The sequence below is a fragment of the Nyctibius grandis genome, chromosome 1 (genome assembly GCF_013368605.1).
Source record: "Nyctibius grandis isolate bNycGra1 chromosome 1, bNycGra1.pri, whole genome shotgun sequence".
NCBI classification, from domain to species: domain Eukaryota; kingdom Metazoa; phylum Chordata; class Aves; order Nyctibiiformes; family Nyctibiidae; genus Nyctibius; species Nyctibius grandis.
In genome coordinates, this window is record NC_090658.1 from 58,619,589 (window position 1) to 58,763,767 (window position 144,179).

Sequence of the window (144,179 nt, forward strand, 5' to 3'; positions counted from 1 at the left end):
CTCTCAGCAAATTTCAAGTTTTCAGCCCAGCTGAGAGCTGTCAGGTCTCCAACCCTGCCTCTGGCCCTGCCTCCTGGATGGGCCTTGGCCTCGCACTGCAGGAAACTGGTGTCCTGGATGAACCCCTTGGACATGTGCTGTGGCCTCGTCTCCAGTCCCTTCTCTGGCACCATGTGTGGAGCTGGAGCTCCTGGCTGGGCCTGGGCCCAGGTTCACCTCCTTGCATGTCTGGGACTGTCGAAGGACCCTGTTTCCCAGCTTTTCCCCTTGTGTTTGGGATCTGTGGGATAGTGCCCATGGATGAGGGCACAGCCTGCCCTGTGGTCACCCCAGGTTTTGGCTCACCTTCTGGGAGCAGTCAGCCCTTGCTGAGCCGTGGCACAGAAAAAGGAAACCAGTAGAAAGCAAATTCAAGAAGAAGGTAGCAACAACTTATACAAAATTGAAAATACTGACAATTAGCAGAGAAATCAAAGGGCAAGAAGACTCACCTACTTTTAGACTGTGCCTCAGAATAAACTATATGCTTTTTTCATTATGAACTCCAAGAATGATGTTCCTCATTGATGCACTGGCTACTTGCACAGTCCTGAAAGAGAAGCAGGGTACATTTTGAATGTCCCGCTGTTGTATCTCCTACTGCTGGATTCAGATGAATTGCTCATAGTACAGACAACTTTCTCACACAGGTATCCTGCTTAGCAGCATGTCACGAAACTCCAGCCATCAGTAGCAAGCAGGAGAACAGGAGACAACTTAGAATAACTTGGAAAATAAGCATATGAAAAGCTATGTTTTTTTATCTTTTTTCACAAATCATGAACTTTTTAGCATGTATGACATCCTAAACTGTTACATTTATATTGTTCCAGTTACATGACAGAAGAAAGGGTAGAGTAACATTAACTCTAAAGCTAATGATGTTTGAGTGAGAAAAGGAAAATAGAAAAGAGATTAAAACTGTGGTCATTTTTCTTAACGTAGCCTATGAAAAGATGTACCTCTGGGAGAACAGAAAATATTTGAAAATACTGGGTTGAAATTAGGGAAGAGTTTGGAGAAAAAATTACACATTTTTGCATAAATATATATTGATAAATACATTAAATAAATACAATAAATATTCATTTAGTATATTTTCTTTTCAAAGATTAACAAGTTGAATAAATAAAGCAGGATCAAAAAACTCCAAAGAACAGGTAATATTTCATTTTAGGAAGAAAGAACTCCCTACTATGTGCTGTTTTTGCCGGGGGGTAGGTGTATGCTGGAAAAAATACAAACTAATAGTTGTTGATTTTTTGTTTCAATAGTAAATCAAAAGCAAAATTTAGTAACTACACAATTCAGAAGAGGCATTTCAATGGTTAAATACAGCCATCTGTGAAGGATCTTATGTTACCCTTTTGAGTGTTTGATTAACTCTCCACAGTCCTTAACCAAGTTTATAACACTAGTGCAAAATTAAGAAGACCCTTTCTGTCACAAAGGAAACTGCACAAACTGCAGAAATTCAAAGGAATATAACAAGTAGTAAGAGGGAAAGGATAGTTTGGTACTTTGATTTATTGTGCCACTTGTGGTGTAATGACCAGAGAATTTTTAAAACTGGTAAATTTGAATGAGTTGTTCCCTGGCCAGAACTCAATGAGTGATTTAATGTCAGTGCGAAAGTGAAATGTGCCAGCAAACTGAAGAAGAGGAAAGCAACATGAGTACAGATTAATTTAGGATCAATATGCTCAGATAGTTGCAGGAGTTAAATTTGTTACTTTTTCTGAGAGAAGAAAGAAAACAATCTAACTTTCACTTCCAGGCTGATGTAAGAGCAAAAGAAAATGTATGTGGTTTTTCCAACTAAGGAAACATTCTGATCTATAGAAAGTGACACAAATTTCCATAACTGAAAATACAAATCACTTCTACTGAATTTTGCAAAGTACCTTCTTGGAGCTGTTTCAAAACTGTTACATTGCAGTAAAAAAAAATGAGTGTTCTTTCTTTGTAAGCTGCAGGACCAATAAAGCCATCGACCCGGGGATATAGGTTCCTCTCCTATTCTTTGTTTTCTTCCTCCACGCCAATATCTGGATGTGTCCCATGTCTTCCACTGGAATAAGGGTATTACCATAAGTCTCTACAGTGTTCTTAGATTTTTCTCTACCTGTTCAAGCTATACCCTTGGCTTTTCTCAAGCACACTCAATTTTCTCTCTGTCCTAACATTTTACAGCTGCAGCCCTCCCCAAAATGTTTCCCCTTTCAGCCATGGCCCTCCTGAACGACCCGCTCCTTCCTGTGTTCTCTATCTGTACTTGGTCTGCCAGAAGAGCATCAGCAAAGCTTGCTGTGGTGGGGGTTGACTGGTTGTCCGACTGTGAGTTTTTGTTTGGCTTTAGATCCTCTTCTCTGCAGCTAGGCAGTCAGACAGAACGGATAAAGCTGAGTTACAGCCATCTGCTTGCACAAAAGTCAAAGGAATTTTATGGCTTTGAGATATCCAGACATTGTCAAGTATAGCTGAAAATGACCAAAAATATATTTTTAAGTTACTAGGGAAAGAGGGGGGCTGATTGCCAGTGAAACAATATGTTCATATAAACCTGATTTCCTTAGGAAGCCAGGCCAAAAATGGTGAGTAAATGAGAACAGTATCTGGCCATCTGAATTTAGTATGTTCAACCACTGAGTAATTCAAAGCTGTGGAAAGACAGTTGAAGGGTTACTGATCCCAGGGCTATAGATTTGCTGCATTCAGCAAGGCAATTAGAACAGCTACCAGGAAGAGTAAAACCTTCATGCTCAGACATAAAACAGAGATTTGCTAAAAATTGATTAATGTCATATCCTTGTAGTATTAAAGATAGATGACAAGCTTCTGGCTGCACTGTTTAAAATCTTGCCAAAGAGCATGCTTGCTGTCTACAGAGCCACTATGTTTTGTACAGAATAAAACCAACAAACAAAACTTTTTCACATCTGACCCACAGGCTAATATGACAGATGCTTGCCGAATCATTCATATGAGGACAGATCCGTTCATGGATATTAGACATTGCACGTTGTTTTGTCATTGTCTTGGCGTACAGCAGTGTTGTGATGCAGATCTCCTTTTGCTCTTCTCAGTGGGAGGCAGGGCACAGTTCACTCACGGAGCTCTGTCCAGCATCTTATTGATCACCCAAGACAGTATCTTATGTAATTTATAGGGGAAAGAGACAAGTATACAAGGGTTGCTAAGTGAATGAGGCAGATAAAAACCAGAACAAAGACAAAAGAGAAAAATGACAAGTTGACAGAAAACTCAGTTTATTATTTCCTGTAATGTTTAATCCAACGCAAAGTGTTGATCTCAGACCTCTTAGTTTAGTAATCCACTGTGAGCAAAGGAAATATGACATGGAAATGTGGCTCTTTGAAGTGAATAAGCTGAATTTTTCAGTGAAATAGCTAGCCCATATCTAAATGACTACATTTTTATATCTAGAAAAATGTGTCCACATTACAACTCAACTCAGCCAGACCTACTTCTCTAAAATACCTCAGAAAGGAGTGAGCAGCCCAGGGATGGAGAGTGGATTAGCCAGGCCATTGTCACAGCTCCTTAGTCCCAATTCACAAAGATGGAGAAGTTTTTCAGTGCACACCAGCATACACTATGCGTTGTTACATAAAAGTGATGCGCTGAGAAATCAGGACAGAAAGTCCAAATAAGCACTTCATATGTTTAACTATCGCTTATGGTGGCAGTTGATTTTAAGTAAACTCAGCATACAGTTATTGCCAGTAAGTTTTCAACAGCCACAAGTCTCAAGGAAGGGGACCTGTTTTAGGAAGCATCATAAACATTTTCTACAAACCAAACTATGTTAGGATGTAGCTAGCTATAATAAAAGATTGGCTTTGTTATGTCCCTTAAAAAAAGATGCAAATATATATCAGTATTTCTTTTTTCCATGTGAAAACAGTATGTGTTTCTATATTTAGACCAAAAGTATAAAAAAATCTATCAACTACCATGCTGGCAACATGAACACTATAAATGCAGCATGGTCATGCAGACTAACAGGGGTTATAATTTTGGGTCATCCTGAACGCTGTGATAACAAATTAGGTTGTTTCTGAATTGAGTAGTGATTAACAAAAGAAAGTCCATATCTTTATATATCTTTTGGCTTTGGGAGCATATTGTGAAGGTTTTGTAATATTTTATGATGGCCTGTGTCATACCCAACGCATATGAACAGCAGGGCCATTTTGCTCCCTCAATTAAAGACCATCAATTAAGGCTCTTAATTTTGAAATACACATCTGTTCCTTTATCAAACAGCAATATTTGAGGACCCCTGGAAAACTGTAGTTTTGATGCTGAGGCTGATCTTACAAAGTCTGAGGTATAAAAGACCGTTGGACACCTTAAAATTGTCTCACCTTATGACTTATCCAAATCAAATGAAAGCGAGGCCTTTGTATACCCAGGTCAGCAGGATACTTGCTCCCATAGAGAAACAGAGCTAAATTTAACTTAGCCCTTGTTTTGCCCAGTTTAATATTCTTATTTAAATAAGATTCTTTCCACAGAAAAGCTTGTTTCATGTATCTGCCTCTGTTTAATGATAGGAGATGTGCTATGTATTCAGCTAACTAAATGAAGTATTGTGCAAATTAACATCAAGGAAGTCCTCAAGTGAATTAGAGGGTGGACTGCATAATGAGAATCTGAGATCAAGGGCCTGAGCTGCAATGGTTCCCTTCTGAGGGCATATTTATGCTGCATCTGTGCAAAGCAATAGAGAATGTTATTCTAGAATAAACGGATATGATGCAGGAGAGGATCCTCACTGAGGAATCAGAGGACATTTTACCTAATAAGAGAGTCCTACAGTTGCATGAAATAATGTTCCACAGAGAGATGGAAGGATAAGGCTGAAGATGCATGAGAAAACAGGAGCTGCACACAAACTGAACAGTTAGACTTCTCAGGATGGATCACCTTAGATAACAATCAGACTCACAGGATGGTTTTTAAGTGCTTTTCAATGCAGACGACAGCTACAAAAAAACCTCTGCAGTCACTGCCCATTGTACACAAATGCAAATAATTCCAAAGAAGAATATATATAGCAAAGCAGACTGGTGCTGATTTTATTTCCTTTTAGCATGTCAGGATATAAAATGGGCAGATTAAGAGCTTGCTCATGTCCCGTTCTGAGATTCTGCCACAAGCATAATAATTTCCATGCTTTAGACAGCTCGCCTCAGATAATGCAGTAAATTACCATTCTGAGGGAGGGTCAGTGCAGATTTATTCACCTGTAAAGGAAGCTCATGTATTTGACTCTCCTTATAGTAGTAATGTGTTTTGTTTAGTTTTTGTGACCTTAAATTTGAGTACTAAGGTGTTTATGCCAATCCCCAGTTTTTGACAATAAACTCATTATGTAAAATATTTTCCTTTTTCCTTCTGGAAAATAATTTTGATTTTTATTTGGACTTGTGTGTGTAAAAAGTCAAACTTGGAACAAAATACCTTGATGTTATCCAAATGAAATTTTTTCTTTGAGCTGAAAAGACATTTTTCAAGAAGTATTCCGTTAGTAGTTAAAGAAAAAAAAAAGAGGGGCTTTTTAACATTTGCAAATATCATTTGCCAATGCTGTGGCAGCTCTCCTCACTAAAGCCAGCAAAATCAATGCCTCTGCCACTTTACCATGATCTGCAGCTTTAAAAAACTATTTTCAGGAAACTATGAAAGAGTGAGAGTTAGCAGGTGGAAACTCACTCTAGGGAGGAAAGCAAGTCCATCAAGAATATGCCTGAGCAGAAGGGCAATAGCAGCACTTGGCCATGGGCTGAGAGGGCACAGCAGGCACCAGAGTTGTGACTGGAGGTAGACTGGTGGTTGTAGAAGAAACACCCAAGGTGACAGGGACTAGGACCCAGGACGCATTAGAGCATGAGGTGAGGGGAGGACAACAGGGAGGAACCAGCCCCATGGCAGCTGGTTGACACCTGCTTTGGCTGTGACAGGGCACAAGGAAGTTAGCTTCTCTGCTTATTGCTGGTCTCATTACACCCCTGGGAGACATATTTGCCCACATCCATGTCTATCAATTTATGGGCATCCTTGTGCTTTCTACTTCATAATAAAAGTGTCACAGAACATTTATGAAATACAGACTCTCGTTGTTTACAGACCTTGAGCGCAGAGCTCCTTGCATGCATAAACATATTCATTCCTATGCCCTTCCTCAACAAGAAATGGGCACTGAATCATTCTCATCCAAATGTCACTGAACTTCTCCTGGTTTAGGCTGCTGGCAGTTCAGCTCTCAGAGCCGGTGTCCAGGGACACACAACTCTAATAAATTTGATGGAAATAACACTGCCACTTGATTGACGCAGACAGTGACAGCAGGTGTCAGACTTATGGTCCATATGACTGATTAGTGCAAGCTCAAATCCTCAAAAGCTGAATACTGTCAGATTAAAGAAAGAAATCCTGTGCTTTTGACTGTTTTTACTGTTCATTTCTGTTAACTCTATGTTTTTAAAAAAAAATTATTGCTAGGACTAAATGATATATGCAATCTTCTGCTGACAGATTCTATCTGTCTACCTCCACTGATACTGTGGAAAAAACATGGAAGATGTGACCATTTCAGTTGTAGCTGGAACCAATTATATTTTGGATATAACAATGCAGACTTAAACTTTTGTGAGCAGCAAACTGTCATTAGGGCTTCTGGGTACTACACAATACAATGAGTCCTAGGACTCTATATAAAGACTTCTCTACACTGCAGAAATTCCTTTGATACTGTGTTCAAAAAAAATCTGTCTGTTGGGACCCAGCAGTGGCTGTCACATTCTTCCTACAAAGCCCTACAGCAGAAAAGGGCTGAAGTATTTTCAATCAACACAAATCAGCTTAGTTACATGTAATGTGCAGCTGAAGACTTTCAGTGCTTTATCAGTTATTCTTGGGTTTTATACTTTTGGGTTTGTCAGTTTACACATCCGTGGTCCTCTATAAGCCAATGTAATTTACCCCAAAATCCCAAAACTAGCCAGGAAGATCATTCATATATTTCACTAGATTGTCAAACACCTGATTAGTGTTTATGGATGAAAAGTCTGTCTTTAACATGCATATAACCCTAGCTCTTGTTTGTCATAATAACCCACGGTATGTGAAGGCACCATTAAGTTTTGGGGGAGGGCAACTGAAATAATTCAGTAGATCAGAACCAAAACTGAACACATTTTTAATAAAATTTGGGCTGTGCATGTTCAAGCAGCCTGACCTATTGCTGCTTATGACAGTGTTTGGACAGGCTTTTCAAGGAACTTTGTCAAAGCCAGTAAAGTAGCCAGGATGACACTTGCTTGACTTCTAAGAGTCTGAACGATTACATTGATTTCTAGGCAGTCAGCCATAAGCTCTGGATAGGAAAGCTCTGAAGTGCTTTGGTAAATTAGGCCAGACTTCGGAGGTGTAGCAGCAACACTGTAATGTTTGACTTTTTCTGTTGACCCATAATGTTTTGAACATCTGCTCTTCAAATATTTTTCCCTGGATTATAAGATTTTGGGGATATGAACCTTCTGTTAATTTTGCATTCAAACAGTGGTGGGGAGTAGGCAAAGAGGAGCTAGCTAATGAATGGGAGTAAATCTACATCTAGGACTTCCTATTCTTAAACTGGCTTTGAATCCTTTATAATAACACATTTTGAATAAAGAGGATTCTTCTCATTTGTTTAAGAGAAATCTGTCCAGCTCTGACACTTGATATATTTTTGTCTGCTTACAGTATGGACATCTACATCTGAAGTTCTGGGCTTCTTTGATAATCGTTGGATAAATATATGCATTTCTAAGTATCTTAAGCAGATTTTTAAAACAAGTCAGGTTCCTTAAAAAGGTATTTCTTCCCAATGACTATAAAGGGATAATAAACTGAATACATCACACACAGATGTCTGCATCTGGATATCTAATGTTAAGAAAAAGGTCCACTCAGTCTGTCTCATATTCATATCTGCAAAATTACTGCTTCACTTATTATGACTTACCTTGAAATGTTTGATCTTTGAAGCTTAGTGTTCTGCATTTCTCTTTACCGAATTGCATCCAATTTATTTAAATTATTTCCCTAATTTGTCAAGATCTCTTTAAGTCTGTCCTCCTATATGTTTACAGACCCTCACAGCTTGATGTCATTAGAAATTTAATAAGCACACTACACTATTTAATCATTGACTACCTACTCAATGATTCAAGTCACTAATGAGAACATTGATGAGAACCTGGCACAAGACTGATCTCTGCAGAACACTACTCAATACGTAATGCTAGCCAACAAAGAACCATTAATAACTACTAAACATGGTTTCCTAGCCATTTGTGTATCTATCTGTCTGATGGTAATTTCATGAAGACCTCACTTCCCCATTTTGTTTATGAAAATGTCACGTCAAAGAGTTAAAAAACAGTAGTGAGGTCAAGTTATACAATATATACTATTCTGTATACTCAGTACTTCTTATCAACAGAGAAGAAAAGTCAGAGGGTATGATATGTTCTTGACAGATTTATACTAGCCTTTACCGAACCTCTTGCTATTTTTGGGGTGTTTACAAAACATATTTTTCATATTTTTCATCTTTTCATATTTTTGTTATTGCAGAATCTGAAGGTAAGATAATTGGTCCATAATTTACAATCTCTCCCCTACCTCTCTTAAAGATAAACTTTATATTTGCCTTCTTTCTCTCAGGGTTTTGCTCTAGATTAAGCTGCACTGTCTGAGTAGCCTTTCTAGGCCTCTTTATTATGGAAACAGACACTGAGGAGAAAAATGGAAAAGAAACTTTTTGCCTCTCTCCAGATCTTGCTCTGATGTGGAGGTATACAGCATGACAATAAAAAGCAACAATGTCAGTCTTGTGTAAAGATTACTAAGGGAGCCCCATCACTAATGATTGAAGGATAATTTTTGTTAGCTCCAGGAAATTTTAAAAAGTTTAATTTAATGCAGTAGTTTCTGCCCAGTTCTTCTCTTTTGCTCTCTGAGTTCTTGTCCCTTTACCAGAGGTCTCAGTTTTACTACACAAAATCACATATGAGTTATGCAAAGGAAGGTTTTCCATTTTATAATGCCTGATAATGTTGTCGTCATTGGTCATTTTAAAATGGGATTGATTTTAATTCATCCTGGGAAGGCAGCATAAACTCAGTGAAACCACACAAAAGTCACTCTATAGTAAGATATACAAGGCCCATGATGACTCTTTCTCAACTAAAATAAATTTAACTCAGTCCATTCTCTTTATAAATTAAATAAGTTTTGTCATTTAGGGTATTTATAATACAGTTACCTCTTTAGCATTCATCAAATGGTGGTATCTTAACAACTGCAATGAAAAAATTTCTACTCTGATCTCTGAAAAATTCTCTATAGCACAACAACACAACAGGGTGTTGTTCTCAATGATTCTGTATGTTATAAATACTTCTAGAGTAACCTGAAAGAGCTGTTTATAGAACATTTTCAAAAAGTTTTCAAGAGGCATCAGACACCATGAGGGTATGGGGGTGGTCAAGCACTGGAACGGGTTGCCCAGGGAGGCTGTGGATTCTCTGTCCTTGGAGAATTTCAGACTGGGCTTGAAGATGTTCAGAGTGGACCCAGCCGAAGAGAGCCCTGAGCAACCTGCTCTCACTGGTCCTGCTTTGAGCTAATCAAAGTCAAATGAGAAATAAAGAACATATTTTAAACAGTAACATTATCTAGCCAAATTTAATTTGTTTCCATCTCTTGATGTCTGAATCCTATTGCAAAGGTATGATTTTGTCAACAAATGACTGATCTCAACAAACAAAACTGGATAGTATTCTAGGGATTATGTTGTGATTAAAATCAAGATGAGCTCCTGGTTTCTTCTGCAGAAAATTATTTTTTTGTTAATCTCAGTTTTCTGGTGAGGCAAACATAGCACTGTATTCTGAAAGAATTGCCTTATATTTTTGATTTCTTATTTTGTCTAATCAGTTGAAAATATTTTCCATTTACATTTGTGTTTATTTTTCCATACAAATTGTTACTTACAGAGATTAATATTGCACATTATAATTTCTAGAAGTATACAGTTACTTCCATTTACAAGAAACATTGCAGAAATGTTGAATCATATTTCCTGAACCTAATGAAAAAACAAGCTATCATCTAAGTAATATTACATTTGAAGAAGAGAGGAAATAATACAGGAATAACAGGAAATTCTGCACTGCTGTTTCTAAACCTCTAAATAATTTCCTGTACCATTTGGAATCTACCTTATAATAAATGAAGTCACTTTTTATTATATATCACTAAAAATTCTAGAGGGCTACTTTTGCTTCTTTTCATGACAGTCTACCTTCCTTTTTTTTCCCTTTGGTATCACTATTTGTACTCCTGGGAAAAATAATTTGACATTCATGTCAAAAAATGAATATGGAACAATTTGGCAGATCTCTCTGAGAAGATCAGAGAAGCTCCATTACATGGAGAAAACAGAGATAAGACAAAGACCAGAGTTACTGAGTGGAGGGAAAGAAAAGACAGGGGCTAATTACTTTGCAATTTCTTAACTACACTTCATTTTGTATCTGAAAAGTAAAGCTATGTACTGATCCACATAATTTGTTAAGTGGAGTATTTCCAAGATCTGATTACTTTAATGAGCATGTAATTTCATTCACAGCTCCATATACCTAATAAATGGCAAGAGGATGATTAATTATCTTCTGTCTAGACGAGAAATCATGTTAAGTGACAAAATTCTGTGACTTTTTTTTCCTGTAGGAGGTACATGTGACGGATGATTTGCCTGTTCAGGTCAGCTTATAGGATTTTCCTTAACTAATTGCTGTTTCAACCTCGTTGGCTCACTAATTTCATACTTTGTTATGTGCCTGTGTCCATTAAATTTTGAAAGCAGCTATTGCCTCACCTAGCACAAGCAGTGTCTTGATTACGGAAAGTTGTTCCAAAAATTTTGGGAAATTAGTTGGTACCTGTAGTGAGTCACAAAGCTGCATAGGAAGTAAATGGGTTCTTCTTGCCTTAATTTATTTACATTGTGGAGTTTATAGTGGTTTATGATATCCTGCTCAGCCTATGGGATATAGTGAAGACACTGATCTGAAGACAGGGTATGTGGAAACCATCAAAAACAAGTGTCAGAACAGGCACTGCAGACATCCAGTAGCTGGAAAACCTGACTGAAATGAACTGTTCAAAAAGGCCATTTTTCTGGCTGGGCTCTGAAAGGCAGGCAGACCCCATACAGGAGAGTTTCCAAGAGCTACAGCATAGAGTTACATGCGTAGCAGATGTGACTCAACATGTCTGTTGCCAGAAAGGTGCCATTTAGCTCTGACTATGAAATAAATTCCTTCCATTAGCAGCCTTCCCAGAAAGCTGACTGCCCTCTCTTGAAGATAAATGCTCTCACCAGTTCAGCACTTCCTGCAGGCAGCATGAAAAGACCATGTACATGGGAGTTTCAAAAAAAACATAAGCAGAAATGTACTGGCCAGTTTCAGTGTGACCAGTGTTGCCTTGGTTATGACCAAATAAACACAAGGAAAGAGACAGCTGGGTGTAACAGAGTACAATTTATCTGTGTGTCTTGCCAGAGACAGATAGTTCCCAAATTCACATTTGCAAACAAAGATTTACATAACTTTTACTGGCTCTTTCCAAAGCACTTCTAATCAGGATGGGTCTCTGTAATGGCAAAAATATCCACTGTTTTTCAATTTTTCCTCTTTCTCCTGTAACTTTTTATAACTTATTTACCTTCATAGAAGTTAGAAAGGAAAAAGGACTTTCACTACCATTCCTATTTTTCATCAAATCTCACTCTAAAAATACCCTGCATGTTTATGAACAGAAATTCATCAAAAGAAAAAAATCCATACATTTTAAAAAGGCCAAACACAGAACAAAAGCATAAGATGTGTATGTCTTAACCACATGTAGTTAAGAGAATATACTTCCATAAACTAAAATACTCATTAGTCATATGATACAATGTATGACAGATTTTAATATACAGAATTTACCTCTTTATAACCAGATGTTCACTTCTAGCAATTAAAGAAATCAACAGATACTTACTTCACAACTGGCAATATAAGCAAAACATACCCTCTGAGACAAGTTTATATAAAATAGTGGACCTTTATAGCCAGTCCAAAGGTTGATTCTTTAACTCCTGGAGAGCTAGGTTATGCTACCGAACTTTTTCTGGAGAAACACTTTAGATCTTTCAATTTCAAAAAGCAGCCAAACTTAGATTTTGAGAAATAAATTATTATTTGAGTTAGTTATTGGATTTTTTTTTAAAAAGCTAATAACTAAAAATCTGCAGTCTTGTCCTTTAGCTGCATGAAAAATAGCAGAGAGATTACAAGACGGGGGCCTAGAAAGCAGGGGACAAGAAAAGGACAATTGTATATCACTGCTGTACATAGTGTCACAAAAATGAGAGAGGGGGGGAAAAAATTAAATTAGAAAATAGGGATATCCTCTGGACTTCTCAGATGATGGGCAGAATCTTAGAGTGGGCTTCCCACTGATTTTAATCACATAAAAGTGAAGTACTAAGGCAAGTCATTCAGATTGCCTCTACTGTCAATGAAGAGACATAGGCATATTGAAAAGAAGATTTATCCTGCTTGACTGATTCCATTATGGGATGAATTTGCTCTCTAAGGAATTTGACTTTCTTTTTTGTTAAACGGGGTTGGTTAGATGAAAATCTTTAACTAAATGAACAACTCAAATAAGATGCCTAACTTTTAGATAAAGTTAGATGAAAGATATCCCACTCACAGCAGAAACAACAGAACAAAATAAAGTGAGATGGTTTTCCTAAACAAAAAATAAAAACCTAATCAAAATAATCAAATAATCAAAAACCAAATACTGAGTTGTTACGATCACTTTTTCCTGATCAGTAACATCTGTTTTAACAAGCAAATATTCATTTCAAAAATATAAAAAAAGAAATACAAATATCTGGTCTTTGAAAATTTAATACTATCTTTCAAAATCCGTCATTAACGGAAGTATTAACAGAATAATCACGCTCACGAACATATTTAGTTTTTTTTTAATATATGTCTATTTGTAGCAAAAAGATTAAAAATATAATAGAATTAATAAAACTAAATTAGATTTGCAGATTTGGCTCAGAGAATGAGTTCTGTAAAAGTATAACGGCATTTAGTATTTAGTTACTTCAGATAGACTGTGGATATACACAGAGAACCTATTTCTGTCATACTGCATTGGATATCACCGCTTGCTGAATATTCAGTCTCTGTTCAAGACTGACCCAGAACAGACAACTGATATAGCTGACCAATTCCTTCATTCAAATTAAGTGTTGCAGATTCATGACAGAGACACTTGGGATCTGTACATGGAAATAAAAATCAATTCAACAAATTTGCACAAGGATACAACTCTCTTTTATTCCCTTCTGCAACGGAAGCCATTTTAGAGCCCTGTGATGCTGAGCAATAGACATTTTATATAGATTTACAGTCTAGGCTTATCCAGATTCTTTTCTAAATAGGACCTTATATCGCATTTAACACTACCTGAATGTCTCACACACTTCTTCATTAATTTTTGCGGCATTCAGGTAGTATTAACAATTGATTCTTTTTCATGTGGGATTTCATTGAATCATATTAATTATCTACCTCAATTTCTCTGTCATTCATATAGGAAATCTTGGTATTACTAATAAAAGAACTCGAAAACAGAGCGGAAATGACTGATGAGAGGTTTCCTCCTGTTTCCCGTTTTGGGACAGGATAAACAACGACTAAAGCAGGTGTTTATTTCCTGTGGTGCACCAAAAGAAGGAAAAAAGGAAACGACGACAGAGCCAAACAAACATTGCACTAATCAAATCATTGTAATTCGTACTAAATCAGTTAATATAGCCTGATTTTAAATGTATAATTTCCCACTGATTAATTTAAAGTGTGGTCCAGCTTGTGGCCTCCAGATTGGATCCAATCTGTGAAATTTTCTTCCACAGACTCAGGAAACCAGATTTTGCTAGCATATACTTTACCTGTGGCTTCAAACAACATCACAGAATCACAGAATGTTAGGGATTGGAAGGGACCTCGAAAGATCATCTAGTCCAATCCCCCTGCCCCAGCAACATAAACTGCTGTTGCCACCACTTCCCTTTAGAAAGCAGAAAATGAACCTGCAAATAACACTGTGTCAACACAGCAATGGCCATCATGGAGTAGAAGCTGTCAGCAAAACAAGATCAGGCTCCCATGGTTACAGAAGTTGAACTATTTGGAGGTACAAGGTTACTGTGTGAGGCATTATTCAGAAAGATGGATCAGATGAGGGCTTTATATTTCATTCCGGCAGCCAGTAGTAAAGTTGATATGCTCCATAATAAGTATTATGTTTGGTGAAATCCTTCTCTGACTTTTGGATATAAAATATGAGAGAGGAGTATCCATAGGTACTAATTGGCACAATTTCCGATTCTTAACCTACCTTTTTTGACACCAGTGAAAGAGCTCTACACTTGCCCAGAGCATATAGTATCTGCAAAGTCTTTAGTAGTACTGTTTATACTTGCTTGATACATGTATCCACTAATTTTCACATGAATCAGCCTGAGAGGTGATCAGGTGACCAGGTCATTGAGGATCTGATGAGGGGTGTTGCTCTGCTGGATCTTATCCTAATAGACCAGGAAGAACTGGTCCGAGATGTGAAGGTTACGGCAGCCTTAGCTGCAGCGACTATGAAAGGGAGAACTTCAAGATCCTGAGAGAAGGGACCTCCAGGAGTCAATATTACATCCCATACCGTTTAACATCTTTATTAATGACCTGGATGATGGGACAGAGTACACCTTCAGAAAGTTTGCAGATGATACAAAAAAGGGGCAGTGTCTGATACACCCGAGGGCTGTGATGCCGTTCAGAGGGACCTCAACAGGCTGGAGAAATGCGCTGATGGGAACCACATGAAGTTCAGCAAGGGGAAATTAAAAGACCTGCATACAGGGAGGAATAACTCTGTGCACCAGTATATGCTGGGAGCTGACTGAGTGGAAAACAGCTCTGCAGAGAGGGCCAAGGGGGTGCTGGTGGACAACAAGCTGACCATAAGCCAGCAATGCACCCTTACAGCAAAAGGAGGCCAACAGCCTCGTGGGCTGCAGCAGGAGGAGTGCTGCCAGCAGGTCGAGGGAGGTGATCGTTCCTCTCTACTCAGCCCTGATGAAGCCACCTCTGGAGTGCTGGGTCCAGTGCTGGGCTCCCCAGCATAAGAGAGACATGGACATAATGGAGACAGTCCATTGAAGTGCCACAAAGGTGATGAAGGGACTGGAGCATCTCTTCTATGAGGAAAGGCTGAGAGAGCTTGGACTGTTCAGCCTGGAGAAGAGCAGGCTCAGGGGTGATCTCATCAATGTATATAAATACCCGAAGGAAAGGTCCAAAGAGGATGGAGCCAGGCTCTTTTCAGTGGTGCCCAGTGACAGAACCAGAGGCAACAGGCACAAACTGAAATACAGGAAATTCTGTATAAATATGTGAAAAAAATTTTTTGTACTGTGATGGTAGTCACATGCCATGCCATGCCATGGTAGTGGCACAGGTTGCCCAGAGTTCTTGTGGAGTCTCCATCCTTGGAGATATTCAAACCCCAACTGGATATAACCCTGAGAAACCTGGTGTAGGTGACTCTGCTTGAGCAGGGGGCTGGACTGGAGGGTCTCCAGAGGTCCCTTCTCACTTCAGCCATTCTGTGATTCTTTGTAAAAGAAGACATTTAATGAGCATAGCTCATTCACAAGAAAATGATTATGGAAACTATTATGATCTCTGGCGATTTAAGCATTTACTTTAATGAGACAACAATAATGTTTGACAATTTGTGTCAAATATTCAGAGGAAAGATGAAAGGTTGGTGTGTAGAAGACACAAGGCTCAATTAATAGCTAGAATCCCTGGTTGCAGCCAGGCAGTAATACCCTAGAGAGCAAATTCAGACACATATATAAAAAGCATATCACTGCAAACCATACACAGTGATTAACACTTTGGTGGGGCAGAATCCAAGCCTGCCAGGCTGCTCAGAGACTGGGAGAAAGGAAAAAGGAGGATTACCTGATCTCTGCTACAAAGTAGCTTAAAAAGCCATTTATATATGACCAGCCTGAATATGAAAGGCTAAGCTTTTTTCATTAGCTATTATTTTAAAATCCATTTTATAGAAGATGTAAACCATTATGTCTGACATCTCATGTGCTCAAAAATCAGCTTCGAACTGTGGGCTTCATCTTCATACGTGTGTGTTACTAAGACTATCTCATGCTTCTGTCTCTGGCATATGATGGTGACTTTTTGGCATTTTCTTCCAGCAAAGGCAACACCATCACACAGCAGGACCCAGAGTTCAAAAAAAAAATCCATAAAGAGGCATTCTCTGCAGCAACACCTGGCATCATTATCCCTCCTTCCTCATGTATGGTGATTCTGCAAATACCCTGTTCTGAGGTATCTAATGCATTGAGGTGTTGAACAACAGTGATTATCTGATAGCAATCAAGACTCAGTAGAAATTCAGCTCCACAGTCACCAAAACCACCATATTCTCCATTTTAGAAACCCAGATCTTCTAACCTGTTCCCTGTCTGAAGAACTAGCATTTGCTGATGGCACTAACTGATGTCTCTGTGCAGGCTGAGGAAACTTCTTCCTGCCAAGAAGTGAATAGTGGCTGGAAGACAAAAGTGAAAACAAGCTACAGCTATTCATAATTCTCAACACAGGAATTTCAAAAATAGGATTCTATATTTATCAACTTGGTCTTTTACATATGAATTTTTTTTTTAGAGAAATGTACTTACTTTAATACTTTAATCTTTGCCCGAAACCTTGAAATCTTCCATCCTCTTCTCTCCTACCTACTGTCACTACTAAAATAGTCATTACCACTGGCTGTGCGCTGACAGCTCTGCAGTCCAGGAGCAGCATTTCCATTGGTTGTGTTGTATCACAGATATACCTGTTATTTACTCCATTTTCTTCACTTGGTTTGATAAATTGCCATTTAGTCACATTGGAATTCAAACAAAACACAGGCTGGAGCTGACTCTCGTGCATCCTCGGTTTGGTATGTTGCCTCTGAAGAACACACGCTTGTGAAGAGCAGTTAAAGTGATTTCATTCAGTGAGGATGGTAGGTATGCCATAACTATGTTACCAGAATGATGACTGAAAAAAATGGTACAATAGCCTCTTGTTCTTATGCAGCTGGTCTTCCCAGCAGATCTCAAGCAGTTTGAAATTTTAAAAGTTTCCTTTTACAGAGGTTAAGCCGAAGAATGTATCAAGACAATTGCTTGATTAAAGATACTGCAAGGCTGGTGGCAGGGGAGGGGTAAGAATCCAGGTATTAATCATCCCAGACTGCTACTGTCTCCAAAAATGCACTTTTTTTTTTTGTTTGGACATGCAAACATAACTATATAACTCCAGAAGAATAAGTAACACAGCAATTCCTTAGTAGACTCACCTTCAGCTTGATAAAAAGTATGTTTTAGTCTCTCCACAACAGATATGTATCTTCCCTGATTAACAAATCTTATGTCTCCTTAACAAAATGTTCTATCTTTCTGTGTCTGGAATAGAACTTATCAATAGAAGAGAGCTGATTAAAGCCTATGCGTGTACAATATAAGCAATGCGCAGTAAATCATTGTAAAGCCAAATGCTATTATAATGGATTGATTTCATGCAGAATGACTGAATGTAGAAAAATTATGAAATTTAGAGAATAGGGTTTGATTGTTATATTACAGAGAAGATTGGGGTCACAGGCCAAATAGAAAAGAGCACTCTTGTCTGGATAATAAGGTGGGATTTGACGAGAGATAGGGAGTGACTTGCAAACCACCAGTTACACACAATAGAGGCCGACTGAGAAAAAGAAAAAAACTTAAGAAATTCAAAATTTCCTGGAATTTCAGTAAAGTAGAGATCAGAAACAAATGCCGAGGGGTGAAGGTCCTGGGGGAGTATTCCCACAACACTAATGGGTGTAAAGCCAGTGAAAGGGGCTGTGCACAGTGAGGACAAATGGCTGTCTAACAACATGGTGAGGACAAATATGTAAAGCTTGCCTTGGAGGGGTTTTGTACAACTCCCATCGCCTTTCTGCCAACTACAGTGGCATCTGGCTCAGACCTGAGGGCAGCAGGCTATCGATGGGCTCATTTTACAGAACCTCAGAGGCTGACAGAGAGCCCGGGTTTGATGAGTTCTGGTACCATAAAGAAAGGAAAGTGCAGAGGATGGATACTAGGCAGAGCTGAAAGTGGAATATATGGTGAGTGGAGACTGAAAGTTTGTGTAGACGGTTGCTGCTTGTCGGCTCTTCGGAGCTGGAGCCTTTGAGCCAAGAAGAAACAGAGGGACTGGGACAAAGACTAAGTGTATTTGAATTATTTTAACATAAACGGAAGATTAAAAAAGCAAAATAATTAAATAAATGAGAAAATCCATCACTTTAACTAATTCTTTATATGTAACAGGAGATAAAACAGGTATCAATTATTCATAGGGAGCCACATCAATTGGTTTAGATTTTTTTTTCAAAAATATTAATGAATACGGCTTTTACACATTTAAAATGTTTATTTAATGAAAACGAACCATGTGATGCATTAAGGGATGATTATTTAAAAATAGCAGCACTTTATGATACCGAAAAAAGGCAGAATCTTATAGCTGCTTTCATTTATATTTTATGTACAAAAACCCCAGCATAAAAAAATTATAAGAACCTGACTTTAACTAAATCAAAGTTATTAAAAGAAATTATGCTTTCTCACTTTTAAAAAACTTACTCTATTGTGCTAAGAAAGTGTTCTTTACAGGTGAGAGCACGAGATTTGAATTAAAACACATGGCTGCTCTGTCACTTTATCACAGATTCACTCTGGCATAGGGAGAGATTTTATGGCCACTTCGCCTTAGCTTCTCTGGACTATTAGCAGAACCGTGTGAGCTGACCTCCAGTGAAAAAACAAGCTTCTAACCTGGTATTTGTCTAAACACAGAGCTTCTGCTCCCTCTATGACTCACAGACGGGCACAGCCCCGGAGCTTTACAGTTCCACCTTTCACAGTGCCCGACAGGGAGATACACAGAGAACAGTCAGGCGAGCCGAAGCATGGCCATGTCCGCACCTTGCCTTAGCAAGGGCCTTTTAAAAACAATGAAAAAAGGTACGCAGAAGGTTAGCCCATAACTGCTCCAACCAGATCTGATAGCGTTACTGAAACTCTTTCCACTCTTTATGCCACATCCCAGAGAAAGCTGCTCTACCCCATGAAAAATTTCCTACTCTGACCCTAAATGAAATAATAATTACAAAGGAAGGCCAGTAAATGAGCCCCCTCCCTGGTTTTGCCCGTATCTAATGCAATTATTTGTTCTTTTTCTTTATGTAATAAATATGTAGGTAATTAAGCATCAATGACACAGAGGTACAAGGAAAGTTCACTCTACTGTGCCTGCTCATGCATTTAGACTGTGATGTCCTGGTTATGCAGAGATTATGTTATTTCTATGGAAACTTACAAGGTTTAGAACAGAACAATATGAACTGCATTACTTTCACTAGTTTATTATTAGGTGACAAAGTTTTTCTAAATTAACTAATACTTATGCAAAATATTTCCTTGCTATTTTGTGTGAAGCATGTTTAAAAGAAGAGATAAGCTTAAATTACAGCATGTAGTCAGAGACAGACGTATACCCTGCAAATTCCAAAGAAAAGTGACAGGTGTGTGTCTCCCCACCCCCCCCACCCCCCACTATATGTAACACAACAGCAGTCACGAGCTTTTTTATTTGTTGGTGCTCACGACAATGAAGCAGAACTGAACCTATTTCCTGTGCACTCACTGGGCTGCATTATCCATGGATCATATTTAAAGTGGAACTAATAATTTTAAAGTAACTGTCATAACTGTGTGCATGTTGAATTCAGTGACATGCACCCAGGGATGTGATTTGCAGGAAGCATCAAAGATACCAATAGTTCATGGTTCAAAAATATCTAGTCTTAGACCTTCAATGGCTAAAAAACCTGACGTCACTGACTGAAAAGAAACAAGGTAAGAAAGCACCTACATATAGAATTAACATTTATGCTTTACTAGAGGTAGTGAGGACGTAATAAAGCTGGTTAGCTGATAAGAGACCCTACAGGAGTTTTTCACAAAAACAGGAAAACAGCATTAAACTGACATTTACTCAGCAAGCCACCAACCAGAAGTGCTTGGGGCACCCCCTACACTGAAGCAAAATGCCAGAGCTGTATAATGATTAGACTTTGATGGATCCCACTGATGTCCCAAAGGCTGTTCTGTTTCTATTTTTTATTTCTTTCATCTGATCTTCATCCATAATTTGACAAACTATTTTTAAGTGTCTATTTTCCTTGTGATTTATATATTCCAGGCTCACCAAACTAATTCAATACTTCGCCCAATCACACTTATCTGTTGTTCAACTGTTAAAGTGACACCATAATCTGAAACCTGGCCCATTTAGAAGTAGAGACAAAGTCTGACCACTTTAAAAGTAGTGACAAACACACCCCTGTAGCCGAGATCCCCCCAATTTCTGTGCTCCTAAAGTCACGTTCTACCACTGTTTTCTTCTACTCTCTGCATTAAGCTCCAGTGACTGATATAGGAAGAGACATTTAAAAAAGTAAGTATGAAAGGTTTGTACAGAATTCTTCAGAATGGTTTTCTGGGCACCAAGAGACAGGCAGTTGACTGGTGTAAAACAGTATATGTCCCCCTCAGTCAGGGAAGTTCCTCCCTGTGAGTGAGCAACCCAGTCTCTGTCTAAATGAAGCTACAGTACTTTGCTGAGACTCGTCCATGCCAAAGCTCTTGTGTCTTCAACACAGCACAAGTAAAACAATTTTCTGCGGGACCTGATAAAATGAGGCAGTCTTTGACTTCTGAGCTCCCATGCTGCCTCGCGTTTCTGTGGTCGGTGCACTGGTAGTTGTCTGGCATATTTCTGAATTTGATCAGGTCTTTATTTAAGTGGAAGAGTATTTTTATTAAATTCCTAACTCATTTGTAGTCTAACAACTGTATACGCAAGTCAACAACAGTATAGACAAGTTATCTTTTACGTACACTGAAGAAAGCCAGGGTAAACCTAGTAAATTGTTGGTGACCTACTTAGCATTTACAAAGGTCTTGTGCTTCAGTCTGCTGCTCCCTCACTGCACTACGACTTAGGGCACCTCCAGAACTAACAGTTTTAAACAAAATCACCCAGTCCTACTTAAATCATAGGCAAGGCATAAACTTGAAAACTCCGACTGCACCATTACTACCTGAGGAGAAAGATGGTCTCTCAGACAACCCAGGCCCAGCACACTAGAAATTATTGCTAAGAGAAGTTTGAAGGGGTCTCAGAAATTAATCTCAGTGAATATTCCTGTCGTGGTTTAATCCCATCTGATGATAACTAAGCTCCACACAGCTGCTCTCTCACTTCTCCCTGCCCCCTCAGTGGGGTGGGAAGGAGAACCGAAAAAAAGTAAACTTCATGGGTTGAGATAAGAACAGTTTAATAACTGAAATAAAATTAAAAAAAATACTACTAATAATAATTCTATGAAAATTCTGACCTGCATGGTTAAACAGGGAACTGCTGGGCAAACTCAAGTGGAAGAAGAGGGTGTACAGATCATGGAAGGAGGGGCTGGCCACTTGGGAGGAATATAAGTCTGTTGTCAGAGGATGTAGGGAGGCAACTAGGAAAGCTAAGGCCTCCTTGGAATTAAACCTTGCAAGAGAGGTCAAGGACAACAGAAAGGGTTTCTTCAAATACATTGCAGGTAAAGCCAACACTAGAGGCAATGTAGGCCCACTGATGAATGAGGTGGGGGCCCTGGAGACAGAGGATAAAAAGAAGGCAGAGTTACTGAATGCCTTCTTTGCCTCTGTCTATAGTGCTGGAGGCTGTCCTGAGGAGCCCCGGACCCCTGAGGCCCCAGAGGAAGTCAGGATAGAGGAGGAATCTGTCTTGGTAGATGAGGGCTGGGTCAGGGACCAATTAAGCAATCTGGACGTCCATAAATCCATGGGCCCTGATGGGATGCACCCACGGGTGCTGAGGGAGCTGGCAGAAGTCATTGCTAGGCCACTCTCTATCATCTTTGCTAAGTCGTGGGCAACGGGAGAGCTGCCTGAGGACTGGAGGAAAGTGAAAGTCACTCCAGTCTTCAAAAAGAGCAAGAAGGAGGACCCGGGGAACTATAGACCAGTCAGCCTCACCTCCATCCCCGGAAAGGTAATGGAACAACTTGTCCTTGGTGCTGTCTCTAGGCACATCAAGGATAGGGGGATCATTAGGGGCAGTCAACATGGCTTCACCAACGGGAAGTCATGCTTAACCAACTTGATAGCCTTTTATGAGGACATAACCCGGTGGATAGATGGTGGTAAAGCTGTGGATGTGGTCTATCTCGATTTCAGTAAAGCGTTTGACACGGTCTCCCACAGCATCCTCGCAGCTAAACTGAGCAAGTATGGTCTGGATGATCAGGTAGTGAGGTGGATTGTGAACTGGCTGAAGGAAAGAAGCCAGAGAGTGGTGGTCAATGGGACTGAGTCCAGTTGGAGGCCTGTGTCTAGCGGAGTCCCTCAAGGGTCGGTACTGGGACCAGTACTATTCAATATATTCATTAATGACTTGGATGAGGGAATAGAGTGCACTGTCAGCAAGTTCGCTGATGACACAAAACTGGGAGGAGTGGCTGACACAATGGAAGGCTGTGCAGCCATTCAGAGAGACCTGGACAGGCTGGAGAGTTGGGCGGGGAGCAATTTAATGAAATATAACAAGGGCAAGTGTAGAGTCCTGCATCTGGGCAAGAACAACCCCATGTACCAGTACAAGTTGGGGGCAGACCAGTTGGAGAGCAGCGTAGGGGAAAGGGACCTGGGGGTCCTAGTGGACAACAGGATGACCATGAGCCAGCAGTGTGCCCTTGTGGCCAAGAAGGCCAATGGCATCCTGGGGTGTATTAGAAGGGGTGTGGTTAGTAGGTCAAGAGAGGTTCTCCTCCCCCTCTACTCTGCCCTGGTGAGGCCACATCTGGAATATTGTGTCCAGTTCTGGGCCCCTCAGTTCAAGAAGGACAGGGAACTGCTAGAGAGAGTCCAGCGCAGAGCCATGAAGATGATTAAGGGAGTGGAACATCTCCCTTATGAGGAGAGGCTGAGGGAGCTGGGTCTCTTTAGCTTAGAAAAGAGGAGACTGAGGGGTGACCTCATTAATGTTTCTAAATATGGAAAGGGCAAGTGTCATGAGGATGGAGCCAGGCTCTTCTCAGTGACATCCCTTGACAGGACAAGGGGCAATGGGTGCAAGCTGGAACACAGGAGGTTCCACATAAATATGAGGAAAAACTTCTTTACTGTAAGGGTGACTGAACACTGGAACAGGCTGCCCAGAGAGGTTGTGGAGTCTCCTTCTCTGGAGACATTCAAAACCCGCCTGGACGCGTTCCTGTGTGATATGGTCTAGGCAATCCTTCTCCGGCAGGGGGATTGGACTAGATGATCTTTCGAGGTCCCTTCCAATCCCTAACATTCTGTGATTCTGTGATTCTGTGATTCTGTGATTCTGTGAAAAGGGAGATAGCAAAAAGAGAGAGAAATAAAACTCAAGGAAGACAAGTGATGCACAATGCAATTGCTCACCACCCACTGACCAGTGCCCAGCCAGTCCCCGAGCAGCGATCATGCCTCCCAGCCAGCTCCCCCCAGTTTATATACTGAGCATGATGTCCTATGGTATGGAATATCCCTTTGGCCAGTTTGGGTTAGCTGTCCTGTCTGTGTCTCCTCCCAGCTTCTTGTAGAGAAGAAGATGGAAGGAGAGGGACAGTATGAGAAACTGAAAAGGTCCTGGCTTAATGTAAGCATTGCTTGGCAACAACTAAAACATCAGTGTGTTGTCAACATTGTTCTCTACACAAATCCAAAACATAGCCTCATATTAGCTACTATGAAGAAAATTTCTATCCCAGTTAAAACCAGCACAATTCCTCAAAAGCAAAGGCAAAGAGCGCATATCTCGAATGTAAATGACCTCTGATTCAGTGCTCACCATCACCATAATAAAGGCCTTTCTTTAGTGGGATAGGGAATCGGGGGAGAAAAGCTTTTGTGCAGTGAATGGTTTTGCTGTATTGAAAGACGTGACCAGCTGAAGAGAATAAAACATCTGGAAGATACCATTTATGAGGAAAGATTTTCAAGTATTTAGATCATTGGTTCAAAGAAGAAAGGAATAAATTGTTGGGTTTTTTTAATTTGCTCTGAATAGCATAGGTAATGGGTTTAAACTCTATCAGGAGAGATTTAGCTTTCTAACAGAATACATAATCTGTGGGAACTGCAGCATCTCCATCATTTAAAAGATTACAAGAACAAATGTCTGTCAGGTGCAGTTTAAGTGCAGGTGAGTCAGCTTTGGGGACATGGAAATAAACCAGGTAAATTTCTGTTGCTGTTACTTTTTAATTCCATAATGCAAAAAGCCGTTGCAAAAAAAACCCCCGCTGAATTCTCAAAAACAAAATTAGTTTTTTTGAATCCTAAATTAACACAGAGTTATAATCAGTGAGTTATACAGGTTTTTCTACATTAAGGAGCAGATTAAATTAATGAGTAGGTTCTATCTCTTTGCACATGTACTTGGAGCAGGATCCAGCTGTTCAGACATAGTAATTTAGTGCCTTTTCAGCTACTCCACGATACCCCACTCGCTGCCTAGTTGCTGCTACAGAACAGCACATCTCTCCCACAGATCTGCCAGCCCCATGCACATCTGAGACACAGATGGCATCTCAGAGGGAACCCACTGCAGGGCATAAGCTGAGAGACAGAACAGCCCCATGCAGTTACCCCCAGAGAGACAGCTAGTACCCTTTGACATGGCCTGGCATATGTCCCATGCTTCCAACCACCACATGAGAAGGACATGGGTCTCCTCAAGGCCCTGGGTGAGAAATCCTGGAGCCTCACAGGTGATACTAACACTTACGTCCAGCCAAATGAATTGTGCTCCTAGTGTTTAATGCAAGACTGGAGCTATAAAATGCTGCTCAATCCCTCTTTCTGTACATATAATATATTTTGAAATTATGCTATTGCAACCTCCTCTGAAACTATGCAATAAACTATACTTCAAACAATGACCAGCTCTGTTTCAAAACAATTTGGATATGATTTTCCCAACTCCTGTGCCACTACCATCGTAGCTTTTTAGTGGCTTCAATTTCCTTTCTAATAAACTTTTGTTTGCACAATAAATCTTTAGGAAATACTTGGTTGAAAAATGGGTTTTAAGACTATAAAACCAGTGGTAAATTATTAAAGCTTAATAGGGATATGATGAAACAAACATACAAGGTGCGAAAAAAATAAGAAAAAAATTCAACTGTAATTTCTGTAGGAAACCATATACTTTATGAGCTACTATACCTATCGGTATTCAGAATCCTATTCCTTCTGCTAGTCAGGGGAGAGATGAGGAAAGGTGAGAGGCGCATACTCTGAGACAAATACAAGAAAACTTTCTTTACTTTTTGTTATAATAACATTTGAACTTACAGGTCACTACTTACTAAGGTTAACACAGATTTAACACACTAACATTAAATATTAATGTTTTAACTTTCTCTTGCATTTTAAATCAAAATTTTAAAATCTTTTTGTTCTCAGAAACTAGCCACAAAGACTGGAAAGCATTTTTTTTTAAAATTAAGTTATTTTTATTAACAGGAAAATCTTCAACATAATAGCTTTTGGATTCCTGTGACTTCCAGAATAAGAGCAGAGATAATTCTCACTGAGCTCCCACTGGCTTCTTTTGGAACTGTTTATTACGCTACTACTGATTAACAACAGGACAAACAAAACTATGTCAGTGGATTTCTTTCATAATTACCTGATCCTGGCTGACAAAAAATCATGAAACAAATAATTACTTAAATTGTCTATAAGAGAACAAATCTGAATGTCTGTATCTGTACATATTTTTACTTTTTTTATCAGTCAAAAGAAACAACATCTTAGTAGTTTGAATATATTAAGTAAAAAAAATAAATTGCAGCTCCTAGATTTAATTTTTCTTATCGCCTTTTTCAAATGTCTTCCAGTATTTTCTGAAACTCTCCTGAAGACTTTAGGAATTTAAAATTTAACAAGGAGGTGATCCTGAGATTACATAATCAAAATTATTCTCCTGCTATTCCAGAGATTTGTTAGATCTCTGGAAGTTGAAAATACAAAGAAATCTCCTACAAATGTATGAGAAAGTTGAGATTACCGAAAAAAGGACGTGTGGGTTAGCCACAGTATCATGTAGGTTAGAAGGGTCTTCCAGAGCTCATCTACTCCGATTTCTTGCTCAAAGCAGGTCCAGTGAAAGCAGGTTTAATCCAACACGTCTGTATAAAGCACAGCTATTTGAAAATGTTCAAGCCTTGCAGTCATTCTACAAAAATATACCTCTTTAAAATAAAGTGTTTATGAATAGCAAAGCAAGAACACATATTAACTAGAAAGTAAAAAGTGATTTATATTCTTCAAGAGATTAATTTCATGTTGGAATGATCCAACGTGCTCTGTAGAAGGAACATGAAGGCAACAAGCACAGGAAGTAATAATTGAAGATTAAAGCTTTTGCTACCTTGGGCGGGTTAGAATGCACTTGTGCAGGTTCCAGTAATACAATTATAATTACACTGCATAAAGGTTTGCAAGATGAAGTACCATTATATAGTTCTCATTTTTGTTTGAGATGATGGGTAACGGGCAGTTAGCCTGTTTTAGCATCTGATTTGAAGATTAAAGCTTGAATAATAAGAAATAACTCTTATTTTCTTCCTATCATACAATGGTGAAACACAATAAAGCTTTAATAATCAGAAAAATATTCAGAAACCATGGTGATGAGCATGGTACAAAGTGATTAATAAACTAGATAATTTGGTAAACTTCAGCTTCCAAACCTATGTAAAATTGTAGGCACAAAGAGGCAAAGAGAAATCTTCTAAGGGAAGTTCACATTATCACAACATACTTCCTAGTTTGTGAATACTTGTTAAGGAAGCCATGCATCCATCAGAGAACTGAATTTACACCTCAGTAGAGCATTATACACTTGCATTACATTTTGGAGTCAATGATGACTTCTACAATAGAAGGAAAGATGCTCATGTGGACTTGTCCTGCCTTTTTTTGCAAGATCCCATTTCTTAGCTGTGATTGTAGGCAATGCTCACATTTGGGGTATGCGTATTTCAATATAGTAGTCTGTTACCCAGGAAGAGTTAGCATAATGTTTTTAAATCAAGCACAGAAAGAAAAAAAATCTCTCAATTCAGAACTGTACTTCTAAGATTAAACATTTTTTTCCTTTGAATATCTTGACTGCCCCATAGATTTTTTTTCTGGGGAAGATAACAGAGAAATTTGGTCTACTAATTTAAGGATACGCGGCCAGCTCCCTGAAGCTGTATTTCTGCTTCTCCAAACACCGCAATAGGCTTTTGCTCCTTAGAGAGAATAAAGAAAAAAAAGCACAGCCCTCACTTGGAAAGTCCTTTGAACAAATCAGTTCTACCAAGGCTCTGTAGTTTGGAGGAGATTGTGCTTCCTGTGTCACACAGGTGTGTTTTATGAACACCTTGGAATTTAGCACAGGCTGAAGACCTATTGATGCAACACGGCAAGTGCAAGGTCCTGCACCTGGGAAGGAAGAGTCCCCTGCAGTGGTGCTGGCTGGGCTTGACTGAGGGGGAAGACTTTGCTGAAAAGGTGCTGGTGGTGTTGGCAGACAGGGAGTGAGCGTGAGCCAGCAGTGTGCCCTGGCAGCAAAGAGGGCCAACAACATCCTGGGCTGTGTGAACAGAAGAATACCCAGAGATGGAGCAAAATTATCATTTCCCTTTACTCAGCACTCCTTAGCCTGCTTCTACGGTTATCACACTCCATTTTGGTCTCCTCAATACAGGAAAGACATCAAAAAACTAGAGTGGCTTTAGTGGAGGGCCACTGAGATAGTCAGGGACTGGAGCACTCACTCTGTAAGGAGAAACTGAGAAACCAGGGCTGGTTCAGCCCGGGGCAAGATGGCTTTTGGGGTACCTATCAGCAGCTCCTCAGAACTTCTGGGAAGATCAGTAAGAAGATGGAGCCAGGCTCTTCACAGCAGGGCACACCAGGAAGGTGAGATATTATAGGTAGAGATAAGCCTGAGCAACCTAATTTGAGCACACAGCTGACCCTGCCTTGAGCAGGAGGTTGGGCTAGACAACCACCTCTCAATGTCCCCTTCCAGCCTAATTTATCCTGTGATCCTATATGTTCCCAGAGAAGAAGCCAAAGAGTAGGAAGGATCACAACTAACATGAGCTAACACTGTTTTGCTGTTGCTAAAGCAGCAAAATCATCCTGGGATGTATAAAAAGGAACAGACTTGCAAGACTCACAAAAAAGAAGGGAATAGTCTGCCCTTTGCTTCAGCTGTGAGTAGGAATAGCCTTAAATTGTAGCAATAGATTCAACTGCCATGTGTTTCTCCTTTCAAATTATATTTCTTAGCCATCCCCTCTTCTGGAGTACATATAAAACCTCATTTATAGCTTTTGGTCTCTGTGTTCTTTCTGGTATTTTCTGTCCCGTTTGTTTCTCCAGACATTTGAGCTAACAACAATAATAATAAAAGCTTTTTTTTCACTCTAAAACACTGGGGGTGTGATAAGGGGTGGGTGAAGAGAAAAGGGAATCTGAAACAGGAGAATTCAAGCTTTGATTTTTCTTGGCAAGGAAAATTGTGGTGCTGTTGTACCTTGGTACTGACAGAATATGCTTTAAATAATTTCAAAAATGCCTATAAAATTAGTTAGATCAAGATAGACACTTCTATTATATTTAACATAATATCAAAAAAATGAGGAGGAACAAAATTAGCTGTGGATCATCAGAAGAACTGTTCTTTCTTGCAAAATCAAGTGTAAGCTTTGCAGCTCCTAGGCTCAGGATTACAGTCACTGAATAAAGTCATGCACTTCAACAGGTTTAACCTCAGAAATGCTGATTTTATCACGTCTGATATGAAGTCAATCTTTATGGGATTCTACAAGAGCAGAGACATTTAGCAGGTGCTTTTACTAGTCAAATTAACTTTTAAGATAACTCTCAAGCCAGATTTGTATTTCTAGATAACAGAAGAGCTAGTCAGAATGCCTGTAGAGAAAAACCTACTCTTGCTAAATGGGCACTCTATGGAAATAAGGGAGATTCGGACTTATTATTTCATCTTACTTATCCTTTACTTCATGTAAAAACATGGTGGACACTACTCTTAGACATACTTTTGTGTTCTTGACAAAATTCTTAAAGAGTTTATCAGCTGCATTGCAACCTTTAGTTAAAACTAGATGTGAGTGAAGCTCAGGAGTATAATTGACCAATGTCTTTTTTCAGTCATCTGAAAGAAAAAAGGCAAAGAGCTAAGTGCTTTTTCAGTAACATAATTTTCTTGAAGACATAATAGGAAGTATCTCTACAGAGACCTCTTCAAAATCAAGAAACAATGTTTCTTATAACCTTGATCATTAACAATGGGGAACAATGTGGATAATCTTATGAATTTCTGACTTTTCTAAGATTAGACTCCAGAAAGATTCAGGTCTGAATTCAGCAAAAATACACATTGAACCTTGGACGTATAACACAGTGTGCAGAGCTAATGCAATTTGAGTTGTGTACAGCCTTACAAAAAAAAAACCAAACTCTGGAAATATTTATACAGTTGTATATGAATCTGGGACCAAGAAAGACAAATTCTGTGGGCATTTCATAAGATAGAAGGGATACAAAACCAAAAATAATTTCAAAAATTACTCCTTTTAACCTATCACTATAACATCTTTTTAAAACTAATTTCTACATGGAGTCCCTATTCTGCAAAATCAATGTATATTTTTATATAAGTTGTATATATGTGTACTGTATATAATTCCAATAACATTATTCAGGAAAAGAACCATAATTTTTAATTGAAGGACATAGTGTATCAAGAGAGAAAAATGATGGATCTTTTCATGGGACCCCTATTTCTGTCCTTATAGAGAAAACAACCACAGAAGACAAATTCCTTCTACTTCATGATTAAAAAAAAATATATAAATGCAATTCTCTTCCATGTGTGGAAAAATGGAAATCTTTCAGGTAAGCCTCAAGTCAAGCCCTCAACTGCTAATCAGGTTTCATTCAGTCTTTATTTAGACAAGGCTGCCACACCTGCATGTCTAAAACCAGGACAAACGCCCAGATTTTTGTACAACACAAGTGACCCTATCCTCTTCTGCATCAGGTCTGCCCAGGAGGGAAATCAGGGTTAGGTGGAACTAGATCCATTTCTTTCAGATAGCCCCACCTGGGAGCTACCTAAAAGGAAATTATATGCCTATGCCTTATGGAGCTTTTTTCTTCCTTCATCCAAATCTGCCAATTCCCATCATGCCTCCTGCATCAGGAAAGGAATGTAACTCTGCTTCGGACTGAGCAAAACTGCTTCCAGTCCCTTTCTGACTCCTTTGAATTTCCCCAGCTTTACCAGTCAATACCACAACCCATTACAACTATTCCCCTGGAAGCCAGACCACCTGCTTTCCTAAAGAAAGTCTGAGGGCAGAGCTGGCAGGCAGAGGAAAGGTGTCTCTGAGGTCCCAGTTAGGTATACAAGTGACAAGCCAAGGTGCGAGAAAGAAACCTCTGTGCCACCACTGAGATCCTGGAAAAAAGGAGTTTTTTCCTACAGGGAGGTAGATGCCATGCTGCAGAGGAATCTCTCCTGCTTAACTCTCCTAGATAGTTAAGCAACAGTTTATCGTTATCCAACAAACACTCACACAGGCAGCTTTAACAATTAATTTGTGTGCATTTCTGACTTTTGAACTTTCTTTGCAATCACTTGTACATGTAAAATACCATTGTTCACATATTTGCTGGTGTCAACATGAAGAAAGCAAAGATCCTTACCAGGTTTATGTACCTGTGCTACTGTAGATAAATCTGAGACTCTAAAAAAGTTTGGGGTTTGCTCCTTAACAGTGAGCTTTTGTTGAGTTTCTGTCTAATCTTCTGCCAGGAAAATCAGAATGTGTATATTTTCAGAGTCAAGGAAGAAAGTTACCATATATACTATGAACTGTTATTTGAAAAATACCAGTTCAGATGAAAAAAAACCCCACATACTAGTTCCTTATGATATAAGTCCTAAATTCCCATTCACTTCTTCATAAAGAATGAGAGAAAAATAGAATTTCAGATTTTTTCCTAATTGATCTAAGTTGTGGTGAATAAAAATTGCACAACTGCATCTGAATGTTTTCTTTAATTCTAATTTGTAATGAATCTGTTTATACTTCCTACATTGTCATCTGTCTCAACAACATTAAATTCCAATTTGTTGACATCTGGCCCAGTCCAAATCAAATCAAAGACATTTGACATTGCAGAGCTGTTTTCAACAAGCTTTCAGACAAACAGCAGAGGTTGCACAGAATTTTTCAAACACTGCAACAGAACTTCCTCATCCTCAGTATACACTGAAAAATAGTGTGCAAATCAAGTATCAGAAAAGAAAGAACCAAGAATTTGAAAGGGACGTCCAGTTCTTTCCACTTTTAGGCAACTGTAAACTAGAATAATTCCACTGAAGTCAGCAGAATTGTGCTCAAAAAAAATAAATAGAGAAATTCTCATTTTGAACAAAAGTTGGTTGATTTCAAGTATTTGGATTAGTATTCTTTATTATTCACAAATGCATATTCTAGTTCCCTTGTAATCTAGGGAAGCTTTCCCTAAACTTCACCTTCCTCCACACAAAACCTGTCTACCTGAAATTTTGGTGTGTGTAATGGATTAAAGCTTCCTCAGGAAATCTGAAGCAGAGTCAGTAAAGCAGCTCGGAAACAGGAGCTTTCAATGTAGGAAACTATCTAATTTCTTGCAGATTGTCTTAGTTTCTTCTTTCTTACTAAAAATCTAAAATAGATTGGCTGAGTAATTTTTAAGCCTTTAAGTCATTAAAATGACTGAAACATTTACTAAAGCTGGTGGGCATGGAGAAGAACTCTTTTCCACAATCAGAAGTTTTGTTCATTGTGTCTTGATTCAAGCTTTGTACATAAATCTTCGGAGCCTTTATGAAACAGAGTTTTAGTCTCTAGAAAGGTAAGATAAAAACAAAGGGAATGGAGCTGTATAATGAGCAGCGATAAGGGTAGGAGTCAAGCATTCCTGCATTCCTGCATTATAATCCTGGCTCTGAAAACAGTTTGAAGTGAGCTGTCAGCTAGTTATAAGTTCTTGCTTCTGATTCTTCATTGGTGAAATGTAAGTAGATCATAAGTTTGTGAGAGTTAGCATGATTTTACAGTGCTTTAAATCTCCTAAAGTTAATAGAAGCTCAGGATGTGCCCATCAAAGAATGTAACAAGAAAGGTAATTGCACAGGTAAGGTCTTGGAACTGCAGGATTTAGGTGGCATCAGTGATTTCATTCCTTCCAGTGCGGAGCTCCTGAGAAAAAATGTCTGTTGTGATTTTGGTAATGTAACCATCCCCTCCTGAGTCTGCAGCCCCTTTTAGGCTGTCCATGTCCACATCAACCAGAGCACCATCCAGAACAACATTTGATCCCTTGCTGTATCCCCTGGGTTAGGTCTTGCAAGGGAATCAAGCAGCATAAGCTTTCCCTAGACAGTTACGGAGTTTTAATAGGCAGCATCCAAGGCCTGCAGCGAGACCCATTCTCTCAGATAACACAGTCTTTATACAATGTAATTTCACATGTAGCTTGAGCTCAATTGTCATCATCTCCAAACTAATGACTGCAGCGCTTCACTCTTAAAGATTCTTTTCAGTATATGAGTTTACATTAGTCCACGATATTCAAAATGTTTGGTTTGGGGTGGTTTTGTTTTTTTTTAATTGAAGATTTCTGAACCAAATAATTAGATCAGTAAATGTAAAGATCTGCCTGAGATGAAACAATGATAATGAACACATCAGCCTAGTGCTAAATACCATCAACAGAAAGACTTGTGTCCTCACAAAGGCCAACGCTGTTTATCAACATGCTGTAAAAAGTATGAACACATACCGTCCTCAGCTGGACACGAGTGGGTGATTGAAACCAAACCATCGCTCCTTTCAGCAATACATCTGTTTCACCATCAAAAACAACTCACAAGAGGACGTTAATGATTTTCTTCCAGCACCCCGAAATGTGCTGAATACTTCACAAACAGAAAGAAAGACGCAGCTTCAGCCCAAAGGATCACACAGCCTACGCAGTGCTTGGTCTAACCAGTAACCAACACCTGCAACAGCAGCAAGCTCAGGGACAGGCTGGGGAGGGAGGATGGGGACAGAAATGAGATGGTGGGTGCCTACAACAGGGAGTTAGCAATGTTAGGTATAACGCTGTGTTAGCATATAACTACTTCTCCAGAAAAGAAGCATTAAGGATGGAAAAGGTGACCAGATCAAAAAGATTTGGGAAGAAGAGTGGGGAAGAGCGCTGCTCTAGAGCCACTGCCATTCAGAGGTGCCGCACGCCAAAGCCATGCTGCATCTCTAGATACCCTGGGCTTATTAAAGTGCGGCTGCTATTCACTGGTCTGACTTTCTAAAACCGAAATAAACAAATAAAAAAAGGTAACACAGATGTACCTAGCAAGAAGCACTTTGCATGAAAGCCCTAATGGCAGCAAGCCATGAGAGGTGGTTTCACAGGCTCTGAGCAGCCGCAGGCACCCGCTGGTAGAAAGCCTGTGTCAGGACCAGAGACTCTCCTAATCTATTTCTCACTATAAAAAAGTGTAAATATGATTCAATGTCACGCACCTCCCTACTCCCTCTCTTTACCTGTTGAAGAAAGCAGCTCATCCTGTACTCCTCCGCGTTCCTCTCCACCTCCAGATGTTTTAAAACGGCTGCCTGTCATATTTTATAGCAGATTTCACCTTATGGTGAATAACAGCATCTAATAAAATCCTAGGGCACCACATCTTACTGCTGGCCATGAATCCCTGAGGCTACTGGGACCTCTGTGGTTTGCCTGTGGTGGAAGGGTGAGTGACTTGGCCAAGCTACCAGCTGCTGGGTCATGGGTAAGGGAAGGGCGACCATTTCCTACAAGTGGTCCAGGTGAGACCCTGATACCAAAGGTGGCCTCCTATAGAAATGTCCCCACTGCCTTTGCTCCTCCAGTCACCAGAGGGAGTTACTGCCATGAGGGGAAAAGAGAAACAAAATAAGAAGGCAGTCCTGACAGCCTGCTTTTCTTCCCCAGCCTCCAAGGCTTCTATTTTGGGCAGAATGGGCAAATCTGCCGCTTCTCCAGCTGCACAGCTCCCCGGAGCAGCAGGGAAGAGGACTGGAAGCACGGCAGCCAGCTGCAACCTTCTGAGAAGAGTCAGCTCTGAGTCACCACACCATCACATCACATCATTATCACCACTTAGCACGCACGATGACCAACGCCTTCTACAAAAGGCTAATAAATAGCTATTACTTCTATTTTAGCCTTTCCCTCTTCTTTTTATTGGGTCCAATTTCTCATGCCAGCACTTCACAAGCATCTTGGAAAGCAACATTCAAAGTGTCTTCTCCCAGGCTCTCAGTTACACATATTAAAGGGAATTAAATTTCAGATAGTAACACGAAATTCATCAGCACCAGGGCCATATCCCAGCTAAGGGATGTCTCTCTGTGCTGGCTTGCTCCAGAAGCAAGTCTACATGGTAGAGCACATGGATGCACAGGACAACACCTGCCCACCTTCCCACCTGCCCTCCCACAGTGACACGGTGACAGAGGCTTGCCCTCTTGCCTTGCTGCACTGCATGACTGCTGGGTGGATTGCTAGGACAACATGCATTACTTGAATAACCAGTCTTTTGAGGAGAGGTTGAAGAGCCAGGCAGGAGTATCTCGCAGTCTAAATCCATTTTACATGTCACCAGCTGGACTGTGCTGCTCAAGAATATTTTTTTCTCTTTCTACAGGCAGACACACTAGCTGCTAGCAGTACAATAGTTGCAAAAAAATACTCTGCAGGGGAACACCAGTTCTAAATACACTGTTATTAAGGAACCATCTCATAAAAATCTTCCACAGATCTGATGACAACTCCTTGCTGAGTTATTCAAACTGATAACATCTCAGCGTATTTTTAAGAATATTACACGTGTTTGGCTGATTTTCTTTTCTGCTTGAAAAAGGCCTGTTGCTTTCAATCATATTCTCAATATTTTAGCATCATCAATGAAATCAAACAATCAACTAAATTGAATAATCAATGTTTTTCTCTGGAAGAGCATTAAAAAGACAGAATCAACATAGTTTGTTGTGATTTAGCTACAAATCTATTGTATGATTAACACTATGATGGACTGAATTTAAAATTACTATATTGGACCTAAATATATGCCTGCTGTGTTTTAAACTTGACAATGACAGCAAAAAACACAACGTGACCTGGCATTTACTTCTTTGCAATGCATATGTTGGAACTAATTCACTTCTCACTCAATGATGAAACACTTTCATGCTCACTGCACTTATTCCAAAATTATGTTGGTATAAATCACAGGAAAAACAAGCCCTAAAATCCCTCTCATATAATAGAAATTATCTATACGTATTTTGGACTGGCTCCTCAATATGCTGTGAATCATGTAGATGTTTTGATTTACAACAGCTGAAAAATCTGTCCCACCAAACATAAATTACAGGCTTCATCTGAGAGGTAAATTCCTGGGAAGCTTCAGCTGTTGTGGAATCTATCTGCTGTTTTCACATGCAGAGTCTGTGTATTATCAATCAAAATCTTTAGTTGCTGAATATTGAGGTTTATACTGAGGCATAGGTAATGTATGGAGAAGTTCAATAAGTAGAACCATACTTTCAGCTCACGGCCGTCTCATTTCCGTCCCAACTTGAGGCAGGGATTTCAGAAAAGAGGCTTTCTTCCCACTTCCTTGACATTGCTCAGGACCGGAAGCCTTTTCCCCCTGCCTTCCCACCATGGTCCACAACCCTTTTTACCTCCCTGTTTCCTCCTTCCAAGATAGGACAAAACCCTTTCTCTCCATGTGCCTGGGACAAAGCAGAACAGAGTCCCTTCCACTCAGCTTAGTTATCTGAAGATGTGTATAATTCCATAAATATAATTAAGAGTGTGGGCCAAACTCTAACCACTTTTAAAATGTCCTAGTTTCAATAAAGATAATTCTCTACTCTAAAAGCTCAACTGATGGTCCTACAGCAGCTTAGCTGGTCCACTGTGGCTGCCTCTATACAAACAAATTACAAGTTACCTGAGAAGGGTCCTGGGCACTGGAACAGTTTGTCTTGCAGTGTTAGAGCCATGCCGCTAGCCTGTGCCAACTAACTTTTTCCCAAACAATTCCTAGGTACTCTTCGAAAGTTATCACAGGGTGGAGATTATCACCAAGAGGTCATAGGCACATAGCCAACCTCTTTTGGAGGCTCAGGGTGTTTATCAGCATAGGCATGGGCTGTTCTGAACTAGTCAGCCTCAATTACTATGAACTTTTCAGGACACTTTTATTTTACCAGTTTAAACACGGTTTATAACTGTGAATATGCTCTTAGCTCACTCATATTGCAAAGCGGAAGAATTTATTCTAAACACCACTGGATGGGCTTTAAGCTAAGGTGCATCGTTTACATGAAAACCAGGACTAAGAATGATCCTCGGGACTGTTACCATGCTCAGCAGATATCCAATACTTTCTTAAACCTCTGTAACATACTCATACATTTGCTCCTTAAAAATACAGCCTATTTTGTGAAAATCTTGTAGCGTGATATATATGGCTGTTATGGTGACTATTATTTCATGACAAATTAAGTACATACTCTCGTTAGAAAGCCTAAACTGTGACAGTTAAAAGCTAAGGGCATGGCTCTGTTACACAAAGCTTGAAAAGTATCTCTTTTTTAAGTAAAGGGATGAGTATGCACACCTAGTCTGTGTCTGCAATTAATAATGTAGCAATGCCATTATGGACAACTGCATCAATAGATTAAACCACCCCCAATCTCGTTGTAATTCAACACTGTAGGAGGAGAAGGTCGTGACTATATCCAGGGGTTAAAATTAAGAGGAAGATTCATTAACTTTGAATCCAGCTCATCATGCCTGCAAGACTATATACTGGGCAATGGCTTTACATTCTTATTAAGACAGGGAGCACTAGAAACTGAAAGACTGTCAAAAATAACTTCACTGCAGTAATATTGAAAACTAAACAGTATTGGCTATAAAGCAAGGGAATAATTCGAGAAATATATATTTTTAAAAAGCACTCATAAATGCATCAATAAATTGTATTTTCTCATGTTGAACTCTGATATCTTTCTCAAATGACATTTGGAAATTAATGATATAATCAACAACACAGGAACACTGCTGGAATTTAGTGCAAAATAGGAGATGAAATCTTTATGCATGACAAATATCTAATGAAAAGTAAAAATCTTTGGTACTTACTTTATTTCAAGACCTTTTCTTTGCCTTCCTCCTCTTTATCAGAGGACCCTTACTTTAGATGAATGCGTGGGTACTGGTATTGTTGTTGGCATCATGGAAACTGTCAGAGTTACTGAGATTAGATCTGATTTTATATGCACTTATAGCAGTGCAAAGAAAAAAGCATAGATATAAAGACAGCCAACAGTTGGGTGGTTAAATTAATGATAGCAAATTTGAAATTAGGGCCAAGTTCAGTACCAAGGGTGTGGGATGGCACCGGTGACATGAACTCTAATGCTTTTACAGCAAACCTGGCAGCAGGAAAGATAAAGCTCCAGTATCACTGAGTTAGTGCAATGGTTTCTGTAAGGTTGGATCAGTGAGAGTTTCCACAAGGAAGGTCTACGCTGGCATCAGCTGAAATCACCAAGTTCAAACTCCGCCCTGGCCAAAGATCACGAACTGTACGTGCATGTGCTTTCACCTGCTTGCTTTAAACCTCTTTGGACAGCAGGTAAGAAAATGTCTCTGTCTTGGTAAAGTGTTAACTGGGCTTTTTTTAAAAAGGGAGAAAGACTGTATGTTTATGAACTATTTTAAAATACCAAGCATTTCAAAAGAGTAGTCTCCAGCTGCTTCAGAAGATGGGGTGGACACAATGGTTCCACTGGTGTGAAGCTGGGTGGTTGCACTTCCCTTGCTGCCTGGGGGAAAGCGGCTGGAGTCGGGGAGCACTGCTGCCAGTCTGTTCCTACCGCACCGCCTGTGACAGCGGTGGAGAGCAGCACTGTCCCCTGCCAGCCTGCTCCTGTCTGCCTTAGGGTGGACAGAAAAGTGGGAGTACAAAAGTACTTAAAATTTTCTTTTCAAGCTCGGCTCTTGTTTGGTCCAAACACGATCCAGTCTGAGAGGGGAACCAAGTCTTTTATCACCCTCTGTCTTTGATGAGACTGATACCAGACGGTTTAGTAAAAGTAGGCCTCAAAGTAGGCCCTAAAAGGCCTACTCTGTGTAACCTTTAGACAGAATCTACTTTCCTTTCAGCAATTTTCCTTTCAGCTAAAATAACTGCACGTTCTGAAACTATCTGCATGTTTTGCAGACAGGGTCTGCTTCTGGGACTTATAACACTTAGAGTTATCGTCGTCACTGATTCTTGTTTGCGCTTAGTCTTAGAGAATCCAAGGTCTCTGTTAAATTCCTCACTAATTACAAAGAAGGGCCAGAGATAAACAAGACTGTGAACAACATCTGTGTAGTGTCTTAAATGACTTGATTCATAGCTCTGACACCAGAAGTAGAGAAAAATCCTGTAAGAATCAGAACAGTATCTTCTCCTTGGAGCCACCTGCATGTGTCAACAGAAAGGCCTCTACCACGCTTGCGCAGAAGCGGGGTCATACAGCTGACAGCATCACTATGGGGGATTACGACCACTAGAGACCACCCAAGACCCCTTCCCCCAATTTATTACTCATGCGCAAACACCCTTACATAATATATTAGCATATCCATAAGGTTTCTTGGAATAGGTGAACTTTTCTTGGGAATTGTATGAATATTCATTTTTCTATAATGTATATAATGAGTGCGCTTTTGTCCCTAACTGTGCATGCTAGGAGGAGAGATCCCCCATGTACCCAGCGCTGCAATAAACCAATGACGGCTTTCTAAACTATCATTTGGTTTAGAGAGTTTTTTTGGTTACTATTTTCCAGTAACAAGACTAACAATAAGGGATGTTTGGTGTTCCTGCTGTGATCTTTGTGTGGTAGAGTGCTGTATGAGAGCAGGAGACTTGTGTATTCAGTGCCTGTATGTGTGAATGATGGGACAGGAGCAAAACAGGGGGTGCACATGATACACATGTTCATGGATGTCACTGCAGTCTCACTAGTGCAAAGAGTAAAACCAAAAGGCAATCCTGAACTCACCAGCACACATTCAGGACTGTGCTAACTCAGTTACATGCCTGGTTTTGGATAGGACCTGCCATGCTGCCTGCTAGCTCAGAGTACGGGCGGAGAAATCACAAGTCTGTCTGGAAAAACAAAGAGATAAAGGCTGTACAGACATGCCCTCATCACATACTCACACTGAAGGCAAAAGAGCAACCCGGGGAATAGTTTTATAAGCAAAAAGAATCTCTTGGACAGTCACTTACTAATTAAGAAGGGATCAGACCTTGACTCTGGCCTCTTTTGAGTCATACTGTCTTTAACATAGCAAGCCTGTGTGATGTGGAAATTCACTGACAAATGCAGAGCAGCAAATAACAAACTTCTTGATTGCAACTTTTGTTCCATTTCATCATCTTTTCTGCACTCTCTGGAGTGCAGAAAGGTTTACTAAAACTTTTCTCTGCGGTTGCAAAGTAGTCTTTTCCCTCTGTAGCTGTTCCCCAGAGGTCATTGAGTAAAAGGACCTTGTGAGAGGTTGAGTCTGCTGATTCAGAGTCTTATCTTGAAAGACAGTGAAATATTCTTGAAAGTATTTAAATCTATCACCAGTATTGCAGGAATAAGATGTTGCGAATCAAGAATTATTAAGCAGAAGCCTTTATTAATATTGCACAATATTTTAAATCAACAAATTTAAAATTACACAGAGCACATAAAGGAGACAAGGAGGCCTCATTATAAGCATGTTCTCCACTCCCTGCACTAAATTCTATGATCTCTCAGATCTACCAAATGATATATTCTATGTTGTTCAGATTTTAGCATAAATAAAAAAGCTACATGCTACTACTACTCCGAATTCAAAATGATCTGATGCTAACTGAGGTTTAATACAAAAATGATGATGATGCTTTTTCACCTTTCTCAGGGTTAATATTTATTACTGCAAAACACATCCAGACTAAAAGAACACTGAAAATATAATCATGGAAGTGTATTTCTTCATAGCAATTTTGCAGCAGCTGCTATGGCAATACAGCAGCGACTCTCAACCAAATTCATATACAGGATATATAATGCCATTGAGTGTTCTGAGTTCACCAGCAGATGAAATCCATTTTTCAGTAACACAAATGCTGGCTTAATTTACAAAGATTTATGGATCAATTTCTTGCCCACAGGCTGTGTATCACAGTCCTGTATTGAGCTTCTTTCATGCCCTTAAGGGCAAGATTAAGGAGAAGTCTTTTGGATCATGTTTCCTGCCATGTTAATTTTTAAAATGACGGGCTCACTTGCCGGCTTTGAACAAGTCTTAAAAATGGTAACCAAAACAGATGCTGACTTCTTTTAATTTCTAATCCTTCAAACTTTTACTACCAGGTATAGCTTGCTACCAGCAAACTGTGATATTTGTGGTGGCCTAAAAGGGAACACTCTGCTTTCACTTATACACCAGCTTAAAATATGAGTATTTTAAGAAGCTACTTTATATCTTATTGGATTAAACATTTCCCCAACTATTGCAAGCTGCATAATAAATAATAACTACGTATTTCCCCTGTAACACTAGGAGCTCAGGTTACAACCTGAAAGACAAATCACATTATTTCTAGTTTGTATGTTCTTTACTAGAAACAAAGACATGTCATGTATATTTTATTTTTCATTCTTTCACCATTTTCTGGCCACAAGTTTATACAACAAATGAGCTTTCAGCATAGTTCCCACAGAAGTTTCTGTTAAATTCTAATCAAAATGGAAGACGGATTGAACACAGAGCTGGCACAATGTTTCTCCTCTCCCTTTCTCTGAAGGGGTCTGAGGTAAGGCAAAAAGCAAGAAAAGAGGACAAAGTCACTTTCGAAAATGGAAGTTATCAAATAAAAATTTATACTTGTAGTTATCACTCATGTTTTTCATATATTTTAAAAGTTAGCAACACGTAAATCTTTGAAAATTATATTTTAGTAATGTTATAGATTAAAAATATGTTTTAATAAACTAGACTTTAAAATATAGAAAGGGGAGTAAAAAATTCTTTTTAAAAATATGCAAATTAAAAATAAACTTCCAACTTCAAAAATTTTTATATAATCTCCTTACTTCTCACTAGCTCCTATCACAATAGTTTACAGAGAATCTAATATTTTATGTCTAACTTATTTTGTATTAAGTTTGACTAAATTATCTGTGGATAAATCACAGAATCACAGAATCACAGAATCACAGAATCACAGAATCACAGAATCACAGAATCACAGAATGTTAGGGATTGGAAGGGACCTCGAAAGATCATCTAGTCCAATCCCCCTGCCGGAGAAGGATTGCCTAGACCATATCACACAGGAACACGTCCAGGCGGGTTTTGAATGTCTCCAGAGAAGGAGACTCCACAACCTCTCTGGGCAGCCCCTTCCAGTGTTCGGTCACCCTCACCGTAAAGAAGCTTTTCTCTTATTTATGTGGAACCTCCTGTGTTCCAGCTTGCACCCATTGCCCCTTGTCCTGTCAAGGGATGTCACTGAGAAGAGCCTGGCTCCATCCTCATGACACTTGCCCTTTACATATTTATAAACATTAATGAGGTCACCCCTCAGTCTCCTCTTCTCTAAGCTAAAGAGACCCAGCTCCCTCAGCCTCTCCTCATAAGGGAGATGTTCCACTCCCTTAATCATCTTCGTGGCTCTGCGCTGGACTCTCTCTAGCAGTTCCCTGTCCTTCTTGAACTGAGGGGCCCAGAACTGGACACAATATTCCAGATGCGGCCTCACCAGGGCAGAGTAGAGGGGGAGGAGAACCTCTCTTGACCTATTAACCACACCCCTTCTAACACACCCCAGGATGCCATTGGCCTTCTTGGCCACAAGGGCACACTGCTGGCTCATGGTCATCCTGCTGTCCACTAGGACCCCCAGGTCCCTTTCCCCTACACTGCTCTCCAACAGGTCTGCCCCCAACTTGTACTCGTACATGGGGTTGTTCTTGCCCAGATGCAGGACTCTACACTTGCCCTTGTTATATCTCATTAAATTGCTCCCCGCCCAACTCTCCAGCCTGTCCAGGTCTCTCTGAATGGCTGCGCAGCCTTCCATTGTGTCAGCCACTCCTCCCAGTTTTGTGTCATCAGCGAACTTGCTGACAGTGCACTCTATTCCCTCATCCAAGTCATTAATGATGATTAAATATTCAATATATTGAATAGTACTGGTCCCAGTACAGACCCTTGAGGGACTCCGCTAGACACAGGCCTCCAACTGGACTCAGTCCCATTGACCACCACTCTCTGGCTTCTTTCCTTCAGCCAGTTCACAATCCACCTCACTACCCGATCATCCAGACCACACTTGCTCAGATTAGCTGCGAGGATGCTGTGGGAGACCGTGTCAAACGCTTTACTGAAATCGAGATAGACCACATCCACAGCTTTACCATCATCTATCCACCACGTTATGTCCTCATAAAAGGCTATCAAGTTGGTTAAGCATGACTTCCCTTGGTGAAGCCATGCTGAGTGCCCCTAATAATCCCCCTATCCTTGATGTGCCTAGAGACAGCACCAAGGACAAGTTGTTCCATCACCTTTCCGGGGATGGAGGTGAGGCTGACCGGTCTATAGTTCCCCGGGTCCTCCTTCTTGCCCTTTTTGAAGACTGGAGTGACATTCGCTTTCCTCCAGTCCTCAGGCACCTCTCCCGTTGCCCACGACTTAGCAAAGATGATGGAGAGTGGCCTAGCAATGACTTCTGCCAGCTCCCTCAGCACCCGTGGGTGCATCCCATCAGGGCCCATGGATTTATGGACGTCCAGATTGCTTAATTGGTCCCTGACCCAGCCCTCATCTACCAAGACAGATTCCTCCTCTATCCTGACTTCCTCTGGGGCCTCAGGGGTCCGGGGCTCCTCAGGACAGCCTCCAACAGTATAGACAGAGGCAAAGAAGGCATTCAGTAACTCCGCCTTCTTTTTATCCTCTGTCTCCAGGGCCCCCACCTCATTCATCAGTGGGCCTACATTGCCTCTAGTGTTGGCTTTACCTGCAATGTATTTGAAGAAGCCCTTTCTGTTGTCCTTGACCTCTCTTGCAAGGTTTAATTCCAAGGAGGCCTTAGCTTTCCTGGTTGCCTCCCTACATCCTCTGACAACAGACTTATATTCCTCCCAAGTGGCCAGCCCCTCCTTCCACGATCTGTACACCCTCTTCTTCCACTTGAGTTTGCCCAGCAGTTCCCTGTTTAACCATGCAGGTCTCCTGGTACCCTTCCTTGACTTCCTACTTGTTGGGATGCTCTGATCTTGAGCTCGGAAGAAGCAGTCCTTGAATGCTAACCAACTATCTTGGGCCCCCTTACCTTCTAGTACCCTGTCCCATGGGATTTCCCCTAGCAATTGCTTGAGAAGGCCAAAGTTGGCCCTACTAAAGTCCAGGGTTGCGATTCTGCTAGCTATTCTGTTCCTGCCACATGAGATCCTGAACTCTACCATCTCATGGTCACTACAACCAAGGCTGCCCTCAACCTTCACTGCTTCAACTAGACCCTCCTTGTTAGTGAGGATAAGATCCAGCAGCGCTCCTCTCCTAGTTGGCTCATCCACCATTTGCATCAGCAAGTTATCATCAATGCACTGGAGGAACCTCCTGGACTGAGGATGGCTGGCTGAGTAGGCCTCCCAGCAAATATCAGGGTAGTTGAAATCCCCCACGACAACCAGGCCCTGTAATTGCGAGACTGCTCTCAGCTGCCTGTAGAAGGCCTCATCACCCTCCTCATCCTGATCCGGTGGCCTGTAATAGACACCCACAACAGTATCACCCCTGCCAGCCTGCCCCTTAATTCGCACCCACAAACTCTCAACTTGCTCCTGATCCGCCCCTGGACAGAACTCAATACATTCTAGCTGCTCACTCACATAAAGAGCAACTCCACCACCTCTCCTTAGTGGCCTGTCTTTCCTGAACAGGACATAGCCATCCATGACCACATTCCAGTCATGCGAGGCATCCCACCAGGTCTCTGTAATTGCCACTAGATCATAGCCCCCCGACCAAACACGGATTTCCAACTCCTCTTGTTTATTCCCCATTCTGCGTGCATTGGTGTACAGGCATTTGAGGGAGCAAGCTGAGCACACCGATTTCACCCTAGGGGGATGGGAAGCCTCCTGGTCTACCTCAACACTAGAGCGTTGCCCCAGTGGTGCAAGCCCAGCTACTACCCTATCCCCCTTCGAATTTAGTTTAAAGTTCTCTGAATGAGCCCTGCTAATTCCTGTCCCAGAACCCTTTTGCCCCTACGACATAAACCTTTCCCATGTATTACCGTCACGCCTGGTGTCTTATAAAAACAGCCATTATCAAAGAACCCAAAGCCCTGCCTGTAGCACCAGTCTCATAGCAGGCATTTATAGAGAGAAACCTACTATTCCATCCCACGTCATCACCCGAAAATGGAAGGAGGGAGGAGAAAACAACTTGTGCCCCAGACTCTTTCACCAACCGTCCTAGGGCCTTGTAGTCTTTCTTCATCCCCCTCAGACTACGGGATGCAGCTTCTTCCCCACTTGTCTGGAAGATCAGCAGGGGGTAGTAGTCTGTGGCCTTCACCAGGTTGGGGAGTTTCCTGGTGATATCCCTGATTCGGGCTCCAGGCAGGCTGCAGACCTCCCTGTGATGGGGGTCAGCTCTGCATATTGGGCCCTCAGATCCCTTTAGGAAGGAGTCTCCAACCACTAAAACTCTTCTCTTCTTCCTTGTGGAGGAGGTAGCTATACACCTGTCAGGTTTTTCTGACTGTGGTGGGACCTCTGATATAGGTTGCCTCTCCACCACGTCCCCATTGGACCGGCTGTATTCCACTAGGTCTTCATATCTATTGCTCAGAGGCACCTGTGGAGGCAAGGTAGGCAAGAAGGGCACTCGCCTTTTGCCACGGCCATAGACTTGCCTCCACTCACTCCTCTCCTCTAGGTTATTGTTTTCCACCTGAGAGGGGCAGAGTACAGGGGTCCCTCGATCCTGGGAGCTCTCCGGCAGGTGCTCCCATTTTTGTTGCAGGGAGGGCAGAGCCTGGCTCCACCAGTCTATCTCCATTTCAGCCTCCCGAATGCTCCTAAGCCTTTCTACTTCGGCTTGAAGCCTTTCAACCTGGCTTTGCAGCTGTGCTGCTCAGCCGAGCAGATCATCTACTTGCTCACAGCACACACAGCCCCCTGTCACCACAGAGACGCTGTAGCATTCCCTGCAGCCTGTGATCTGCACCATTGCCTCCTTCCGTGGGAGCTCTGTCTGGGTTCCCACATCCATTTTGGTCTTCTTCCGCCGGGTAGATACCATTGTTCTTTCACTGAGCTGGGAAATACCTGTTGGTGACACCCCTGGTTCACAGCTCCTTGGCACCTTCCTCGCCTTGTGCACTGGGAGGGAGTCAGAGCCCTCCCCAACAAGCTGCAAACGACTGCAGCCTCTCCCTCCCTGGGACACACCCAGTCACAGCTGAGTCTCCTCTTTCACCCAGGAGCTGCTCCTCTGCTCCCTCTGGGAGTCTCCCTCTCCCCTCTGGCCAGGAACTAGTCCCTGCCCTCCAGGAGGCTTTTTATCACCCGATCACAGGGGGTGGTGCGTTTAAATCGTTTAAATCGTTTAAATCGCCCGCGGTGCCTCTGGCTACGCCCCCTCCTCTCCTGATTCGTTGCCGGGAACCTCTGGGTCCGGGGGGGAAGCAGCTCGGGGCTGATGCTCGCGGGGGGCTCGGGGGGGGCCCAGAGTACGAAAACTGCCCGGTTAAGCCCGATGTCGCCCTCGCCCCCGCACTAACCTCAAGTCACTGCCGCCGCTGTCGCTGCTGCCGCCGCTGTCAGCAGCACGATAGTTACATATACATAAAACATTAGGATAAAAGAATTCTGTAATATTATTCCCTGAATACAAATTTAACTGGTTTATAATAAAGAATTTATGTGAATATGGCAATGAAAATATTTAGAAATATTTTTGAACTTTATTTAATGAGTTGATTTATCTGAAAAAAATTCTATTAATTTCAAATCAAAGGAACAGGAAAAAATAGTATAATAGCTGACTTTTTTTTCTTTCCAGTTTATAATCCTTGTAAACCCATACTAAATTATACACTTGATTCATTACGGCACATAGAAGAGAAAAAGCTATAGTTACCCTCTACCACCCTCCCTGCAATTAAAACTATTTACCCTCTAGAAGCCCAATCTACAGGTCAAGTCACAGGTATTTCTTCCATTGATTTCATTTTTTTTCACTTTGAGTGACAACCATTTCTGCCTAGTTAGCAGTGCTAAAAGTTTATCCTGGTTTTATACAGGAGCATAAACTTCTGTTTTCGTCAGCTGCATAAGCAACGAATATGGGACGCAGACTTAGGAGGGCTGTACAAATATACATCACTGACCTGCAGTAAGAAGTTCAAAGGGTGGATTCTGTCTCCAAAAGAAAACCAAGGATATTTGCTATCTCTGGTCTTGACTTGGTCTTAAGTGTTTAAGGCATGAGCTGAGCCTGGTTTTATCATTTCAGGCAACCTCTTTTGTATATATATTCTTTGTCTTTTTTTTTTTTTCCATCAATAAGTAACTAAATTAAACCAGTAATCTTTCTTAAGTAGACAAGCTCTCACATTCCTAAAAAGTTTCACTGCCTGTTTGAGCACCAAGTATCATAAAATACAAAGTGTTTCTTGATTTACCACTTTAATTACTAAGAAAGGCAGTATGGATAGAAGACATAGTCCCAGTATTTGGAGTCAGAAAGTCCAGGCTGTGTTTGTAAGAGAACCACTGCATGATCATGGACCAACCATTTTATATCTCCATCGCTTTACATTTAAAATGGAATAACAACATTCATCTTGCTTGTGACGTTCTTTACAACTCACAGATAAGAAAATGACATGTGATTTAGGTATTGTTATGTCCTATTCTATGCTTGGTTTATGTTCTAATAACCCAAGATCATTCTAAAAAATATTTCTGAAAGATGTTGTGTTGGTCATGGATTTGTTTTGCTTAGTGTGAACGCTCAGGAGGAAAATGTTTCATGAAGATCCAGCTATCACTTTCAAGAAAAGATCATGGAGACCCTGAATACTATTTTTCTCATGTCAAGGACTGGCAAAAAAAACGAGCCTGCAGGACAAAGAACTACATCTCCCAGAAATCAAGTAGTTAATAGTGCAACTGTTACCATTAGCTGCCCTACAAGTCAGTGTTTTTCAATAATACGATTATTACTTAGTACATTGTAACAGTTTCTTTTTATTTTGAGTATTTCCAGAAGAAGGACCACATATGCTCTAACTTCTTAAAACGTGCACAATCAGTGCTTTTGATTTTGGTCACCAGAATTTAACAAATTGATATGGAAAAGAATATATACAGGCATTTAATTTGCTTCACTGTCAATATGTTTGGACAAGAAAACTGAAAGGATTTTAATTGTATTCAAGACTGGTGTGTTAACATAAAACAACATACTGAATTACTCTCTACTCCAGAAACTTTGTAAAAACCTTGCTATAGTGAGAATAAAGCTGTTCTGTATGAACAGTGAAAACTGTTCATACAAGATGAAACTTGTATGAACAAGTTCAATCAACTTGCTCTTGATTGAAACTCCAAAGGAAGAGAACATTTATTCTGTTGCGATATCCAAAACACAGCAAAAGAGTTGTCTTCATCTTGTTAAGAAAGTTACCCTTCAGGGTACAATCTATTTACAAGAGTGCTGAGAACACTGAAGAATATTACGAGTACTGACAAGACAATGAGTACTGTGAGTATTAACACCCTGAGAGTATAAATAGAAATATTAAAAAGTGTACTCCTTATCCACTTCATGGTTAATTCATAGAAGAGTGGTGGGACTTTGGTAGTGGTGTAGGACACTAAGACATCTTGGTTTATGTATTTTACATGGTATATCGTATACAAATTACTGAGAATATAAGTGTATTTAACAGAGGTGAGGAGACCAAAACTAATATGAGCTCCTTGCTTTTCCAAAACTCTTTCTAAAATGTACACGGGGAGACTGTAAGTCCTGTGATATTCTTACTGATTTACTTATCTTTAACATATGACACCTTATGTGTTTTTTTCCCCTCTTCAGGGGGCTTTTCCTATTACAGTTTAATATCATAACTTATTACACAACTACGATGTGCCACCAGGAATGACAGGGACATGGAGCAACTCACAGACTTTCTGGATTTCGGGCTGGCACCCAGATTCTTTGTCTAGGGGTACAGAAGTATGTGTTGCAGAGAGCAAGTGTATTATTGCGCTGCCTGTTGCGAGTATTTTTAAGGTAACACAGAGTTTTCTAATTTAAAAACATTATGTGTATTTTTACGAGCAGCTGGTGTTTACAGTATATTTGTAAGCAAATTGCAATTGATGTCTTCTCTACTAATTCGGTATCCAGGGACAGTCTTGAAAATTAGATCTACATATGACTAACGAAAATCTATTGCACAATGTAATTAACTGAGCCGAGGCAGACCCTCATAAAACGACACTAAACACAAGAGGTAAGTCTCAGAGGTCTTGTGTCATCCTGTTCGTGTGATGACTCACGTGTGATCCAGCCACCTGCGAGCACCCGGAGGGAGCCGTGCAGCCTTGAGAAGGAAGGGGAGCTCAGGAGAGATGGGCGGGCAGCAGGAGTGCCAGGAGGTGGCAGCCTGTGAAACGCCACCGTAGCTGTACCCAGCCTAAGTCTCCCATGTGAAGCTGTAGCTGCGATGCACGAGCCCTGGAGGAGCTACACCAGCTCCTGAAACACACAGGAGCATCTTCCAAGTCCGGTCCTTCTGCTCAGCAGCTGAGGACCACCTGAACTTTATACGCCCACAGCAAATACTTTTGATTAGAGCCGACTCCGACCTTCACGATGCTCTCAGCACAGGTCCAACATGGGCTGAGGAAGCCAGAGTAACTACGCCATGTAATGCAACACCAGCATTCACCATTACTATCCTGGTTTGGCTACAATGTAGCATCAAACGTCCAGACACCTTTGCTTTTCAGCCAACACACGCACATGCAACACGCTGTGTTAGCTACTGAAAGGCCATAGACTGCCCCCACCCTGGCCTTACAACCACCCCAGCTGACTTCCCCAACCTTTCCTTTGTCCCCCACCATGCCCCAGCGCAGCCCCTGCTCCAGCATCAGCCTTCCCGCTCCACCTTGCCAGGCGCAGCTGCACCAGCCAAGGGCAGCAGCACTTCTGGCGCCTCCCAAAAGCTAGGCCAGCACTTAAGAGGTGGAAAACAGGGCAAAGGAGTGGCAGGGTTCCCTCCCTCGCCCAAGCCGTGCCCCTGCTTAGCCAAGGGACATTCTCAAGGGCCATCCTTGAGGCCATGGTCTGGCCCTGAACACTGCAGCTGGCTGAGGGCTATGGAGGGCTCGTCATATTGCTCCAGCACCAAACTGAAACCTACAGAGCAGTCAGCAAACATAGGGAATTGCATTTTTTTGCATCTTAATTTCTCAAAATACCTCCCAAACCCTTAGCTTGTTTAAGAGCTGTACTGAGGTACCATGAGGGCAGTTCTGAATGCAAAGAGCAGAGCACTACTAAACCTTAAGGGACAAAGCCTCAACTGCTGAACCATTTCAGTGGCCGTTACAAGAATGCCTATTCCTTCATTTGAAGCTTGCAACAGTTTCTGCATGTGCCAGCAGGCTCAAGTAGACTGTTTCTGCATTTATTTTGTGCTAGGAATACCAGCACTATGTTTTTTTCCCTTTCTCCTTGTATTCCTCTGGACTTCAGAGGAGAAACCACTCTGACAAGGTAACATTAAAATTGAGTGGACCTGATACGACAATTTGTTCATTCTCAGGTAAAGACTCACATTCTAGCAGTTGTCCATCTCTGAAACTCCTCATCGTCTACTCCAAAGCTTAAATGTATTTGAGGGGGGATCTTTTCTGTCATGGCAAGTGTATTCCAACATCAAGCATCTATCACAGTAATTGCCCAGTCCATCCTTGCATTCAGGTAATGGCATTTCAGCTCAAGACACCAGCTCCTCCTAACCACAGCGGAGGCACTGTATGAGAAGTTGCCTTATCTATTCACACTATGCCTTTTAGATATTTTGCAAGTCAGTGCCATTAGCTTCTGCCAGAAGATGCATCCAGGTCACATCACAGCAGTCGCACAGCTGAGGTGTTCACCGGACCTCAGTCAATCAGGAACACAAGGTCCGATCTCAGGCAAAGCTCTGTTCACTGCTTGCTCCAGATCCACGCAGAGGGTTTGACTGGTCGGCTTGCACCCACTGCTTTGGAGTGGTGCCTTGCTCTCCACTTGTCACTACAAGGGCACAAGGCTGGCAAAATAAATGTTATGTTTTTAGGGCACGCAATCACTCTTTGAAGAGGGCATGTGCATTTAGCGGTAGGATAAAGCTTTTATGGAAGGGACCTATATTATTTTAAGTTTAGCAAATATGTACATATCCTACACAAATATGTTTAAATCAGTATGTTTACACAAATGTTAAAATCAGTAATTGAATTCAAGGTTTGGGTTTTGTTCTTTCAGTCGCAGATTTAATGTGATTACTCGTGCCCGTAGTAACTCGATGGATAGCTACAGTCAGTGGAGGTGGTGGAAATACACTGTCCATGAAACTGCAAGAAGGAACTCAACGAATCTGGCTTCATGCAGTGTTTCAAGAGCACCATCTTGTGGTTTTCCCTTTATATTTTTTAAAACTTCTATACTACAGCATAATTTCCTCAAAAGAGTTGTCAGCCCCTGGTTTTAGGAGTAGATATTTTGGGAGGTATGAAGGGAATTCTTACCACAATCTTAATCTAGATTCCTTTTTTTAAACTCTGTGGGTCAGGGCAGACTTTATATTTTTACCACTAAATATTCTGAGCTTTTTTGGGAGTGATCACTGCCAGAACTTTGAGTTTTAAAATTTTTGTCAAACAAAACATTCAACATGATAAAATGTCTCTTCTTTGCGGCGAAGCCTTTGTCTAGTGACAGCATATCTGACACATGCTGCAGTTTTGCCACACATTAGAAATCAGCCTCTGAGGTGAACAGCTAGACTGTGTGCTGTGCTAAGGCGCCAGCAGTCGCAGAGTTGAAGTAAGAGGGTTTTTCTTCTGTTTTGGGTCTTCCATGTCTCACTATCCTCAAAGCACAAAGGCTGCTGCTGGAGGATAAATTACACTGCTAAGTGCATACAAACTTGTCCTTGTTTTTACAAGTGATTATATCATCAGATTAATCATCATTATCTGATACTTCTCTCCAGCTTCTCTGGTTACTGTGGTGGGACAGCTGAGATATTGCCTTTAATGCTTTGCAGACAGATGTAAGCATCTCGAGCAGCTCCTTGGGTTTTTCAGGACAGCATCGTAAGTGCAAGAGAGAAGAGCTGTAAAATGTGGATATTCAATGTTGATTTCAGAAAGTCCTAAACCCCCGCCTCTGCCTGCCTCCCAGCTAGGGTCATGATGAAGTTAGGTACTCTGGCTCCATAATTGTTAAGGACAGGCAGAACAGATGCTAGCCACGGCAATTTAGAGAGCAGAGAAACATCCCGCCCTTCCTCACCATGCAGAGCCATGCCTAGAGATAAGCAAGTAACTGGGAGATGTCTCTGTTGCACCAGCCAGGCAGGGGACTCTCTCAGCCTACGGGTATTTCTCACCTTCTGTAGATCTGAAAGGTGTATGTAATGTGGGTAAGAAGCTTATCACGTTCCTGCAATGCCACTGGGGCTGCCAATTGTTGAGTCTGAAAGTGGTTTTGACAACACAGCTGTAGTCGTTGGGGACTACTCACCTCCATATGGCAAGTGCTATGCTCTCGCACTGGGTATGACTCACATTGATTACATATCAAAGGCAGGTTCAAGATAGGCTCAGCACAGACATTAACAACAATCTGCATCTACTACTTTGCTCCCACCTTTCGCACTGAAATCACTCTCCTCAGCACCGTTTGGGGCACATGCTCGTACTAACATCCAATGCCATCGCCCTCTGTAAGGAGCTGCTTTCTTGCTCGACAGTAGATGCCAGCATGCCTGGGTGGGGATTGATTGTCCACTCTGTATTTTTCTGCTGTACACTGTTCACTGAAACTATTTGTGAGGAGACCAACAATCATGTGGCTTTCAGTAAGATGCATAGTTTTTATACAGGTCCAGTGCTCAGCAGTGTTGGGCAACGTTTCAACTGTTGGGCAAGATTACCACAAAGGAATAAACAGCTGTGTGGCCACCACAGGTCCTCATGCTTCTCTTCAGAAATTTTGCATAAAAAAATTGCAAGCATTGGTAACAGGTCAAGGTCCTTAAGGAGCTGTCACCCACCTGCTGGAGACTACAGTCTTGAATGTCTATTCTGATTATTAACACTAAAGCTGTAGGCAAGGGTCTGATGATCCAGGTAAGACAAAAATGGTTGGGCAAAAGGAAAGAAACAGCCACAACGGTTTGCAGCAGACCCATTACAGCTTGGCCAAAGTTTTGTTAGAAGTCAGGTAGAAGGTAGTTGCCTCTTATCACTCAGAAGTTAGTGAAAAATGTCTGTTTCTTCATATTCATCTCCAGTTGTGACCACTGAAGCCATGTAGTCCAATTCTTTCCTCCTTATCTGGAGGTAACATGGAATTTTCCTCAAAATTCTGCATGAGCAGATAAATTTCTACAGGAAACAACAACAAAAAAGTAGCTGTTCTTCACTCTTTGTATACAAATTGTTAGGCCTAGTAGAAAGTGGATAGTTCCCCTTAGTAAACTCAAAACCTGAAAAGGTAAACCTGCTAAGTTTGTAACATCCACATTCAGCTCCAAAACAGACAGACAAATTTTAATTCAAGATGTATCATAATTTGCCACACCAGCCTGAGTGTGGATGCCTGTGCCACATTTCTCAAAATTAATGTACAAGAGGGCAGTTCTGTCCAGATCACATTAAGATATCTGTGCTATTCAGGACATAGGAATTTCAGTAGACACAGATGAAAATTTTACAACAAACCTTTGCCTCTAATATTTCTTATCTATCTGGGCTCAGCCTATAAACATACTCACTGTGGTTGCATGCCTATCAAGCCCCTGACCATTGCCTTTTCCATCTCTCACAAACAGTACTGGAGACACCAATATCCAGTAGTTGAGGGCAGTTACTTCCTATACAAACACCTTTCTTCTTCTGGCCTGCAGGACTGGTTGGTAAAGGTGATATGATCTAATTACCAGAATAAGGTATAATAGGATGGAATACTTCTATCTTTCATTCTCAGATCTTGAGCGTATCCATAAGTTGACTTAAATAGACAAAAGATTTATAGAATTAAAGTTCTGATGTAACTCAGCCAGCCTCTTATTTTAAGTCTCAGGTTTAGGTTAGATTAAGTTTACCACATAAAAGCATGCTAGAGGTCCTGCTCAGCTGTTTCTACCACCACTGTCACAAATGGAAAATTAACAAGTGCAGGAAAAGTTGCCATGCAGTGTATAGCTGCTGTCCCAGTTCAAGGACCAGGACTTAAAATGCTTGCCTTCCTAGTCTGTTATCTACTTACTAACAGGAAAAAAAAACCTCAAATCCCAGACATTTCCAGAAAACGATCAGTCCTTTTCTTGAAAGCTTGCCTTCCTTTCCTGTGGCATCACAAAGACTTTACTGACAGTGAGCTAGTTCTGCAACAGCAACATAAATTCAGCTGCAGAAAATTTTCCATTGAATGTGTTGGTTCAGAAACTATCAGCAATTACTGCTAAGAGCCTTTAGGTAACTTGCAGGAACACAGCATGAGACTGGATTTAGTATGTTTTACACAAAACCGGGAGATTTGCTTTTTGTTAAATCAATATTTTTAAGCAGAATATAATAGAAAACTGAGAAATGAGCATGAAAAGTAATCTTTTAAGATGATAAATAGGAAGTCCAGATTTGCCCACCAAGTTGTTGAGAACAGTAATTTATTTTCACATTTACAAGACAAACATGAATAATATTTATAGTAGTATTTACAAATACACACAAATATAAAAAATGTATCTTATGATTTAGAAAACACTGGCAAAGTCTTTTTTTAGCAGTACAGCTAAGATACAGTACTTTTTTTTTTTTTTTTTAGGTTGGAAAACAACCTCAAAATCACCTCAGTTTAAGGAAAACCTACAGTTTCTGAATGAAGAAATAAAGGAAGAGCAACAATTTAAGATTCCCATGAGGTAAACCATCACAGAAAATGGTATTATGAACTTTCACTTTTAAAATTAAACCAAAGCTTTGGAAAAAAAAAAAATCATAAAATCTAGACTCCCTCATAATTCTATGTTAAAAGGGACTTCACTCACCTCACTTGACATTCTCACTATAAATGCTTTTAAAAGACTTTTGAACAAGAGTAAATATTTAAATAAAACACAGTTTACACTTCCCCCTTCTGGCATTCATGAATTGCTAGGGTTACACATGGAAGGCTACTTGCCAAAACTTTTTTGTTTTGTTGAATATTATTGTGGGGTGTTTTGAAGACTGAAATGTAATAGACAAATTGTCAGGACAATATTTAAAATGTTATTAGAATCCATACCCAAAATTTTCTTTTAAGTTTATAGATCAGTAAGACTTTTTTAAATGGATATTTGTGATGATTCCTAGGAATTTGAACATGACCAAATAGTACAGAGGAATAATAAAATTAACCTTTTTTTTTAAAATATAGAATAGCAGAAAGCATTTTTTTGGTTTGATTGATTTTCTTTGTGGGTAACTTCATATCCTAAAAAAATCTTTTATGGGACATCTGACAATCTGTATTGGGATGGCTGGATCACAATCGCCGTAGATTCTGTTTGCTTTTCTTAGTCCCAGGAAGCGGACCTAGCTTAGAGCTGGGTTTCACTGGTTTTCCACTCAGACAGTCACTGGAGCTGTGGTAGCTGCACATGCACTTTGTGCAAAAGTCAAAGCCACAACTTTCACGATTGCACATGGCTCTTTGTAGATAGGAGTCATACTTTGCAGGTGAGCCACAGCGATGGCAGACTTTAAGGCTTTCAGTGTTTTTCAAGGTCTTGGCAGCCTGTTGGAAATAGCATATAAAGAAAATAATGAGTGGAGGGCAAATACACACCACAAACATTCCCTGATGCTATCTAAGTGCCACAAAACATATTATAACTTCTCCTACTCTAGAGAGAGAAATCACAAATTTAGCCTGATTCTGGTTGTATCAAATTCTGAGGGAGATTGAACAGGAATAATCAGTCTATAACTGCAGGTACTTTGGAGTGGAATAGAGGTAGCCAATTTAAAATTCTTTAAATTTTAAATATAAAGGACAGACAGACTAAATGCAAAGCAGTAAGAAAAACAGCCCTCCTGAATCCTCCAAACTTCATCCAAGGATGGTGATTTCATAAAATCACAGAATACCAGGTTGGAAGAGACCTCAAGGATCATCTGGTCCAACCTTCCTTGGCAAAAGCACGGTCTAGACAAGGTGGCCCAGCACCCTGTCCAGCTGAATCTTAGAACTGTCCAATGTTGGGGAATTCACTACTTCCTTGGGGAGATCATTACAATGGCTGATTGTTCTCATTGTGAAAAATTTTCCTCTTGTGTCTGATCGGAATTTCCTCAGGAGTAACTTGTACCCATTATCCCTCATCTTTTCCATGTGACTCCTTGTAAAAAGGGAGTCTCCATCTTCTTTGTAGCCATCCTTTAAGTCTGGGAACATGGCGATGAGGTCTCCCCTAAGCCTTCTTTTCTCAAGGCTGAAAAAGCCCAATTCTCTCAGACTTTCCTCATGTGACAGGCTTCCCAGTCCTTTGATCATCTTTGTGACCCTTCTCTGGACCCTCTCCAGCCTTTCCACATCTTTTTTTGTACGGTGGGGACCAGAACTGAACACAGTATTCCAGGTGTGGCCTGGCAAGCGCTGAGTAGAGTGGGATAATGTCTTCTTTATCTCTGCTGGTGACCGCCACCCAGCATCCTGTTGGCTTTCTTCACTGCATCAGCACACTGTTCAGTCATACTGAGCTTCTTGTCCACCAGGACCCTCAGATCCCTTTCCACAGAGCTGCTCTCCAGCCAGGTAGTTCCCAGTCTGTGCTGCACTCCTGGATTATGTTTTCCCAGGAGCAAGACCTTACACTTGTCCTTGTTGAACTTCATAAGGTTCTTGTTAGCCCACTCTTCCAGCCTGTCCAGGTCTTCCTGCAGGATGGCTCTCCCTTCCAAAGTGTCCACTTCCCCAACTCAGTTTGGTATCATCAAACTTCATCAGGGTACACTTGATTCCATCATCCAGGTCACTTACAAAGATATTAAACAGCCTTGGGCTCAATATCGATCCCTGGGGGACCCCACTTGTGATAGGTTGCCAGTTTGAAAAGGAGTTATTTACCACCAGCCTCTGGGTACAGCCTGTCAGCCAGTTCCCCAACCAATGCACAGACCACTTGTCTAGACCGTAATGCCTTAGTTTCTCTAGGAGGAGGCTGTGGGGAACTGTATTGAAAGCTTTAGATTTAGTTAATTTTAATTTTAAAAAAGAAAATAAATCATAATTCAATTTAAAATCACTAACATTTTCAAAAAGTGAGAAATGTGTCCAGAAATCTCATCTGTGGGGCACTTGGCTTGAAACACCAAATGGAAACAATTCCTACATCCCTCCAATTAATTCATTTTTGATGCAAAAACAGATCCACCATTTGAAATCATTCAGTATTAGAAAATTAAAGACCTGTATAACACCTTATGTCACTCAATTGTTAAAAGCAAAATGTTCTTATCATCTAAATGTGTGTGTATAGACATATGTATACGTTTATCAAGGAAAAAGAATTTAGACTGCTACTTCAGTGTACAGTTGAAGTTTCAGATTCCTAATGTTACAAAGTGCTATGCAGTAGTATTAGAGCAGCTTGATCATACTTCCCAGTGTGATTACATCTTCTTCTCTTATTGCACCAAGTTGCAGAATAAGACTTTTGAGCTAGAGTGTAAAATCTTTTTCTAGTCAGGAAAAATCTGTTGCTTATTAACAAACAATGACTTTCAAAAAACATTTTTAAAAGTCTTATAAGACCCTTGCAATGTAGACTTGCACTTATATGTGTAAAAACAAAAGCTTAAGGAAAATAACAAGGTGAAGGGAAACTTAAGCTGTTAGCAGTTGTTGACAACTCAAAATATGTGACACATTACAAATATGTAGTTAAAAAAGCCATTTCAATGTCAGATAATTATTTGAAAAGGAAGCATAGAATGAACAGGAGAATTATTCATTTGTCATTTCTTAAAAATAAGAACTTAGTCTTTGGTCTTTTAAAAAAAAGTGCCCATCAGTGTTAAAGCAAAATTGATAGTTTTTGTGAGATTGCTTATGTGGGAAACATGTGATTCATTATAAGCCCACGGAAACTAACAGGAAATTACTAAACATTTTCATGTCTGATCCAAGCCAAAATTTATACCAAAAGAACCCCACTAAGCCATTTTGAGGGTACCTAGACAGACAAGGGAAAAAAAAAAAAGATTTAGAACATCTTAGCGTATCAATATTCATCACTTTTAGTTTCTGACATTGTCTTAAAATAGGCTCAATAAGCAAAATCTGGCAGACATACTAATAAGAGTCACAAGCACTTCAAATTGGAGATACCACTTCTAGAAATATTCTTTACAAGCTGACTGTGTGCCAGAAAACATGTGAGAAATTAAAGATGAATGGAAATCACTAGTTACCTCAGAAAACTCCATGAGCCTGCTGTGATTCTTAGATGCTTTGGATCCCGTGCCTTTTTTACTCAAGTTGCTTGGTGGGGTTGCTTTCTGAATGGAAGCTAATGCTGCTCGGTAGAGAACATACTCCCTTGTCGCAACATGTTCTGATGCCTGAGTGCCATTCTAGTGAGAAGAAAAACAAGAATAAAATTTGAGAAGACACTTATCTGATAATGACTTTTTGTTTAATAGAAGTCAATAACTTATTTTTGACCTGTCCTCCTGGCTAGGTGGTTTCCAATAATAAAGCGTCATACCAAGTAGTATGTTAATTTTACCTCAGCTTTCTCAATCACCACTGTTATAAATACATAGAACAGACCCCTAGGTTTAGACCATCAAAATCAACCATCTTCTATTATGTAATGCAACTCACTTTCATATTAACACATTATAATTACTTAGGCAGACCATGTAACCTAGTCACCGCAATGTTTTAAAGCACAAAGCAGTACTTCTAATTCTTTACGGTGAACAGGGATGCTTGAAGTTTACTTTCTGGGAAGTAAACTCCTCCCACCAATTTTCTAAGTTTGCAGTTCAGGTTAAAAAAAGTATACAATGGCATGGAAGAAATAAAACTTCACGTGATGAATGTTCAGCGGTGTCCAACTGTTTCACCCCAACAGGCTAGCACCATAAAACAGCACACAAAATTCAAACTAGATGACTAGCTTATTCTGTGGCAGATGCTAAGCCTTGTTTCATTGTCTCTCAAGGAAGAAAAACACCCCTAGTGTTTTAAAAGAGTCCTGCCTTGGTAGAGTGCAACACTAGTGTGGTTGGATCTTTTATTTTTTATTTCATAGGACAAATAAACACTAGGAGTAGCTCATAGTGCAAAAAGCTTTTCAGTTTTCTGTAGCCGACATGTTGTACTTCAGAGACTGTTACTAGAAAGTATAAGCAGAGAACCTGAGTCACGTAGTTAGCTGAGTGATTTCTCTTGGGCTCTCTCCCTTCCGGATCAGTGGGGACGCTGAGGTAAGCACCCCTCTGCCAAGAGCCCCCTAGGGCTTGCCCAGCAGACAGTGCTGGAACTGACCTCTCCTTCCTGTCTTCCTCTGTGACACAGAATGTGTGGAAGCTCTTAAGAACTTTTGCATCTCTCCTTGGGTAACCTTCTCAGTCAACCTTCCTTGGGCTCCAAAGACATTCTATGCACTAACAGTGAAGTGACTAGCAACGCTTGAGACAGGGCATCCTGACAGGACAAACTGAGACACTCCAGTGACAATGTTTTCAATCTAAGAAACTCTTCTGCCATCTCTTAAGACTGGGAGGAGTCCTGAAATAGCAGAAGGCCACTGCTGGTTTAGGCTTGAAATATCCAATAAATGCAGAAACTTACAGAAAGGTTTTTCACAGCTTTACTATACATTTGGAAAACCCATTTATCTTCTTGTAGAATCTTCTGCCATGTTGTGCTGACTTTGGCAAAACTGCAATGACAATAGAAACATATCAGTGACCTCCTAGGTAAGGGGAGAACTTTTTATTTAACAGTAGGAATAGCTATGTAATCTTTTTCTTTCATGGGGAAGATGGGATATGTTCACAGTTGTAGTCTTTAATTTGTTTTCTAGGGAAAAGACATGCTGTCCATATATATCATGGCTTACACTAACAGTTCATGTTCTAATATATTAATACATAATATTAACCATTGTCTTTGTCAATGTCACAAGCCCCATACCTAAAACACTCTTAAGCCAGCTGATTAGGTTGGTTACTTTCCCAATGAAATATAATAAGATCAATATACTTACTTTATTAAATCCATCTCACCGAGATGCCTTAAGATGTGTGCTAATATATGCTTCACGTTCTTTTGGAAGAGTTCGGCAAGAATGTCTATTCTATCTAACCCCATTTTCTTTCCAATTAGGTTACAAAGTTCAACCTTTCCCCTAAAAACAATTCTGTCTACTGCAGCCCAAGACTTGAGGTTTCTTTTACCACTTCTTTTCAAAGTTGAGCAAATCATTTCTTCATAATGGATTACTGGCAACAAAGTCTTCTTTGAAAATTGTGCTTGGTTTTGGTTCTCCATGAGACAATGCTTTGGTGTGCCACAGAGATTCCCAGCCAAAGGTATACTATCCTCCTGTTCTATTGCATCAGTGTATTGATTACTTAACATTGAGGAATAACCACTGTCCTCATTAAGTTTACTGTTTTCCAGTGCCTCCATTTCATAGATACCTTCATCAAGTCTCTGGGTTACTTGTTTATTTTCTTTGTTATGTACAGGTCTTCCTTCATCTTCAGGATCTAGATTTCTGGTGGCCACATGGTATGAGTCACTAAGGAGTATTTTCTGATGCTCCTCAGCACAGCTTTTACAAAAGCCTTCCTTATAATTCAAGGGGCAGGATTCTTCCAGTCTTGTTTTATCCATGTCAGACTTCAATGGTGCAAACCCAGTGTGAAGAGACATACAATCAAAATCACTTTTCATTTTGAAAGAGTTGTTAAGGTTTGATTTCTTTATTTTGTTTGTAGCCTGCAAGAAACAACAAGGACAGCATTACAACACAGCATAGACTGCATCATAGATCCTTCTTCTTATAAAGAACCAATCACACCTTCCTTCTGCATTATGAATTTTAAACTTTTATCTAACTCACCCTCTAGTGTCTAAAACTAGTGGAAGGATTTGATCAGCCACACACTAAATCTATGTGAGATCTCAAAATTAGAGCTTTATGCTGCATATAACTGGGGTGAGAAAACTGACTGGACCATTTACTTTGTCACCATTCCACCAGTATAGGTTACTTCGAGACACACCAATGCCTCCACTTCCTACCCTAAATGCAGTGATATACTCAGGATACTTGTGCTCCCTGCTAGGGACACCAGTGGGAGAGGGTCCATGAGTGACAGCAGGCCCGTGCAGAGGCATAGCCAGGCCCGAGCAGCCTTAAGTTTGCATCCAAGGCCAGAGGCGATGCTGCTGATGCAGCCAGGTATCTGGCATTTATAAAAGGGGAGGAATTTGGGTGGCACAGGAAAAGTGTGTGTGCTCACATGCATGTGTAATTTACAAAGGAAAGCAGGAACCCTTGAACAATGGTCAAAGTGAAATACAGCTTACTTAAAATCATGCTTGTAAGAGGGTGGGAGGTCAACAGATATTATAGGGAAATCGAGTTTTTCTGGCCCGGTTTCCTTCCCCTCCCCCCGAAGTGTGGTGCCATCTATATTCACAATTGCGGGGGGATGGGCGAGGGCTGAAGGGGAGAAGGAAGCCATCTCTGAAGTCTTAAACCTAAATGGAGAATAATTCTAAACATGCTTTGCAATCCGTATGAGATAAGCTCCCCCATTTGAGCAGGTATTTTAACAGATTTAAGCACTTCCAGCACTTTTGGAAAAAAGTATTAGAAAAATGTGTTTCATTAACATTTCAGAGAAAAAGTCCCTTCTTCGTCCCCACGTTTGGTGGAAGAAAGGCGCAAATACGCTTATGGCTTTGTACAGTGTGAGTAAATCGGCGGAGAGATGCGAGCCCTCGCTAAGCCGCCTTTTCCCCTTCCCCCCTCGCTTGCGCGCCGCGAGCGAGCAGAGGGGCTTTTGGGCTGAAACCCTGCAGAATTGGGAAATGCCCCCTCCCCCCCCCAAGCCGTGTTTCGGGGCACCACGTCCAGCCCCGATCCCCCGACGGAGCGGGCTCAGCCGCGGGCCCCCGCCGCGCTGTCAGGCTGCTCCTGCCCAGCGCTCAAGATGGCCCGGGTCGGCTGCAGGTAGACCGGCTCCCGGCCATGCTGTGCCCCGCGGTCCCCGGGAACAGCACATTGCGCCTTCGGGGGGTCTCCGCTTTCCCCCGCGATAAAGGATTCCCCCCTAAAATGGTGGCGGTGGGGCGGGCAGCAGCGCGCCGGGGGATGCCCCCCTCCGGCGGCGTGGCCCGGCGGGCGGCAGACAGAGCGGCGCGGCGCCTCACCGTCCGCCGCTGCCCGTCGGCGGGAGCTGCGCTCCCCACCCCGCCTCGGACCCGGCCCCGCTAGTGAGGGGCGGACAGCGGGGCGCATCCCACACGCGGCTCGGCGGCGGGAGCGGGGCGCTCCGCGGCCGCCCATGCGCCGCCGTCCCGTCCCATCCCATCCCGTCCCGCCGGCCGGATAGCTGCGGGGCGAGGCTGGGGAGGACGGCGGGGCCGGGAGACCACCAGAGATCCCCCTCCCCGGTCCGCCTCCCGCCCCTCGCCCCTCGCAGCACGGCCAGCACCGCCAGCGCCCCCAGTCCCGCCACCACGTACGCCGGCAGCTGCCGCCGTCTCGGCCACGGAGCCTCGGCCACGGAGCCCCCGCCGCGGCGCCCCGCCGCCCCGAACCTGCGGTGCCACAGAGCCCCCGCCGCGGAGCCCCGCTACCCCGAACCGGCGCTGCCGCAGAGCCCCCGCCGCCCGCCCGCACTCACCTGCAGGGCTGCTGGGCCGCGGCCGTGGGCAGTGTATGTGCGGCCGCCCTCGCCGGCTACTTTTAAAACTTTGAATTTGGTATCCAAACCGCACCGGCCAATCGCGTGCCGCCGGCGGGGGCGGCGCGGCCAATGGGAGGCGGGCAAGAGGCTGGGGCCAATCCGAGGCGCCGCGGGCGGGGCCGGCCCCGCTCACATTTTCCCTCCTCGGCCGGCGAGGAAGCAGGCGAGTGGTGGGGAGGTGGCGCGCGCTCCGCACGGGGCGGGGCCGGGCCGGGCGGAGGGCGGAGCGTGGGAGACCGGGCTCAAGGCGGGGAGGGGCCACCGGCACCTCCCGTCCGGCGGCGCGCACCGTCCCGCAGCACCCCAGCGATCGGTCTCATGGCGCTCGCCTAAACGAACAAGCGACTTCTGCGCCACGGGGGTGGCACACGGGCAAGCCCTGCCTGGCGCCCGCGTTTGTTCTGCCGGGGACAGTCACATCGCCCTCGCACCCGCAGAGCGCACGCTCAAAGCGCACAAAGCTCCTCTGCCGGTGAAGGATTTGTTAAGTCTGGCGGTGGATCTTACACCTGGGTTCCTCCCCATGGAAGAATTGTATTTGTTTTAAAGTATAATCAACGTTATTAGCAGCTGGCAGAGTGAGGAGGAGTGCTACTGGGAGCCAAGCAGACCAGACACCAGTGCAGGGATCCCGCCGCTGCTGAAAACAACCTTCTCACGGCTCGGGGAGGTTGCAGTTGCAGTGAGACAACAGATCTTGCATTAAAATGAATATGGAGCAAGAAAGGGACTTTACACAGCAAAGCGTGCCATGACAGGCCAAGGAGGTACCACTCAGGGTAGTGAAGTCTACCTTGTATGACACTGTCAGATGCCAGTTTTGGGGTACCTCTGTCAGCTTCCTGCTAGAACCACCTGATACCTGGCTTTTCTCACACTGATCGGAGGGTAGCCACTTGCAAGGCAATGAAGCATCTAGTGTCTGTTCAGGAGACGGGTAAGAGCCAGGCAGGATCTGGCCAGCCAGGCCACCAGATGGAACATCAGGGAAGGTCTAGGGTGAAGACCTGAACACTTAATGTTTCATGCAATAGTCCAGTTGTTAGTCCTGGCTGATGGCCCGTATTGGTCTGGAGGAATATGAAGCTAAAGTTAGAGACAAGGAATCTCAAACTCCTTCCATCATTTGGTGCAAGATAACTTGGCTTTAAGTGAAGCCAAGAAGAGTAGTTTTCCATTTACAGCACTGATCCAGTAGGAATAAAGACCTCAGTCCTAGTTTCTGCTCCAACCAATGTCTAATTATTTTATGCACAAAATGCATCAATGTTTATTTTTACTTTCTTATGTGCCAGTTGAGAATTGTCAATCTGCTGGTAAATCTAGACCTAGGTCTCACCAACAGGAAATATGTGTGCCTCACCTTATGCATACGGGCACTCCTACATCTTAAATTAATGTATGCATCTTTAATTAAAGATTTGGAACCTCATCACAGTTACTATGCAGTATGTCCTAGAAAACAAAGCTGATAAAGGTATTAAATGATTCTATGTGGTTTTTTGACATGCATTGGTTCAAACTGCAGTCTCAAATGTAATAAAAGCAGATAATAAATTGACAATAATCAGTTGATTTTTTTATAGTATGTTTAAATAATGCATTTCTGTAAGCTATCTGTAGCAAACTTACTTTGTTCCTATTCTAATTCCTTACACTAATTTTAATTAGGAGTCTGAAAGTTAACACCCCTATATTCATGGTAACATTTTTCCCTAGGTTCCAATTTCTTATTGATTGGTATCTATGTTTCAAATACATCCTATGTGTGTATACACACACGCATAGGTACAATGCATGATGGGATAATGTCACATGGAAGCTGCTGGTTTTGTATTGCTATAGGTATTTGGAATTGTAAAATACAGTCTAAAATAAAGGTTAAAAGTTGTCTTTACCCACAGATATAAACATGTGCACATATATCAGTAGATTAGAAAGACAAAAGTTTGACTTTGCTTTCACAGATCAAATGTTTCAAGACGCTGTTAAATAAATAGACAAAACCAATAAGATGCTGTTCATACTATGTAACATTTAGAAAATCAGTAACTGGAGAGTCAATTAAAAACATAAAGGAGAAACTGAACTGAAGCCAAATGGAGACTGAAATATCAGCCAAACAATACTGTAAAGATTCTTTTCACTTTCGACTTAAGAACAAAAACGTTCTTTTCAAAAACCATTCACACAACTTGTCACTTGGCTTCCACAGGTTTTTTTTTGGAACAAGGGATATTCCTAAACAATTTTTTGTGTTTATTAATAAGGGCCAGAAGGCCATGAAAACACAAAGGAGATACACTTTGACTCCTCCCATGCCACATGTAGGGGATTAACAAATATGCAGATTAGTAGTGGGGTCATTTATCACTTTCTTCCAGTCACTCAAACAAAAGAGGATTTTTTTGTTCTCCCAAGTAAGCTACTTGACACTGTACTGATGTTTGAACTATTGTTTAAATGAAAACTGGAACTAGAAATAGCTCATTTTTTAATGCATACCTTTTGAGAGTGGTGTATCAGTATCTTCTCAGTGGAGAAAGTTAAAAACTGCTGTTACTTCTGGCCCAGTCAAATTTACTTTTTAAGTGGACTGCTGTAGCAATACTGTCTCATATGAAGGTAATGAAGTCTTTTACTCAGCAAGTAAGAAAACTGTTTACCAGTCATGAGGAAACAAGTTGTGATGTCTTTCATGATCTGAAAAGCAGTTCCATTGTCTGGGCGGTGCTCCAAGAAGCTCCTTTGCAGACAAATGTCTACTTCTGTTGTAACACGCTGACAAAAAACAATGTTCAGGATAGATTCCTTTTTTCATTTTCTGAAATAATTTCCATTAAAGATTCATAATCAGCATATTCTCTCAGAGTTTGTATCATGTCATCTAGCATTTCTTCCCCTAGCATGAAACACTCAATGTGATGCACCGAGCTGCTTATCCTGTGGTCAGTAATCCGGTCCTGTGGAAAGTTGTATGTTCTGATCTTCTCTGATCTTCCTTTAGTCCCAATCTAGCAAACAAGAAGAATCAGTTTATCATTATTGTCTTTTTATAAAAAAGATGAAATATTAAGCATCTGAAGCAAAAGCTTTCTCTTCCTCCCATGATTATCCAAAATTTGTTATATAGTACTTAGACCAGTTCAGTAGTTGCAGCAATTGTTCTCCAACATGTAAAAGAACAATTTTACTCTTTTTTCTAATACTGTTCTGGTTCTTCATGCTCTAATCCAGTTTGTTTCACTAGATCTCTAGAATTTACATACTACTGAAATTTTAAGTCTGGCTAATATACGACCTTTATTGCTGAAGTAGAATGTAATTTTTTTGCCTCATGTAAGTCCTTCCTGGACTCCTGTCCTTCTGTATTTCCATTTACTATTTGCAGTTCAACGCAGGAGTTACCCCAAGAACATATGCTTGTACAGAACTATATCTTTACTAAGTGAAACTTACTTGAATCTTTCGAACACTGTTTGTCTTTTTGTTTTCTTCTTCCAGTTTGGCGTTGTATAGTTTAGCACATAGCATTTGCATAGCCTTCTCTTTGTTTCTAATTTGAGATCTTTCTTGCTGACATTCAGACACAATCCCTGCCAAAAATATCATGACATTTAACATTTAAGAGTAACACATACTAAAAGGGTTTTGCAATTTCTAGGAAGATTTTTATTACATCACAATAAACTGTTTCCTTCTTCAACACATCTGTTAGACTGGAAATGTAAAAGTCCAGGCTTATTAATGTCTAACAATACATTTTGGGAGAGAAGTGCAGGCTGAGCTAAACAGGTGCTTAAGCCATAAGACAAGAAATTTAATTTAATATGTTGGGCAACAGGTAGACAATGAAATAAAGGATATGTGATGGGATCTGACTTACAGAAGACACCTTTAATACCTGTAACTTTCGGCCACAGTTCCAGGAAATTTAGGAGTTAAGAAACAGTAAAATACGTGAGATAGTGTATGTATAGAATATGATCAGTATATACAAAAGTGGGCACTATTTTATTTTTAAAAAGGTGTGTGTTCTCCCCCCAAAACAAGCAATTCAAGTTACGATGAGAAGCGAACAGCCTAAGAAAGGAGTAGGGAGAAGAAATACAGGAAGAAGACAGCACAAGCTAAATTGTTACTTAGTTTTATTTTAAGTAATTCTGCTAAGATTACAGTATACTTTTATAAGATTACAGAGTATTACTTTATGAAAGAGCTGTTTACAAACAACTTTTTGGGACACAATGAAGGTTTATAAACAGAGTTAGGATGAGAGAAATAGAAAAAGTAACAGCACAATTGTAAAAGAAGAGAGATCAAGAGGAATGGAGATGAGAAAGATGGAAAAGGAAAAAGTCAGTACATAACATGAGATATAAGAAACCCTATGAACCATCTCTAGTGTATAACCACCAAAAATAAATTTTAAGATGCCTATAACAAACACTCATAACTGCTTTCAGCAAAAACTAAGATCATTTGTTGGTTTTAGTTTGTGGGGTTTTTTTTCCAAACACGCAGACAACCAAAAACTTTTTTTAATCTGGAGTACCTTTTTGTCACCATATCTTGAGCAGAATTCTACCCTCTCCACTGTTTACCTTCTGCTTTACTGAGGTGATGAAAACAAGTGTAGAATGGATTAATGTCTTCAATAAAAACGAAGAAATGGGTGACAAAAATCTGGATACATGAAGATAAAGAGCGCTTGGGATTACCCTGAGGCTATAAAGCCTACTAATGTTTGTGGTAGAGAAGAGGAAAAGTTAAAAAGCAATGAAAGTCAAGGCAACTGTTGTGGATTGCTCAAAAGGAACTAAAAGGCACAGGAATGGCAATAAAAAAAAGATACGATAGCTAAAATCAGGTAGAATTTGAGGGTGTATCTTATCCCTCCTACGTTTCCTAACCTGAGCCCTGGGGATGGGCCTCCTAATTATGTCTGTAATCTATGGAAAGGAGCCAGCAGACAAATGAAAATTGGCATCCTGAGCAGATTCTGCAATTCAAAGCAACATTTTAATACGGAAACAGAGCAATCTCTCTTTTGGAAACTAGTCAAGAAAAGGCAAATCATCAGATTTTAACCTAATCTGTTTTTCAGTTTCTTTTCCATTATCTGAAAGCTTAAATATAACTTTTTCATAGAAACTGATCTGCATGCTTTTGGAGTGTCATGCTTAATGGCAAAATAGATAGCTTACCCACTGAGGCCAGTAGTCTTCACTATTACAAACTGGGGTGGGCACAAGACACTGCCTTTAGAATACTATAAGCACATGTGAAAATTATATGAAAACTCTTCTCTACTGTTGTCCACGTTTGAAAATAAAAATGTTGTTTCAAAATAAATTATGACAGCAGCTTTGCAATGTAGATCTTGTACTAAGGAAAATATGAAGCACCTGTTGGAATATGAACTATGCGTACAGCGCTGTCTGTGGTATTGACATGCTGGCCTCCAGCTCCACTAGCTCTCTTTGTTTCTATCCGTAGATCTTTTGGATTAATTTGCAGCCTCATCTGTTATGGGAGACAAAAGAAAAAAACCCAACGCATTTTTGTTGTTTCTTTCTAGACAGTTGTCAAATATGCATAGTTGGTTTACTTTATAAGGCATATTCAGGCAAGATCAAACTTTTTTAAGTTTATGAGGGGTAGGTCACATGCACTTGTAAAAATATTAACAAAACTTTGTAGCCAGACTAAGATGCGACATGATGGAAGCCAGGAAATCAGACAAGCAGTAGCTTAAGGCATAACCTAGCATTAATCTTCCCCCTCTTTTGAAAGCTCTGCACCCTCTTCCAGCAGAGTTAACCAGTATTTGAACTTGACCAGATGGTTTTCAGATAAAATGGAACATATTCCCTTTACTGGCTCTAGAATGAGGTGATGGTCTCTGGGAGGAAGGAGCGAGACAACTTTGGGAGAGAGAATAAGAAGGAGTTACATGTGTGACACTTGCTAGGTCAACATGAAACGAAGATCAAAATAAAGCTTTAATCCTTAGTTAGTTTTTCTTCACCAAGCAGATATGGTGACAAATTATCACCCATACACTTTGAAAGGGGAACGTGAGGACATTACAAAAATGGGGAAGAGAGGGTGCTGAAAGAAATCTCTGTGAGCTCCCTAAACTAAGCTCAGTCTTTTGTTACTTTGTAAAAAATGTAAAGTTTTCTACAAAATGTACAAGGCACAGTTACAGTGAATTTTCAAGTTACGCTGAAGTAAACTGACAATGACTTTCTTGAGGTTAGGATTATGAGGAAATCCAGAAATTCTTTATTTCAACCCCTAGACAAAAATAAAAATCAACAAACAAATATGACTTAAAACTAAGATTTAAAAAAAAATCTTTAAGAGAGAATGACAAGAAAGACAGAAAACACTTCGAGTATCAGCAACATGGCATGTAAAAGCATTGCTCATGGTGAAGTCTGTTGTACTAAAAGATAAATATTACCTCAGTGGGTTGGGGTAATATTGCAACAGTCATTGTGCTGGTGTGAATGCGTCCTTGTTTTTCTGTCTTTGGCACCCGCTGAACACGATGCACTCCTCCTTCAAATTTCATGTGCTTGTAAGCCTCAAGACCTGCTACACTGGCAACTGCATGTCTTAGGCCACCTTAAATACAGAAGAAAAACAGTTGTAAAGCTGTAAGAAAAACTGTTGGTACTATGCTGTTATATTTCAGACAGGGTATTTAGACATCACTGTCATTTGTTTCTTAAAATTATGAATTTACCATTTAAATACTTAGGCAAAATTATACTGAAAATGCAAAACTCTTAAAGACAAAGCCAGACATACATACTCACACATTATCTCAAGTAAAGGACTGTAAAATTATTTTTTATAGAGTCCAACTTATTTTTTTATATACATAAAAAGACTGTCTATGAACCATGTACATACATGCACACATACAAACATAAACCATAGTAGAACACTTAACACCAGCAGTAAGTTTACCTAAAGATCAAATTTTGAAAGCCACCTTCAGAAACTATATAAATTTTTTTACTGTTAGTTCAGAGCCTTATCATTCAATGGGAAAAAACCCCAACTTTTTAACTAAAAGACGAGCATTATTCATACTCTTATTCTTATCCATTCTCCTCTATGCATCCTACCCATGTCTTGTCTTTGCTCTTTCAGTTCATTTTAATCTTTTGCTCTCTTAGAGCGAGCAGAACTCCAACTTCTGCCCCTCTTACCCATACATCCAGCAAATACTTGACAGCAATTTACTAAAAACTAGCATTGAACAGCTTGGAGCTTGGAAGTAAAGCCCAATACAATCGTGGTTTCATGACAGAAAGGGTTTGTTGCAATACTAGTTTAGGGCATTCTTGCTCGTCCTTGTCTGCTCGTGTGCAAACCCTTCAGTCGTGCTGGTACAACTGTTTGAAGGATCAGGGAACTGATGGCACTATAAATGAATGTAATTTTTCAGCTGTTTTGGTTTTTAATCCAACTCAGTTCCCAGACCCATTCTCAGCATGGGGGATGTTGTGCCACAGGAATGATTAAAGAGGAGATAAGCAGCTTTGAAAGAATATTGCTGTTGAAGTCTTGCAACATGAAACCACAGCCAAGGAAAAGAAGAGGCACATACTTCTCAGAAATACTGTTTTAGGCTATCTCTAGACTAAGGAAATCAACCACAGGGACAAGATAGCAGCTTTTTTAAAAAAGGAAAATGAAGACAACGTAGAATCTGAAAATGCCCTGCACAGCAGAAGAAAGTTATCAGCCAGAACGTAGGCCAGGTTTTTCACCTCCATGAAGGAGGTTTTCAAATGTTTTTATTCTATAGAAATTTAACATCCCCTCATAACTTTACTAAAACGTATTTCCTTTTACAGTCACATTTGTGGAAAATAGCCTAAACTGCCTCTTCCTTTCTCTTTCATCTCATTTTTGTCCTTCTGACTTTTAAAATTTTGCTCCTACTTGTACAAATCTGTACCACTTTGATTCAAATGTACTGTTCAACACACCTAGTTCTTCACTGACTTAATTTATAGCCAGTATCTACTATCAATTCTATAAGATAAATCCATCACGTTTAGAATAAATCCGACCATAAAGCATATAGTTCAGCAAATAAGAATATCTATCAAAATCTTCAGTTTAGATCAGTAAGTTTCATTCTAACAGGTACTGTGAAATCCACTGTTAGATATTATGTTTCTACTAATATGCAAACGCTATTCAAATGAATAAAAGATTTCTTCTTTACTCTAAAATAATCTTGTAAAACCTAAAATACTTAATGTAGTTGAGTAATAAAACTTACTTACGCCTTTACATATAAAAGCAAGTACTAAAAAAATCATAAGCAGCAACCTCTGCACATGAGGGAAGCCAGGCCACATCGGAGTAAGAATAATGTGAATGTCCACAAGGCTATGGCATGACTGACAAATATTAATTACATGATGAGCAGTTCTGCAAAAGCTAATGTTCTGTCTTTTCTCCCTCACTTCTCCTGGCATTAATATATCTACCACAGGTACAGGCTGTCTGCTCGAGCTGTAGCCCCATCTGTGATGCATTGAGGAGAGTTTAAGTTTGTAGCGACGTGTGCCCGTGGCACCATAGTGCTTTGTACGAGCTCACCAAGAAACTGGTTCAAAAGACATGTATTTAGGTCATACTGCTTCAAGTCAACTATTACCAGCACAGGTTTAATATGAAATGCAGCCAAATTCAATGAAATTTCAACAAACCCTTTATTCTGGCAGACATGTCATAGGCCTGTAAAATACCGCTAGCTCTTACTAACTATATGCTTGCCCCTTTCTGTTAAAATGCCCCTCTCTATCCTGAAGGCTGATGTGCACAGAATGAAGGTTTGAGTTTGCACTCATTTTTTATGTGGCATCTTATACCCAGGTTGAGACAAAGTACCACATCTGTCTGTCTTCCTTCCACTACGGGGCGAGAGGCAGTGGATAAATCATAACACGTGGGTTTGTGCTTTAACGCGCATGCTAGATCTTGAACATGCTATGTTTGCACAGTGGCATTCCTTGGGATAGGTCAATAAAGTCAGTTAAGAATGGACTGAAACCAATTTTTAATTGCCGCTTTGTTTAGCATTCACCTTGTTCACACATGCTCACATTCAGATTTCAGCCAAGTTCTGGAGCTCTCTGAAATGAGGGAGTTTGACATTTTAATGTAGGACCTTGCTTTTGCTTATGTAGTCCATAAAAATAGAGCATGGATGGGATGCGACAGCCTAGTGTCACCAGCAAGCATCCTCAACTCCATTCTCACTCAGCACAGCACAGACACTTCGAACCTGAGGGTTCAAACATGCCTTTCAGTGGCAGTGCCACCTATAGTGCCCCTACCTCCCATCCTATTTCTAGCTTCTCAGTTTTGATAATGTGTGGTCATGCAAGTAAGATCAGAAAATACACTGCAAGATGCTGACAAAGGCTAGGGCTGCCTTTCTTTTTCTCCAAATTTACATTCTACTTTCCCAAATAATCCTCTTATTGGACAGGCAAGCCCTCAGCAAGACAAAAGATTTTAACATAAATATATATCCATTTAAAAAGTAGCAGTTTCAAAGAGAAAATATGGCTAGATATACACTAGGCTAATGTATTACTTCATTTTCCCATTTAAGGTGTTAAAGAGAATGCCCCTGAGGGTGCAGGCTCCTTGTCCAAGGACTGAGCTTTCACCAAAAGGGTAGTCAGGCACAACTCCCTTTCTCTTGCAATCACAGGACTGCAAGTTGTGTCAGACCTCACTTAAAACTATCCAGTAACAACAGATAGTTTTTAAGCCAAATCAGTGGATTGATCCAATTAGCACAGTGGCCTCAAAATTGCTAGAGCTGAGAGAGAGGGAACATATGGCTGGCAGATGGCTGGAAGGTGGGACAGCCCTTCCTTAAGCTGAGGGTGAAACTGTGCTCTAAAGGTGAAGTTGTGTGTGACTGCTGGGGTTCACTCCACCTAAGTCTTGCCTCAATGGGAAGGGCAACTCTCCTCTCCCCCTAGTATATGAAATAAAAAAGACCCAGACCCTTCCCCCATACTGTTTACACCCATCTAATCTGCACCACATTTATTCAATTTACTTTAAAAAAAAAAAAAAAAGTTGATGGATTTCTGTCAGCTTTGAAGGCTGAACTGGCTCAGCTCTGGGCAAAGCATTTGCCTGGTCATGAACAGGGATAATTATGACTTTTCTCTTTCAGCAACAGGCTGAGCTACAACATGAAGCTTCTTCTTGTCCCTACAAAGAGTCTACTTGACAAATGACCTCTTGACCACAAAACAAGTTTATTAATAATCACAAATTTCAATAATAGACAATACTGAATTCAAGCCTCATGAAATTAAAAAATGTTCATTAATTGAATTGACAGCAGCCACTCTAGAAGGAGATTGTGATACTGTGAAAACCTGAGTTCATGTTCATCAACTTGAAGTCAGCTGCTAAGAACTGTAATGAAAGTTATTGTTTGAACATGATATAACTGATATAACACTTTAAAAATAAAATTCTATTAGATTTTAAGAACCCAGAAATGTAAGTGAAAGCTATAATAAATCAAATTGTATCTGCATTTCCAACAGGCGAAGACATGGGCCTCCCTTTTTCTAGGTGTGAACACAGACAAACCAAGCCTGTATGCAGATTTTCAAGTTCCCAGTTTGTGATGTCCAACTGTATTCCTCCACAGAGTCCAATTTTTGAACCTTCTCTTAATCCCTCAATATAAAACAGTGAATCAAAAACTGTACTTATGCAAGAAGGGTCTTAAGGCACAGAAAGACCCTCATTAGAAAGGTAAATAGCTCAATGACATGAGAAGCTCAATTAGGAGAGCTGAAGATATTTATTTTTTGTTAATTTCTACACAGTTGAAACTGAAAATGTTCAACATACCTGAAAATATCACAGAGTGCAAAATATGGCATATGTAAACAGAAGAAGCATTAGAAGATGCTTCACATTTCTCAAAGCTTGCTAAAAATCGCTCTCCAATTACATTGTTGATTGAAAAGAGATCAGTTTTTCCTGACAGATTGCATATCCTAACATCCTAGCTTTTCCCATTTCCCTTTCAAATTTTCACTAAAAGGTGAAAAAAACTGATGAAAGCATGAATACAGGTAAAGTTTCACAATCAATCTGAGCTAGGAGCAGTAAACTGCTCAAGTGCCCATCTACTGATCCATATCCACTATAATACATAAATTACCTCCACAGCAAAATGTAGGCAAGCAAAGTGTGATGGCTTTACCGACAGCAGCATGGATAACAGCAAGCCTGCAGATCTGTTGACACAGACAGACTTAGCAAATCTAGCCTGCTGAGAACTGTGGCTAGCAATCTGTCAGTCAAAAACTAAAATCCCTGCCATCGCTTGGGCATGTCTCCATGTTTTGGATTGCAGTTTCACAGGTGGCTTAAGCTGACTGAACCTCTTACTCCTGGAAGGAGGTCCTGGTTTCCTCACTGCCACCACTAGCAGCCACACACTTCTGCCTCCACCAGCCCCATGAGCATTTATCTTCTTCTCTTGTGCTGGATCACCTGAAAACTAATGGGGGGCAGGGGTGTGTGTGAGTTTGTACTGGTTTTCAGTTGGATTAACTTGGTGATGAGACTCTGTGAAGATACATAATCACAACTGCCAGTGCCAAAGAAGTCAGTAGTAAGGAAGAGACAGCAGCCTGATCTTTGTGAAACAACTTTACACACTAACTGGATCAAGCTAAAATTAACTAACATGTGCCACTGCCTCAGTTTGTTGCATAAACCTACCAATCCCCATCTTTGCAAAGACACTGTTCCATGAGATGCAACGAACCAACTTCACAGCTCATCATCACCAGAAGATCCAGTTTGTCCGCCTCCTTGCATTCAGCCCCATGTTGCTGCTTATCTTATGTTAGCACTAAGGCTCATGAGAACTGACTTAACACATTAACTATGCAAAAATCTATCACAGTCATAAAAAACAGTCTTTGCCAGTTTAAGTGAAAGGACATTAAAACAGAGGGGAATAAAAAAAAAGTAGAAATGCTCAGACAGGCAGAGAGGCAGTAAGAAAGAGGGGAGAAAGGAGAAACATCTCCTTTTACTGGCATCAAGCTGTTAAACTGATTACTTGTGAAATTTTAGTTGAAGACACTCATAAATAATTAGATCTCTTACCTCTCCCCTCAAAGTCTCAACAATTCCCCCACTTCGCTCATCCATTAGCTGTTACAAATGAGCTATGTCCAAACATCCCATTTCCTTATATAAATCCTCAGATTACATTATTTCAGATAAATTCAAGATGTTTTAGATTAAACCTCAAGAATAGTTTCAATTATACTGATTCCTCTCTGCCAAGGGATCCATAATAATAAACACTTTCAACCTGCCACCAAACTGATCTATAAACACTAGAAACATCAGGTAACTTAAGCAGACCAGCATATCTAAATAAAAAGTATATGTAATCTGTATTTGTAAAAAAATAAAGCTAAAACAACGTATCTGCATCACTTTCTGAATTTTTTTCCGCCAAGCACTTAAGTTTCATTTCTACTTTTTGAAACTACTGAAAGACAAGTTTTATTTTTCACCACTTTACTATTTTAATAGTACTTCTGAAATGGAATTTCATTCTCAAATAGAGAAGCTGAGGAAAATTGCTCTCAGACATTCAAACAATCTTCTGCTTCTAAAATTACGTTAGTGCAAATTAGCTTCCTGTAGTCAGGAAATTCAAGTGTCATATGAATGAGCGCTTCAACTTAAATTAAAAGTTACAAAGATTAAGTATTTTCATTACTGACCTATTTCACTGGGAAAGTATTCTAATATTTCAAATTTCCACTTTTTATAGGCAGCATATCGTTGATACATATCAAATATCTCCGAGGTGAACAGCATGGCTTCCTGCCCTCCAACTCCAGCAGTTACTTCCATGACAAGATCACTCTTGTCAGTTTCTTCTGAAGGAATCAAAAGCAACACTATCTGTGAACACAAAAACACCCAGCTAAGACTTCCTGCTGACACTGCCATCCACAACTGAGATAGTATAAAATGCCAGACAAGTCTGTAATCAATCTAGGGTGTGTCCTCCTGCACTAACTCATTGGTTGCCCAGAGGACAGGATTCTTAAGCCTCTTGCAGTGAAGCAGCAGCAGTCAGGAAGAGGTGGGGGATGCTGCACTGCAGGAAGGCTCCCTGTGTCTGTTCACAGTCACAGGAGCTACATGGGTCTCTCTCAAGACCTATAAAACTTCACAAAGTTTTCACCCGTTGGGAGCACTGCGATGTTTGGACACCACAGGATACACACCGGTTCTTGCAAGACAACGGAGCATCATCTCCCTTCCCATCAGATTCCCTTTTAACCTAGTCTCAACTGCAAGAGCTAAGAAGGTATGGGTGTTCAGGAGGACAGTCCTTCAACAACAACTCAGCTGTATTATTCATTTATTTATTTAAAAAGGGAGAGCCAGCCTTATACTGATCTGTAGAAGAAAGATACAGTAGAACCAAGAAACTGTATCACAATTTTGCAGACTGGATCAAAACTCTGGACGATTTGCAAATGCTTTTTATTCATCTTCCTTTACTAGCATTAGGTGATGTTTCTTTCCACAGACGACTTCTTTTTTTGGCAAAATAATAAGTATTTACAAAAATATTTATTAAAGTGACTGTTGTATTGTTGTCGAAGGAGTAAAGAATGGGACAATACCAGCTTCTACTTCACCATTAACATTAGAGAATATGTAACAGTTTGTTTATGTAAAGATCATTATTTTTATGTTAAATAACATCGTATCTATGTAGAACCTGTATAAGGTAGCAGTCTAAAGTAGTTACATAGTATTAAACTATTTTTTTCAAAACCACTAGCATGTGCAATACTATAAAAGTTCAATGTTTCCAATAGATAAAAAAGCTGGACATCCATAAAGGTACACCCAGACAAGGCAAACTACAGCACCTACTTATAAAGATGTATCGATTCAAATAATTTCAGATACAAGTAGGCACTTACTTACAGGCTGTCTCTGTAGCATCTGCATTTTTCATTTTCCTTAGATAACAGACACTAGTTGAGGAGTATAATCAGTGGGGAGGGGGAGAAGAGTTTATTGTATACATCTTATTTTGATGAGAAGACACTCTGGCTTTGTTAATTTAAGAATGGCAAAGAAATAGAGGCTTTTAAATGGGATCTAACCTGGTGTTTCAGTTCAGCTATCTCTTCCTCACAGGAGGCGACTTCCCTTTCTGCAAGCTTCTGGAAATCTTCGCTCTCATCTGGAATATTTGAGTATGGTTAATCTTCAGATTTACATCAGTGCCACTCTCAGAAAACCTTCCGAAAAATAACCACATGAAGAACTTACTCTACAAAAAAATCCACCCCACCCCACCACACAACCCCCCCTCAACACACTAAACCTGTCAGAAAATGAGATTAATAATACAATCTGTAATGAAGACACACAGTAGGTATTAAGAGTGTTTTCTGATATTGTTCAGGTATGAGACAAGGGAAAATCTGAAATACAACAAGTTGCACTTAAACATCAAAAAAACCCCCCAGAAAAACCCCAACCCAACTAAAAAAACAACAGTTGTTGTGCTAGTGGTCAAACAGTGGCACGGGTTGCCCAGAAAGGTGGTGGAGTCTCCATCCTTGGAGATATTCAAACTCTGACTGGACACAACCCTCATCAACCTGCTGTAGGTGACCCTGCTTGAGCAGGGGGCTGGACTGGATGATCTCCAGAGGTCCCTTCTCACCGCAGCTGTTCTGCGATTCTAAGAAATTAGTTTCTGTATTTCAATGTGACAGGAACATCGAGGATTTAAAGAGCATAGCAGCCCCACAACTGACACTCTTCATTAAAAGTACTATTACCCCTATCATGATATGCCAAAATCTGAAGATAGTAATAGTAATTTCCAGTATTTTATCTCTGTCAATTTGTTCCAGAACAGCTGCAAGACTTCCAACGCATCACTAGAAACAAAAGTATGGAAGAACTCTTGCACAATAAGAAGAACTTGTAATTTTAAAGTGTTACTTGACTGATCAACATTAATGCTTTACAATTAAGACTTGTTTTTCTGTACTACAGTTTTGATATGTTAAAGTGTTCCTTTTTTTTCTGGTCAATATCAAACCTCATACACACCCCTCAAAAAAAAAAAAAACCCCTAAAAAAAAATAATCTACATCTTAAGCAGCCTCTGATGCACACTGATTCAGCTCACTCACCCAGAAGAAAAAAATAGTACCCCAAAAAGGAGAAAATAGTACACACAAAGAAAAAGAGGGAACTGGGATGGGCACAGGGACACATAACTTCAGAGTCAGCAGCAAGTGAAGAAAAAGAAAGATGCTAGACTTCTTTTTTCTGTGTACAGCAAGCTTTCAAATGCATTCAGCTGAGGCAGGAGGAGGAGCACTCTGTATCTAGTCACTAGGACAATTTTAAATGAAACTTTTTGATGTTACAATCTCGGTTTAATATTGGTGAATTAACCCCCTCCCAATCACTTGTGTAAGAAGGAAATTAAAAAGATAATCATGCATAAATTGGTTTAAACAAGAAGCATGCTAAGAGCATGCACGATTGACTACCTAACTGTAACTCTTTAAACATGTAAACTTGATCATCTCCAGCTATCTACATTTTTTACAATAACTACTGACTGATCAAGGGCTAGTCATTAAGGCCAACAGAAGGAAGGATAAAAATTAAGGAGTTACAAATCTATTAAGAGTCAAACCAGCTATTGATAAAGCAACTATTATGCAATTAAGAAATAACCTAATATAACAATTAATAGCAATTGCATACTCTAAGAGGCAAATGCAATATAAGCTCTAAAATCAGTTTAAAATAATATATACAAATATTTTTAAGGATGAACTACAGAAGTGCTCAAAGTTACTGAGTAAGCCCTTGTGATCACATCACGTCTGCTGAAGTTCTAAGCCTGGTTTTGAACACACTGACTTCTTCAACAGCTTCTGAAAGGATAAAACAAATCTTCCATTCTATTTCATTCAGTTAGTTTGGGTCAGTGATGAGATGAGTTTGTTCAAAGGAACCATTTCTCCTTTTTCACTCTGAGGTGGGAGAGAATGAATAGAGAAAAAAAAAGACAGTTTGCTCTTAGACAGCGTTTGCCATCTCCATTCGTAAGAATCGCTGACTAGAGTTAACACCTTTGATTAACAGGTATTTAGCAAAGTAGTATTAAATGATCTCGGGAACATTTCACGACCTAGTGAATGCTCACTGATCTCAAAGCACTCCTTTTCTGCATTTTGGTTTCTAACTGCTATCAAAACGAAGTTTAACCCATCGCTATTTGGCAACACTAGAAGTGTCCGGCTGCCAACACGGCACCAAGTTAGACCGAAGCGCGGAGGCAGCACGAACAGACGCTGAGGGCTGTGACCGCCGAAACGGATCCAGCCAGGCAGACTCGTCTGTCTCTACAGAGAGAAAAGAATCCGCAAAAAAAAATTAAGTTTTCTATCACTAATTAATTATATTTATTTTATGTGAAACAGATGCCACCACACTGCTCTTCCTTCCAGTCCCGGCGGCTCCCACGCCGGCGGAGGAGCCCTTCCCGCTGACACCCGCTCGCACCCTGACCCCTGCGCGGGGCGGGGGGGTGTTTGCTTCCGGCGGCGGCCGGCCGGAGGCGCCCGCCGCGGCCTCCCCCAGCTGGAGACTGTTAACCCTTCCCGCCTTTCCCCGCGCGCCCGTCACCGCCCCGCGCCGGCACGTGCCGCCCCTCCCGCACGCGCTGCCGGCACCCCCACAGGTGCGCCGCCCCGCCCCGCCCCCTTGGGGCGCTCCCCCAACCGCGCCGGCATATGCAAATCTCCCCCCGCCCCCGCCAGGAGGTGCCGCAGGGCACCGCCTCCGCCCCGCACCTTGCCGCGCCAGCTCCCGCGTCTCGCGCAGCTCCTGCTCCTTGTCGCGCAGCCGCCGGATCCGCGCCGCCAGATCCGGCCCCGCCCCGGGCCCGCCTTGCGCCCGCGCCTCCAGCAGGCGGCGCAAGGAGGGGGCGGCGAACAGCTCGTCTAAGCCGGGCCGGGCGCTCAGCCCGCGGCACGGCCGCAGGGGGCATGTCCCCGCCGCGCTGCCCCCGGCCGGCGCTGCTCGGAGGCTCCGAGGGGGCAGCGCGGCGGCCCAGCAGCCCTGCGCCGCGCGGAGAGCTCGCGAGAGCAGCCGCATGCCTGGCGGAGGCGGGAGCCCGGGCGCCCTTCCTTCGCTAGCTCTAGCTCCAGCCCTGCCCCTGCCGGAGACACCCGAACGCCTTCGGCGCTTCCCTTCCGGGTTTCCGGAAGCTGCCGAAGAGGCTCGGCGCTGATTCCCGGCGCAGTCGGAAATTATCGGGGCTCCTCTGGCGGAAACGGACGAAGGAGTTCGGCTCCCTTCGGTGGCGAGGCTGTGCCCTGGGGCGGGCGCGCTCTGATTGGCCAGCGCTGGCAGGGCGGTACAAGGGGCGGGGCCCAGCGGCAGTAGGGCACTGGCGCGGTGTCGCGGGTAGGGACGGCGGGCGCCACCCCGTGGCCGTGCGCTCCCCTGCCGGCCCCGGAGGCTGCTGTCGGCCCAGGGCATGGCATTTGGGTGGGTTTTTAAATTCATTCTGACAAAAAAAAAAAAAAAAGCCCCAAACGTCGCCAAATCCTCCATACCACAAGTTTAAAGCAGGGCTCCCGGGGTAAGAGCCGGCGGGGTGCTGAGGCTGCCTCTGGAGCGGCTTAGGATCCTCCTGCACTGCGGGCACCGGCAAGGCTGCTGGTGCGGGAGGGGAGGCGGAAAGTTTCAGTCGGGGATTTGGTACCCAGGTTACGCTTACAGGTCTTTTCCTCTCACTCCAGAAGAAATTTTCAGAGTTAAAATACCCTGAGGAAGAGGAAGGTGCACGTACTTGTGGAAGGATACCTCCACAGTAAAAGCAGGTGCAAAATTAAGCATTTAGTGGAAACGAAATGTATTGTCAGGAGGAGAAAAAAGGCAACTGATAGAGCCTTTGCGTCAGAGATGAGTGGTGAGACTGAAAGACTACCCACTTACACAGTACGGATCTGAGTACAGTGTCTCACGTCAAAGTTTTAAACTGGAAGGCAGTGAAGATGCAGTCATTTAGTAAATGGGATGTGATAGATATTGTGGGATGATCTTGACAGACCCTCTGGTATGCAGGCAGGACGGCATAGTACCCTTGTTTTAGATGATATCGTTAATGGGATTCTTGGCTAAACTCAAAACAGTTTGAAGAATATACTTTATTATAAAAATGTGTGACTATCCATAAAACTTTATTAGGCAGTATTTTCTATTACAGTCAATGGAGGAGTCAAAGTTGGGTCGTTGCTGTTCTTCTCTCCTGTCTTAACAGAACTAGGTAATCATACTTTACAACTAAATGACACTGGTGGAATAACAGTAACTTCCATATGATACATGAAGAAATCATGGATGTAATATCAAAAGCAAGAGTAATACTTGCACACCTAAGCAGTTTTGGTAGTCAGAAATGAAAACTTGGAAGTTTTGTTCCATTGTGGAAATCCAAAGGCAATACACTCAACGTAAGAATTTGGTATTTGTAACTTTAAACATTAAAATGAATGGTTGGATAAAAATGTTTTCCTGTGATTGTAAATGTACCACTTTGAATAAGGTTTATTGGCAAAATACACTGTAGCAATAATTTATAAGTAAAATCACACTCAAAGAGCTTTGTGGGGAATGTACTGTCTGTGCAGCTAGTCTGGCACTGGTAAACAGCCTGGGCTGTTGCTTATGAAATCTCACCCACCAAAAGCTTCCCTTGGACTCACTGCTGCCTGCCCATGAGGCTCCCTGAAGCGTTCTTTCAGAAGGGTAAAGGAAAAATGATCAAATGTATGCATTTCATTGACCAAATATTCTGGTGTTCTGTAACAATGAAAGAAACTATGAGAGTCTTAATGGGTGTGTGAATCCTGTTGGTGAGAGAAGGATGCAGAACTCAGGAAATTTAGAGTAAGGGGTGATTTAATGTAAAGCTTTTGAGAAGAAAAAAAGGTAGTGTGAGTCAATGACTGATGGTCAGCCTTTGAATCACCTGAATTGTATCCCTGTTTTAAACTAGAATGATGTATTTCCCCAGAGTCGGTTTATTGATAAAGGAAGGGGCAAAACCTGGCCTTTGATATACTGTTAAAGTAATATGCAGACAACGTTTATGTCAGTTTTTTCTTCCAGATTATTTTGGCACCATTGTTGCTTTGTTCTTTCATCCCACAAATGTCACTTCACTGCTGGCAGAAGTATGCAGGACCTATGTGAATGGGGCTGATGTTTTGGCACTGCAAAATTACTCAGGGTACTGGTGAACAGGACTGGACCTTTCTCACTGCAGCCATGTCCCAGAATGTGCTATAGTGCTACTCTTGGGTCTCTCCAAAAATAATAGCATTATGGGCTGAGAAAAACTCTATTTTGAAGTTGGTAGTGAGAAATAGTTCAAACCAACTTGAAGCGGACATTGCAGCTGTCTGTCCACGTGCAACCTGAATTTTTTGCTTTGTTGGATTTGATAAGGACTCAGGCTGTTGTTGGCTCGGTTAACGCTGCCAGGAGCAGGCTCACAGACATTGTAGAGGTGTGAGCTTTACTCCTTGTGGTGTAGAGACTCATTTAAGTTAAGACTTTCTTGTATCAGCTTTGATTACTTTTGAATTGGCGTTGTGGAATACTTGTGCTAAATGGCTTTTGCAAGCACTTACTGCATCCAGAAGCTGTCGGTTCCTGAGCGGGCTCATGGCATGGTCAGTCCAGTGAGCTGCTCTCACCGAAAGAGCCCTTCACCTTTTTTAGATACTGGTTCCACCCGCAGATGCTCCTTGTGATTGAATTTGCTGCCTAGGGGAGCTAGTTTGGCATCAGGCAACAGCTGAAACCCTGGCTCTTTAAGGTAGAATGTAGGTCTTCTCCATTTGCTTCGTTTAGACCACAGCCTAGCAGACACTTTAGCATGCTTTTGATTTAAAACAGAACTATTACTAGCTTAAGTTTGATTTGTGTCCACTCTGTTGTCCTGCAAATGGATTATGTGGACTCCACAGGTGCTCAAGTGAGTTGTGGACGGGCTGTGGACCTGGAAGTGCTATGGCCACATCTCCACAGTACTGTGGTGCCTGGCCTCAGCTGGCTAACATGCAGCCCAGCTGCCTGTGTCACTGATGTGCCTTTTCTCCATCATACCCTTAGTCTCCTTTATACCATATGTGCCTTCAGTCTAATTTAAATACCCTTGATACTGTCTGTGGGCTTTGTTTTACCCTGTGTAGCCCAAACGACTTTCAGCTCAGTTATGTGAAAGTTGACCGTAAACAGCTAAGTTGAACACATGCATAATACAATATATATTCAGTTTCTTTGAAACCTAAAGGTCAAGAGTGTACCCAAGTGCTCTGCTTATTAGTGGCTATTTAGCATTAGGCTCTGTTTGACAGAAAAGATTAAACACTGGGCAAAAGTGACAAAAACATAACTCACTTTCTGTAGTGCACTTGCTATATACATTCTCATGAAAAACTGAAATACAAGTTAAATACGTACTTATTTTATTCCAGGCTATAGAATAAGGGTATTTAGGCAGTTTTTCAAAGTGTATTGTACACTGCATGCACAATAAATCAGTTTAATATCTTGACTGTTTTACAATTTGCGTTCAAAGAACTGTATGATAGGCAATGAGATCATGTTACGGCATGACTTGTTGTCCATGTGGACCATATGCATTTTTTCATAAAAAAATATGTGAAACCCAAACTGATAGACGAAACATATAATAAAATTTTAGTATGAGCATTTGCTCCAAGAAAGAAACTTCACATGTTATGTTCCATTTTTAAATCCCTCCAAATAGAGGATTTAAGACAAGAAATTTTGAACGTGATTTCATTGCAGTATTACACTGAAGATTGGCATAATATTTTTTAAAATGATGTAACAGTTTCCAAATACAGATTTTGGAATCAAGAGAGTATTTTAGGGCCCACACATTTAGCTTTAAAACTGTCCTTGAAAGGATGACTTGTCTATGTTGACAAGAACTTCTACCTCTGTGAAATATCTTATAAAGATAGCTTATGACTAGCAGGTCACCATCAAATAGTAACATTAAGATTATTCAAGTCTACTTTTGTAAAGACTTACGCATGCAGTTTTGTCTCTTACACATTGTTTAGAAGTGTGGACTAAATGTATTGTGCCTCAAACACCAACAAACTTGAAGTTACACTATGTTAATATATACATATATGATGCTGTATATGTTTAGTACCACAGTAAATATAACTAATCAAATGATACTAGACATATGTAGGACCATAGTTAAATTCCAATTAAGAAAAAAAGCCAGAAAAATTCATTTTTTCTAACAGTATTTCACAGTAGAAGGAGGCAATCCTTTCTCACTGAATTTTCCCCCCTCAGGATTTGTAAACATCATCATTATTATTCTATCAGTATAATAATTGAATATTTTATTCATAATGGTAAATAGCTAACCAACATGAATAAAGTTGTCATAACACAATAACACTTTCAGACAAAACAGGTATTTATTAAAAGAAACATTTATAAATATTTTGTCTTGCATTTTAAACTACATTTTCATAAATAACAATATTTAAAAGTGCTGAATATGGTAGGATAGTCAGCAACGCCACTGTAAACAGGTTTGTTTTCCACTTTGCAGATTATTTTTTTAGATCCCATTTTGTCAAACACTACAACAGTTAAAATATTTGCATAGGGAATAGAGAATAGCCCTTGTAATCATCTCCTGAATTCTATATAAATTACAAAACCAAATGAGTTTAAGAAACAGTTCGTTAAATTGTTCGTATATATATCCAAAAAAAGCACACAGGTTTCAAGTAAAAAGAATGATTAAAAAATTCCCCAGACTTGCTATTTGAAGCATGTTCAATAAATTAAAAAAATGAGAGGTAGTAAAACAAAGGAAAAAAACCAAGCCCCAGAAGATAAACTAAGTCCTGCGTCCTACCAGTTACTGTATAGCAGCAGACCGGCCTCGGCAGCAGCGGCTCCAGCGAGAGCCGGCACCGGAGGCTGCCTGCAAGGAGTAACTGGGTGGTTGGAGCCAAGTGTGTTGGGGCTAGATTCCGCTCAAGGACACAACTGCCAGACCTTCCAGTCCCATCGAAAGCAATAGGCTTATGCCATGTTTAGTCCTGTGTAAGTGAGAAGAACCTTGCCTCTTAAGTCTTAGTATAAGACCAGAGTTGTCAGTATTAAATATATATATACACATATGTACATATATATATATATTTAACAAGTATTCAAAGCCATTTCTTGATATATCTTTAGCAGTTTGTGAGGGATGCTAACGCTCATTTTGCTTGTATATGGTAGGTATGAAGATGGGGTTTTTTAAGTTCCGAGTCACTGTCTCTTTAAACATCAAAACGCATCCTAAAATTGGACATTTTTTGATAAAAAGGCCAAGCAAACACCTATTAAAAACACCATGGCAGCCAAGTGATGGGAGTACCGTGCTGCCTTAGCTCTGATTAAGGGCTCAGTACAGGATTCTTTACCCAGGAAAGACACCCGTTGAGTTTCTGTAGGCATTTTGCTTGGGTAAAGTTTAGGAGCCCTTGAAGTTTGGTTTAATATTACTCTCCAAACCCCTTGTTTTCAAGGATTTACTCAAAATCAATGAGGCTAGAAGCTAAGATAAATCTTCTTTAACCCGCCACCTTGTAAAACATTACTTTGTTTAAAAACATTTACTAGATTTAGCTTTCAAAAAAAAATCTTACAGCACGGATGTAATTCATCAAAATGTTCTAAAATGCTCTAAAATGCTACATGTAGGCAATCTTTTATTAAATTTCTTTATTCAAAAAACTAAATTATCAAGCTTTTTGTTTTTTGGTCTTTTTTTGTTTGTTTGTTTTTGTTTTTGTTTTTGTTTTTTTGCTGAAGTACATAACATTATACAACTGTGTTAGAACTGGATAGCCAGTCTTTAATAAATCAATTACAGTATCTGACATCTGAAATGTACATTGAAAATCTTTGTTCTTTCAACAATTAAACAATATCAGCGCATAAATTGTGTCACCCAGATATGGATCCCTTTAAGTGGTTTGTGCTTTTTTTTCTTCTTTTTTTTTTCTCTTTTTGACATTGCAAACTCTGTAATGAAAATGCCACAGTTTTGGCAGTGAACAACAGAGGAATCCTCCGCTTGATTTATTTTAAATAAACAGTGATAAATAGCTCTTTTTTTCTGTACAGAAATATTGGCTTCAAAAAGTCAGTGTATTGTACTCTGTAGAGCATGTTGAGTAATGCTACACCTTAAAAATTGGCTTTTTTCAGTTAGTGATGTTAAAAAATGCAAGCCTCTTTCTAGTTTGCTGCAATTGTTTCTATGTACCATAAGACTGCATTGCACAAAAAAAAGTTCTTAAATACAGGTATAATTTATGTTATTGGAATAAATATTGCAACAACTAAGTGGTAAGTGAAGCAGTTTTACCTTGCACATGCAGTGTGAGGATACACAAGGAGACTGTTCATAAAACTACAAATACGTCATTGCAATCTTGACTGCAGTAGGGTGAAAGGAGTGTGAAACGAATGTATTTTGGCAAATCCATTGTTCCCCTCCCACGCCATCTCGAGCAAGGAGGACCTTGGTAAAAATGTAGACAGAGACCATAATATGTATTTGTTTTCTTCACAGTAGCCTGAGTAGTGCTAAACTGCAGTTCTCCAGGAACCCAGCTCCAGATGTTATTAAACTACTTTTCTTCCATCCCACCCACCCAAAAGAAATCAAGTTATTTTGTTTGAAAATTAAAACTAAGTTTCAGAAGTAGAGCCTGTAATACTTTCAACAAGAGACTTATAAATCTGAGAGTTCAAAAACCTTGGAAAAGAGTCTCTGTGCATTAGGGTGTATATCTGGAGTTGGGCATCTTCGTACATGTGAGGGCTGGGATCCAACAAGTTTCTGTTGATCACTTCTCTCACACGGGAATCAAGACTAACCTGAAGAAGATGAGAACAGACTAATATTAAACAGTAATATCAGAAAGGCTGTTACAGATATCTTTATTTCTGAGGGCTCCATTGAACATGTTGGGTTTATCCGTTTATTCAAGTAATTCTCTGCACTTCCTTCAGAGTCACCACACAATTACAGACTGAGACCATTGACTCTATTTCAGTTTTGACTTGATCTTTGCATCCATCTTAAGATCTGTAAGATGAAATGCAGCTGTTTAACAGAATAAACACAATGCAACTAAATAAATCTCTGCAGTAACCTGGATTTCCCAAAATACGTTATTTTATCTTAAAAACTTAATTTTTACATATTTAAAATTATTTCTCTGAAATGATTGTTGAATGACTGTCATTCAGAGACCTGAAATGCTTTTTTCCTGACCATTTGTGGTTAAATCTTTAGAAGCTTTCTATTCATCATTCTCATCTGGCTGCCCTACAGATTTTTTTTTCCCATTTTTTTCAGGCACTACACTTGTCACTTGCAAGTTACCCAGAGTTTTTTGTCATTTTTATCATGTTAATCTCCACATTAATATTAAATATTTCAGATTTGTTCTTCTTTTCAAGACTCTCTAACATCTGGAAATGTATACTTTCAGGATATCATATGTCCATATTGAAGCTGTTAGCAAGTTCCATTTTTAGCTTCTCATTTACTTTCCATTTGTAATGAACTCCTGCACCTAAGCAGGAAAGGGCGTATTATGCTTGGGATGAATGCACAGAAGATTTTAGAATATCATTTAGAAATTTGAGTGAATGTACAGCTTATCCACAAAATGCTCTAAACCCAGTAAAATTAACGCTTTTGAATTAAACGAAATGGCAGTAGCAGGAAAGCCCACGGAAAGCCCACTGGGGCCAGCAAGGGTTTACTCAGCTAAGAAGAAAAAGGCTAAAACACTGAACAGAGAAATACCAAGCATAGATCAGCTAAGCTACTGTGATTTACACCAGGTTGCAATCTCACCCTACAACTCTGCAACCATGTAAATAGATCTTCATATTGAAGGATTGAGTTCAACCCTGGAAAGCTCCATGTACCAAGACAGCTTGATATGTGAAGGATGCTAACTGAGATGGAAACTCAGAATGTGTGGATGTGTGAGCTGGTGTATTTGTATATGTGGTGGAACAAAGTCTTTGAAATACAGTGCTATGGCATGGTATGGTATGGTACTGAGGAATAAACAAACATTTTCATTACATTTTCAGTACCAACTATAGAATCTGGCATTTTTGGTTTGTTGGTGCATTTGAGTATATTACTGTTACAGCAGTCAAGCTCTTTCTCCTCCAGGATTTGCTGTGACTTGGTTATTGAACATGAGGCACACTATGATGCAGCCTAACTGCAAATAAACTGTTCATAGAATCATAGAATCATAGAATGGTTTGGGTTGGAAGGGACCTTAAAGATCATCTAGTTCCAAGCCCCCTGCCACAGGCAGGGACACCTTTCCACTAGACCAGGTTGCTTAAAGCCTCATCTGACCTGGCCTTAAACACTGCCAGGGAGGGGGCATCCACAGCTTCTCTGGGCAACCTGGGCCAGTGTCTCACCACCCTCACAGTAAAGAATTTCTTCCTAATACATAATCTAAATCTACCCTCTTTCAGTTTAAAACCATTCCCCCTCGTCCTATCGCTACATGCCCTTGTAAAAAGCCCCTCTCCTGCTTTCCTGTAGGCCCCCTTCAGGTACTGGAAGACTGCTATAAGGTGTCCCTGGAGCATTCTCTTCTCCGGGCTGAACAGCCTCAACTCTCTCAGCCTTTCTTCATAGGAGAGGTGCTCCAGCCCTCTCATCATCTTCATGGCCCTCCTCTGGACTCGTTCCAACTGCTCCAAATCCTTCTTCTGTTGGGGGCCCCAGAGCTGGACGCAGTACTTCAGGTGGGGTCTCATGAGAGCGGAGTAAAGGGGCAGAATCACCTCCCTCGACCTGCTGGCCACGCTGCTTTTGATGCAGCCCAGGATGCGGTTGGCCTTCTGGGCTGCAAGCTCCCATTGCCGGCTCATGTTGAGCTTCTCATCAACCATCACCCCCAAGTCCTTCTCCTCAGGGCTGCTCTCAATCCATTCTCCGCCCAGCCTGTATTTGTGCTTGGGATTGCCCCGACCCGCATGCAGGACCTTGCACTTGGCCTTGTTGAACTTCATACGGTTTGCACAGGCCCAGCTCTCAAGCCTGTCAAGGTCCCTCTGGATGTTGCCTCTTCATGCTAGTAAACTGTACCTATTACTCAAGTATGCCATCTCTGCAGAAGATCCCTTACACCTGCCTAATGCACACTCTCCATCTAAGTGCTCATTGCTACGCCTGCACGCACCACCCTGGGGCACAGCAGGCTCCCCGCTGTATGCCTCCCTTATGGACGGGCAGCCACCACGAACAGCCTCCCCCCTTCCCCACCCTGGCACTTCCCCTCCCTGGTGCTGGCAGGGCTGTCTGGGCAGCCCCACAGCTAGCTGAGTTAAGGAATCGATCCATCTGAAAGTGGCATTTCTTTTCTGGGCTGTGTTTCAACCCAGACATTTTTTTCTGATTGAATTTGTTGTCTAACGAACGTAGCCGGGCAAGTAGACCGGACTGCACAGCAGGAATGAACAGACAGGTGGGGCTGCTCGGCCAGCAGCTACCTGCTTTTGGATACAACAGCATGCAGGGGTATAGTGTTATGGTAGTTTTGAGAAGTGGTGTTGCAGCCATGGGTCTTCAGAATTTATTTGAATAGATTTCAATCCTAGACCATTGCATTTCTGTAGCACAGAAATGACACACTGAGATTTAAGCAGTTCTTCCCCTGACACACATGCACATATCTTAGCAAAAACAGTTTGTGCAGCAACCTAATTGGTTCTTCATTATCAAATATAATAGCTAAGATAAAAAGCTCAAATTTGGCAGGATAGTGGGGTTTTGTGCCATTGAATACAGTAAAAGTTAATCGTATTTATAGAATGAAAAAATTATGGAACTATTAATTTACATTGTAGTTTTTCAGTGACTGACTAAAGCCAGATGGCAAAACTAGTTGGAATTATTGAAGGTATTTCCTTGCTAAACAGATGAACACAAGGTATCTGCTTAGAACACTAAGACCTTCTGCCTCAATAACTTCATCACTAAACAAGTGATGCTAAATATTTCAGCGCTTATGCCAAAAGATAACATCTGGAATGGGATGCCTGGATGAACAAGAACTTTTCAGCTCCCATGCTGATCTAAGCGTTGCAAACAGTTCTTGTTTGCCCCATAAGATTTCCAGTAATGGCAGGAGAAACCGGATTAATGGCATCCGTACATGTCCAGTGCATCAAGTTTGTAAGTAGGTTTGTTAAACCCTAAGTCAAACAACACTTAGTGTTTGAATTTTAACTGGTGGTTGATCTTAGCTTAAAAAGACAACTGAGCATTCAGCACATATATATATACTAGAGATATTATGTTATAAGAAAAACTCATTATTAGCTTGCTGTACTGGCATTTATCTCACTCCAAAGCAAAAGGATATGCTATGGCACAAGAGAAGATAATGGAGCTATAAATTGCCATTGGCTTCATTCATATGAACGAAGTTGCAAATTATTTCTGAATGCAGTGCAGAAGTAAAACGTAGGAAGCAAGGTCCACAGTGAGCATAAATTAGCATAATGCCACTGAGTAGAAAGTCAGATGCAATGCACAGAGAAAAGGCAAAGGAGCTAAAGGTACAGGACGTGGCCTAAGAAAGACTCTTCTATAGTGCTTATATATTTAAATATCTCTCTATTTTAAAACATGGTTTGATAGGGGATGCTTTTTCTTTATTCCAGGTGAAGATCGGTTCAGAATTTGTCTCTTTCATTCTAACGGTTGAAGAAAATCTTATATGATTTCCTAGATATTATCATAGCTTTCACTAGAGAAAATGTATGGTCTCCATTCCTGGACTCTCACATAGGAATATCCAGTGCAAATTTGGATTTTTTCCCCAGACAGCTGTTGCAGCAGATAAATCTATAATGATTCTGATTTAAATTCCTTAATTTTGGTGCCTTTTCTCCAGAAATCCATTTGCATTACTTACTCCCTTTCTCTGATAGGCATGTAGCATTACTAAAGAAGCATACCGGGCAACTTCTCCCGGGCAACTAGTGATAGGACAAGAGGACATAGCCTCAAGCTTCACCAGGGGAGGTTCAGGTTGGACATTAGGAAGAATTTCTTCTCAGAAAGGTTTATTAGACATTGGAATGGGCTGCCCAGGGAGGTGGTGGAGTCACCATCTCTGGATGTGTTTAAGAAAAGACTGGACATGGCACTTAGTGCCATGGTCTAGTTGACATGGTGGTGTCAGGGCAATGGCTGGACTTGATGATCCCAGAGGTCTCTTCCAACCTCATTGATTCTGTGATTCTGTAATTCTGTGATTCCTATTTCTCAGCCTTCTCTTACTGGAGTTTCTTGAGTCCTATAGAGACTTTTGAGGTGTTGTGCCCAGTGATGCTAAATGGCCCGGCATCTGTGTCTCTACTTTTTGTGTTCCTTCCTTTCCTGATTTAATGCCCATACTAAGACTTTCATCTGACAGATCACACAGACTTTCAGACCCCCATCTGGCAATCCAGGGTATAATATTTCTGCTCTGGAATAACTGAAAATGCAAATGTAACATTTACAGCTTTACCTCTTTTGGTGATAGTATAGAAATGTAATCTTCATATATAAGTCTTGCTTTTTCTTCAATAACTTTCTTGTTCTGTTCCTTCTTTAGATCTTCACATGCAAGCCAGAAAAGCAGGTTCTCCTCACTATACTCTGTTCGAAGAAACTCTCTGAAAAGGTTCCTCCCAGCTGGTGTTTTCATCATCTTGTCAAAATTCTGAGCCCAAGACAAAATTTCATCTGCAGTAGGATTTTGGCTGCAAAAGCAAAGTATCATCACAAATATGCTTCTATTTTTGTAACAGTGTTTTCATACATTCAATCAAAAATTCTCCTTTCAACTGCACTTTAGTCCAGAGTGAAAGCTGGAAGCAACAAGGCTTCAGCCATGACAGGGGAATTTTGTTCACTCTTCACTTGTGCATTCATTATCTCAATAGCTCCCTAAATGTGTTTAATGTTGCGAGACACACGCTTGACTTTCTACAAGTTTTCTACTAGTGTTGTTAGCCATCAGACTCAAAGACAAAATCCCACAGCAGCACTGAATTCCTGCCTCTGCAGTTAAAGGAGATGTGATTTCAGGGAGCTGGCAATAGACTCTCGTTCATGAGTGGTTTAGAGGACAACTGATGTCCCTGCCTGCTTCTGATGGTGTTCGGCCAATCACTGGCTGCCACACGATTTGGTTCAGGAAGGACAAGAAAAACAAAAGGCTCTTGGCAGCCAAGAGCATACTAATGAGACCCAACAAAATAGTAATTCAGAGAGCTTTTAAATTAGCATATTTCTCTGTACTTGTACCTAAGGGTTGCTAAGCTTCCCTCTGTTTGGTGCTATTGACCTGAATGATGATCCATTGGCACGAGATGTGATGGATGTTGCTGGCAAAACTGGAGACAGAAGAAATGGGAAAAAGTCCTTATTCCTATTTTCTGAATGAAACTATTCGTAGCTTATTACAGTGGACGCACTGGATAAGTGTTCAGAAGACTAACTTATGTCACTAATCCATTAATGTACCAATGAAGAGCTCGAGAAGGTAACACTCCAAGTTACCTAACAACAATTAAATACAGTTTCAAACTTAATTCTGAGCGCTCACCCTCCCCTTTCCGATAGGATCCAACACAAAAGCTTTACTAGCTGTTGTTAATAGCTTCTGTGTAATCATGTTGCACAATAAGTGACATTTGTCTATATGATTTCTCTTCCAGTACATTTATCAACTCCTACTCTGCATGCAAGGCAGACTGGATGATGGGAAGATATTTGTGATAGTTTTGCGGCAGTCCGAAAATCTAATAAATGAGAAAGTGTTTAACATTTAAACTATCCAGCAAAATAATTGTAATCTGAACCAAAAAGTATAAACACACAGATTTGAAGGTGAAAAGTCCTCTCTCTGAGGAGAGCGAAAAGAACCTGCTGAGGTGGATGGAGCTGACAAGCAACCTGTGCTCCCTCATTGTCTATTGTGAAGCTCTCTTCACTACAATATTTTGTGGAAATTTCTGACATTGTCCTCTCATAAATGGCCATGAGTAGCAATGAAGATAATTAGTTGTTTAGGTTGCTTTTATCATCAATCATATCCTCTAGAGTTAAGTTTTAATTTACTTTTTACGAGATTAGAGAACTCAAGGCCACTGATAGGTTAGCATTTTTCCCAACACAATAAACATGGGCCCAAGCTTTAGACAGAAATAGAAGCTCAGACTTTAAGCGCGTGTTAGCCCATTTTTCAAAGTATGTATTTCCTTGGTTAATTCCAGTGAAACCATAGTCCAAGCTGTTTTAGGAAAGGTAGCCATGTTAAAAATCTGACCGTGAAGTACGCTTGTGCCCATTAGTTTTACTTCTTGTCTGGATAAACAGAAGAAGATGATCGCACAGCTAGCAGAGGCTTCTTATAGAGACCCACAGGTTTATTGAACCATCCATGCACCTCCCATTCCTCCCCACAATTCTTCCCCACAAATAAGAAACTGTAAGGAAGCCTGACTTATGAATGTCTCTGCTGGCATTTCATTGTCAGGACAGATTTTGCTTCCTTTTGTATAGAATTTTTTGGAGGAAAAGTAATTACAAGGACATTCCTGCAGCATAAAACCCAAGGCAATTCTTGACATTAGTTATAGGCAAATTAAAAACATTTACTAGACAACAGTTTGACCAACTTACCATTCTTCTACAACTTGGATACTCTCCATTTTGGTCGTATGTGTTGGCCTTCCTGAATTGTCTCCTCTATCTTCATTCCTAACAGTGAGGCTGCAATGTAGTACAACACTTTATTTTGTCTAGAGAAAGTTAATTTAAAACAATGACTATAGTAATGCAAACTTTTAAAAGATATAAACCTATGTAAACTGTCATTTTTATTCTTGCCCCTAAAATTTTGGAGAGAAATTTTTGGTAACGACTTTTCCACTTAATTCTGATAAATGTTAACAGTTGCTATTAGCATGTGTAATTTTTTACAAGCTCATTGCTCATCCACTGAAAGATGGACACAAACTTAGAGGTCACTTTTGGAGTCATTTCACTTAGTAAATTGAGAATATTAGTAACAATCAGGTTAGGAGGGATAAGAATATCTGAACTGGACATTGATGAGGCTTTGGTGCCCCACCAGTTCTGGATGGTTGTTGATTCTTTATGAACGTTCCCTTTTTTTCTCTTCAGGATACGGTGGCAGTAGATGTCTCAGATACAGAACTTAGCATGTGGCAGCTCCTTATGATTTCCTCCTCTGACGTATATTTGTTTTTCATTCCAAAAAGTAAAACTTACTTGCCTCTCAACAGAAAAGCATCCATTACTCTCATATTACTGCAAGCAAGGAAAAGAAAGACTTTTAATTTTTTTCTTCTTCTTTTTTCAGCTGGTAACTAGCATCACTTACTTTTCTGTAAACATATTTTTAATCGGATTTGCTTTAGTGGTAGCGACTTCCTCTGTGTGTGCTCTCTGTGAATGTTCTGGAACATGGCATTGCCAGCAAAAACACAGTTCCTGATAACTACTGAAATAAAGCACGTTTTGAATGACCTGAGTATTCACATAGGAAACCTGGTTCCAATAATTAAGCTTGAGAAGTGGATTGTAGTGAGGAGATGGAGATTTCCCTTTATCGGGTGTTCCTTATGTGTCCAATTGAGAGAAAACAACCAACCCCTCCCAATCCCAAGAGAGCCCATATTTTGAATATTGAGTATTCACCATACAATGATGCTCTCAGTCATCCTAAGTGGCAATATACAAAAATATATTGGTAGCATAAAGCTTCTCCCTCCCCCACTAATCTGAATAACTTCTGCTCAACTCTAAGAAGGAATCCCAGCTTTAAGACATTTTTAGTACAAATAACCTTTCTTTCTAGCCCCTCTGCATTTATGAGTTTCTTCAACATTTTTTCAAGCATTTGGCAGGTGATCTCAAATACTCTTTTGAAAACTGGAAGTTTAAGCTCCCAGTTAAAGCAGAGCGCATATTAAGACTTAAACATTACAAAGACGTACACTTTCAAACGAAGCTGTTTGATACTGGTTGCTCCTTCACTTACCTGCCAAGACCTTAGTTCAGGCCCTTGGTCCTGCTTCCCCTGTTACAGCGTAGGAATGCAGCTCCAGTGCTGCTAAGGTGTTAGGGTGTCATCAACTGCTGCAGGAGAAACAACACATCCTGAACTCTGGGGTTGGCAGGTAAAAAGCCTTTCTGTCTCCTCTGACCTGTTGCTCGTCAGTCTATAGAGGGAGCACCCAGGACAGCTAATGGGAGTTCCGTATACAAGAGGAGAAAAAAAAGGGACCATCCACTTTCTGTCTTGTAATCTTTAAGTCCACACATGTAACTGCTTAGGGTAACCTTGCATCTGGCCAGAGCACAAAGTTGGGGTGAGGGAGAAGCAGGGAAGGCACAAAGCTTCTCTCTCTCCCTCCCTCCTTTGCAGTCCATAGGTAGAGCAGCATTTGTCTTCTCTGCTGGGTGCAGAGAACTGAGTGTCCTTTGGTTCCATAGAAGAGTAACACCATGGAAGGAGGAAACAGCTTGTGTAGGTTGGCAACGTAACAGGGCATTCAACCTGAGTCCATCCAAAACAGAATGAAGCTGCCCATTTTCTTTCCTCTGTCACATGAGCAGCAGCTTAAGCTATACTGAGATAATTTACTTGTTGGGCAGTAGACATCCAAAGTTTGGATGCAGAGTCTTACTGGAAGTAGAAGATGACTCATCTGAGAGCAGTTAATCTACACTGCTAATTTAATTTGATGTCTGGGACCAAATACTCTTTGTTTTGCTCATGCAAAATCTCTGCTAAACTTAGGAAAACCAACATGATGAAGGTGGAATACAAGTAGTGAGTGGTTAGTAAGAAAGAGAAACAGGAAAATGGACAAGAAAACTATTTCTTGATGTTGACTTCATCGCACTTTTTTATCAAAGGAGTAATGGATAAGTCCTATGCATTTTGATTTTCTACAAGACTACATCTCAGTAAAAAGTTCAGATGTTGTGCCCAGAATGCAGTGTGCAGTTTTCTGCTATCTATACCAGAGTGACAATGTGAGGTACACATTTGGCCCTAATTCCTTCATCTCACCATTCATAGATGGAGTTCAATGGCTGAAGTTAGTCAGAGTTGCAAAACAGGGAGGACTCTAAAGAAAGAAGTGTTATACTTGGTCGGAACAATTTCTCAAGTTTGGGTATTGTATTTAAAACTGTGCTAAATTTGTAATACATTGTGGCCTAAATTCTGCATTATGTTTCCAGTGACAAACACTAGCACTACATTTCAACTGTTATTTATCTAAATCTGTCAAGGCTGGAGTTCCATCGGACACATTACTTCTGATATGTTTTTCCTGTGAAATAAACCATCATTTTTATACAGAAGTACGTTCAATTCAGACATGTTCTGTTTTCACTCAAGGAACTGGTTCATGTTCGCTTAGGAAAAAATTAAATATTTACACATTTGTGACTGCAAAGCTAATTTGAAAGCAGCCTTTAAATAACTCTGAACACAATAGCAGATTGCTACCTTTTACCTCAAAATGACAACACTGCATTGCTATTTGCTATGTTGCAATCTTCAGTTGAAAATACCCTATCTGTTCACATTTCTCTGTGGAATTCAAGCAGTCCTCAGCAGCAAAGGCACCCTGCATACCTGGAGTTGGTGTCCTTGACACATTATTCCATCACGGAAACTAGCTGATTATGTCAGAAGAATTATGCTGCATAATGTAAAACTAAACAGAGGAAAAGTAACAGGATAAAGATTAACAAAATGATTTTAGTTAAGGCTTTAAGAAGTGGAAATTGCTGATATGCCTTATCAAAAAGTAGTTACATGAAAAGGAGGTGTTCTAGAGAGACATCTGATATAACTTAACGTTTATGGTGCCATTATTATTTATTAGTTGGAGTACATCCGGCAGATATCTTTCAAATTTAGAGATGTAAATTACCCATGATAAAATCACAACAAAATTACTAACGCCTTAAAAAGAGAGAGTTTGGGGTGTCTAAAGGCAGAGTTTAAGTGGAAAGCACAAGCACTCATTTGTTTTCTGTTCCTATGGAAGGTTTGTTCTGCCCACTTTTATGCTGATTTTCTTGCTCTGGAGAGTATTGTAAAACGTACTACAGTAAACCCAAGTGGCCTGATCTTGATGTACCTTTCAAATGATTCTTGGGTTCCTGACTTCTACAAAAATGCAACAGTATTATTATGAATAATTTCTGTTTGGAGTGAGTACATTTCTGTTTTGCACCTTCACAGACTTTGTAAGTAAAAATATTAATGACCAGGGACTACTTCAAGAAGTATACAAATTGAACAAATTGAACCAATTACCACATATTCTTGGCTGAAGGCTGTAGATGTTAGGCCTTGCAGGGCAACGATTACATTTTAGGCTAACCTGTGTATGTCACAGAGTAGAGCCACTAGCCTTCTAGCCACCACTGTAACACAAAAACCTTCCTTATTCCAGCCCAAAGGCCACATGAAGTCAGTTGCACATACATAATCTAAAGGCAGAATTTGGTTTTCAGATGAAAATCAATATTCAGTTAAGATCCTCTCGATAACAGATGTTCTGACATGTTTCTTTCACTGATCCTGACATGTTTCTTTCACTGATCTACCCTTTGAAAGAGTATATCTCACTGGCACCACTCTTCACGCTATCCTACTCCTAGGAATTTTTATCATCGTTGGATCAAGAGGCAAAATATTTTTAGGTCATAGGTCCAAAACCCAAGAAAGATTTTTTTGATGCTTGAGTCCAGCTTCCAGTGCAAGCGAGCTACAGGCAGGACTGCCATAACTTCAATAATGGTGATTTAGTAGATGTAGCTTAAGTGGAAGCTTTCTTAAAAAAATACAGCTCCCCCCCCCCAAAAAAACACCCCAAAACCACACAAGAGATCAAGATTTAATTGTGATTTTAAAATTCCACTGGTAGATGATGTAAAACGGCCATTCACCTAAAATGTTGACAAACACAGGTTGAATATATCAAATAGATTCAGAAAGGTTGTTTGGAGGAGGAAGAGCCCTCCTTTAAACAAGCAGGTTAGTGCACTTATTTAGGATTCGAAACACCCTTCCTGTGGGACTGTGGTGGGGTAGATGTCTTTCAAGCTGTTCTGCTGAAGCTATTCCACTTTGGTGAAAATAATAGGATACTCGTTACACTAGACAGAAACAGGAGACTCTTAACAGCAAAACGTTGTGTAATGAATAATTTTGAGCATTTTATATAAAGTACAATATTTTATACATCATTGAGGGGAGAGCCTGAAAACAAGAACATCTGATTAGTGCATTTTCCTGAAGTGAGGGGAAGGTGGTTTTGAAAACTGAGATAAAGATAGGCACCAGGCCTAGATCTCTCACCAGCTGGGTAAATACCTTCACTCTTCAATACAAAGTGGTTATGCCCCTGGCTGCCTCCAAGCTCTTTGATTCTTTTACTCTTATTATGCGCCTGGCTTAAAACATGCTATATGAACAGTAACATATTTTTCCTGGTTTTAATTTGGATGCAGAAAAAGTGCATGCCAGTATATTTTTCTTTTTTGATTGTGGTTCAATCTGACCAGACTGTCTTCAATACTGTGGTTCAACAGTCAGTCACTGAAAAATCAATTGTTTGCATAGCTCTGTTCATGAGTTCACTCCTACATGCTGAGACAGGCTCTGGTAGAAGTCAGAGGTGGATGTGGTCCCATATGCTGTATGATAATGCAACAGACAACTATACTGGCAATCTAATATCTTTTATGAAGCCAAAGATAAAATTATTTTCTGACACCTTGTTTTCCTGAAAGCTGGAATATTTAAGCCTGATGGCAGGAAAAACTAAGGGCTGTGTTTGTTTATGAACAGACAAGCATGATGATTTTGCTACACTGTACAAAGCAATAATAATGAAAAATAACTGCAATATTATCATAATCTGTTCATGAAGAACAATATAGATATGTTAATCTCAAAATCACTTAGAGGCTAGAAAGTAATGCTATCTTCTGTCTCCTTTTTAATGGCACAAAAATAGGCATCCATGAGAATGAAATGTTACACGAACAATATTATCCAAGGATAACTTTTTTTTTTGTTAATCTGAGTAAAGGGTAAAAAACCTGCTTCTATCAAAGTTAGGAAAAGAATTCACTTTTTGTTACAATAAGTGAATGACATCCAGAATAATTATTCTGAGAAAAACTAGAGCTAGAGTCATGATTTTTATGAAGAAGTGATGCCTTGCACTAGATATTTTCATAGGCTCAGATAAACTTGCATTATATCCTTCAGGCCCCTGGCTGTATTAGAGAGAAAGGGGATGCATCAGCCATCAAAGCCATGCACTGTGGTGCCTTATCTCTGACCTCTGAGAATTTATCTCCTTGTAAGAATAGCGAGACAGACTAAAGCACTTAGACTGTTGTAATAATACCAGTATAGGCAAAGCGTAGAAGTGCAGAGCAAACTTCAGCCAAATTAGTGGCACTAAATGAATTCTAGAGCGGAGGATTGCGTGGACCCCTGGAGGTCTGCAAGGCCAGCATAAGTGATGTGCAGTTCATCCACAGAAAGACGTGAAACAGTAAAAATCGCAAACTTAGTATTTCCATATGTCTGCACTGGTTGTCTGCAAGAAACTTTGGAGGGGAACGGTAGTCAAGAGCCTTTAGAGTCATTTCGGGCTGCCCAGGGAGGTGGTGCAGTCACCATTTCTGGATGTGTTTAAGAAAAGACTGGACATGGCACTTAGTGCCATGGTCTAGTTGACATGGTGGTGTCAGGGCAATGGTTGGACTCGATGATCCCAGAGGTCTCTTCCAACCTCGTTGATTCTGTGATTCTGTGGTTCTGTGATTTACTTAAATTGATCAGTATCTGTTCTTAACTCAGTCAGCAGAACATGATAATTTTTTTTTCAAAGAAGAAACAGATCAAAAAAATGTGAAGGATTTTTTTTGCAATTAGTGTCCATTCTAGTTCTTTAATGAGATAAGATTTACAGATCTTCACTGAATTCAGTAATGTAGGATGGACAGTTTTATACTGAAAACAAGTTAGAATTTTAGTGAAAAATAGCTACATCCTTCTCAGAGTAAAAAATGAATTGTCTTGTGCTTAAAACTAAATGGTGGAGATTGTGTTTAGTATACTGACACAGGAAAGCAGTTGTTGGGGAAAAGCCAACAATTACCATAAGGCTATAATCAGCCTACTTGGCAGTGTCCACTGAAACTATACTCCTTTCAAAAAGTCCAGGTACCTGTGGTGCTAAGTTTCCTGAGTGCCAGAGTTACATTTGCCTTAGGTGAAAAGATGGTGCAAGAGACAGCTTACACTGTGGTCTCATCATTTTTACCTGTAACCGTAAAAGCTGCAGTGATAACTGGCCTTTTTTTTTTCTCATAGGTCACAAAAAGTAAAATAAAAATGAAGCAAATGGTAAAAACAGATGCTTTGTCTCTTCCAATGTCTAGAAAACATTCAATTTATTCCTTTCCAGTTTTCCTTGGAGGTTATTTTTTTTCCCACAATTCAGTTTGCCTTGTTGTATTGTGGTGTACTTCAGATTTTTCCCCTTTTTTCCATCTCTTTGTTTGAAGGGCATACAGCTGAGAAACAGTCTGTAACAGACGGTTGGGCACTTGTGTGTGCCGTGAATGTGCTTTCAACTGAAAAGCTTAGTGTCTGCTCAGGATCCAGTAATAGTAAATGCAGGCATACTTCTGGCTCCCATATGCACCTTTCTGCATACCATAAATACTGTGGGCCAAGGGGGAGCTCAAGGTGGAAATTTTCTGGTCTGATTTTTGCTACCCAGGATGGGTGCAGAAGCTGTTTCACAGGCCCTTCCACTGGCGTTTTATAGAGGATGAAGCTGACTGGAACTAAGCTTGTGTTCTGCACAGATTTGACAGTTAAAGATAATTTACTTCTGAATTGGATTTTCCACAAAATAGTGTTTGTGGAAAAGTTTAAGATTAATGAATTTTCATAATTTGTTTTGATGGTTTTAAAAATAATTATCATTGCATTTTAAAATGAAATAATCAGTTTTCTTGGTTTCATTCATTGTCAGTAACCATTATTCTAACTAGTCTTTTGTAAGTAACTCTAGTTACTGTAATCAAATAATAGATTTAAATGAAATATTGTGCTTAACTTTAAAAAGCTCTTTAGAAAAATTACATCATTCTGTCATAGTAGTTGTTTTTCCTGGTAAGCGTTCTGATTACAAGAAAAGAGATTTTCTAATAAGAAAACAGTTCATCAGGAAATCCAGCAAGTATAACTCTTAACTTCATGACACCTGGAGTTTATTAGAACTGTCCTGCAAACAGTTAGCAGCCCCACCTTTCACTCATAATCATGTTTATACTAAGAACTGTGGAGAGAAGCTTGAAGAGCAATGCCTTACAGCATCAAAATTCTAAAGCACAGCAAAACCTGCATTTGTTTTTTGGGTTATTTTGAAGTGTCCTTGCTCCCCTAAACCAGTCTTGAGATTTCTAGAAGAGTGTCATTAATGGTACGGCTGTGGAGTGTGTGGACACAGGAATAAAGAGATGTGGTCAAAACCCTCGGTGCCTACACACAGATATTCTGGCCTGTTCGCTGCTGTATTTCTGACACCTGTGCTGTAGTGGCAATCCGTGGGGGACTGAAGGAATCGCTGACAATTCTCCTGTGTTTGTTCCATAGCACTGCTCTTGCAGTGCTATTTAGACTTTTCTGTGTGAAGGAATAGCTTTTAACCCTGTGAGATATTTGAGAGTTTAGAAGGAAACACACTTAAAAACACCATGGATGAACAGGGTCCTACCTTTCTTCCTTGTGAAAACCTGGACTAAGGTCTGTGAATTCTTTTGTCCAAAGGCTTATTTATGATAAGGCCAGCTCGTCATTGTTCAGAGTTGTGAAATTCCCCATGAAAAATAAAAAACTTCTCAGTTCATCTGGGATTGTATATTTCTGCCATACTTTGAAGGTGGGGGAGAGCAGGCTGAATTTCTTACTGCTTTTCGATTGCAATGCTTTCTTAATACTGTGCTGGATTCAGCGTAATTGGGCAAAAACATTACAGATTCAACTATAAACCAAAGAAGAAAATTGGTGAAAAACAAGGTTTAAAATATCTGGAGCATCTCAGACTATTAAGGTCTAGTCAGTTAAGACAGTTAGCTCTGTCCTGATAGTCTTACTTATGTTGTGCTACTCCTCAGCTTGAGTAAAAGCAGAATTGAACCCAAGTGATCTAGTGCTTAAGAGTATAATCATCTCTTTGTTAATGGGAAGTCTTGGCCAAGATTTTGGAGTTTATGTAAGATCATTATATAAGGTTATTAAATTGCATCCCACATGCCACAGTGAAGGTAGATCATCCTTAGTGAAATACGAATGCTAAGCTAAAGGAAGTCATAGAGGGATGTGCTCAGTAAAGCAAGTACCTAAAAAGGTTGTAGCAAATCTGCAGTGTTCCATTCTATTACCTTTCCTGTATATTTAGCGATTTAAAATGGAATAGATCTAAAATCTGGTAACCTTTTCTGTTCATAAGGGACAGTTGGACTAACAGTCTCTTTTTAAAGAGATGAATTATATTCTTCTTCTATATTTTCCATAAAAATTGAATTCAGTATACATTTGGCAGACAAGCTTTCAAATTTGCCCAAACTCTGCATTTTCCTTTCGGGCCCCATGAAGAATTTGAAAGCAAAGCCTTGTACAATCAAAATCCACATGTCAATCATAGATTGCTATTTGCAGTGTGATCTTTGATGTAATTCTTGTACTGATTCTTTCTTCTTTTAGAAAATGTTCAGAAGTGGATTGGTAGTGGAAAAACTAACCTGCTGGAAACCCCCTGACAAAAGGGATGTTCTCCTAAGATACCCACAAATATATCCAGAAATGTTTTGCAAACATTTAAGATCTGAGTTTAGTCTTTGCCAAGTTGAACACAAAATCACAGAACCACAGAATCACAGAAACACAGAATCACAGAATGGTTGGAGTTAGAAGGGACAAACCTCTGGCGGTCATCTTGTCCACTCCCCCTGCCCAAGCAGAACCACCTAGAGCAGGCTGCCTAGGATCATGTCCAGATGGGTTTTGAATATCTTCAAGGATGGAAACTCCACAGCCTCCCTCGGCAACCTGTCCCGGTGCTCAATCACCCTCACAGTAAAAAAGTGTTTCCTGATGTTCAGAGGGAACTTCCCATGTGTCAGTTTGTGCCCATTGCCTCTGCCTCTGTCACTGGGCACCACTGAAAACAGCCTGGCTCCATCTTCTTTACATCCTCCGTTCAGGTATCTATACACATTTATAAGATCCCCCTGAGCCTTCTCTTCTTCAGGTGGAACAGTCCCAGATCTCTCAGCATTCCCTCATAGCAGAGATGGTCCAGTGCCCTAATCATTGTAGTGGCCCTTTGCATGACTCTCTGCAGTATGTCCATGTCTCTTGCAATGAAAAGCCCAGAACTGGACACAATACTCCAGGTGTGGCCACCAGTGCCACAACCAACACATTTACTACAATCATATTTAAAAAAAAAAAAAGGACTGTGTGTCCTGGTTTTACAGGGATAAAATTTATAGAATCAATTTTCTGTTACATTTTGTTTCAGTTTGTGGCCAGCCATGGTATGGTGATCAAGGCCATTGGAAGTGAAAGCCAGGGCAGCTGACCCAGGCTGGCCCACAGGTGTATTCTATAACATTAATGTCACGTTCACTATAAATGTGAAAACTTGCTAGGGATGGGGGTGGCTCTTTGCTCTGCTTTCTTCTCCCTCTTTTTCCTTCTCTTCTCAACTGTTGTGATCCCTGGAGGGACTTGCCACCACTCTATGAGCTGAGTATAACTTTGTGTCTTTTATATTACTATTGATACGGGTTTTCTTATTTTATTAAATCTGTTTAAATTTTAACCTACAAGTCTCCCTCCTTTTCCCAATTCTCTTTCTCAGCTGGGGAGGGGTCTTGGGTGATAGAACAACTGGTTATTGTTTAGTCCTGAATGTGGGCTATACGGAGACACTGTGATTGAAGAATATTTTTGAGGGCTACTTAAAAAAACGTAATGATATTTACACTTCAGGGTGACTTCAGGGTGAAGGACAAAAATGCTGTTAAGGTCAATGCAAGCTAACATGTACATGAGAGGAGACTGCTTTTTTTTAATGGACAGCCTTGCTGAACTTGCTTTCCTCCTCTTTTCTTGTGTGACTGATTTAAACTACCTAGCTACAGATATTACAGATATTACTATGTCCAGCTCTGGAGCCTTTAGCACAGAAAAGACATGGACCTGTTTGAGTGGGTCCAGAGGAGGGCCACAAAAACGACCAGAGGGGTGGAACCCCTCTGCTACGAAGAACTGCTGAGAGAGTTGGGAATGTTCAGCCTGGAGAAGAGAAGGCTCAAAGGAGACCTTATTGAGGCCTTTGAATACTTAAAGGGGGCCTATAAGAAAGATTAGGACAAACTTTTTATCAGGGCCTGTTGTGATAGGACAAGGGGTAATGGTTTTAACTAAAAGAGGGTAGATTTAGGTTAGATATAAGGAAGAAATTTTTTACATTGAGGGTGGTGAAACACTGGAACAAGTTGCTCAGAGAGGTGGTAGATGTCCCATCCCTGGAAACATTCAAGGTCACATTGGATGGGGCTTTGAGCAATCTGATCTAGCTGAAGATGTGCCTGCTTACTGCAGGGGGGTTGGACTAGATGAGCTTTAAAGGTTCCTTCCAACCCAAACTATTCTATGATTCTATGATATTGCAGCTCAGCAGGCATCCAAAGGCAGATGGAAACTACCAGTGCACACTGTACTTGAACTTCTGAAATAAAGAACAGTATCTCCCTCAACTGTAGACTAGCACTGAGCAAAAGTTGTAAGTGTACAAGAGAGGAAAGAACTAGTGATTTAAAGCAATCTGACTTTTCTAAACTCTCCTTTTTCTCAGATGTATTTTGCTCTTCTGAAAATCTGTAAGGAAATATACTTTCTGCTGGATTCTACTTTAAAGAGATTATATTACTTTTACATAATGATAGCCACACCAGAAGCTATTAGAACTTTGGAAATGTTTAGTCCTTTCTAGGATAACTTTTGTAGATCTCTTGTTCTCAGATGTGGAATGTAATTTGTGTATAGGTAACAAATCCATGGCTTGCTGAAGTTTGCTTGCCAATGATTCCTAATGGAGTTACTCTAGCTTTGTTTCATTACTGCAGAGCTGGTTTGTGCTTTAGGCAAGATTCAACTCAAGGGTGTATTTCTCTTGTCAGGTCACCCAACAGATCACTAGCCTGGCTGTCAGCTGCATTCTTTCTTTCAGAATAATATTACCATTCATATTCCATCTTGTACAATGGATATATCTAATTACTAAACAATCTGCAGTGTCCTTACTCCTGGCTACAGCTATTTTGCAAGCAATTCCTTCATATATTTGAGACAATTAGAAGTGGCAGTTGTCTAGTGTTCAAAGAAATAGAAATTGTATTATTTGAAAGGGCAACTGGATGAATAAAAGCCCTCCAATCCAGTAGCAAGCAAGTCTAATGGTCTGAATTAATTCTGATAAATGGGCCTAGTCTCAGTTTCCATAGTGTCTTCTTTATTATTCTTGGCTTGCAGAGATGAAAATAGCAGCAACTGTAAAGAATTGAGCCTGATTAGGGTCACTCCTTTGATTCCATAGATTTAGTTGCAGTTTCCAAATGGGAAGAGATGCCTGGGAACATCCATACTAAATTCACATTTTTTCTTTTAATAAGGTGTTGTAAAGTTCTTAAAGAGGGCTTTATGTATTTGTAAAGTATAATTCCTACCATGTTGTTTATGAATACCGTGTTTTATGAAATTAGCCTGGACCAAACTAGTTTACTCTTGTCCACATTACAATCAAATAAGATGGGAGATCTTCCACTTAACATCTCTCTGACTAACAAACAGGATTGAGAACTGCCATGCCAGTCTGTGTATATTACAGGCTTCTGTTTTGACAGACATTAACTGCTGGTTTCCAGATTTTCTGTTAGACAAGGTCCTGTGCTGGGAAGCACTTTCAACATGGATGTCAACAGGAACTGAAAATATCCATTGTTCCATAATGGGTGCTCAGCATCTGCCAGTAGCAGGCCCTCAATCAGCTATTTCAGAAGAGCTAGGGTTGCCATCTAGACAAATATATGTGCTGTGGAATTACTAAGGGTGACTAGACAAGATTTGCATCTCCTTTGCCTTTTTGCCTCACATAATGAATGTCTGACCCACTTTTCTAGTGAGAGGATCTCCATCTTATAAGTGTTATCTACGAGGGGTGCAGACTCATTTCCATGATACATTCTCTCATTTTTCCTCTTAAAAGCACTAGACATTTATTCCTGTTTTAACTGACATTTTAAACTAATTTGGAATGATACATGGTTAAAAAATAAACCTTTGTAAGATGGAAATTTTGCTGCTATCAGATTTAAGTAGCCTATTTTTTTTTCCTTTTGGCTTGGAACCACAGACTGCATTTATTCTTGCAGATAAAACAGGCTGGGAGAGTTCTCTTGCCCTGAGGCTGACTGGCACCACGTAGCCCCAGTCCATAAAGCCCACACCCAAATCAGGGTTTCTGCACCTGCGACAGGTCATGGCCTGGGACTGTGCACTTTGGCACTGGCTAAAACTCTGCCAGGGAGTTAACATTTGCTAACAATTTAACCATATGGCTGATTGCTTGAGCCCATATTAGACCCTCACCCTGCTTAGTTTACTAGTGTAGACACAGCCAGTGTGTTTAATTTGGATAAGATTTTGTTGTTGTTGTTTTTGAATGTTAAATATTTAATTTTTTATTGTACTCCATGATCAATAAAGTTCTGAGGATTTGCAAGGCCACCTTGGGACCCTTAAAAATGACACCATCTATCAACATGCCTTACTTCAGCTTATATTTTGATCTTGGACCCATTTTGACCTTTCACACACTTTCCCATTTCTGTGGTTTTCCCCCAGACTCCTGAGTTGATGCATCTTTGTGTAAATACATAATTGTGAAATTTACAATAAGGAAACAAAAAAACAGCCCAAACCCTATGGGGGGAGATTTCAAAGACTCCAAGCTCCTAACAGCTGAAAATCACAGCGTAAACTGGACTCAGGCATCCTCAGCACTCTTGGTTTTTTGCTTTTTCTTTTTTCCACAGCAACAGTCAAGCTGTGCACTGGTGACAGAAAATCTGTCACGACATTACACATCTTCCTTCAGCCACTGTTCTGCAGACACCAAGCTGAATAGCGTTTTGGCACAGGCATGAGAGGCAAGGGAGAGCCAAGATGCTGGTGTTCTGGAGCAAACCATCTCTTAAACAGCCTCTGAAGAGACATCCAGCTGCTTCAGCCCAGTGGAGGTGATTCTGCCATTGCTTTCTCTCCCTCTAGTCTCCTCAAGAGCATCTGTCCCTGAATACACTCTGTGCTGTGCCAGGGCAGAATCAAGATAATTTTCTAAAGTTAACTAGATTTAGTCTGCTATCTCCTTCTAAGGAGCTACTGTCAGCATTTTATGCGTGGCTGAATTAGAATGAGCCTTGTATAATCCCAAATCCCCTCTGAGCATGTATTTATTCTTCAATTTAGGAGGATTGCAGTTCTCTTTTTTTTTTTTTTTGCATTCCAATTTTCTTTACAGAATTATTTGCTTCAAATAGGACTATATTCTGCAGTTAGACTGATGAGGGTTTCTTATCTTAGTGGTATTATACACATAAGAATCTATGCATTTGGTTTGTGAAGCTACAGAAACGTATATTAAAAAATTGCTAATATATTATGTTTATGTTCTACTCCTTCTCTAACCTGCTTGTGTTATCACAGATAGGTAAAAATGTCAGTAAATAAATGAACCTCCATCTGTTCCTCAAAATGAAGCGAACTTTCAAAGTTTAAAATATTAAGGATAAAGTCCTGATACTAGACAGCTTAGCCCACAGAGCCCAGGGATGGTTTTGATGTTAATGAGGATTCTACCATTGCCTTGTGATCAAAGTTAACAGATCGGCTGCATAAGAAGCTATTGCTCCACTCTTTGCATTAGACTTCTATTTTATTACGGGGAGAAACAAGTTTGCCTTACACCTTTGAAAATAGAAACATTTATCAGTTTACATGGAGTTAGACTCAGTTTACAGTGTTAAAGTTTTTTTCAAACCAGAGTTCCTGGTTGAAAATTAATTTAAAATTATTGATATATGCTGAATGTCTATGTAGTGTCTTGTGTATCTTTGTGCTTCCACCATGATTTCCTGGTAGGCCAGCAGCACCTTAGTGACTACCCCTTTGCAGACACTTGCTGAAATAAATGCAGCATGTAGCTTACAGCTTTCTCCTTGAGAACTGCATGTTTTTGATTTACTTTGCATGTCCCACAAAGCAATGACCTGCGCCAAAGCTGCTTCTGTGTGGCAAATGACCTGTGGAAACCTGTTGCTGCTGTGGGAGCTGGTGGCTCACAGTTCCTGCCCCTGCTCCAAGGCTGCACAAGACCTTGTGCTTTCACAGCGCTTTGGAGGTAGGTGGCAGGGGGCTGAGAAGAAGAAAGGAGGAAGATAAAAGTTGATGTATGAGTTTGGAAATAGGGATTTCTGGGCTGCTTTTTGATGAGGGGAGATGAGATGTATTTGATTAATTTAGAACAGGGCTCCACAGTAACCAAAGCAGGCTCTCATGAGATTTAACAGGTTAACATTAAGATTTCTTTAGTTGTTTTTACATTAAATTTTGCTTTTTGTGAATTTTAATTCTATAGTCCTTTTGGTTTGCCAGTAACATTTTGATTTCCTGCATTCATAACTCACTCTTTACAAGCAGATGCAGGAAAAATTATGGAGAAGTTGTTTGCTGCAGTTAGTATACCTGAGACGTCATCTAGCATACCTTTGCACCTTGTGGCATCATTTATGTGAAAGAAATGTGCTCCCCTCTTTTGAACAATAGTGTTTGATGTCTGCTTCACAGGGAGGCGCAGGAAGTGGTCAAAGCTGCCTTTACTTGCCACCTCTGGAGCTCTGGGATGAGCCCTGTGTTGAATCACATCTGAGGTATATTTGTGTTCTGCCTCAAGGAGAGAGCAGACTTCCAGGAATTATTAGGCTAACACTGCCAATGTAGCACAGGGTGACAGAAGGGCACAAGCCCAGAGTTTGGCAGGTCATGCTGTGATGCCCTGGGAGAGTTGTGTAAACATCCATGCACAGAGCCACCTGGCCCCAGCCTGCCCTGAGGACCTAAACATCCATAAAACTCCAGCAAAATCACTTGCCCTGTCTCAACGATAAAGCAGAGTGGGACTATTAAATATCATATCCATTAGGAAGACATGCTTCTTCCCTCTGAGCTTTTTAACTTTAGAGAGCATCCCTTTCTTTTGCTTTAAAGGAAAAAGAAATGCTTTACTTAGGTATTATTTAATAAGTACTGTTAACATAACTTACAAAAGTATGAAAAAAATACTTGACAAGCTATTTATTTTTAATGTCTTCTGCTTGTTTTTCCAAATGCTGAGAATTTAAATTTCTTATTTTAAGTAGCTCAGGGAACCTTAAGAGGCCCACTTCTGAGGACTAAGTATTTAAATCCTTACCTCACACTCACCCCATGGTGCATTCCAGCGACAACAGGAATGTCTGCCGGGCAGCTTCCTCTCATGGCCTCAGCACTGAGGATATGTGGACTTAGAGACAAGGTGATTTACGACTGATTTTCTAGAATATCACAGTAGCTTGTGTGACAGGTCATATAATGGATTTTATTGAGATTTAAATTCTACCTGTTAGAAGAACTGCTGCTGCTTTCCTAAGAAAGCACCAGTGCTTCCCATTGCACTGTGATGATACAGATGGTACTGTCCCATAGATGCATAAAGCAAGAGTTCCCATGCTCGCTAAGCCTATCCCTCAGAGTAAATTATTCTCCAGGAAAGAGAGGGAATGTTTTCATCTTTGACCTCTGCAACAGCAAATGATAAAAACTAAGGAAGTCCTGAGATGTTTTAAAGTATAAAAATGCTCAGAATGGAACATCTTTCCCCATTAAATATTTTTAAAAATATCACCTTCTATTTCAGTAAAATAGAGTACGGTAGCCTGCACTTCTGTATTCTGCACTAGAGCACAATAATACCTGATGCACATTTCCATATTTGCTTTTCTCAGGTGCGATGTTTTGCAAAGGTAAAATGCAGAGAGTTGTTGTCCTATGTGTTCAGGGAGGAAAAGAAGAATTAAAAAATTAGGTTTGTAAAAAAAAATAAAATTGAAAGCCAAAAATATTTTTCAAAATGAGTGCTTTTGTTTCACAGATGAAGATTTCTTTTCTTGCTGAAAGCTTTAACAAAATCCTGGAGCCTGGGTGACTCTTTTTGTACTAGCTCACCTTTAGTCTACTAGTAGTATAAAAGTTCTGCTGCAGACAGGCATGGGAAGCAGAATATGGATTTTGTTTTCCACATATTTCAGAACATGTGGCTATAATTTATTGCATTAAATTGTTTTTTGTTTCCATCCTTTCTTTGCTTCCCTCTCCTCCAAACTTTCTACCATAGCTAAATAAGATAAAGCAGCCACGACTATGACCCCCAGGGATTACCTTGGGCAGAGTCATGAAAGGATTAGACACAGTTTTTCGATGGCAAACTAACACTGAATATGCCAGAAAAAAATTATTTCTCAAAAAGTACTTCTCAAAGTACTACAGAGGTGGGAAGTGCAAAAAAACTTGTTTTGGTTTGTTTTCTTCATTTAGAGTGCTGTGTACACTATCGGTTTGTTAGGAGGAGGAAAACATTGAACCCCATAGAGAAAAAATATTAATATAATTCAAAATTATCCTTAGAACTGTACCTGTCATCTCATATTCATGGCACAAATGACAGAAATATCTTCTTGTAGGCCCAAGTCAACTGCTAAACCCATGCAAGGAAAATGTTCCCTTTAATAAAGAAAAATATTTGTATAACAAGGTCATCAGGAAGAAGTTTCAGACGTAACTCACAGCAGTCATAGGCAAGTTATAAGAACTGGAGGGGAGAGGTTTCTTGCCAAGACCAACTCTTGTTTATTGCCAAGCTGGCAAATACCCTGTCTTCCTTGGCATCTCTTGGGTGTGGGAAACTAGTCATGGAAGGATCACAAGAAATCAAATGGCAGGCATGCTTTTGTACAGGGCATAGTTCGGAGCTGTTGGACATGTGAGTCCCTTTCCCTCTTCCACAAGAGTCTTCAGCAGTTGTTTTAGTGGTTCCCTTTAAGGTAAAGGCCTTCCAGCTTGCACATTTGAATCGAGCTACAGAACAAAGTGAAGTTTTGTGATCATCTTCACTTATCCCCTGGAAGCCTTTTCATGTCCCCTGGACTCCCACACTGCTAAGGTCTCTTGCAGGGCAGATGTTAGATGCCTTCTGTGTGTGGTAAAAGGAGGTGGATTATCAGGTATCAGTGTCCAACAGCTTTAAAATTCATTGTGCACCTTATGAAAGAAAGAGAGGACAAAAAGATATGACTCTGCTATGGGTGGGAGACAAAAGAGGAAGCAAAATACAACTGGCAGAATAGCCAGCCTCCCTGTGCTAGCGTCTTGAGAATTTTTTTGAAGAATGTGATTTACAAGTGTTTGCAAGAGAATGACTGGCTTCATGTCTGCTCAGGAAGCTGGAGTAATGGATTTCTAAATAAGGTTGGGGAGGTGAAATAGCAGGCTTCTACCCTTACCTCGCTAAGCTGAGCTCAAACCTGTAAAGCCAGAGCACTAAATACTAAATGCGCAGCTCTCTGGAGAAAGTGTAATTGAGGAAATTATAGACTGTCATGTTAGGAGTCTTACTGCAAATTTTGCAACTCTCAGGATACCCAAGTCATTGAAATGACAGCTAGTAAGGAAGCCTTTTCTTCTGTCCTCTATCGGAATGGTGTTTTGTGCAAGCTTAAGATACAGGGTGAGATTCAGTCCAGCACCTTAGGTACCTGACTGGTACTGATCTGTTAGATGCTTTTAGGTGATGCAGTCTTCCTGAAGCAAGTGCCTAAAGTCTATATCTGGTCAGTCGAGAGAGGAAGGTCCTATAGAAGATCTCCAAAGGGATATATCATCTGCCTCTGCGGTAAGTGGACAAGCTTTTCCTGTTGGGAATTTCAGAAGCGCTTTATTTTCACCACTGAGGAGGTCTGCTTCCTTCACTACTGATGCTCAGGCACCAGTTCAGGGCTTAAGCTAGTTGGGCAACATCCTGACCATACCTCTTACAATAAAATGGCCAACTTAAGGAGCTTGTTTATCTCCATCTTTTCCAATCTGAGCAAACCTCAGTAATCAGCCCTGCTTTGTCCTTGTAAGCTGAGCAATTTACTGTCCTGACAATTATTGATGCTAGTAGATGTACCAGGTCTGGCTGGGATGGAGTTAATTTCCTTCATAGCAGCTCATATGGTGCTGTGTTTTGGGTTTGTGACCAAAGCAGTGTTGATATTTTAGCTGTTGCTGAACAGTGCTTGCACAGTGTCAAGGATTTCTCTGTTTCTCATGCTGTCCTGTCAGTGAGCAGGCTGGGGGTGCACAAGAGGTTGGGAGGGGACACAGCTGGGACAGGTGACCCCAACTGACCAAAGGTATAGACCACACCATATGACGTCATGCTCAGCAATAACAGCTGGGGAAGAAGGAGGAAGGAAGGAGGTTTGGAGTTGTAGTGTCTGTCTACTACAGTTGTAGTAACTGTTATGCGTGATGAAGACCTGCTTTCCTGGAAATGGCTGAACACCTGCCTGCCCATGGGAAGCAGTGAATGAATTCCTTGTTTTGCTCTACTTGTGCACACAGCTTTGCTTTATCTATTAAACTGTCTTTATCTCAACCCATGAGTTCTGCCACTTTCACCCTTCTGATTGTCTTCCCCATCCCACTGGGCAGGAGCGAGTGAGCGGCCACATGGGGCTGAGCAGCTGCATGGGGCTGAGCTGCCTACTAAGGTTATCCCGCAACAATGGAGAAGTACTCCAAATATTTGTTAGCTTTAAGAACAACTTATTTGAGGGGGAAAAAAAAGTTTGTAATAAGATGTACTGAATAATTTTTTGATCTAATTTTTTGCTTTTAACAAGTCTTTGTTAGGCAAGGTACTACTTCCCCAAACAAAGGTGTGAATATTTGCCTGTGTTGTTATGCAAACAGAAGACTTAATGCCTATTCTGATTTTAACACAGAGTGTAACAGAGGAAAACAAACATCACATGATTCACAAAAGATATATTTAGAATTCTAATGTTTTGTCCGGATATATGAACTATTAAACTAACTCTTCAAACAGATAAAAGTGTAAGCTTCTCACTAAAATCTGAACACACCTGCCTACCATTTCTATGAGTGGTGAGGAAGTTGAAGCACTAAGAGGTTAGTGATATAAGAGCTGTCCTCAGTCACACAGGCTGGTAGAAAAACAGAAGAATAGTCTCCTAATCTTGATATTGACAGTTAAAGCATTGTCATCACCAGTAATGAATCCAGAAATGTTTCTAGACAGGTATTTCTTGAGAAATTCATGTTACTCAAATACAAAGACCCGTGGAACTAGGGAAAGCATGTAACTACATTCGATCCAGAGAACCTGTTACAATTATGGATTAGGCTTTCCTATTACAGAGAACTACCCTAGAAAATTACCTGCCTAGAATCCCCTATATAATGAGTCACTGGTAAAGTTTGTTACGTATTTTTTTATTATTATTATTTTTGTAGGTTTTTAGGGTACACAACTGAGGCAAGAACAGTGATCCATACTCTACCTGGACAGTTCAAATTTACCAAATAAATTTGGCACCAGAACCAATTACTGCATTTTAACTGAGATTCTGAAACATTTCAATCATCTTCTGTGATTCTGTCATTTCATATTGCCTTTTCCAAAGTTTTGTCCCATCTCTCCTCTAATGGAGTTTCCACTACAGAATCACAGAAGATAGAGCTGGAAAAGACTTATTACATCATCTGTTCTACCTTTTTGATTTTAGAAAACACAAGTGATGTCACTATCCCCTTTGACCCATTCTTTGACATAATCCTGAAAACTAGCTTACATATTGACAGGATTTCTCCATGCTCAGTCTAATCTACTTTACCAAAAAAAATCCCTCAAGCCCTGAAAAACCTCAAAAGACAGGTTATTAACAGAAAAAAACAATTACTAAAGCAGCTGGACATCCTACATTTTAAAGTAATAATTGCTCTAATTTAGATTTAATATGCATAAGCTGTTCAAATGTATAATGCTATTGCATTCTAAGGAGTGGAGACACTCCAAGGGTCACAAAGCTCATGAAAGCTTCAAAATAGAGTATAGTTGTCAAATAAGACTTCTTGAGCTACAGCTTGCTTAAAAAATAAAATCAGTTGTCTTTAAGTTTTAGAAATTATACTGATGCTTTTATGGCCGTTCATGTTCCAGTACGCAAGGCAAAAGCCAACCCTGTCTGTACATGCACCAATGATGGGCTTTATTTTCATTCAGTAAAGAGATGTTGTAGTCATGGTGGATAATTCTATGAAAACACCATCTCGGGGGTTGTTAAAAAGCAAGCAGAATGCTAGGAATTAATAATAAAAGATCAAGAGCAAACACAAAACATGGTTCACCCGTGTCTTGACTACTGCAACAGATAGAGGCACACATCTCAGACAGCAGATAGTAGAATGGAAAGGTACATAGAGACACACAAGGTAGGTGGATAGATAGAAGAGAGGTAAGGGTAAACCACAGTCCGGGTCAGTTTCCGTATCACAGAGATTAAAATAGAGAAGACTATGGAAGAAAAGACATCTGAAGGGGGATATGGGAGAGCTCTATAAAATCTTGATCATCCTGGGAACAATTATCCACTGTTCTTCACAATCATAAGAACAAGGAGGCATCAAATGAAATTAACATATAGTAGGTTAAAACAAATAAAAGGGAGTAATAGTTCACAGAGTGCACAGGTCTGTTGTAGAATTTATTGCTATGGGAAACTCTGGATGCCAAAACTTTAGATGAGTTCAGGAAGTCGCTTCAGAAAATGATTTGACAAATTAATGAAAGAAAATTCCATCAAGGGCTATAAAACATACAGAAATAACCTCTGGATAAGGAAGTCCCTAAATTGCAGATTGCCAGAAGTTGGGAGGAGTTTTGCTGTGGGTAGGTTGAGAAGGTGCATGTCCACTTGTTTTATGCTTTCCTTGTGGCATCCGCTACAGGTCACTTCCTGAACACGATACTGAGCTAAATGAACCTCTGGTCTGTAACAGCATAGCCCTTGTCACAAAGCAGAGATAACAGTGGCAAAACATCCTCCCTTTTCTTCACATTTAAAACACTCCCTGCTGTACGTATTGAACACATTGCAAAGTAACTTCGTAAAAGCATGAGCTCTCACTCATCCTTGCTCCAAATATCCTCTGCCTCTAGGTGAAATTGGAAGTAACAGCCAAGGCAGGTCTACCCCAGTACTGCCTCCAGGATGCGGCATCTTGGAAAAAGCTGTCCCATTTGATGCCTGGTGCATATATGCCGGTATGTATTTTCAAATATATTAGGGGCAAATAGCCTCAGATTTTAGTTTGGGGCCAAATGGCTGATTCAAGTGAAAATAACACAGATATACAGAGGAATGGTCACTCCAAAAAGGCTGAACTGTGTATGTTACAGGATGCACAGGCTCCAAACAATACTGCATGTCAATTACTTTATATTTTAACACTAACTGTATTCATGAAAATAAGAAATAAAGACCTCATGCATCTCAAGACACTGAGAATTTAAAGCTATTTCTGAAACTGTCTTTAATTCTTTGACTTTCCAAGTGAACTCTTTGTTTAAAAAGAGACAAGCAGCCACAATTTTTGAGGTTTTTCCACTAAAATTATGCCACACCAGTTAAAAGATAAAGTGGAATTTAAGGCTTATGTTTTCAGATTTACAGAATATATATTATTCAACAACTAAGTAGTAAAACAGGTCACCATATATTCACATTTACGACCATCTCCCTTTTGCCTTCCTGAATGCAGAGAACTGCAATATCAAAAGTACAAGCAGAAAAAAAAATGTTTTGAATGCAAATTATAAAATGTTCAGTATCATGTCTCTCATTCACACATATTAGTTTTACAACTGAAATTTCCTCGTATAATTATGATTTAAGTAGGGTAAATATAGCTTGAATTTACTATTCTCTCCTCTTCCCCCTCACAAGGTGTCCAACCAAATCAGGGAATTGTTTAATCAAATTTTTAAGTGAAATATTAAGTTGTGCTTCTTGGCAGCAATCCTCGCCCAGAAGCTTGCATGTTCCCAGTGCTTGGCACTTCCCATTCTCATTGTTTATCTGTGGTGGATATGGAATCAAATATACTACAGCACGTACCATGAACAGCTGCAGCAACAGCACCAACAAAAGCAACATGTGTTGTTGGGCCTTTGGTTTCCAGGTGCTTGAGACACAGCTGATGTTCCTTCATTTTGTGACTGCTGCCTCTTTCTCATTTCAGGTACTTCAGTGCCCAAGTGGCTATAAGAACACAGACACAAGAGATGTACAGAATTACTACAGACCATCATAAAGTACATTCAGATTTCTACAGAAATCTCTGATTCTACTGATTCTCACAGCTCGTGGCAACAAAAGCATGTGGCCAACAACTGTGCTGGCCAAGTAATAGTTCTGTTGTGTTAAAAGCAGTTTCCAGAAGGCCACATTTTAGTGACACACTTACGCTACTGTGCCGTTGAATCACATGTATTCTTATTGCTTTGGCTGGACTAAAAGGACTGTTTATTACCGTTTTGAACAGCAAGCTACACAGCTTGTGTAGCACTTGGTAGAGACTGAGTTGTTCCTTACCATATGACTATCACAGCTCTTTCCATTGTACTAAAAATACAGTGGGATGGTTATTCACTTAAAGCACGAGCTGGAAAGTGTTCTTTTTTACTTTTTTTACTTTTTGACTTCTCTGGTTAGTGCTGGACCAACAAAATTGATATAAGTGATATTATATCACAGGCAGTAATAGCTGTCTGTTAAGAGCCAAGATTATTATAGTGTCATAACTGAGAGGTTTGCTACTTAAGAGTTATTCTCTGTAAATAAAATGAATAATAAATATGTGTTACCAAAATACTTTTCTAACTTTGGAACTACTTTCTGGTCACAGAAGGTTTTCTCTTGCTCATTGCCAGCCTTTCCTAGGTTTTATTAGGCCAAGATATTTTTCTTTCCAGTGACTTGCAGTATGCAGCTGGAAGTAATATTCCATGCATTACTTAGTTTTCAAAAGAAGTTAAAACATTTAGTGCTCAGTTATGTTATTTGGGAAGGTTTAGATGTCAGGATCCTTTTAATGGTTCACATCATCTTTGTACAACAACTATAAGTTTCCCAGAGTAATGGCTATTACAAGTATATATAAATTAGAATAAATTTAGTACCTTTGCCTTTGAAAAAGTACTAACAGATTAGTGTGGGGAGGAGCCCAGTTTAAAACGCAAGCAGGTAGAAGATGGCCTGGTGTGAGCAGCATGTGCTGTGCTCCACACCCCCAGGGCATCCTGCTCAGCCAGGAGTGCTGGGGAAAGGCAGGCTCTGGTTGATTTGCCACCTGGATACATCATGCACAGACAAACGAGAGATGTGCTGATCTGTCTACATGCATTCAAGCAGCAGCTGTGAGAGTTTGCATTTACATGGTTGCTAAAACTCCTGAAGTTCTTCTTCTGTAATAGCATCCTTATAAACAGTTTACACACCACAATGTGTAGCAAGGATACTGAGCTTCAGAACTTGAACTCATGCTGCAAAACTCAAGGCTGGTGGTTATTTCAGCTTCTTGCATAGCTAACTGTACATTGTCACTGAGTAGAATCAAGTAATTTCTGAAGTGATTGGTCAAATTAAACAATGAAGAACCATTTAACTACCTGTGGTGAGGGCACCTGCTTATGCTACTGATATTACTTCTGATGGTTTATAGTTGCTGATCAAAATGACATAATAAAAAAACAGGTTTTTTATCAAATGTAAACATGTGTTGTTAACAAGGGATACTTTGACATAATTGAAAAACTGCCCATATTTTTACAACAGATAGGAAGGAAAGGAAAAGTGTTGCAGCATAACATGTAGCTCAGACAGTGAGTGACAGTATGGAGTCACTTTCTCCAAATGACAGTGCTGAACTTCTGCTGACTGCGCATGATGCGGTTAAATTATTTCATAGATAGCTGTGTCATGCTATGAATGGTACTTGCTTCAGCAAGTGCAGTGACTATGGTTAAAGGAATTAAAGCCAGATATTTTCACAGGGAATGTTTGTTTCTTGTAAGAAAGATAGAGATTCTAGAAACATTTGTATAAAACCATAAAATTTATTAGTTTCAGAAACCAGTGGAATTACCCATATTTAGGTATTTGTAGGGCTATAATCTTGGAATGAAAACATCCCATGCATTCCACCTGCGTACCTAAGGTCACGCATTTCTTACGCAATTTTAGTTATATATATAAAATGTACTATGGCTAGAATCTGTTGCACTGTAAATACAAGAGGGCAAGATGAAGGTTATCCATTCAGACATGACGAGGACAGTTGGTGACTTTGCTGTAGTTTCACAATAACTTTAAAACAGCACAAGCTGCCGCTGCTACTGAAATAAATGTCTCTCTCCCTTTTCTCCTGCACAGCTCACAGTCACTATTCCCTCACCTGAGCTGTCCCCTTCTCTGTGGTGGCAGCAGCATTTGTGCAGGTACTTGGTGAACTGGATAAAAGAGTAGGCATGATCTAAAATTAATCCAGAGGAGAAAGAAAAAAAATAAAATTAGTTTTAACTTGCTTCAAGTCCCAGTCTCGTTCACCTTGGGAAGATGCGAGCACTTGGGCCAGAGCAAGGGAGGAAACAGAACATCAGGCGGGCGAGGGGAGCGTAGGGACCACGTCCTTCCATCCCTGCTCGCGCTGGCAGGAGGCAATGGTGAAACGGATGGGAGTTGTGCAGCTGCAGAAAGGTAAAATCTGCGACTGTAATTCCCAATGTCCGGAGGGCAGAGTCAGAAGTGTGGTTTCACAGGAATGGTTCACATCTTCAACTCTGCCCAGCAACCTCTACCACTGAAAATTCTGCAGCATTCACCTTTGTTATGCACTGCCATGGCCACCAGTTTTGGAGGTTTGCAAGTCTGGCAGTGCACAGTAGCAACAGGAGTTGTGAGGAAACATGAGTCTTCATTGTCGAGCATTTCAGGAGGAATGGCTTCCTCCAAGGCTGCTCAGAGCCCACAGCCTAGCCAGTCCTTAGCGTGTGACTGCTTGCTTTGCTATGCTCTGAGTCTGCTCTGGAGTACAGGGAGGACATGACCCATCCCCTTTCTGATTTCACATTATTTGGAGGAGGAAAAGGGCAGTCCTTGATTGCAGGTACAGTTATATTTATCTATTTAGGCTGTATTTGAAAGAAAAAAAAAAGAAAGAGAAAAAAACAATGCCTCCCCAAAATCCTGTGTACTTACATCCAGGGATACTTTGCATTCTAGCCCTAATACAGTATATTTGGCTACAGGAGGATAAAACATTAATTATAATGCTAGGAAAGTGCTGCAAGAGGGTATATTTTGAAATGGGTTGATAGTATGGATGCTGTGTAGTGGGACTATCCTTAGCTTCCATATATAATAGGCAAAGATCTTAGTGGCACGGTGGGACAGAGTTTTATTTAATCCATTTCAGATTCTGTCCTTTCCACAGCTGATGTTGATGTTCACTCTGAACCTTGCTGTATCTGACAATGCAAACTGGTATTTAGCTTGGCGTGACTGGCATGCTGATCAATAAAAGTGCAAGGCTGAAAATCCAAGCAATGGGGCAGCGTCCTCAGTGAATACACGAACGATGTTCACTCCTCTGGCTTAACCACTGGCTGAAGTAAAAGTTATCAGCCCTTTGCTTGTGTTACAGCCTCTTGGAAAGCTTCTAAGTTGAAGTCTAGAAGAAATACGAAAAATCCACCCCATGATGCAAAACAGTAACATATTTACTGAGGATGAAGTAGGATGGGTGGAAACTTCAGTTTCATGCTTATTTTGGTTGGATTTCGTGTTTCGTGTTGTATTTGCAAACACCAGATGTCATCTACACGAAACTGTAATTGATTCCATTAGATGATTTAGGACGCTGAAGCAGGAATATCTTAATTCTTGGCTATATTTAGAGACTGAACTGTAGACAGAGGGTTTATATTTAGTACCTTGGTCCAAGGCACAAAAAAGAAATTTAGAATCTTTAACTCAGCAAATCAGTCTGATGAGATAAATTATTTTTCTGTAATTGTGAAACTTAGCACATAACTGTGAAGGAGTAGAATATTGTGACCTGATATTGAGCAGACCTTCTAGGACAGTTGTACAAATTGCACATACAGTCTCCAAGATCTCAGTTTGCCTTCTAGCTTTTTCAACATTTTCATTCTTTCTGAGACCCTCTAGCTTAGCAAAACTAACAGGTAGTGAAGGTGGGCCTTTGTCCAACTAAATAATTTTTCTCCTTGGTACTCTATATGATCTCTCAGACCATCACAACACAGGTATAAGTTTCTTCTACCAGTTTTGCATCTGGTTCTTTGCCTCCATTTAGTGACATTGTTTACTAACAGTGTTATGATATCCGTTTGTGCTGATAGGAAATAGGAATAGTATTCTAGTTTGCTTGACTGACTCATTCTCTTGGGGGTGGGTAGGTATTACAGCCCTGTCCTGGTTTGGCCCAAACCAGGCCAATTAGTCTTAAAGAAACCAAGGTCACTGCTAAATTCCTCACTGCTTACGAGTGAAGAGCAGAAAGGGGGTCGCACCTGCAGGGAGGAGCAGCCAGGGCAGGTGACCCAAGATTGACCAACGAGATATTCCATCCCATACATGTCATTCTCACTTTCCTATTTATCACTAACCCACTGCCTCCTGGAGGTGGGGCCCAGGAGGGAGGGGCCCTCTTGTCTCCCACTGATTGGTACCAGCTTTGTCAATTCTCCAGTTAAAAGCCTGCAGGTGTGATGGCAGGGGGGAGCTACTGCATTTTCCCCTCTGCCTGTGCTGGGGGGAGCAACTCTGCCTGAGGAGGATTTCCAAGCTCTCGATCTTGGTTTTGTATATATTTGATTATTTTCTATTATTCTTACTATACTCTTTTTCATTATTATAGTTTATTAAAACTGTTTTAACTTTCCAACCCATAAGTCTCTCTCCCTTTTCCCTTTCCCTGGGGGGGGTGGAGAGGGTTAACAGAGAGCATCTGCCACGGGGTTAATAGCCGGCCCAGCTTTAAATCCTGACAAGCCCTCTGAGCAATCCCGTCATCATGAAGGATTTAATTTTGCAGAACATCTGCTGTCCCTACTCTGCAGCTGAGGAAAGTTACCCGAGGGTACAGCAACTGTTTATTATACAAGTTACGAGACAGGTAGTTCATATAAGCTGCAGAGCAAGAAAATCCGTGCAGCCCTGTGTGTATCTTCAGTCTTGCAGTGCTAGAGGAATATGAAAACTAAAAAACCCTCAGAAATTTGGACTAAGGCTTCCTATCAGTTTTGGAACCGATGGCACAAGGATCTATTTCTATGTTTAGACAGTGTAATTACCACTTATTCCACTGGGTACTCTTATTACAGAAATCTCCTTGTGCCCAGAGCAGTATCTTGGGAAGAGAGTTCAAAAAGGAATAACTGATGGAAGAATCATTTGGTTTATTACATTTATACCTGGGCAGCCCTATTGAATACAGGCTACAGTCATTTCAAACTCCACAGAGTGCCTCTAGAAGGTGAAAATAAGTCAATTTCTGAGCAGTTACACCTCCCCGACTCTCCACTCCCTGCAGAACTTGTGCTAAGGTTTTAGAGTGCGTTCCCCAGAAATTTCCAAGGTGTTGGACACGGCACAAAACACAGGCTGCATCATTTGGGCCATTTCAGTGGCTCTATTGATGCCTATCCTCTGATGAAACAAGAGCAAGCTTCCCCCACACACACCCCGCAGCCTCAAAAGCTTGTTGTTGCAGCCCCACAAATTATCTGAACTTTTGGCACTGTGCCATCCAGCCCCCTCTGCTCATTTTGGAGCTTCCCCTTGCACATGACCCACCTGTAAGCATTTCTGTCCCCCTCTCAGGATTGAAAGGGCATTCTCTGGAGAAGCTCATGCACTAGGAAGTCATAGAAACATCCTGAAAATCCACTAGGGATTGAGAATTTTTTATTGTATCTTCTGGAGCCATTCCCTAATGGCTGTTTTGAAAGAGAGACATCATATAAGGGTGTGGGTAAACACACACCATCATTTTATACAGCAGGGAAGTAGCATTTTGTCTTTTGTTGCAGGCAGGACACATAATGGCTTAGCTTTCAGGGCAGGATTGGAGCAGAATCAGGTAGAGCAATCTGTCTTTTTTCAAACTTATGCAATAGGCAAGAAAGATCACCTTGCATCAGAAAGGAGCAGTCAATGACTTATGGATATCGAGGGTGATTTACTCTGCAGGCAAGAAACTTAGCCCTTAAAACACTCTTTTTTTTTTTTTGGTGATCTAGCACATCAGCTCTTCTGCATTGCTTTGCTTACTTTAACTTTGCCAATAAAAGACCAAAACCTCCACTGTGTAGTTTACATAAATTCAAACCTTATACCAGCTTATACCAGCCCCAGATGTGACTATTCTCTTAACCATACTTCATGTTTTCACTGTCTTATCTGGCATTCACTTGGTACATGGATTCCTAACAAGAACTGTTTTTAAGTTTAGGGATGTTGAAAGCCTTCAAGCCCTAAGCATTAAGGTAAACACTATCCATTTAAGAACCCATTCAGGTTTCATTGTGAGAAATAAACATACACTGAGGAAGGCTTTGTATACTGTGGATTCAAGACTTCCAACTGGCATTTTAGATTTTCCACATATTTGGAAAATCTCAACATTTATAAGAAGAGAGTTACATTAACACTTCCTTAAATATTTTAATGAGTTGTTTGGGCATAATTGGAGTGATCTTTACAGGATTTTGATTGGTTGCTTGAGTTTTAGTTTCCTAAAACAGTAAATGGGAGAGTAACAGAGATATCCCTGAAATACTATTTTTTTTTCAGAGGAGTTAGGTGCCTTATTGAATTTTTAATATGTAAGACATCTTTTTACTCCAAACACTAAGCAAAAACCCTCAGAGAATGCCATAATATGTTACTTCTAATGATCTGTGATATGCTATCTGTTTTAAAGCCATTGTTTTTCTAAGGACAGACTTACTAGCATACCAGAACAGTGCAACACAGCTTGGATGCACCTGCCAGTTAATCTCACAGGTGCATATGCTGCTCTTGCAATGCAAAGACAGCCCTAACACAACACTGAACTTTTCTTTGTGCTGTCTTCATTCACCTAGAGGAGTGTCTTAAGGGTACCACAAGCTAAATGAAGACAGACCAAGAGGTTTTATCAGATGTCTCTGAGCTCTAAAGATTTCTATACGCCTCTCACAATGCTGAGTGAGTAGTGAAATTAAGACAGCAGAGCCATGGGCACCTTTTTAAGTGCTGCTGACCACTTATGCAGTCTTCATAGAGCAATGGCATTCACACTAGTGACTCTGCCCAAGAGAAACCTTGACACAGGTACATTCTCTCTTTTGCCACTGAGTCCTGAAAGCCATTCATTTCACAAATGAATTCATGTAAAGTAATAGAGAAGAGTAAGTCTACCAGACAAAGAAGTGTAATTGAGTTACCTTGGGCTCCATTTACTTATCTGTAGTCTATTACAGAACAATTAGAAGCTATTGGCAACAATGGAACCTTAATTGCACCCTAATTGATTTAAATACAGCCTACATGGAAAATTTCATTTAATTGCAGCAGTATGGAAAATTTGAAATATTTGCATTTTTAAGAATTTGTGTTTAGGAAGGAAAGATCAATGCAAAAGGCAATTTCTAAAAACTATTCTGGTTAACAATAGTCATATCAGAATTTGAATTATAACTCCAAACTTTAACAGATTTGCTTTTCTGGGTTCTTCAAAAACTATATTTTGTACCACATCTAAGTTCTAAAAACTTCTGAAGAGTAAGGAGGTGTGAATGAAAACAGAAGTTGACCCATGTATTTGTAACTAGACCTTCATATTGCATACATATCCCATGTTGATGTGCCATACAGGCCAGCGCACATATTCTGTGTTCTATGTGCTGAGTTCAACCAATAAAGGACATGCCTGTATTATAGCTTTTAATTTTAAAAGCCTGGCGGCCTACAACAAGCTGTATAAACCATTGCTTTTAACTTTGATGGTCCCACACTGATTACAGAGGTGGCAGAACCATGGAGAGAATTTATTTCTCTTAAGTAGCTTGAAGTGCCCAAGATACCGCACGGCCTCCATTCTGTCATTCTTCTTGTATAAGTGGCAGACCACCTTTTGGTAGTAATTTTTGTAATTGTAGGTTTTGAATACTTTTTGGCTCAGAAAACAGGTTATTGCACCTACTGAATTTTTCTTTCGGGGAACTGAAGACTTGAGCGTCTACAGCAAAACATCTTGCTCTTCTATTAGTTACTGCAACTCAGCAAAGAGTTTCAAGACATGTACACCTCTACCATACAGACATCTTTCTCCTGTCAAGTCTTCTGATTTGGAGTTGTTTGACTCTTTCTAGGGTCTTTCAGTGCAAGTACCGAGAAGGTCATAAAGTGGACATTCTGTCCATTGATGGAATAGGAAGAAAAAGAGATTGCGTGGAACCTTGGCAGAAAGTGTTCAGACATTAAGCGTTTTATTAGGATAGAACACTGCTATGTGAATATTCATTTAAATCGAAACTCTGAAATTCGGCTGAACGTTATAAAATCCTTGCCTTGTGTACAGTAATATTCTTTTTTTGACTTCACCAGACAGCTTCCATTCTCATAAAGGGTGTCTGAGATTTCTTTTTATTATTTTATGGTGAACTTAGTATCCTGAGGAAGCCCTGCTTAAATCTCTGCATCAACAAGTAGATATGCATTTTTACTTCTGAAGCAGACATTACTGCTCAGTAACAAAACATTAAGCCTGACAGTAATGCATTATTGAAAAGTTTGAGATGCCTGCATGTGGTTTTAAGGAGCTGTACTAAAATTATGACTAAGAGCACTCTATAGTCTTCAGGAACATTTTATAAAAAGCAAAACGTAAAACTCAACAGGAAACCTTTTATCTTTTTAAAGCGTATTGTTTTTATTTGTATGTTTTTGAGAAACACCTGAGAATCCCATTTTACACTACATCTATCGACTTATTTGTTGTGGTTAGCATGGCTGCAGCTGACAGACACATGAAGCCACTACACTATAGAAACCTGAAAAGATACTTTCCTCACAGGGAGGAAATACAGATCTTGACAAATTGCTGGAAAATTAAAGAAGTGTTTGTTAAAGTCCATGACATTCCCCATAAAGAGGACACTAAGAAGACTCTTCAGAACAGAGAGAGCTTTACTGCATGCATTAGCACAGTCATTTCTAAATAAGCTTCCCTATGCTCAAAGCCATTTTTCTGTGTAAAAAAACAGTTGTCATTTGAGGGTTATGTGAACTGCACAGATTCTGTACAAATTTCAGCAGAAATTTAGGAAAAAAGTCATAGGGCCAGCACAAGACTTTGTAACTAACATAGGGCAAAAAGATTTGCAAATGCAATTCAAGTACCAACCAAGCTTTAATGTTGGTGAACTACTTTTTATGCACACAAGACCATTCTGGCAAGTTTTCATCTGCAGAAATGGCAGCATTTAATCAAATAAATGCACACCACTTTCATTTATGGTGCACGTGTTACTACAGGCTGAAAAACAAAGGAAGGTATTAGGAAAAATGTTTTAGTGTGAGAATAGCTTTTCTGAAACCCCTTTGGACATGGTTCTAGTCTTTGAAGTGACAGAATCTACATTCTTCACTGTAAAATAAAGACTTGCATCCTCTACTTCCAAGGCACTTTATTTTTTCAAATTCCTTCTGGAAATAGAAGCAGCAAATTTGGACAGAAGTAGCCTTAAAAAGACTTCCTTAACATAGGCTTTTTGAAATAATTGGATATTTGGTCATCACGCTGGTTTTAGTTTCACCGACTTCTGAGGTATCCCCTGACAGGATCTCTGTGTGTTCCAGACCTCCTTTCCTCAGCCACCCTCAAAAGTTTAAAAAAAATAAAATAATAAACCAAATCAAAGATTAGTGTGGCAGGAAGAAGGTATTTGGTTCACATGGTAAAACTGAGAGGGACAGGTGCAGAAGGTGGCATGAAGTAGAAACAGGCTCAGGGTCCTTCTGGATGGCTTAGAATAGTGGGAGAAGTTTAATCCAAGCACTACATGAGGATAGCCTTGATCTAAAAACAAGCTGCTTCCAATAAGAAGGGCAGGGGCAGGGACTGTCCAGGTACAACGCTCTGCTCACACTACAATATCTATGAACTTCATGACCATATAACTAAAGGAATATTTACCCTTGACAGATAGTGGTCAGGCGGGGCACATACCCATCGGTAATGAATCTCTGCTTCCCTCCCACAAGCTACGCTACTTCTGTTAAACTCGTAGCAAGCTCCTGATATTTCTGCTCCTCTAGTTAGTGCTAATGCTTGCTGATCTAAGGAAGGGAGAGGAGGCCAGTGTCTACTCAGTGCAAGGGACGTGCTCTTTCCCACCATGCTGGCATCTGGATCGACAGCAGTTAGTTTAAAGCCTCTCTAGTGCACTGTGCTGTTGGCAAGGTTCTTGCTTCCAGCTTGCTATTTTTCTGCTCCTTTACCTTGCTGCTATTTCCAGACAACCATTTATCTTATCACTTCTGACTTCTTCCTTAGCTGTTAACTGAGAGTTTTCAAGAGTTTCCCCAGGATTTGTATGTCACTGTATGACACTTTCTACTACTACTCCACAGTTGCCTTTGGTTTCTTCTCCTCCACTCTCACCCCAAGCCTGTAGCTGCTTTAAGTGACCTGCAGTCCAACGGCAGCTTGCAGTTTTGGTTTCTTCTCCTCCACTCTCACCCCAAGCTTGTAGCTGCTTTAAGTGACCTGCAGTCCAACGGCAGCTTGCGGTTTTGGTTTCTTGCCTGTGCTCTGAGTGGCCATCTGCTCACCTGCATAACAGGTTCAGATTTGCGGCGCTTGTATTCCTTAGCATTCCTATAATGATGTCTGTGTCATGTCAAGCATTTCTCTATGTGTTTGACCCTAATAGGCAGGTCTTTACTTATCAGTTTGTGCAGGGTTATAATTAGCACCTGATAAGGTACAATGGATGATTCAGCATGGCATAAGAGGGATCCCTTTCCATCCATTCTTCATCCTCTGTCAATCTCTTGGTTTTCATCTTTACTGCTAACAAGATCTTTCCATTGTTTCCTGACTATCAGTAAAGGTAATTTTTGCTCACTGGTACCAGGACTGGTGCTATGCCATGGGGGCAGTAATATTGTTGCATATGGTAAGAGCATAAAGCATTGAGTACTTTGAAAAGAACAAACTTGTAATCATAGTTTTGCCAAAGTATCTTCCAGATTGCCAACTCAGTTTTGGCATGTGGTCTAACAGTCATTCATATAATTAAAAGCAAACAGGCTTGTTCTTGACTTTTTCCAGGTTTGTCTGCAATTTCCTTAGTATGTCTTTCTATTTAATTGCTATGTTTTTATCAGGGTTATACAGATCATTAATTTTCACTTTAGGCAGATATTAAGTATTCTGTGGATGGTTCTGCCGCCATGAATGTTTTAGATTGTAGCTTTAGGATGAAATCTACTATCCCCACCCAAATCTTTGCTACAAATTGTAATCAAATGTTCCCCAAGCTATGTGTTTTTAAATTACAGAATGTTGAGCAATTTCCAAAATTACCACGGTTCTCATAAGTTCTCATGCCAGTCTTCTTGTCATGTAAGTCTGTTCCCTCTCTGCTCCTAGATGTTAGGTTAAAAAAAAATGTAAGACAAAATAAACCTCTTCCTTTTTTTTCTATTACTCAGTATCTGCTGTTTCTGTGTTTCAGGCACTATTCTTGACATCGATGTCTTAGTCTCTTTCCATCTCCCCTTTCTCCTACCACATCATTACAAAGCTTTACCTTCATTTTCTCATCTATTTTTACAGAAGCAGCTATTGTTCCCATGCTTGGAGAAGGTTTGTTGTCTGAAATAACACATTTCCACTGGTCTGACTCTTTCACTTGTACTTGCTTGTTCTGCATTAGATGCTGCTCTGTCCACCTGTTAGTCACACATCCCATGCAGCAACTTTCAGTTTTCCATCTGCTGCTACCAAGCTTCATGTCCTTCATGCTGTGTCACATGAGAGGGTTGCCAAGTTATAAAATGACCGTGGCCCTTTTCTTTAGTAGCAGAATGGTTTGTGGAGGTGCTGAGCACTGTGGCCACATGCTTCCTCAAGGCTTCGTCACATCCCTGCAATTCATGCTCTCCCCTCCCCAGGCTCTGTATCTCTCACTGCTGGTTTTGAGACCTGGTTGGGGCTTCACCAGTGCGGAGAGAGGTGGGAGCCACTGATCACAGCCACGAGTACAGGACAGTCATTGGGAGGAGGGCTCTTTTATCTCTTTCTGCTATTCACCAAGTTACCAGGAAAACCAGGCAGGAAATAAAAAAGGCAGCTGACAAGAGTGGGAAAATGGAAAGTCAAGAAACAAATATGGAAGACAGAAGACATGGATTTACCTGACTAAATCTTGGGTTAGAACCATTTTGAAGCAAGAAATTAGAGTGGGTGTCAGAGAGGTGACAAGGTATGTGGCTTGAAAAGATTCAAAAGTTTAACAGGAGGCTTTTTTGAGATACAGAAAAAAGACACACAACTTTCAGTTTCTGGGTACCTTGAATTATATATGTGTATATATATTAAAAAAGTAATCATTTCAGCAATTACATTTACTTTGGTCAAAAATATAAAAATTCTACCTAGATCTCATGGAAAAAATTTGAAGCACACCCCATGCCTAACACATCTCTGGGCAGTGGAAACCACTGGTCCAGGCTCTGAAGCTGTTTTCTTCTAGGATTCCCTGACAGCAGAAAAAAAGCGTCACAGAGTTTTTAAAAACGATGACACCGTGTTCTTCGAGCTTTGATTTGCATTCACCTGCAACAGCCCAGTGCAGTGGTACAGGGTGCACTCAGCCGATAGCAGAGTGACAGACTTTCATGGGACCATCTGCCTCCTCCTGATTTGCACGAGTGTCTTAGCTCAGCTCCCTTTCCATGGCTTCCTTCCCTTCCCACTCCCAAGGTCACTGGCTTTCCCCAGCCGAGATGTCTGTCAGCTTTGCTGTGAAGCTGATAACCTGCAGAGCAATACGGCAGGCAGATATGTGTCTAAGGCTGATGCAGCAAGATGCGCTACGACTCATCTGTCAAAGCCACTAGGCAGCACAGGAAATAAAAAGAGATTTGTGGAGAAAAAAAATATTAGACTTCTAGGTTAAATCCCCTTGCCACAACAAGAGCTTTCTAGAACTTACTCAGAGAGAAAGCAGGTTTTCTTTCCTTTGCCTTGTCCTTGTTTTATCTCTTCCCTTGCTGGAAGGATTCCCGTGTAGAAAGATGCAGCCTCCTTTGTGTACCTAATCACTGGAGCAGTTACCTCAGCTGCCTGAATCCTCAGTAGCGTCCTGTTTGTTAGCTTGCCTGGAAGAACGGGTTCCTCCAGAGCTACTCACTGTTCCCTTTCCGACTACCACAAATTTATGTGGCTGTTGGTACTTTATAACATCAGGTAGTGGACACTTGTAGCACAGTCTCTGTCCCCTGAACATAGTCAAAATGGTATCTCCAAGTTCAAAGAGATTCCCAAAATACCACACTGAGGCAGAGGGCTTGAGATGTTTTGAAAATAGTGTGAGGAGTCCCTAAAGACAGTTAGCACGTTGTGTGTTGGTAGGGATGCATGGAGGTTCAGAGAAAGAAAACAGAATCAATTATGATCTCCTTTCCTTTTTCCTCTCATGGTCATTTTTTAATCTGTCAGTTTTAAAGCCACAGATTTCCAGCCATCCCAGTGAACAAATTTTCATAGCAAGCTGTGCATGTATTCTTTCATATTCACCAACAGAAAAGAATAAATTATGTCTTCCTGCAGAATCCGACAGCTATGAAACTATGGAAAACTTGCATATTCTTTCAGAATGGAAACCAAAATATTGCAGGTTTTCTTCCTTTTTTTTTTTTTTTTTAACCCTATCAAGCATGTGAGTTTACTCTTTTAGCATTTCTACAAATGCTATATACAAATTTGCATGGAAAGAATCCACTGTTTTTCCTCCTGGGAAAGGATATTTTAATTTGGAGGACATGCACCAATTGTAAGTAATATTCCAAAAGTTAATCTATTCCCCCCCCTTTCTTTGTATGATGGTATACTTGAAGCAGTAAGTACTTAGGGAAGGCTGTGGTGCTATTGCATATGTTTCAAAGCTTAAGAAGAGAAAAAAAATTGCAAATCATTTTCTGCCCAGAAAAGAGCAAAATACATTCAAAGGCAGAAAAACCTTTTGAAGACCACTTACAAGTGAATTACGAAAAAAGTCTTGCATAAAAGGTCTATTTTTAACACCTCATTTTTATAAAGTTTAAAGGATGGAACTTGAAACTACTTTCTCATAATTTAAATTTCATGATTTATCATAATCCAAATCTATGTAACGTACCAGTGTTAAAAAATCTACCACTAAGACACAAGGGACTGAAAACATGGTGCGAAGACTTGAAACCTTTGAAATCTCTGGAAACATGCAAATTTTGGTATGGAAGTGCTGCATCTAGTCAGATCTGTACATTTACAAGCTCTCTACTCTTATGCTGAGCATCAGCAGAGATTTACAATCACCAGCTATGTTACTGTAGGCATTAAAGTAGCTCTTCCACTTGAGTATGCAATGGGATAGAGCGAACCGATTTAATTTAGATAAATAGATCCCTGAAGATCAGCAGACAAGACCTCTTGGAACACTGTCTTCACAGATTACTGAGTGAAGCTTTATGTGAATGTCTGGTCTACCAATCATCCCTGTTCCTATAAAAGCTCTGCTCACTGTCAGTGCAGCCTCTCTGATGTCCTTGTTTACTGCCACACAGACTACAGGCTCCATGAGGGAAGTTCATCATCATCCTTTTATCCAGTATTTCATAATGTTAAAAAAAATTAGAGAGCTTTGCATAAAAAGCTATATTTCCTCTAGCCAGTGAAATATACTTAGTTTTCTTGATGAATTTTAGAAAAGTTATGTTTGTAATGATAAGAGGTCAAAGTAAAGTTTTAATAATTTAAGAGATTTGTACAAAAGCCCTGGGCAGCTTGTTGACTGTACGTTAAAGGACAGCATTAAACGGATTAAAAAGAAGTATGGGCAAGGCACAGCTGGCCCAGTCAGCTATCTGCAGCTCCACCTTCCCCACAACTTCACCCCTCCCAGCCATTCAGCTGTGAAGTGACTTGGGCATTGACTTCTGTCCCAAACTCTCTTTGAAAGTAGGACATCGCTGTGAGATCTGTAAGAGGATGGGGAATGAGGGAAGCTTGAGAACAAGCTCTGCCCCTATGAGGCCAAATTGTACTGAGACTGATACACACCAATTCTCTTTGAAGACTTTCTCAGGGAGCTGTCACAGCAACTCTTCCAGCAGTGAGGGTTTATACAAAAATCTGTGTTGGCCAGTAAAAGCTAAGCTTACAGACCAACTCTTTGCTCCACAAGAGCTTCAGCAGACCTGTCTCCTTCACCTGGCTGCTGTGTTTTTTTCCATGCACTTGGGTTAATTGTCTGTCTTTGAGATTGTATTTGAAAGTTTAATGTGCTGTTTTGTTGAAACTGGATGACATACGTGAAGTCAGAGGAAAGGGACAGGCAGGCAAGATCTCACAAGAATCATCAGCTTAGAAAACAGAAACAAAAAGTCAGAAACCAGATGAATGTGAAGATCTTTGAGCAGTATGGTCTGGGATAGCCCACTACTGAATAATAAATTCCCATTCATCCAGCCACAGCTGTGATCCACGAACCATCTTCAGTCATTGAGGCAAATGGTGAAGGGTGTTGTTGGAGAAGGGTGTGGAAGGAGAAGGGAAGAATAGTGCTCACTGTCTAGCCCAGCTATATTAAGTAAAGCAGAGCCAGACTCCACCATGGTTTTATTTTGTGAATCGGGGGTATTTAGGCAAGTTCCAGTCCTGCCAATTGTGCAGCTTCATCACATGCTTTAGGGAGGGGAAAAACATTATGCAATAAAACTAGAAAATATGATTGAAGCTACTAAGCTTTGCGGCAGGCTAAGGAGGAGATTTAATATTAGGAACTACTTCAACCTATTTTTTAAAAAGGCAATAATTAGAAATAAGGTTTCTTTAGACTTTTTTCTTTTAGTCCCATAAGACATAAAAATTCAAAATATTCCAGCTGAAGGGCCTTATCTACCTCCCACTTCAGGTCAAAATTTTTATGTCCTGTTTTTATTTGTCTCAGCTGATTCTATTGAGGCAAAGAGTAGTGTATGTCATTCTATAACACTTATGTTATTATAAATAAATATTGAATCAGTTGCTTTAAAATGCCTACACTAGTTATTTATAGTATCTTTTCATCCAAAACCCTTTACAATAAAAGAATAATGAAGCCTTTCTGAGTTGATAAACTGGAAATTAGGGCATAATGCTAGTAGCAAGTAAAGCTTATTATGGACCAAGAAATATCTTCCCTCTTATGAAAAATACATGTTCTGTATGATAGGACTTTCAAAAACATCCAGTGGTTGTAATATGCTTTGCCCACTGAACCAACTCTTAAAAACTTCTCTAATTTGAAGCAAAGTGAAGATGAAGCTCTTACCCTGAAGAAAGTGAAAATCTCTGAAACATTTTTACTCTTAAAACCTTCTTGGGTAGAAAAGATTTTGGGGACAGAATCTTTAAAAAAGCATAAATCACAGAAAACTGCATGGAATTAATCTTATTTACTGCAAACCTATCTGTGTTTTAATTATTAGACATAAGGTTGCTTCATATGGGTGGTTTCTAAGGTTGCATGATGTGGGTCAGAGATTCCTCTGACATTCTAGCTTTCACGAAGCAAAAAAACATTACACTTCCTACAGCTAAATAAATCCTTATCCTTTGAGGCAAAAGATGAACATTTAACACAACTGTGCAGCCTCAGAGATATCTACTATATGTCTGTCTTTGTTGATACCTGAATGGTGTGCAACTAAGTGCAACAATAAATAAGAACAGAGGCTTCACAGATGGACATTAAACACAATATTTCTCAATAAAAGAGACCACTGCTTTGTTTCAAGAGCTCTCAAACGAAATGATGCTTTCATGTTAGATTTTATATTTGACTCATGCCTCTTGCAAAGTTCTGGCACATTCAGTGAATGCACAACTGAAAAAGTAAAACTCAGCATTTCTTCCCAGCACACTTGACACAAGTCAGCACGCCTAATGCCTGTCTGCCAGCCCTTGCTATTTCTAATAAACATCTCTTGAAGTGGCTTCATTCCACATTACAGACAAGAAGAATAAAAAATTCCCAGTAGAGTTACTCAGTTATGCTTGGAGACAACTGATGGAGAAGAATTGTCCTGTGCTGCACAGAGGAGATCACAGATGTGGAACAAATGGTGCTGATGTGGCAGGCACCCACGGCACCCGCAGAGCACGTGGGGGCGGGGGTCTCTGGACTACTGGAGGCCACCTGAAGCTTCTTCTGGAGGGGGGACAGCTTACATAGAAGAAGAAAAGATATAACAGATACTAGCCCTATCCGGCATACTTTTCCCCAGCAGCACTTTTTTTCCCCCAGCAGGTGTTATCTTTTCCCTTTGTTATTTAGCTGTCCTCTCACAGGGGAAGGGTCACCTTGAAAACCCTACTCCTGGTTACCTGTTACTATCTGTTGCTTTTCTTTCTGAGATTCTGTCAGCACTTCCAGTGTTACTAACTTGTGCATCAGCATGCAACATCAGATATCTGACTATTCCATGTATTTGCAGTTAATAACCTAGTCATCTTTTATTCCAAGGCTGTCTCGGACTGTTAGGAAGCATTCTTCTGTTCATCGACTTTCCTGAAGTTTGCATAGTCTTCCTAAAGGCATATTTCATCACTGTTGCTTCTGTTTTCCCATGCTGGGCAGCCATACTTGTGTTGTTTGCAGGGTGCTGCCAATGATGAACTTTGAGTTCTGAATGGCATTCTACTTCAGGTCTATTTTTAAATACGTTTTATGTATTTCCTCATTTTCCACAGTATCAAAGTCCTGTTTATCATTCAAAAATTCAGGCAGGGGCACTTCCTTTGCCCATCAATGAACATATGGCTAAGAGTTAATTCCGGATCTTTCAGTAGGCCAAGGGCTTTGCCTCAAATTGCAGTTCTAGTCTGGTTTTGTATCTGAACTTACCTTCCCAAAATTACCTTTGAAAGCTAGACCAGTCCTTGGTCTATCCTCTTATTGAGATAACTCAATAAGCAATTCTTACTGCAGGAGGAACACAGCAACATGAGGGAGATTTGTTTTTTCTATTTGTATGTAAATACATCTGCCACCCTTCTCTCCCATGTAAAGGCAGTGCTTTTAAGGAGACACAAGCAGGAAGTGGTTAAAGGCATGTTGCCAGGCAATTTTTTTCAAGTTGATTAATCATTACAGGATAATCTGAATGTAATTAATGAAAGTGATGAGAAGCTAGAAGTTGCTTACTGCATTGATACAATGTGCTCCAAAACAAAAGCTGATTCAGCTGAACCAAAAAATGGCTCATGAAAAATTATGCAGGTGATGTAGCTGGCCATTCTTGTTCAGGCTCTCATGAAGTTGTCAGGTATCCTACTTGTGATTTATTTACCCGTAAACAAAACTTCCAAATAACCTGCTCTATCCTGAAACACTTGTGAATTACTCAATAATATTCACAACTATGATTGCACTTTTTTTCCCAGGAAAATAGACTCAAATGAAATGCTGCTGATGATAGCAGATAGTAGACAAACCCTTTCAGAGATATTTTCAAGTTATGTAGTCTAAAAAATACAAAAGATTATGCAGAAACAAACAGTTGTGTCTTGCTGCAAATCACTGAACAACATTTAAACTGGTTCTGTCAAGGACTAATCAGAGTTTCCCTGTGACTGCTGGAAAACGTCATTTTTTCAACATTCCAGGTTTCCAGGGGTGTGGTCGTGGTGGAAAGATTTTGCTGGTTATGTTCTAAGTTTCTGGTTGGAGGAATTCCTCCCCACCTTTCACATTTGTTCAGTTCAACATTAGACTGTTTCTGCCACTGATGCCATGATTCACCAATTTCCCAAATGCTGGAGCATTTGCTAGATTTATCTCCTATGATGCACTGTTTTCCCCTCCCTGCCTAAATCCCATAATCCATCACTGAAGCCCCATTGCTGGAAGTGCATCATGGGAAACGGTGGGCAGAGAAGATCTTGATGCAATAGAAAGGTCCTATTCTGCAATTAATGCCTGAAATACTTTGATCAGAGCTGTTCAAATGATGTTTTGGCATTTCTAAATCAAAGTTCAGAAATTTTGCAGAGTTACTTCAATCATTTGAGATGAACACAAATATTTAAATAAGACAGATTTCCCTTGGATTGATATTCCCATTTTTGCCCAAGTTAATTGCTGTTTTAGAGCCAGAAGAGGGGCTGAAAAACTCCATTGGCACTTCTATCAGCTTTGTGATCTTTTCAAATTCAAATTAATCCAGAAGAACAGTTTTGCTGGAGTGGGTCCTTTCCTACTCACATCACTTATTATTTTAATTGCCTATAGTGAAACTACTATTTGTATTCATGAATTCCCACTTCAGTGACAAAAGGCCAAATTCAGATCTCCCTGTTTAGTGGTAAATACGACTACTCCGCTGACTCTATTGCAGGTGTTCTTCCTTTGCAGAGGTGTTGGTGAGCCTGGGTTTTCTTGCACAAATCAGGAATGCCAGCCACTCTGGCACTTCTAAAGACTCCTTCTCTCTGCCTACCTACTTCTCATTCAGCAGTTCAAGACAGCAGTCTCCATTTCAGCCAGCCTTTTGGTAGGCTGAAGTAAATCATGCTGGAGCTGGTCAAGTAATTTATAGCCACTACACTCCCCATGTTCTTCCTTCCCCTTCCCCTCCCCGTTCCTACTGGCACATGTACACACTAGATTAAGTAAAGACGAGTTTTAATCAATTTATGGGCGTTACAAGGGATTCCTGTAATCGTGACATTCATGTCCTTTTTCTGTCCTCAAGTCCTCAGGAAAAGAGGGTACTAACACCCAGTGTGCTCATTTGCCTGTTGAGGCTGACAGTGGTCTGTTGTCCTCTTGGTGCGTCTAGGGCTTTAATGTCAGTGAGGCCTACGCAAAGAAGGTTATTTTTATTGTTACGGTTGAAAGAAGAACTTCTGCCACTACACTGAAAACCTGAGTATCTTCTATGTTTTTGTTTTGTCGTTCCCCACAATTCCCAATGAAGACTGGCTGCTTTCGTGAATTAGGTATCTAGGGGGTCTCTGTTCATTTTGTCAGTTCTGCTTCAAAATTATACATGGTGCATTCTGTCTCAAGGAGAGGTTTTTTTTTCCTAAACGAAGAATTATTCACCACAGCTTCCAAACATCATTTATTCAAACTCTCTTGAAACATATTGATTAGGATGTTCAAAGTGAGTGATTTGTAGCAGTGAATAAACCCGCCTGGGGAGCAAAGGTGTCTGCTGAAGATGAGACTTGGAGAGTATCCCAATGCATTCTCAAGTGCACGAGGAAAAGATTAATTATATCTGCCCCCACAATGGCTGCAGCTAGAAAGCTGGAATTGCACAGGGAGACTGTAATCACTATTGCCCTGTTGTGCTCTAGTAGAAAAATAAAAAGAGGATTTGATTTTGAGGAGTAAAAAGGTTTTGAAATCTCTCCAGCATCTCATTTCCTCTCCCTAGGAGTGCAGAAATTCCCACTCATCCTACATGTACCCAACTCTTTTGATACTGCTCTTATCACTGCACTTTTTCCACCTCCACAGGTACAGCTCCTGCTGCAAGTACTGCTCCTGTCTCAGTGCACCTTACCACCTCTTTTGCTAGTGAGGCAGTTGTGGTAGTAGCAGCAGTAACAAAGGTGGTGGGAGGTGCAGCAGCAGCAAAGAACATCCCCTTCTTTTTTTCTTGACAATTTAGCCTGAAAACATAGAGATGCTTTACAAGCGGGGCTAATTTGTAACTGGCAAGGAAATTATTCTGTTAAGGTATTACAACACAAACAAGAAGCTCTGCAACTGTGTGCACATACATAGTTTTCTGTAGCCCTGCAATGAGCAGAACATAAGCTGTTTAGTGGACATCATTGTCACTAAGGCTATTCCATGGAGTAAAGGCAAATCTAGATTTTAATCTTTTTTTTCATCAAAATGAGATACTGATGACTCCCATTTCCTGTGAAATTTCAACTTTTTAACCACTGGCACTGTGCATGTTGATATACTACTGCTATGTCCTGCAGAGGACATACTAAAAAATGCAGATGCTTTCCACAGCCAGGGCACGAAGCAATCCCAATTTGGCCACGCTAGTTCCCCTCGCTGTCACAGCAAACAAAATCAGTAATGCTTTCTGCTCACTATGGGATTTTTCTGGGAAAGAAGCTGCCTTATATAACATCACCTTAATTTTATGCCCTCACTCCCCAGCTTGCTTTTCTTTGTTGGCCTGTGCAAATATCATACTTCTTTTGCACAGTGTCCAACTGCTGGCCAACTCCCATGTCAATCTAGAACAGGCCTGGTCAGGAATTTTTCAATTAAACATTAATTAGAAAAGTCTATGGTTTTCAAAACTGAAACTGACTGCTGAAGCAATTGTTTTTGACAGATGTCCTCTTAAAAAAAAATTTCTTTTAAAGGAAGTTTGGAAGTTGCCAAAGTATCTCACTGAAGTGGTTTTGTTTTATTTTGGTTTGTTTTGTATTAATGGAGGCCAGTTTTTCATTTAAAGAACCTTTGGTTTGAAATTAATCAATTTATATTGGGAATTGAAATAAAGGAATTCCAAAAACCTAATGTTTTAATTAATACAACCAAATTTCCACATTTTCTATGTAGGAAGGGTTATTATGTTTGAGAGACTTTTTTTCACTATTCAGGGCAGGAACATTTTTGAAAATGTTAGAGATACTCATGGGACAGGACAAATCTTTCTGTCTCTGCATCTAGGCTGGAACTGTTCAGGACTCCATGTCAACTAGTTCTTAGGGACCCCTGCAAGTTAAAAGTAGAATGCAATCCTTTTATGATAATATCAGTTTCCCACTTGCATATAAACCACTAATTTTCTAGATTTAAAAGTTGTATTCTCCTCTGGAATCCAATTTATCTTGTTTTCAAGCAGTTGTGCTGAAAAAACCCTGAGTGCTTCCACATGAATAGGGAAAACTGCTGTGGTATGACTAAAAATGGGAAAAAAATTCAGAGGAGAAAACAGAGCTCAAGTTATAGAATTTGTAAATAGTTGGTTGGGAAAAAAAAACAAACCAATATTTAGAGAATACTTTTAGAGTTCTTCTTATACCCAAACCATGTTTGCATCCTTTTTATGATGTGAACAAATACCTTAAATTTGGCTCTAATTAAATGATTGCTAATGATTCAGTAGGGACCACCTGGTTATTTTACAGCAGAAAAGAGTGTCCTCTCATAGCAAGTTATGTATTTAATTTAAAATAATTACTAATAAAAGCTTTTTTAGGTTGCCAAAGCTTTTCCACTTAATAAAACAATTATACTTGAACGGCAAGAGTACATACAAAGGAACTGGATTGTACTCTTTTCTCTAAAGCAAATATATGGTAGCTAGAAGCAAGTTCTTTATTCTAAGTACCTCACAATGAGAAGAAAAAAAGAATATTTAGAAATTTTGACAATTTAATCTCTTCTGTTACAGACATCTAGGCTACGTCTCCTAATTAGCTCATCCCCTTTTGAGTACACCAGTAGACAAGTGGATGATTGAACTGAAGGAATGGGATCCTCTGGGCATAATGGGGAAGGAAAGTGAGAGTTTTGCTCAGTCAAGTAGTGTCAAATAGTCAAGGAGTATGCAGAGAATTATAATATTATAATATCTGATATTACAATAATCATAATATCTGATGTTTAAGGTAAACCCGTGCAAAAAAGGAATCTTACACGTAAGAACAATAAGTTGTCATATAATTAATCCTGTCCATGCCTACAGTGATCGAGTGACCACCATCAGGTTTACTGATATCACAATAAGATATTTAGTCCTGATTGCACCTCAGCACATAAACTGTCTGGAAGGTTTCCTGTCTGGACAAGTGAATGGGGTCACGAATGCAAAACTGAGTGATACACACTGACTGCTGCCTGAAAAGTTCTGCTTCAAAGATTAAGAAATTTCCCTGGTACTTTTTTCACAAGACAGGTATCTATTATTTTCACAGCTGCTTTCTAGGGGTGTTGAATCATAAATACATCTAGGAATTGTTAGTCACCATTTACCATCTCTTTACTCTTATACTGGAAAAGCTATATAAATGGGTATTTTAAAATGAGAAAGTGAATAGTGAGCAGTAAGCTTTACATGACCTCTTGGAGAAGAGGCATCATTTAAAGAGCAGCTGTAGTGTACATCAAAGAGTAATCATTTTAACCAGTGACCCAATAAAGCTGCCTAGATGTATTTCTGGTTTAACTCCATCTTAGCTATTGTAAAGCCACAGTTTGTTTGGTAAGAAAGCAGCTTTATGCACTTGCATAGAATCTCCATCAGCCTCCAAGCACCTGAGATATTAATCAGGTTCCCAAATAAACCTGAAAGGAAGATGAGTTTTGATTTCCTGTAACTGGTCTCATAAACATAAAAGCAAATGCGTAAGGGTTTGGTAGGATTTTTTTGCAGAGTTAATACAGGAAACCACCAAGTGAGGATTTAGAGCACAAGGTTTTCCTGAATACCCCAGATGTCCCCAGTTAGAATTGTATATATTTCATATTAGATAGATACAGTTAAAGGGCTACTTTTTTTTGGTTTGTTTGTTTGTTTTTCCTCTTTTCTTTTCTTTTTATGATGGGAGGGATGAGGGACAAAATTCTTAACACAATGGATAGCCCTTGCATTTTTTACTCCTATGAAGAATGAGGGAATGGTACAGGACTCAGATTTTTGCCTTATTTGCTTGATAGTCAAGAAGCTTGATACTGAGAACTGAGATGTCAAATTGCTCTGGAACAAGCAGAAGCAAAGTGACTGTATCTATCAAAAGCCAAGCAATAGCTTGGATACACTGTGTTTGCTAAATGAGTCAGGATTACTCCTGGGCAAATGCAGAGGACAGTTTACTCCTTGCTCAAAAGGATGACATATGCCATGATGCAGGAGTTTGCAGGTGCTCACCTTGTTTTCCTTTACAAAAGCCATTCTGTCAGCTGTCTCAGCTTTTTCTGCTCCCTTTCCCTGTGCTCCATCCTCCCTTACACTGCTTCACTGTTATTCAGTGAGTGTTTATGCTTCAGCCACAGAGACCTCTACTGTAGGGCTTTAGTGGCAGTTGGTAGCCACTTGGCAAAAAGAAAGATGGTTTATGGTCTGTCATGTCAGGAAACTGCAATTTCAGTCAGTGAGGTTCAGAAGCCATGTAGTTTTAACAGACTGACCTCAGATTTTAGGAATAATCTCAGTCTGGTTTTCTAGTAGCTTAGCTCTGAAAGTCCATTAGTTCAAGTCAGTTTATGGAGGCTAAGATGCAGTGAAGAGAACAATGCTTTTCTTCAGCACCAAGTCATATGCTGTCACCAAAATTATATGAAAGAGATTCAAAGTTTTCCATCCCATGCTAAATGGTGTACACTGTTGCTCCCTCGAACTTTTTCTTCAGTGACAGCTGACATTACTCAACCTGTGAGCACACTTGCAGTTTACATGGGTTACTTTGGTATGCTTGCTTAGGGAAAGGTAGCAGGACAAAGTTTTTTAAAAAAAGCACCAAAACCCCAAACCCAAATCCAGCAACAAACCTCACATACCATAGCTTCTTGAAAAGCTGAATTTCTCTAAATTTGGAGCAACTAATCCATAATCTCCTAACTACCATTATACTAACCTAAATGCAAACTAAACATTAGCCTTCTTCAGATACAAAGACTATTTTTATCAAATGGGGGCAATAAATTACTTTTTTGATGTGATGCTCAAAACATAAACCAAAGGAAATCAGAAACTGCAACAGATGGATAAAATGAAGTAATATATAAAACGTTAATCATTCTTTAGACATGCTTGGCAAATTTTCCTGGTAAGAATCCTAGCACTTCGGAAGATAACTTAATAGACAAACACGACAGGAAAACCAGTTTGCTTCTAATGGCATTGCTATGGTGTAATGGGGCTGAGATGGCTATATTCAAGACAGATGCTATTATTTGTTCCAGTTTTACCGTAAGTGACACCACGATATTTCCAAAACCAAGCCTGAAAGCCCATTAAAAACATCTTACTGGCTTGACTCAGAACAAAATGTAGGAAGTGTTTTTTTGAGTCCTGCTGAATGGAGAAGCTTTCAGAACACTCAGCCTGATGATCTCTGGCTTTTACGGCAAAGTACAAGGCAAACTTAGCGGTCTAGTGATACGCTTTTATCACCCTTTCTCTTTTAATGGTGTGCCTTTTTCCATCTAAGTTATTGGAGCCATGGATAGAAATGTTGCTTCCCCATTTATTCATTTATTCCTGTTTCTGTGCATTTGTGTCACTTTCATGGGAGGCTTAAAAAAGTTGGTCAGTCTCACAGAAAGATACTTGCATGCTTTTTAGCTGAAGAAATGAGTTCTGTGCTCCAGGTGCAATCCTGATAATTAAAGTTTAATTTAGCATAAAAACCTCTCTCTTACTGCACTTTGGATTTAACAGTGTTCCCTTACAGTAAGCCATTGTATTCCCCTAACAGACCACACCGATTCTTTATTTGGTTTGTCTTTCAGTGTTTCATCTTCATTGCTCACTCATATCCTAAAATCTGTCAGTGTATAAGCAAGACATTCCTTTCAGGAAAAAAAAAAAGCAGTGCAGAGTTAATGTTTACATTAACTAAACAGAAAATCTGGTGATGGAGATGAGGACACTTTTTCAGTGTGTCCAACTCTACATAGAAGGCAGCAGGCAATCCTGCTATGATTCACATCTGGCAGTGCGTCAGTAGATGAGCCAGAGGCATTTTAAAAGTGTTCAGACTCCACTAAAGAACATAAGCTTTAAACTTTCTACAACAGTTGTTCACCATACTTCAAGAAATAGTTAATATAGGAAGTTCCACTTGTGCCCAAGTCAGGCACCATACTCAATTGATCAGAGTTAGTCAACAAACTGGACAGGAAAGATGATCCAGTAGCTGAGGGTTATCCTAAAATTTAAGAAGCCTGACTAAATTGTCGCTTATTGTCTTTTAGTAAGTTACTTCTTTCAATCGGAGTTGGAGACTACAGGTTGTGAAATGATGTATTTCAGTTATTCATGTACAAAATAATTTTTCCATTTCATGAAACATATTTATGATTTTAAAATCTTTCCAGTCTTGAATCAAGTGACTCCAGACTTCTCACTTGTGCGTAGATCACATCAAAGGGGATGTAACTGTTAGCAGATACAAAGCTAGGGGGTGCTAGAGACACAGGTGTAAGTCCCTCTTCTGCTCATCGTGAAGTTAAACCTTGCTTTCTAAATCCAGATGGAAGAACAAGTGATTGACTATTGGATGAGCCGAAAGGAGTCTTTTCTTTTTGACTAGACAGTCAAAAAGTCAAGCTTGGACTCGAGACAGATTTTTAAGATTCTGAGGCACTTGGACAAGATGATAATGAGAGATACATAAGAAATGTAGATAAACGGAGAAAAACTTTAACATGTAAAAATTTGTTATTTGCATTTCTCTAAGCTGCTGTGCAGGGCCCACAATAGTGGACTTGTCTGCATTAAGGGAGCTCTGTCTGGAACTATCAAAGCTGTTGTACATCATTTGTTTCAGTCCTACAGTCACTTTTAAACAACAGCTTTCATCTCCCATATATGACTTCTGTCAACTAATAATTTCACAGACTAGAGGAACATACAGTCTCTTCTCTCTTCCACAGGTCTCTGGAGCAGAGACTGACAGATAATTCAGAAACATTAAGTGGAGTTTCCTAAATTCATCCACATTCTGCCTCCTTCAGCATGGGTCCTGACCCCAGGAAGTAATTTCCTTACAGTCTTGTTTGATGTCTCCATGGCATTTGAAAGATTAAAAACAAATGGTTTCTCTTCAGAAATCAACAATTTCAAAGTTGTCTGACACAGCTCCTACAAGAACTCATCTGCACTCACACCAAATGCTGTATCAGAAGAAATGCTTAGAAAAAAAAGGTCTGCCTTCAGTGCACTCTCCATCCAGGTTTGGTGAATATCTTCACCCAGGTGAAGTTTCAGGAGACTAGATTATTGTATAAATAGAAAAAAATAAAAGAGAGAGAAACTATGAGGTACAGGAGAAATAAATTTGCTAGTTATCTGTTTAAGATAACTACATAGCTGCAGAACTTCCGTGCAAGGATAAATACCTTTTAGGATGTCCAGTCAGGTTGAACATCCACTTAATAATAATTGCAGATCTTTGAAGAGAACTTGTCAGGCTATTTGTTGC

The 144,179-nt window shown here is 40.3% G+C and overlaps 3 protein-coding genes across 6 annotated transcripts; all 3 read right to left on the bottom strand.

The window, feature by feature from the left end:
* Positions 1-54,759: 54,759 nt before the first annotated feature.
* On the bottom strand, positions 54,760-64,345 carry FBXO5 (F-box protein 5). Its single transcript, XM_068396069.1, has 6 exons — positions 64,337-64,345; positions 63,767-63,967; positions 60,255-60,991; positions 59,837-59,927; positions 58,447-58,608; positions 54,760-55,768 (listed from the first exon to the last, which is right to left on the bottom strand). Exons 1-6 carry the CDS (start codon positions 64,343-64,345, stop codon positions 55,517-55,519), a joined length of 1,452 nt encoding a protein of 483 aa, XP_068252170.1. The 3' UTR covers positions 54,760-55,516.
* Positions 60,931-80,460, bottom strand: MTRF1L (mitochondrial translation release factor 1 like). 3 transcript variants are annotated; one of them, XR_011048556.1, is made up of 8 exons: positions 79,950-80,441; positions 77,223-77,302; positions 75,813-75,996; positions 69,446-69,609; positions 68,382-68,499; positions 66,433-66,569; positions 65,479-65,987; positions 60,931-60,991 (listed from the first exon to the last, which is right to left on the bottom strand). XR_011048556.1 is itself a non-coding variant. In XM_068405379.1 (7 exons), exons 1-7 carry the CDS (start codon positions 80,251-80,253, stop codon positions 65,772-65,774), a joined length of 1,203 nt encoding a protein of 400 aa, XP_068261480.1. In that variant the 5' UTR covers positions 80,254-80,460; the 3' UTR covers positions 65,455-65,771. The 3 variants fall into 3 exon arrangements, 1 of the variants encoding a protein (XP_068261480.1); XR_011048555.1 differs by lacking the exon at positions 60,931-60,991 and adding an exon at positions 63,880-64,043; XM_068405379.1 differs by lacking the exon at positions 60,931-60,991 and having other exon boundaries at positions 65,455-65,987; positions 79,950-80,460.
* A 6,462-nt stretch (positions 80,461-86,922) lies between these two features.
* On the bottom strand, positions 86,923-116,898 carry RGS17 (regulator of G protein signaling 17). Of its 2 annotated transcripts, none has more exons than XM_068408579.1 (4): positions 116,780-116,898; positions 93,968-94,045; positions 91,806-92,040; positions 86,923-87,111 (listed from the first exon to the last, which is right to left on the bottom strand). In XM_068408579.1, exons 1-4 carry the CDS (start codon positions 116,896-116,898, stop codon positions 86,923-86,925), a joined length of 621 nt encoding a protein of 206 aa, XP_068264680.1. The 2 variants fall into 2 exon arrangements, with proteins under 2 accessions (XP_068264680.1, XP_068264671.1); XM_068408570.1 differs by having other exon boundaries at positions 93,968-94,057.
* Positions 116,899-144,179: the final 27,281 nt, after the last annotated feature.

Excerpts from the sequence above, each read along its gene's own strand:
- FBXO5 (XM_068396069.1), bottom strand. Across the intron at positions 60,992-63,766 it reads ATCTGACAGTGTCATACAAG|GCTACAAACAAAATAAAGAA; the intron begins GTAGACTTCACT and ends TGTTTCTTGCAG. Across the intron at positions 59,928-60,254 it reads GGTGAGATGGATTTAATAAA|TTTTGCCAAAGTCAGCACAA; the intron begins GTAAGTATATTG and ends TTGTCATTGCAG.
- MTRF1L (XM_068405379.1), bottom strand. The coding sequence starts at position 80,253 with ATGCGGCTGCTCTCGCGAGCTCTCCGCGCGGCGCAGGGCTGCTGGGCC. Across the intron at positions 77,303-79,949 it reads GCGGGAGCTGGCGCGGCAAG|ATGAGAGCGAAGATTTCCAG; the intron begins GTGCGGGGCGGA and ends CAAATATTCCAG. Across the intron at positions 68,500-69,445 it reads TATTACCCCAACCCACTGAG|ATGAGGCTGCAAATTAATCC; the intron begins GTAATATTTATC and ends CTCCCATAACAG.
- RGS17 (XM_068408570.1), bottom strand. The coding sequence starts at position 116,898 with ATGAGAAAGAGGCAGCAGTCACAAAATGAAGGAACATCAGCTGTGTCT. Across the intron at positions 92,041-93,967 it reads ATCCAAGTTGTAGAAGAATG|CCAAAATCCTACTGCAGATG; the intron begins GTAAGTTGGTCA and ends TTGCTTTTGCAG. Across the intron at positions 87,112-91,805 it reads CTATACTATCACCAAAAGAG|GTTAGTCTTGATTCCCGTGT; the intron begins GTAAAGCTGTAA and ends CATCTTCTTCAG.